The 132007-nt window shown below is 40.0% G+C and overlaps 1 protein-coding gene across 1 annotated transcript; it reads right to left on the bottom strand.

Annotated features, from left to right (window-relative positions):
- Positions 1-12989: 12989 nt before the first annotated feature.
- PTPN13 (protein tyrosine phosphatase non-receptor type 13) lies at positions 12990-122121 on the bottom strand. Its single transcript, XM_041412152.1, has 48 exons — positions 122010-122121; positions 100409-100528; positions 92561-92730; positions 88826-88891; positions 86029-86214; positions 82983-83076; positions 70893-71456; positions 61301-61396; positions 59551-59650; positions 53148-53367; positions 52117-52191; positions 51833-52007; positions 51472-51625; positions 51202-51340; positions 50615-50767; positions 49081-49263; positions 47935-48097; positions 44329-44752; positions 44064-44161; positions 42173-42229; positions 40770-40862; positions 39338-39445; positions 38524-38655; positions 37827-38293; positions 36317-36445; positions 34522-34615; positions 33676-33761; positions 32975-33137; positions 31352-31566; positions 31172-31270; positions 29163-29521; positions 28790-28964; positions 27351-27509; positions 26947-27118; positions 26634-26844; positions 25495-25565; positions 24706-24767; positions 23880-24036; positions 23393-23569; positions 22002-22081; positions 20748-20803; positions 19263-19366; positions 18017-18165; positions 17369-17459; positions 16360-16697; positions 15621-15836; positions 14811-14873; positions 12990-13814 (listed from the first exon to the last, which is right to left on the bottom strand). Exons 1-48 carry the CDS (start codon positions 122029-122031, stop codon positions 13734-13736), a joined length of 7566 nt encoding a protein of 2521 aa, XP_041268086.1. The 5' UTR covers positions 122032-122121; the 3' UTR covers positions 12990-13733.
- Positions 122122-132007: the final 9886 nt, after the last annotated feature.

Below are 132007 nucleotides of genomic sequence, written 5' to 3'. Positions count from 1 at the left end.
CCTGCCCGGCCGAGCGCTCGTGGTACGGCCCGGCCTCTGCCCGGGCGGGCGGCGGGAGGGCCGGGCCCGGCCCGGACCCCTCGTGAGGCGCTGCCTGCGGCGAGCGGGGCGAAAGGGCAGGGGCCGGCTGGAGGAGCAGCCCCGGCCCGGCCCGCTCGGCCCGTGCCCTCCGCCACCGCCCCGCGGGTGCTCCTGCGGGTCTGCTTCAGTTATCTGCTGGCTTGTTTAGGGTTTATTTATTATTATTATTATTATCATCATCATTATTCTTATGGTGGGGTTTTGGTTTTAGAAGGACAGAATAAAACGACACGAATTTCTCAACATGTCGGGGGTTTCCAAATCTTCGAAAGGAGCGCTCGGCCAGCTGCAGGCACGCATCCCAGGTGCCCGCGCGGATGCGGCAAGGGAAGTCCTGAGCGCGCTGCTGAAGCCAGAGCTGGAATTGCAGGCTAGGAAACCTTTGGGGAAAGGTTTGTTGTGCGCAGATGGAGCTGGTTATGCAACTTCTGCTGGGCTCTGGTCCTGGCCGCGGTTTGCAGACGCGCTCGGAAAAGCAGCAATACCTGTCCTTTGCTCTGGGTGTTTCTTGGCACAATTATAGAAACAAACTACTCCTGCAGCTGCTCTTAACTAGGAATTAACTAAGCATTCAGCAGGCAAAAAACATTCATCCAAGTTCCCTTAAACTTTTCTCCGCAACTGTGTGTGGCTAAGGTTTCTACCGACACTGCAACAACATTACGTTCCTCCTACTTTTCTGGTTTAAAACACAGCTTGTGTCAAAGTACTTGGCAGATACCAGAAGGAGGGTTTGTACTTGATTGTTTTCCTATTCCAGATAACCTTTATGGGACTCTCGAGTCTGAGCTATCTCCTCGAAGATTAAATAAAATTCATATCAGCTCTTTCAGGCAGAACAAAATAATTCAGGCAGAAAAAAAAAATCTCTAGATTTTCCACAACAGCTGAGCTTTCTCCAGGAAGAAAAAATTGCTTACTTTCACCCAAAGTTTCTAGCAGTCTTCTACCTGCCCTCCTTCAAAAGCACTTGTACTTCTGACAAATCAGCGTTTCTCCAAAGAAAGCTTTCTGTCACAGTATGTCCTGTCACCTGTTGACACCTCCCTCATGTTTGTTTCCAAAATCACCTTTTCTCACCTGGTTCTATTCACTAATCAGGGATGCAAGTGTCCTCTTTTATTACATTGTCTTTGTAAGATGTATTGCAAATGAAGGAAAATGTCTCCCTTAAGTAAAATGCAAACAAAAAAATCAATAAAATAAGCTGTTTGTACTCTTCAGCTCATCATAAGCTCAGAAATGCACCATTGAGCTGTCTGTCTTAAAAACCTATCCAGAAAGGCTTCCTACAGGTGATTATCATTCCACAGGGTATTTAAGCTGTATATAATATTTGAAGATCCATTCATGTCTACCTATGCTTTGGATGAGAATGGAGTTCTCCAGAGATGAAGCTTATGATTTAAACACTTCACAGAAATGCAAATCCAACAAAAAAACAAACTAAGGCGTGCAGGCAGCCTGGATGCCATTGTTACTTAATTCTGAACTCCTGAAAAGGCCAGACTACCAGCCTCAGGCATCAGTGGTAAAGCACAGGCTGTGGGTACATTATGTTTCTTTTAAGTCCCCTCTCACCTGCTTATAGACCTACCTGTATCTGGACATGTCGACCAGAAGGATATTTCAACAGAAGAAAAAAAAAAGAAAAAAAAGACCCAGAAGTTTCAAGCATGAAGCAAAATTATTTCTGGATAAGGTGCAGATACTGATACATTGCCACAAAAATTACATACAGCATCTACAGCAGGGCCTGTAGAAGGAAGATGGGTATCTCTTTAATCACCACTAACAGTGCTGGCCGTACCTAGGTGTTGGTTCAGGAAGGGAATGTGGCATCCCTTAACTCCAGAAAAAAACAGAACATGACATTATCCTAACAAAGGTATGATAATTCATTAAGTTTGTGGGACAAATGCCAAAAGCTCGTGGCATTGTGAAACAATTAATCAAGCATGGAGTACCAATGAAGAAGGAACACATGCCAAGCAATAGTAAATTCATTAAAATAAAGACATGGTCAGTGAGCTTTCCTGAAATACATTTGCTGTAGAGTAAAACATGTTATTTGTTTATACACAGAAATAGGTCAAATTCATGCCCTTACCACACTCTTCAAAACACCTCATAGCACTGCGCTGCATCAGGTTTTTAAACAGACACACCCCTTCACTCTTCAAGAGTCGCTGCTGTCCTTAATTTAGCATGTGCTCTCCCAGCTCTGCTGACAAGAAATCCATCTTACCGCTGCCATTTATTGCCACTGAGGAGGCGAAAAGGGTCCAGTGGATATTGTGTTTGCCAGCCTGAGGGAGCCGTGGGTGGCCTTTCATTTGCAAAGGACACTTCTGCGCCGGGTCGGGAGGCAAGGACTGTGCTCCACAAAGGCTCTGCTGCCCCAGCCGGGTGGAACAATCCCTGACCCCAGAGCCCCTCTGGCTGTCAGCGCCCTTCTGCCTTGCATCTCCCGGCTGCCTCCACAGAGAGCCAGAGGCTGCACACCTGCGGAGCTGCTCGTGTTCTGGCAATCTCAGACCCTACACAAACCTGCCAAGGACTTGATTCTCTTGTGTCTTTCCCCAGCAGTAGGCAGGGAGCCAGCCACACCACAGATGTGTGTGTTGGTGGTGTAAAGCAAGGGCTACAACCCTAATGCACAGGGTTTCAAGAGTTCCACATATTTGGAGGAGTTTGTTAATCTTATCCTCAAACTCCTGCCTCCAAAGTTGAGTTGGAAAGTGAGCAAAACTCAGAAACCCATCCAGGAAAGCACACACAAAAACCAGTTCAACAAGGTAAATGGAGCTGTGAGAAATGATGAGTCTAAGAAGGCTGAGGCAGCAAAACTCTCTGCTAAACCTGATTCAGCAAAGCACTTCCCTCTAGACTTGTTTTATTGCACCTCCTTAACCTTAGCACTTTCCAGAACCAAAGCTGACTGCCAGGAGCACATCCTTGCTGGGCAAATCATGGAAAGCACTTGCATTTCACTGGGTCTGACCCACACGGTACAGCTACACTGAGGTTAGGGGAGCTGCAGGGCAAAGGAAAGAAACAGCTGAGTACAACACTGAAAAAGGGGCAGGGAAGAATACAACCAAAAGGATATGTTGACTTTAAGAAAGAAGACTAACTTGGGTACAGTCTGTTATGCAAGTAATTGCTCTACAGATGTTAGGAATCAAACTTTTCTTAAAAGAGAGGAAAACAAGCCTTCATCTTTCAATATCTAAATTGAAGAAAACAGATTTTAAAAATAAACCACCTTCTTGCAGGCACCAGACTGTACTAGAGGCTACGCCCTACTAGCTTTTGGCAGCCAACAGGAGCAATTTCCATCATCTTACTTGGCATTACTCACTTATCACTCAGAATGCCTTAAAATGTTCCATAACGCCTATGAACTTTGACAAGTAAAGGTTCATTCCCTGCAGATGTATTGCCAAAAAAAAAAAAAAAAAAAAAGAAGATAGATGTACTTTGGAGAGATAGCAGGTGGTATAAGTGTAGAGCATGCTGGCAGCTGTTAAGATCTAAATGAGAAACAAATGGAAACTGCATAAAAAATTATCCTTGGGAGGGTTGGGCAGGGACAGAATAATAAATTTTGCAAGTTATATGTGTGTAAAACCCTCATTGTCCAAACTTCCAAAGAATTGTTCCTGCAAGCTCTGTACCCTAACCACTACATCTGCATGAGGGTCCCACTGAGACCCAGTGTCCAGCACTGATAATTTCTCAACAGATTCAAGTTACAAACGGCATCGTTGTTTGAAGGGGTGTTTTATTTTGTTTAAACAATCTCAACATTTGTCACAGCACCTGGGAAGCCAAGATTTCAACAAATTAATTCCTAGTTATTGCCACTGTTCTGCATGTCTGTAAATTTCATTACGAAGGCTCAATTTGGGTCAGCTTCTCTAGAAGAGGAAAAGCAGATATTCAACGTCTCTTTTACAAAAGAGCAGCATTGTACACAATAGATGCCACCCAAGCTTTGCTTCAACATTCAGAAAGGCCAATGCAAAATGCTTTCTTGGAGTCAACAGTGGGAAAAAACATAAGTCAAACAAGCAAACATGAAAAATCTTCAGTTTCCAAAGCAGCAAGTCATTCCAGTAATTGCTGCAGTGAACAAAAAATTATATCCAAACATTTATTTCCTCCTTCAATGTGTCCCTGTGTGTGCACACTCTGCATTTAGGTTTGAGTGTGTTACATCTGAAATCTCCATTTAAAATTAACTCTCCAAAATAATTTTGTACTGCAAAATTAAAATACAGAATACTCGCCCCCAACACTCCCACAGAGATTTTCAGAGTTGTGTGAATCCCTAGATTCTCCCTAGCATTCTAAATCATCATGCAGTTATGATTATGTTTAGTGAAATACTACACAACAGGAAGGTTAGATGGAACCTAAAGAACAGATTGCTTACCTGAGGCAGCAAATAATTTGAATTTTTGATGTGTATTATGTTGACAGCTTTTTCCACACACAATTCCCAATACTGATAGGCTGAGGCACAACCTCTGCATCAAACACAGAGCTCCAGAAGCTGAGTTCAGGAAAAGCTTGCAAATGCTGGGAATTCTCCTGTAAACATTCCTTTTGGTGTCAGAGAGACCTCTTAGAGCCACACACACTCATCAGTAGATCATAATGAAGGTTTTTGCAGGAGGTTAATTGCCTTAACCGTCAAGAAACAACAAAACAGATTTAGTAATCGCCTGTCTAGAACTGCAAGGCAGTGGAAGCTGCCATGTGGTGTTGGCTCTCATGGCAGGTTTTTCAAAGGACCAGCAGCTGCAAAGCCAGCACCGCTGCTGAGCTCTTCAGCATTCCCCACAGGGAACCCAACTGCAACTGGATGAGGGACACTGGCTCGAGATCTTCAGGGACATGCTCCACAGAGAGCCTGGAATGTCCACCTGGCAGTCACTGACACTGCTCCTAAACATACGAGACAAACATGTGGGTCTTATGTAGCTAAGAAAGAGATCCATTTTTCCCTTCTCCCAGCAGTGATGTTGGTCAGATGATTTCAGGTCAGCTCCTAAAGAGAACTTCAGGCTTGGCCAAGAGCACGACAAACGAGGCTGCTGCTACTGGCTCCAGGATGTTTTGCTCAACTTTAAGAATAAATGTGCTGTTAGGGCCCTCCCTTTAGACAACCAAATAGGCCTCTGATGAATGTCAACATTCATGAAAAGGGGAGAAGAGAAAAAACAAACATTAAAAAGACAGCTATGGATTAAAAGCACTGGATAAAAATTCAAAGCAATATTCAGGAAGCAAGGACGAAAGAGAAGGGGAAGGGTCTTGTGGCAGGTAAGCTACTCATGTCACTGTAGGGGCAGTTCCACCTTGTAGTGTCCTCAGACACAGCTAAATTTCAGCCACTACACAGTTGGCACCATTTTGGCTCATCACAGTAAATCTTAAAAAAAAAAATTCCCCTTGCTTTGGTCCATGCAAAGGGGCTGAACTCACTCCTGCAATGCTGTTCACTCACAACGTCCACCACCTATTTCTCACCATCCTGTCTGCCCCAAACTTGTCTTTGGTTCACAGGAGAGAAGAACGGATGGCATTAACATCATTGTCACAAGGTCTGGCCTGGCCCATGGGTGTGCTGTGCAGCCGTGTTCTACAATGACTTTGGAAGAAGCGAATCCTGCCTGGAAACATGTTAAAGAAGCCTTGATTAATTAAGTGCAAGATCACCTCAGCAGAAGCAAAGTCTCCAACAAGAAGAAATAGGACAGAAAATGTTTACATTTCATTTTGTGACATTCATTTGCAGCATGCCATGCTCCTGATTGAGCAAAATTACTTCTGGCAGGGGTCCAGGCTACAGGAGCTTTATGTGAAGCCTTGTGAACCAACCCACTTAGAGCAACTGATATGAAACAGGAGCACAGGTGCTTTGGTGATTAGGTGAAGCAGCTGAGCTCCAGGTCATGGCTTTAACACCAGGTGAGGGACCATCAGACAACCATTCTGCAAGCCACAGAAGGAGGGGTTTCCTCAGCTGAAGCCAGACCTCACATTGTAACAACATGGGCAGATGGAAACGCACGCACATGTGACTGAACAGGGTGTGGGGAAAGCCTGCTCTGCTGCCAACTCATCTTAACACAGCTTGAAAGTATGTGAGCAGCCAGCAGTGAAATCTAGATTTCACTGAACAATCTACAAGTTTGGTAAATGCCTTTGACAGAGTCAACCACACTGATGCCCCACGGATTTGTGGTTTTGTGGGCATTACCAACCTGACATATTTCTCTAAGTTACAAATGCTTTTACCACCAAGTTATGTTTCAGTTCCTGGGAGAGTTACTGAAGAAATCCTCTTGAGGCTACCACAAGAAAAGTTAAGCAGGTGGTGGGGAAAAGCCAGGATGGATTCATCGAGGGGAAGTTGTGCTTGACAGAGCTGATCACCTTCTGTGGCAGAGGAACTGCTGGGTCCCAGTGGGGCAGGCAGTGGACATTGTTTACCTGGATTTCTGCAGGGATTTCTATATGGTTTCCCGCAGCCTCCTCCTGGACAAACAGACACATTAAGGTCTAGACAAGTGGTCCTTGCAGCGGGTGCGGAACTGGCTGGCAGGAAGCGCCCAGGAGGTGCTGGTAAACAGCTCCTCTTCAGGCTGGTGACCTGTCACACGTGGGGTCCAGCAGGGATTGATACTGGGCCCAAAGCTGTTTAATATCCTCACAAGTGATTGGTGTGATGGGACCAAGTGCACCCTGGTGAGGTTTGCCAAATGGGGAAACAGGCACTTGAAACAGACTCACCCTGCAGGAAGACCTGGACAGGCTGGAAGAGTGGGTAGTATGGTAACTTGGGCTAACATGAACCCTATGAAGTTCAACAAGGACAAGTGTAAGGCCACAGAACCTGCTGGAAAGACCAAGGTAAGAGCTAGACAGAGGATGTTTTTAAATAAACATTTCACTTTGACTAGACCTTCGTAAGGGCTTTGTTAGAATTATGATTGCTCGGCACAATTCGCTTTTGGATTCCTCTCCTGGATGAGCTGATTCATACACAGTGAGTGAGACAACTTTATGTTCCAGAGGAAGGGGAACATTTTGAAATGCCCTTTGTGGAAGTCACCTCTTTCCATTCACCTCTTTCAGCTATGCTGAGCTCCTTTGGACTCTAAGGTGAATTTTTAGAAAAACTAACTGGAATGGAGCATCATCTCCCTCTCCACATACATAATATGAACAATTTCTCATGTCAGGTACTGATTTGTGTTCTTACCTAGGGCCAAGAACACTGGCAAGCCTCAAAAAATTAAGTGAATGAGACAACAGTCAGACTGCACAATAAATTGTGCAAGTGAAGCCAGGAGGTCTTGAATGATACAGTACCTATGTGTTTCCCTTGGTTGCACTTGTTTTCTGCCCAGTTCTGTAACCTTGGAGTGCAGAAGGTTATTGATCTCTAGGAGCCTCTGATACCATGCCCAAATTCAGAAATCAAGTTCTGAAAACTGCATTATCCCTGTGTGCTATAAACCATCAAGTCACTGGTCACCCAAGAGACATATAAATAATGTCTGTCTCATAAGAGAGTAATAAAAAGAGAAAGAAAAAAGATAAAGTGATTTGGGGGTGAAGAAGGTAAGTGTTCTTGAGATGAATAAGGCAACCCTCCCTAGTAGTACATCCATGTGGCTGGACACACATATCCCACTTAGGCAAATATTTCTGTTGAATCCTGTGCTGAGTAAATGCTGATTTCTGAAGCATCCATCAACATGCCATCTACACATCACTAGACAAGGAGTTTATGTCCAAAGTCCCAGACCAAAAGGCCCAAGACAAGGAGCCTGAGCTGCTGAGAACACAAAGCAGTCATGGTAAGGACTTATCACAGCAGACAGAATTGCTGAATGCTTACAGCAATACAGGGATTTGAAACAAACAAAAAAAATTTAAGCTCTGCTGGGAAGAAAATGCAGCTGTGCATAAAAAAGCAGGTTGCAAAAAGGGGATGAATGCAGAATAATTATCATATGAATGGACAACCTTGCAGGGCTCACATAACGCCTGCGTAAATCTAACCTTATTTGCTAGGGCTTTATGATTCTCTGAGAAAAGCAGAGCAGGTAGCTGTGCTTCAGGGAATTATTTCCATTATGGGACTGGGTAGCATAAGCTGATGGGAAGACTGGAAGTGCTCTAGGAACACTAGCATTGAGGAAATGCCTCCTGATAACCTCTTTTCTGCAGCATCAGCATGATTACCTTTTCATAGAAGAACTGGGAATGTGGCCTTTGTGCCTTTATACCAAAACCCAGCTTTAGGAGCCAGGCAGTGTCAGAGCATTCAGCACCTGTTGAACACATTGAGAGGATAAATGGACTTGACCTTACTTTATCATTTAATTTAGTGTAAATGAACATTTTTTTCCTGGGTGCATCAAGATGACCCAGACCAGTTATTTTAATTACCAGGTCAGAGATCACTGTTCCTTGAGACATTACTATTCCTTGTTAGAAGAACTAACTTTAAAAAAGCCTTGTCACATACTAGGACTGTACTGAACGCTGCAGAATCTCAAGATAGATTTGAACACATGAAAGCCACAATTGTGGGGACCATGCCTTATGGGATGTCTTTATTCTCTATCCAGCAGGAAACTACACACAGGAGATACAAGGGAATGCAAGGAAAGTTCTGCTGCATTACCCAGCACATTACCACTCAAGGCCAGGGTATTTTTAAACTCACAAATGTTTGACAAGTGAAAATTTATTTCCTTGACAAGTGCTAAAGGAGCTGTGGAGAAAGTGACCCCATTCTACAGTGCATGGCCAAGAACTCTTATTTTCTAACCCTATCCAGCTTCCAAAAGGCTACTGCAGACTTGCTCAGCACATCAAATTTGGCTTACCCACCTCAAGGAGACAGAGAGTTGTTACACACCAAATGCTCAGCACACTCCAGTTTCAGTGGGCCTGGTCTGAAAGCCCAGCAATGTTAGAGGTGGAACCAAAATCAAGTTCCTTTACTGAAGCTTTGAGTTCTACCTCTGACAAGGCTTCAAGGAAAGGGGGTTTTAATGGGATATCCCAGTGTATCTGTTTTTGAGGACAGTGCAGGAATACCCAATCTGGCTTTAAAGAGAGCTGAGAAGGCAAAACAGACCATACAAAGCTCCTCGTTACTGAATACCAGGCTACATCTGTGACCAAGTAAACTTGTTTAGAGATAATAATTTGTTTGGGAGTCTGGCTATTGTACTCAAGATACAGTCAGAGTCCTACCAGAGAAAATTTTTGACTATGGAGGTCATCAAAGTACAAGGAAGATGAAATTAATTTCCTAGAACCCACTTGAGGAAATTAGCAATTAAATCTGCTCCCAGCCCAGTGATTTATCCTTCAAGTCACGTTCTCATAGCTGGCAAGAGCCAGCACTTCAATAAAACAAAACCAACCACCCTTTTCCTAACATCTCATTAAGAAGCAAAGTTCCCTGCAAAGCCCACTGTTTTGGGCTGGCCAACACAAAACACTAGGCATTAAGCCCAAGAAGTGATGCTCAAACTGAGGTCTGAATGTCAGCCACAGGACGTGGTGTTCTGCCCTTTTTTTTTGTTTGTTTGTTTACCCAAAGCAGCAGTGGAAATTCAGTCATCATGTCCACAGCAACACAAGATTTTCTTTCCACGATGGCTATTATCAATTTTATCAGAAGCTGACACGAACTGGATGGACCAAGAAGTGTATCTGCAAGAGATCTATATAGGCCAAAATTTCAGACAAAAATGGTCATTTTCATCCTCACTCCCTCATGGGAGAGGCTGGTGTGAAATATCCCACTCCACAAATTATCCCATGCCCAGAAGATGTGATAGATTCACCACTGTCAAATAAAACACATTAATCAATCAGCATTCCACTGGACAGGTCACTAGAAATTGAATAGGAACTCCAGAAGGAATTTTCCAAAAGACAGAATCCAGAAGTTTAATTTATCTCCAATTCCAGCCCCGTGGCTGTGCTCCAGTTTGCAGCAAACACTACTCAGAACCATGTGCCATGGGAGCTTGTTTTCTCATCATGTATGTGTAAGTCTGCTCTTCATTGTCTTCTCAGCATATCCAATAAAGCATTTATTTGTATCAGCCACTTTTTGTCAGCATTTTCTTTCCCAGTGTTGAGTTGGCCTTTTCTTCTCTGCTGCATCGTTCATTTAATTTGCCACTTTGCCCAGCCAGGAGAATGTCATTCTTTGAATGAATATTTGGTGAATGAACGCTCTCAATATTCAGAGCCCTTGCTACATGGCCCTCTCAAAGCTGCTTAAATGCTGAGTAACATTTCCCTGAGTTTACCCCTGAGATAACTGCACTGAGAAGGCAGCACAGGACACATTCTCCACTTCAGCTGCACCAATATCCACAAGCCACTTGATGTTTGCCCCAGGTCATTGCCCCAGTGACTTGTCTATCAGTGGATGTCACAAATTCAAACTTCCCTCCAGATGATGGTTCTTTTTTCCCCCCACACAGGTACATTTAGAAGGACTTCAGTTGTAGGGAAAGCAGCTGCTCAGAAGCATTCAAGTAACAACAGTAATGAACCCTCAAAACAGTTTCCAAGGAGCAACTGGAATCCCTCCTTTGTTGCCCTGCTCTTGCAGGTAAAGATCAGCAAGGAAAACTAAGAGATGATAAATTACTAATGGCACAGGGCTGCTTATGTGGCAAAGCATTTGTGCTTCTGTCAGCTAATTCTGGCTGGAAAAACAAAAGGATCCTTTCTCTCTTGGGTTAACACACAGGGTCAATTCTTTAATTAGAACTATAATGGATTATATGTCGGTTTTTTCCCTAGTCTGGTACACTTCCTGCTAAAAATCAGATACCTATATAAAGGAAAATCCCTTTCAGCTGGAGCATGTCCTGGATGCTTACTCAGCAAGGCATCCCAATTCTAAATTAAAAAAAAAGCCTCTCAACATTTTTTGCCCCTGCAAATCATATAGTCAGCATAGTGAGAAAGCACACAGCAATTTTCCTTTCAAGGAACTAGGCTGGTTAATACTTTTACTTCTCATTTCTTCAAAGGGGGCATAAGGATTTTAAATAATCTAATCCTTTGAAGATGAGCATATTTCCAACCAGATTTTCCACAGAAACCAAGTTTAAGCCATCCCACTGCATAGGCACAATCATTTTTTATAAGGAGTTTTGAGCTGTGGGGTCTGTTTCAACCAAAGTGAACATATAAGTTGTCACAGAGGAGAAGTTCCACCTGCTTACCAGAAAATAGATAACCTTCCAGCATCCTCAGCAAGTGTCAGACTAGAGAGCATTCAATCTTTATTCAATACTCTATTCCTCAGCATTGAGACAAAAACCCAAAGAAATTCAGAGCCTTTCTCAAAAGAGGCCAATACCACCTTTCACCATACATGCATGATTTTTCAGCAACACCTGAATGCTTTGTGTGTGCATGTGTTTTTTTTTTTTTTTTTTTTTTTTTTTTTTTTTTTTTGTGTGTGTGTTTGTCCTTTTTCTGAGGAAGGGGAGGTTAGGTCAAGTTAGTTATCCTCTGTATTTTTGTGTGTCCACCATTAAAAGGAAATTGAGTATAACACACCATACCACAGATCACCATCATATCTGTGAGGACAAGCAGCAAAATCTGGAGTTGTTTACTGATCTGTGTTTCCCATAAGCTGTAATCTGATGCAAGCTCTACCAGCAGCATGCTATACAAAATCTGTTCCTGTTTCTACATTGTTCGGCATGTACCTGAAAACATTTGAAAAAAGAATTTAACTGCCTGAACCGTGCTGTCTGGTTACCATAACACTTTGTTTTGTTTCTGAAACCCAGACAAGCCCAAACCCTCTGAACTCACTATTTATGTTAAAGCAGCTGCAGTGTATTAACTAGGTGTGTTTACTTTGCCTGTATGCAACTGTTGTCTTGAAAAGTCTTCTATCTTCAATTTACAGCTCCTTCACACAGGTATACTGCCAACATGGCTAATCAATTTACCTCTGCTTCTATCTACACAGAACTGATTTTCCTTCCTCAAACTGTGGTGCTCTGTAAAATGCACAATTTTGCAGTTATGCTGGAGGGAATAAAATACACAGTATTACTGAAAAGTGAAAAAGGCTCTTTCCTTTTTTTAAGACATGCTCTTGCAAGGCAGCCACCTCAGTTTTGGGACACTGGAACACTGCGGGCTACTATTTTGAAGAGTCAAAACCTTGAATAATAACCACCCTCTGAACTTACTTCCACCACTTCAATGCAGAATGCTGTTAAATAGGCACTCTTACACCTTCCTGACAGCACAAAAGTTCTGTCAAGGATTGCTGGGACAGGAATATTGCCCAAGCCCTCAAATGACCACTCTAGGCTGATGGCATTTATTCACCATCCAAGGCTCCCACAGAGCTTAAAATGAAAATTTTCTATCACAACAGTTTGGACTGTTTACAGTATCACTAAACCACTGAGCTACTTAGAATCCAATATCATGCCTCCAACCTCAAGCCTGGGTGCCCTAAGCAGAATAAGTTACACTGTTGTCAGAACACTGCTGTAGCAGTGCAAGCACACCCCTAAAAAAGTGATACGGTCTCAGTGCCCAGGTGTGCTAAAAACAGGGAGGGAGGGAAAAGAAACTCTTCACCATAGTGTGGATACTCTCCAGAAAGGAGCCCACAGTTCTGCCAGATTTTTCAAACACTTACTGAAGAACAGAAGGACACTGAAAACTTAAAATGTGCACAGCCTTTATGTCTGAGGGGCAGCAACCACAAGGAATGATGCCATGGAAGGCCAAGAAAAATCAGTCACGAGGACAAAAAAACCACCCAGACCCAGTGATCAGTGTACATTAGGTATCTTTTTATTTACAGAGTAGCGATGCCTAATCAATTATAAGGTTAGACACCAAATAATTCAGCTTTTTTTTTTGTGTGTGTGTGTGTAAAAGTATATAAATATATACATAAAATTCTATGAAGTAAACATTATTAACTTACAGTTAACATTCACTACTATCCTTATGCTAACAGGCATCTCTTAAAGCTTAAATGCTGATTTCAAGATACCCTCTATAAAATAGCTCTAATTGGACTAGAAGGGCAAAAATTCGGTGCCATGAACAAGCTTTTAAAAGAGACTAGTAAAAGGTCTTTGTAATAAAGTTTACAAGATAAAAATACTGCTTCATCCCTCCCACTTCCCCACCCTGAAAGAAACAAATACCCCAAAACAGTTGCAGAACTGCAGGAAGTAGTATAGGATTACTTTTTTCCTTCTTCTTTACTTTTCTTTTTAAATTAAAATATTTTTATTTCTGTATTTTATGACATATTAAGGAAACTGCAAAAAAATGCAGATTTATTAAATATTGTTATACAAAAATCTCACATGTGCATCCATGGGGCTGAAGATAATAGTGGTATTGTATGAGCTATCCATTTCCCTTAAAACTATATACTTTATTTGGAATGATGGAGAGACTTCATAGAAAAGGCATTGGACAGCAACTTAAAAAAGGGATTAGAAAACTATTGGCAAGACAAATAAAATGTTCCAAAGTCTCTCAACCTCCTTGCTTCCTTTTTTTAAATGCACTTTTGCTTCAGTATTTTATTTGTCTCTCTGTTTTTCTTCATCCTGGAGTTGGTTCAGGACATAAAGGACAACTTGATAGCAGAAAATGTACTGATCCTGTAAGGAAAAGGAAATTACAGAACATGTGAAAAATGCCTGCACACCTAAGTGCTCTCACTTGCACTTCACAGTTGTACAGCACTTTCAATACTAATTATATTATTAAATAAAACCACCATCACCAAATCCCCAAGAAAACAAAAGACCCCAAACAACAACAACAACAAAATCCCCAACAAACAAAAAGGCCACAGTGGAAAAATATGCAACCTCAACTTAAAGCAAATACAGACACTCTTCTGTCACTAAAGATAGTATTTCATATGGGACATTTACCTTTCTTTCACACCAAAACCACCTAAAGGAGTCTAGGCACTTTATGTATGTAGAAATGAAGACATCAAGTAAATTTCAAGGACTTACATCAATGCCAACTAATACAGAACTCAGAGGACAGTGGAATTTCTTACCTTAATCTGAGTGATAGAGGTGTGGGGGCTGATAGATGTTTTGGGCTGTGAGGTGGGGATGGGGCTGATAGTTTACTTATTTGATTTCAGGGTTTTTTAAACTATGATTTCACAATTCCTTCCCATTCAAAGAAAAAGTGCAGATTTTAACTAGACCTTGTGATGACCATCTCTAATGTTAATTAGCATTAGATTCAGATTATTTCTAAAAGATTGAACTTCTGGATGAATATATTACCAAAAGAGATCTCAAGACATTTCATTGATTCACAGCAGCTACAGTTAAGGCCTTCTCTTCAGTTTATAATGCAACTTTAAACCAAGAAAGCTTAGCTGACCTCCTCTATAAACACACGCTTTTGAAGATGAAAACTCACATTTTTTTTTAAACACAGATCAAAACAATACAGCATGTTAAAAACAGCTTGTGTTTACAAATGTTAAACACATCCTGCTACTCATCTGATTTAATTATTGTGACACAAGTGTCACATTACAGCGCACAAAGACAGTTGCTGTGTGCATCACGAAGCTTTCTGGCGCTTCAGATGGTTCAGTGAATGCCTGGGGAATCCAGACTCACCTCTGTCTGAACCATTCCGTGTCTCTGCAGACGCATGGTGCGCACCAGGTCCGAGATGTCGAACTGCCAAAACAAACAGCAAGTTAAACATGCAAACAAGACAGACATGCAGAACAAAGGAACATCTCCAGCATCAAACCAGGGAACAGAATTAGTTACATTAGTAATGAAACAAATAATTCACTACAGCCTATGTTTGTCTGGTAGGTAACCAGCGTGTGCTGTCTCCGGGCAATCTGGCTGTGATCCTACATCAGATACTCCCCCTTTGTCTTGTGTTCTTTCTGGACACTGGCTCTCTTGCTTACTGTAAGCTAAGCATGCAGAAAAGAGAGTTTCAGACATTCAGAAGGAGCTTGGAAACTCCACAGAGCTAAGCATAACATAGCTCATCTTCCTTAGAAATCCACCACAGTTTTGCTACCCCAGGCCGCTGAAGGACATAAACATAAGGAAGCTAGCACCCTCCTGTGGATCACCCTGGAAAGCCATCCCTGGTTGGACTGGAGAAGTCAATTCACGCACTCCTTCCGCCAACTGCCCAAGCCATCATGGCAACACCATTTTTCCCATGTCATGTGCCAGAAGTCCACTACCTTGCAACATACTTCAAGTGGTACCTGGCTGCTGAGGTTCCCTGAGTAACCCAAGAGCCACTGGATATTAGATCTCTCCCCATCTGGGATCACCAGCAAAGAAACATAGTACTGCCAACAGCACGGCACACTCTTTAAAAGATTGCATGGATGCAGTGGAACACACTTCCTGCAGGTCAGGAGCACCCCTGGGCCCATCCCCTGGGATACTCACATCGAGGTCTCTGCTGATCAGCCCCAGGACCACATCTATGCAGATGAGGGTGCCCGACCTCCCGATGCCTGCACTGCAGTGGGTGATGATGGGTCCTGCCCTGTGGACGTGCCTCATGTAGGAGATGAAGGTGAGCAGATCATCCGGCTGCGAGGGGGTGTCGTGGTCAGGCCAGGCAATGAAGTTCAGGTGGGAAATGTGCCGCACTTCACCTGTCTGAGGTTCAAAAACAACACCACCATTTGGCATGTGGCAAAAATAAAAAGAAAGAACTGGAGTTCCCAAAGAAAAGTCTCAGAATACAGGGATTTCCCCAGTGAAGGTGCTTTGTAATTCAAAACAAGAGCTAAATTGGAATAACTAGTAAGTAATTTAAAAGTGTAAGGTTCACTGTGCAGACTGAGCTGATCACACAGAGGAGTAACCAGCCAGGCTGAATTATTAGTGAATTCATATCCCTACATATGTTTCTGTGGCCAATGGGAGACAAAATTTAGAGTCTCATTAGTGTAATGAAATCACAGCCTGGCCCAAATGCTTTCTCCTACGAAGGTCACAAAGCAGCACAAGCTGCCACGAGGAACAGCTGCCCAGTAATGATCACTGGGCAAAGAAGAGAAGCCCTGGGTTGCCTCTTGATGTAGACAATGCAAGTGAAAGCAGGAAAGGCAGAAGTATAAGGATAAATATGGCAACACTCAGAAAAAAACTCTAAGCATGCAGAATTAGATTCACTGACCTGAATCTCTTCGAGCTCCAGCACCCTGATGATGAAGCCCTTCAGCTGCTGAAGTCTCACGAGAGCAAGGCGTAGTCTGTCATTGATCATGGTGGTTTTATTGAGCACGTCTGGCCAGTAGCGCTGACACTTTATCTTTTCTCCTTCCACCTCCTGAGTCATCATGGCAATCACAGTACAGTTTTGTTCCCAAACCATTTGCCAGAAATCTGCTACAGTAGTAGGAAGAGGTCCTTGGCACGCAATGTAAACGAACTCCTCGTTCCCCACGGGCATGCGAATGAAGCTGGCATTGATGTATCCCCCTTCGACCCCGAGAGGGACTCTGGTGGTGTCATCTGTCACCCCCACACAACAGAAAGGCCTCATGTTAGGTGTGCACATCATCAGACCTTCACACAATACAGGCGCTGAGCCTCACGCACTCACACAGCACTTCTCTCCACTGATGCTTCCACAGCTTGCTTTAGAAGAGATAAATCACTTAAATAATTTAGGACACTAATCAGTACTTTCAATAAAGAAAAAGATGTCTGCAGGAGAAATATAAACCAGCAGATAGGAGGGACATGTGATTTGAACTGCAGCAACTCTGAAAAACAAGAGGTTGAGTTTTTCTCACATAGAACTAACCTCTGTCAGTTCTTACTTCTCAACACCTAACAAGCAGAATTTTGTGGCAGGAAATTTACTGACAATAGCACACATGTCTGTTTTCCCAATTCTGCATAGGTAAAACTGAAAAAAACCTTGTCTGGTTTTTATATGTATACATCATTTAAGACTTGGGATCTGCTAAAACAACTGAAAAATCTGTGAACATCCATCCCCACCTCCCACAGCATAGTAGTATATTGTTCACTGATCTTAAACTGCTTCATAAATGCTTGCTTCATTTTCATCCATACTAGGATTAGGAATCAAACCATCCCACCTGTGATCCAATCCATCTGACCATACAGGTGGAGACAGAATGTCAACTGTGAATTTCAAATGAGTTAGGACTTACAAGGAAGTATGTTTTTATATCTGTTCTTTCTCCTGTTCTCCTTTGTTTGTCCAATCAAACACTGATCCAGAGGTTTTAACTCCTGAAGGTTCTGAAAAGAAACAATTATGTGTGCATTAGGAAACACTGATTGGAAATAATAGCAAGAGTGGTTATGTTATCAAGTCATTAACAAACAGAATAATTAAAACTCAAATCCTAATGTGGATGTGCAAAATAATGCAGTCACAGGAAGGAATCTTTTACACAGCCAAGAAAATGAAATTAATAAAAAACCCAAAATCAAACCCTACACACTATCAGCAAAAAAGAGATCACGTAACATGGCTGACTTAAGACTTTGAAAAAACTGATTTCACATTCAGCAGCTGGACTTTACAGCCTTTGTCTATGCCTGCTTACATTATATTCACTTGGTAATTACCCAGAAGCAAGAATGATGCAAAAAGCACTTATAAACTGAATTCAAACTGATCTCATCTCTCAGCAGCTTGTGGGAGAAGGGAGAGAAGTCTTTGGTGTCAAGTCTTTTCATCTCTTTTGAGCTTCCAATTAAAGAGCTGTGGTACTCAAAGCAGTGATGATCCAGCCGTTCTATTTTTGTTTCATACTGGGAAAAAGGACTTTAAAGGACAAATAGTTACTCACTTCAATCTCTTTAGAAGGGACTCCCTGTTCCAGCAATCCACGCAACATCCTGATCACTGACTTCAATTTGGCTCCCGAATATTTGCCTCCAGGGAGCACATTCACAGTAGGGAGTGCAGAGATCTCTTCATTTGTCACTAGGGGGAAATCTAGCAGAAGATATAAATATAAATAAATATCTAAAACCAGGGAAACATAAACAGTAGCTCACAGTTGGATTTGCATGTTGCTGTTCACTACTGCACTGTCTGTTTTCTCCTGAATGCCACACAGCTCTCCTCTTAGCTTGACAGGCAAAAGCAAATTAACTAGCAAAACCAGTAAGACACAAAATCAGCCCTGATGAATCCAGTAAAGGGAGTATTTTCCTGTACTTCCAATAAATACATTGAAACAATTTCAAGTACATTTTAAATCTAAGTTCTTCACACAGTAACTTATAAAATGGATGGAGGCACATAGGGATAATTCAGAACTGTCCACATTACAGCCTGTGACATGTTTTTAGCACTAATACTCAACATGTAAATAGCACATCTTACAATTATCACTTGGAAGGACATTTTTTTTCCAATACAGCTTGCCTCCCATCAGGTCTTCAGTGCTTCTCTGAAGCACAACAAAATTCATAAAGCAAGAATCTCTCTGGTATTGTAATTAGAAATGTCTTAAACCTACTGACTTAGTCTGAAGTATCCTTTTTTCTTTAAATGAATGCAAAGGACTGCTGTATATGAACTTCAGGAACTAACATTTCTAATGCTAGCTCAAAAAAAATGAAGACTAACTTCTGCCAAACACATCAAACTGCACAGAGTTCCACTCTGCCACATCAAGCAGCACTGGAAGAACGAAGATAAAAGACAAAAGTAGTGCCTAATCTGAGCATGGGGTAGCTGGTATGTGAAACACATGAGATATCAATCTAATCACAGTCAAACATGTATGTTTTGTTACAGCTTTTGTGAGATGAGAGGAAGGATCTCAGCTGATCCCAGCTTTCTACAACTACAGACACGACGTTGCCAAAACTTGTTCCTATTAACTCACACACACTTACTACACAAAAATGTAGAGATCCTCCCCAGTGCATTGCTGAGCTGTTAGAATCCCCCTTATGCCCCCTTATTCTAACCCCCTTATGGGTTAGAATCCCCACAAAACATATCCAAGATGTCTCAAAATTCACTTCTGTTTATGTAAGGTGACCCTGAAGTTTCCCACTGATGATGTAAGATGTCCTTGCCTTTATTCACACGCTCCTGGCTGACTGATTCAATCGGCAGCTCATCGCTTCCCCATGTGATCTCCTCCTCATCTGCCTGGCTCAAGGAAGGCTGTGGAGGGGATCTATAAGAGGACAAGGTATGGAAGTAAGAAATAACACCTAGAACACAGACATTTGCAACCTAGTCAAAAAAAAACCAACCAAAACCAAACCCCACCAGAAAGTAATTTATAGCTACAATTATTTCTGGACTGGAATACTACACCAGTGATCTCAAAAATTTAACTTTTTTGTGCCCCCCCCCCCCTTTTTTTTTTTTTTTTTTTACATCTCCACAGGGGATCTGAAAAAGGTAACAGTGGAAAAGAGCCTGGAATATACAAATCTAGTAATAACTAGCACTGCAATTACTTTTCAAAGACTAAGAAATTAAATAGCATCCAATAATAGATTTGTACCACTCACACAATTCACTACACTTAAGTGTCTATTTTCAATTGCAAGTTTTCTAGCTGTGTTGAAGATACTGATGAATGTATGAAGTATTAGAGGACACATTCTCAAGCTATGTCAGGGAAGGTATTGGTTGGATATTTGGAAAAAAATTTTCACCAAAAGAAAGATAAAGTACTGGAATGCTCTTCCCAGGGAGGTGGTAGAATCACCATCTCTGGATGTGTTTAAAAAAAGGCTGAGCATGGCACTTGGTGCTATACTCTAGTTGAGGTGTTAGGGCAGGGGTTGGACTCGATGATCTTAGAGGTCTCTTCCAACCTCATTATTCTGTCATTCTGTGAAGTATTTTAGATAATAATGTCACCAAGTCTCAAGCCCAAACTTCCCACAAGCTTAGCAACCATATAAAACCATATACGTTTTCATTGAAATTTCACTTGGCCTAAAGTTATTTCACTAAGAAAAACAAACTTGGGAATATTTAAAGTTCAAAGTGGCTCAAAGGGACAACTAGCTAGTAACTTGGTCAGTCATATGCTTCATGCTCCATGGAAAAAACAGAAAGCCCCAGGCATCTAAATGGGAGCTGATGGAGCAGAGGAACGCTACATTTGAGTTGCAGTGGTCTAAAACAAGAAGATGTAACACTAATAAAGGTTGAACTGAACTGAAGACAGCATTGATTGAATGTTTTCTTCACATCCAAGTACCCAGTTGTTAACACAATGCAAATAATGTTATTATTCGGAGACATCTGAACACAGTCCAGTTACTTGCTACAACCACATATGAAAGGAACAAATAAAAGTGGGGTGTAGTAAACCACATAAAACTGACTAGTATTCAGGAAAATTATGACTTTTAAAGTAAGGAATAGACCAAAAGAACAATTCAACAAGACATTGCACAGATACTTTATTTGGTTTGTTTTGGGAGTGGTTTCTTGTTTTTTGTTGTTGTTGTTTTTCCTCTCATTCAACATATTACACTTCAGACTTCCAGACTTCATGGGTTTGCTTTCAAGCAACACTAGAAAAGAAATTTTACCTTTCTGGCACAGCTTTTACTTCACAATAGTCTTCACAACCATTTACATGTGTTGCCTAGAAGAAGAAGTATATCAAAACACATTAAAAGACATAGTTGCAATATTCACATACTGCAAATTTTAAACAATTAACAATTACAGGGACTATTTCTGAAGGGTACTAAGTTCAATGCAGCACATAATGGAAGATTTTCCTCTTTTAGACATCTCATTAACCCAAAATAACAGAGGACAAGAACACTGAGCACTTGGAAAGATACTCTACTGTAACAAGGCCAAAAAGCTATATTAAAATCACGCCTGACTCACAGCAGCAGTAGAGTCACCTAAGTTTTCCCCAGCTGGCTTTTTTTGTTTCTAATACTTAGAAGCCCTTTATGAGATCAGCTTGATAGTGAAAACTTCTGCCTTCTGAAGCCACAGTTCCTATACTGTGGGTATGGAACACACCTCCAAATAACACACACTCCTATTCACACCTTTCCCAGCAGACAATGAAGACTTTGCAGCACAGAGGAAGGCATTTCCATCTTTCTTTCAAGAAAAACTCTACAAAATCATTTATACTTTTTAGGCCAGCTTGCTTTTCCACTGCCATACTGGGACAATTTTACTCGTGACTCTCCCTAGAGCACATTGACACAGAGCCAGATTCCTGATTTGATTTTCAGCTCTACTAACTGGACAGAAAGCTGCAAGAGCCAGGATGTGCTGGAGAGACAGAGTTCTGCTGATTTGAAACAAGAGACAAAACCCAGGCTTCCAGTGACTGATGTAAACCAGGACACACAATAACACTGAGTAAACCACATACACAAGATATTCAAGCTAATGAACTTATCCTAGCAAAAAGCAGCAGAAGAAGAAATTTTAGATCCACATTTTGGACAGTAAGGTCTACACAACATTCATTTTTACTGTGACTGCTTCCCTTCTGTGAGCAGGAATCACTGAAATCTTTCAGATTAAAAAGCTGAAGTAGCATTAACAAAGTAGTTTTATTACCACTCTTTTTGGAAAAAAAAAGCTCATGGACTTCACACGATAGTGTAAAATAACTTTAAGCTTTGTTCTCTTACATAAGTAATTTATGATAACCATATGCTATTTAAAAATAAATGCTTACACACCATTTAAAGCTACTACCTACAGTGATGTTCTCATTTAAAGGACATGTAATATTATTTCCACCAATTCTATGCCAATAAGGAAAAAAAATTGAAAGAGCACTTGCCAGCTTCTTGCTATCCTACCTCTGAAAAATCTTCAGGTAAAGATGACCCATCACAGTCTGTGTCCTCAGACTTATCTTCTGTCACCCTTCCATTCATCTCTATTGAACAGGAAAATCAGGAGATACAGCATAAACACACCAGAAAATGCCCAGGAGCCACCCTCTCACAGATGTGAATCCTGTTCCACCTGCCTGGCACTAGACAGGGAATACAGGTGCCAGAATAACCAAGAAACACTTCTTGAGGCCCTTTGCTACCAGAGTGTTGGAAAAGTGTTCTTACTGTATAGGATAATCAGAATTTAGGTTTCTTTATTTTATAACTGGAGCAGTTGCCATGTTATGTGAGGTTGCTTGCAGAGAATATCTGTGTCAGAGCATAACTGATGGACAGGCTGCAGCTCCTGACTTACCACATTCCCCCTGCCAGTGGTTTTTCTGCAATTCAGTTAGATTTAGACCAGCAATAAGTCCAAACCAGGATTCTGCTCACTCTTTGCATTAACAAAATGTAATTAGGACATGCCAGATAAAATCTGACTTGTATCTGTCTGCTGTGGAAGCACCCTGCTGCCATATCCTATGGATTCAATTCATCTTCAGCCACAAAGGACAGCCTACAAGAAACTGGAAGTACTGGAGCTCCAATGATATTCCTCAGCTGAGATCCTGGCACAGCCAGAACCTCAGTGATCCCTGACTTCTAATGCAATGACCTGTGACAATAACCCAATGACCTTGTAGTCATGACCTGAAATAATTACGATTTTGAAAGGTGTGTCTTGAGCTTTAGAAGGAATCTCTACAGAAGCAGCAAGCATCTTACTTGAATTTTTGCAGCATGCATACAGAGTGTGACACCACAAAGGAACTACAAATCGTACTCCTCACTACATTTGAGTTAATAACAAGTAAAACTGAGGGGATGGAATGAAGCAAGAGAAAGGTGTACAGTCAGAAGGAGGTACTGAAAAAGAGCCAATCTTTCTAAGAGAGACAAAGCAGGTTGATAAATTCTTTGGTTTTGAGAGATCTCAACACATTTCCAAGTTGTGCAATCTGAAGTCAATGAAATGCTTAAATGCTTCAGCACACCAACATGACTGCAGCTGCAGGGCCAGGTACCCAAACAATAGGAATTTCACTCAAGAGACAACTCTAGAATAGGAACAATTTTTCCAGATTACTTAATGCAAAATTCAGATATTTCAAACCAGAACCTCACTTATTGCATTGCATCTCAAATTCATGGTAATCGGCAACTATTTGTCTGTGTTCAACTTGGGAAACTTCCAGTTTAGATATCAAATCGATGTCAATCAACTCCCAGCTGACAAATCAACTGCTTGCTTGCCACCTTGTTTCAGTGTTTCGCTGTCAGTGATGTTCTTTTTTAATGGCTCACATTACCTGGCAGGTGATTTTCTGATGCAGCCTTCTTCAGATGTAGAAGACTCTGAGCCTCTGAAGTTGCATTATTCTGATTTAAGAGGTTCTGAGCTTCCTCATCTACAACATCCAACAGATACTGGACAACTTCATTGTGGTCATCCTCATCATAATACTCATCATCTGGAACCTCTGCCCCTGAAGACAAATAGTGAAAAATGACAAGTTTTCCCAGTACAGAATGGTTTGCAAGAACTAATTTAAAGAGGCAGACACAAGGCACTATTTCTAGCTGTTACCTTAGCCTTCCTTTATTTCTCTCTAACACAAAATCCAATTTCTATAAATCTACTTTCAACATCAACTAACTCCCAAAAAAAAAAGCACAAGACTTGGAAATGATCTTCTAAAAGAGACTGCCAGCCTAACATTTGCTTATTTCAGCAAATTTGACCATGCAGCTACAATAAAGACAGAATGATGCAGTCCCCATCTCACCTCCCCTTACCTGATTTGTCAATGTGTTTAGGAAAATCTGACATCTGATTGGTAAATCCAAGTGAAGGTGCATCTTCTGCCCCTGAGAGGTTCATTAGTGCTTTTGTGTGATGGATATTGTTTTCTGTATTTCCCTGAGATGGTCCCAGGATGCCATTGCCGTTGACCTGAGGAAACAAAGAACAGTACAAAATAACTCCTAAAGAGATTGGTAGTTTGTTGAAGTAGCAAACAACGACTAAAAAATTTTCCCCTCTCCTCAGCAACAAATAAAAACCTCTATTCATATCATCTGAGATATCTGGGTGATGGGTGGGAAGTTTTACATGGCAAGAGCAAATAAAAAGAAATTAAAGCAACTGAGAAAAAAACCCGCATGCTGATGAAGCAGCAGCTTCTACAAGAGAACACATGGTAGTATTTAACATTATTTTAATCCCTATAAAATGTACGCAAGCTTCAGTACTTTTGGTCCCACAACACAGCATTTCTAAGGAAGAACTAATGGGAAAAAAAAAAAGAAAGAAAATCACCTAGCAAATATAATATGAAAGCATCTGCAGAAACTGTGGGCTGGATGGAGTATTCTGGATGATAGCCTTACATCCTTCTCATAAGACAATTTGTCTTTCTACAAAGCAGTGCCAAAGAAAGAGCAGATCAGTTTAAAGACTTGCATATTTATTATGAACACTGCTTATTCATGTCTATTGATAATAGTGGATTTGTATACTTTGATCACCAGATTGTTTCATTCATTTATTTAGTTTTAAAAGCGTTTGAAGTAGATCCTTTTGTCTGGTTAATGGTAACAGGCACGAGAGAGAAGCTTTTACCTTGGGCCCATAAGCATCAGTTGACTTCTCTGTTTTATCACAGGGATCACCACAGGAGCAACCTAAACAAAAATGGGTAAAAACCAACAACTTCTTCTCTGAAATTAAATTAGCCCCCATTGATTATTTTTATAAAAGAAGCAAGGTATTTAATACTATGTTATGACATGAGTAGCACCTTCTGCCTGGTTTCTGTGCATTGCCAAACTTCTGTCTGAATGACTACACCTCATATAATGGCTTTTTGAATGTTCTATTTAATGGAATCAGAAAGTATGAATTCTTATGCAAGTAACCAACTCCAAGCAAAGAGAAATGTTGATAAACAGTTTAACAACTTACAGTGGAAATGTGCACCTTTGACAATAGTGTTGATTCCCTTTTCCTCAAAATGTACAAGATACAACCCCACAAACACCTGTCATTGACTACTTTTTTTTTCTTTACTATTATCTGTCACTTGGGTCCTTTTTCAAAGGAACCCTTCTGCTTTATATTGGAGAGAATTTCTAAACTACAGAAGAAATTATATAATGAAAACACTATTGGTGAATCTCTTTTCATGGAGCTTTTAGAGGAAAGATCAAGCAAACTCCTGTTGGAGCTGGTCACAATAAGCTGGACTAGGATAGTATCTTATGGTGCATATCAGTTCCTTTATTTTTATGAACAGGCGTTGGAGCTGGTCACAATAAGCTGGACTAGGATAGTATCTTACGGTGCATATCAGTTCCTTTATTTTTAAAACAGTTGAATTTCACTTGCTACGAGTAAGTACACAAACCGTACCATTAGCTTTCATTGGCCACGGACTTGAGTTCTCAGGGCTTTTGGATTTTGGGAACACTGCATGACCATCTCTGTGAAAATAAATATTTACAGGAATATTTATTAAAAAAATAAGTAAATCACGGTAATCAACAGATATCAAAGTAAACAGTACTACTGGCAAAACTGCTAATCATTCCCAAACAACTTGGTGCCATTTGCAAACTGAGTGAGGACACATCCAATCCCCTCTTCCAAATCAGCAATAAAGAAATTAAACTGGACGGGCCCCAATACTGAGCCTTGGGGAAACCCCACTAGCACCATTCACCATCACTCTCTCACTCCAGCCAGTTTTCAACCCAGTGAAGAGCATCTCTCCAAGGCATGGGCTGCCAGCTTTTCCAGGAGAATGCTATGGGAGACGGTATCACAGATTTCACTCAATCCAGCAGACACATCCACAGGCTTTCCCATATCCACTGATGGGGAACCCAGTCATGAAAGTAGATCAGGTGGGCCAGGCAGGACCTGGCTTTCCTGGACCCCTCCTGGTTGGGCCTGATCCCCTTGTCCTGCACATGCTGTGTGGTCACACTCGAGGTGATCTGTTCTGTAACCTTCCCTAGCACTGAGGTTAGGCTGACAGCCCTGTAGCTCCCTGCATCCTCCTTCCAGCCCTTCTTGCAGATGGGTGTCACACTGGCCAACCTGCAGTCACCTGGGACCTCCCTAGTGAGCCAGGTCTGATGACAAATGATGGAGAGTGGCTTTGTGAGCTCTCCTGCCAGCTCCTCGCATATCCTTGGATGAATCCCATCCATCCTCGCAGACCTGTGAGTCCAAGTGCCACAGCAGTTCTCTGACTAATTCTTCCTGGATTGCAAGGGGTCTATTTGAACACTTGTAGTTCATAGCTGGACAGAGCCTTCTGTTCCCAAGAAGCACAAAGCACAGCAAGTACCATGTACCCTTGTGCTCCACTGCAGCACAAAAGCTGTGAATTTACAGACCCTTTCTGTAGAGTCAGTCCTCAGTAACATGTGGTGAATTTCCTGTCACACCAAGAACAGGTTTCACTCATATACTTATCGATACACTCATACAATCATGCCAGAGAAACAAAAAGTACAGGGAAGCATTTTGCTTCCAGAACACACCTGGTTGCTTTGAGCACCACTGTTGGAAGGCATGTTTCCAGCATTCTTTTGGCTTCTTTCAGAGTCATTCCTTGTGTGCTTACTCCATTAATGTAATGGATAATATCTAGTACATGGAGACTCTCCTCTCTGGCAGCAACCGATCTGGGGAGAATGTCACCAATATACACAACTTGATAAAGGCTGTCGTGGCCTCCTGATAACAACAGACCTTCACAGGGAAAGAAGGGAAAAACAATAAAAATCAAGGTTTCTTTGTAACTGAAGGGGAAGATTTTTCTTTAGAGCAAAAAGCAGATTGATTCCACATTACCTAGCTCCTCCTTATGGCACATCAGTGTAATGTCAGGCAGCAAATGAGGCAACACTGGCATCTTTGGTAACTCCAGAACGCGCCCTAGCACTAATCTGACGGTCCTTGGGGCAGCTCGCAGAAAGTTGACTGCATCAGTATGGCTCATGTTAGTGACATCAATGTCATTCACCTGCAACAACAAAAGCAACACAGTGTCCTCGTCAGGTCCCAAGTAAGACAGCATTACTGAGGAAGCATTTGTTGCTGTTCTCAAGTGCTATTGAATCATGCCTTTCAGAAGGTGCTTGTCCTTGTCCTTTAACCAGATTTGACTTGGCCTACAACACGGTTCACTTTTTTTTTTGGACTCAAAGTTGTCCTTTTTGTGCAATCCCTGTATAAGAAACCATGAATTCTCTCACTTTTATGAGTCGGTCTCCAGGCCGTAGTCTCCCATCGCTTTTGGCAGGATCCTGAACAATGTCATGAACGTAGCAGCCCACACTATCGTTACCTTTGGTCACTGTGAAACCCAGACTGCCCTTTTCTGATTTTGTCAGGGTCACTCGGAGCTCCACTTCCTAGGGGGACAAAACAGCACTTTACCAACAGGCAATCAGAAGTAATAAGAACATTTTACTGAATTTAGGACAACTGATTTACCTACTGATTTTAGTGCGACACAAGCCCGAAACAAGACATATTTCTTATCAGGCTCAGCTTAGTTGCTTCAAATAAGCATCACTAATGAGTTCTAGACAGAACCAAATAATGTTTTACATAGAAATAACATGGGGCCAAAAGTCTATGAATTTAATAAAATTTTGAAGGCACACATCAGAACCACCTTATTTACCTGAATCTAGCTGCCATATATAAGACTGGCTCTGTATTTTTAAATATCTGAACACATCCATAATTATTCAGAACAAAACAAGTGAGCATATTTTGCTACAGTACCATATACCACAGAGACACAATACCATAGAGCTTATCTGGACACTGAACACATGCATGTGTTTTGCCCATTTTAATTTGCATTAATTTTGATTTGAAAGATATGGATCTGTCTCATCTGCATTAAAAAAATCACAGAGCACCACGAAGAATGAAGAAAAACTTCTGAAGAGGGGACTAAGAAAAATACAGTTTCTTGTCAAAATGGAGTATTGGCTACTTATAACATGGAAGACCCTCACAACTGGGACGTATCAAGAATCCATTTCAATTTTTTCCAGTCTTTTAACAGATTATGTGAGGATATGGAAGTCTCTTCTGACACACAAGACATTTCTGTCATGTCAAGAAGCTTTCTCAGAAGAACATCAAAAATAGGCTCCATCTTGCAGCAGAACAGAAAGTCTTTGTTATTCATAGTTATAAATGCAGCAAAGAACAGGGTCTCTTGATGCCTCAGTTTATACTCTGACCTCTGAACAACCACCTAGAACTAAAAGAGCAGAAGAAAGATATCTGCCATTTAAGCTTCCTCTGAGTACATGGGTGAGAGGTGGGTAAACATTTAATGCCAAGGTTTCCAGGATTAAATGACCCATGAAATAGACATATACCCATCCACCTATGTACACATGGATGCCTCCACATCTACAGAGGGAACTGTATCAACTCTTCTAAAGCCCACACAGAAAATACCTGCAGACATTGCTATGAGCAGCTGCCATTAATTACAAATGGCAATGTATGTGCCATTTATTAGGCACACACCCGGAGTAGTGCACGTATAACCTTCAGCTATCCCATTTGTAAATGAATGTGCCTAATTTCTATCCACTCTCAAATCATGGCTAAAACAACCACAGCAGGACATTTATGCTCCTGAAAGACAGAAATAGTGTATTACTGGCTCATATTCTTCAGCATTTTTTTCCAGCTGGGTGAGTAATGAATCTATTTCTCCCAGGTGTGAAGTCAGCTCAGAGACAGGAGTAGCATAACAGTCATTTATTAACATAGATGTGGTAACTTCAGGTACTGTTCTACAGGTTGGGATCACTGGCAAATCCAAAGGCAGATCACTACAGATAAAACAGAAAAAAAAAGAAAACCAGGAATAAGTACAATGTGGCTGTCATTGATAAATTAGTATATGAACCAAGGCTGACTTTATGCAGATCTAAAAAGCAAACCTAGAGAAGTATTTCTATGAATAGGTCCAGTGAACTACTTCTATAAACATTTCTGCAGGATGATGAGGATCACTCTCAGCAGCATACCTGTCCTCCAGCTCTGCCCTGCCGGGAGCCTCCTGATCAGGATACAGGATGGTGCGAACAGCGTCCTGAGCAGGGTGTGCCTCGTACTGACTCTGTGCCCGTGCCTCAGCTTCACCTGAGCTCTGGTACAGCGCACAACTCCAGCCAGGGCCCGCCTGGGCTGCTGACTCCATCACCTCCTCATCACCACTTCTGCTGCTGTCACTGTAGCTGTCTCTTCTGGAGGGAGATTTTAGCCTTTTCTTGCTCAGATCAGTAGTTTCATTTTCATCTGAGCTGTCACCTTGTTCTCTATTTGATGGACCCGAAATGTCTCTGCTGACCTCTGGAAAAACTTGTTGGGGCGAATGGATGGGGGTCTACAAGAGCAAAAGCATTTAATTCATAATAATCCAGTTCTGATGATAAAAGAAAGTTTCAAAGACTGCATAAAATTACCAAAAACCAGAGAGTCAGTGGCTACTGACTGAACTGTTGAAATACATCATAGCACAGTTTCAATAAGTTCAATGCAACTTGGCCAAGACAAAGTGTGCAAAACTCTGAAACTTAGGCTGCTGAAAACCTTTAGATTCATTTAAGGAAAACAAAAATACTTTAGCTTCAGAAAGCCTACTGACAGGTGCTTTTAAACTATCCCCAGCACTCTTCTATGCCAGTACCATGAAATCCCTTCCAACCAGAAGCTGAGGCTCACAGAGCTACTGAAGTCAAACCAGTCTCACACAGGAGGAAAACAGAGAAGCTGTCAGCCAAAAAGCAACAGTAACAGACTACAAAAACTAAGATAATTTATGCCAAATGGTGACTGTTAACCAAGTTATTAACAACCACCAGACTGAATAACAATTTTGCCAATTGTCACATATTCCCAAGAATTAGGTCAACCAGCAGACAGAAAAGATTTAAAAGCTTCATTTATGCTTTCATGGTCAGATTCTTGTCTACATGAACATACCAATCTGTGATAATGTCAAGAAAAATTTTGGTTTTCCTCTTCTTTTAATATGTGCACTGTTTTATTAAAGTTCCTGTTAAAGTTTGATCAAGTTCTATAAAAGTTCCTGTTATTCCACATTACAAACAGGTCTATTATAGGAGTAGTTATTTGTATTATTAGTTTGCTCAGTTGCTTATCTCTCACTCCAATCCTAACTTCACTTACATTTGTATTTGTCTATTTAAACTTCTCTCATTAGACTTGAATGACTTTATTGTTTGAAAATAATGTTGAAGTAACTCAGAATCACAGATGGAAGAGACCCACAAGGATCATCCAAGCCCAATTCCTGGCCCTGCACAGGACAGCCTCAGGAATCACACCTTGTGCCAGAGAGCCATGACCAAATGCTTCTTGAACCCTGTCAGGCTTAGTGCTGTGATGAATTCCCTGGGGAGCTTAAATTGAAGACTTGTCTCCATTAGTTTTACACTCTTCTGTATTATGGAAAGCCTAATTTTCAGGCAGTTTTTCCTCTACATTCTCTATTGCTGAATCACATTTCATTTCCACTTCTTCAAGTATCCTAAAATGGCCTTCTGTTCTTTCAATTTATTTACTGAAGCCTTTTGAAAATATTCTTTGGGACACCTCTAATTTCCAGGAGGTAAATATGACAACCTTTTCCCTGTTTTTACATACATAAACACCAAATTGGTGTTTTGCAGAATATCCGTCACAGAAATATCCAATTTCTATCTGATACCAACTTCAAAACATTGGGCTGCAAAGAAATCTCTGCTCCAGAAACATTGTATTAAACCAGTTTCTCATGCCTTAGGTCAGAAAATGGAGGAAAAAAGCTTTTGAAGCTATCCATTCCTTTAACATCTACACAAAACAGTGCACTCCTAAGCGATTCCTTCCAAGAATCACATTTCTGTGAGCACTCTCCCCATTATTCCATCTGCATCTTGCATTTATTTAACCCACCCACCCACCAGATCAAATAAATGAGCCTTAAATAGCAAATAATGTTTAAAAAAAAATCCCATGTCAGACACCTTACCAGCAATGAAGGGTCGATGTCTGGTAGTATTCCAGATGGCGGCCGGCAAAGGAGAAGAGAGACCTCTGGAGATGTTCCCCTCAGAGCAGAGATGACTTCCTGTGGCCACAGAGGGATTCACTGTCAGATGCTCACTTGCAGGACTACCACAGTATCAGTTTCACTACTATGGGTACAAACCTGCTGGGACAAACCCTTCAGCGATGCCCCGTTCACTTTCAGGATGACGTCCCCGATCTCGATCTGCCCACTCTCTGCAGCTGGCTGCCCAGGGAAGAGCTTCTTCACCCTCACAATCGTTGATCCCAGCTGCTCTGGGGTCAGGTTATCCTCACGGCAGAAACTGAACCCGAGGCCTGAGCTGTTCTTCAGGAGTTTTACCTCAAATGTGTTCTCTGTAAAAGAAACATTAACTTATTATTTCCTGTAGCACATGGCCATGGAAAGAGTGTCTGCTGCTCTTATTCCAGACGTGACAATGTGCACTCTCCCCCTCACATGGCTCTTTCACTGAATTGAACGGAAGGGTTACCCAAAAGATCCCTCCAGGTTAAAGAGGACAAAAAGCTGATCATGACTTCTCAGTCAGCTTGCTTGGCCTGACAACATGCAGGAAGGCAGAGTGTCTCCAAAGGACGGGACAAAAAGATGATCATGACTTCTCAGTCAGCTTGCTTGGCCTGACAACATCAATATGCAGGAAGGCAGAGTGTCTCCAAAGAACATTCCCTAGGAAGTCTATTAAGGAACCTTTCACAGCACAGAATTGTGGCCACATTTCTCTTCACAGAGAAAAGCAAGGCACAACTTCCCAAGGATATTTTCTGGGAATCGCAGTGAGGAACCTCAGAGAAAGAAAAAACAATTATTATCTCATTTGCTGTGCCTTTGTTGTGCCAAAGTAGAATGCAGTATGGAGATTGTTGACCCAGAGTGATAGTGTTTTGTTTCCTTGGCCTATCAGGGCCAAGTGTGTGAGTGTGTGTCGGGGCTGTCAGCTGAGAGTCACAAGATGAGTGCAGTTGTGTGCAGAGCTGAGTGCTTGGCAAATTCAGTTTATATGTAATGTAATATAGTGCAATAGAATACAGAATAATGTAGTATAATAAAGTAATTAATTAGCCTTTTGATATCAATGGAGTTCTCCTCATCATTCTTCTCCTTCAGGGGCAAAAATATCAACAATACGGAGTCACACAACCTTTCCAGCCACTGATCGGCATTAGTGAGAGCAGCAACTGGAGCTCCTGGCAGACAGGACAGTGCCCACACAAGAAGACCCAAAGGTATCTGCAGGGGTTCTGGCATCTGGGTAGGCTTCCCTTCACTTGCACAAGCCATGAGCAAGAGAGGCTGAATTATGTCAACCTCTAGTCAGGGGCACAAATCCTTCTCTCTTCATCTAGCTCTTGATGTCTTCTTTCTTTTAAGACAGGAGCTGCAGGACCCACAGAAGTACTTATTTATACATAAAGATCTAAATTCCCCTTGGCACCCCTTAGCAGCACCAGATACAGCAGCACTCCCTTAACTTCAGCCTTGGCATCCAAGGCTGGTGAAACTGGGAAAGAACATGAAGCAGTGTAAGAAAAAAACCAGTTAACAGCAGTTAAACAAAGTAACCAAGATGTGAAAGGAAGTCCTAAAAAGAAACACAATAGCACAAAAAGAAAGAGACTGAGTTATGCGCAAGGGCTTGGTGTAGATTCTTACCCACTCCATTCCCATCCTAAGAAGTGAAGAAAATGTTATGAAATTACAGGATGCTTTGACAGTTAAGACAATTGCTCTGTGGGACCTGACCTGCAGTGACAAAGCTGTAATCTTTGGCATTTGAAGAGTCTGTCGCTGGCTTCTCTTGTGGCTCACACTGCCCCACCTGATTTGGGAGGGTGCACTGTGGTGTCACTGGAGCATGAGCCTTGGCCCCTGAAAGCTGACCTTTTTCCAACAGCAGGTGCACCACCTAAAGAGATGAAACATTCTCCAGTTAACTGGAAACAGAGATAGCACAGTCTAGAGTATGTGTTTCCTTCTAACTTCTCAGGGTCCAAACTTCCACAGCAGCAACTGTTATAGACACTTCCCTCCCCATATATATCCTCCAATGCTTCCTTATTTTTTAAGGGCTGTTAAATTACAACCTCCAAAATACAGTAATGGACTTGCAAGACACTTGCCAATAAAGTAAGAAAGGGTTTTCTTACTATAAAGTTGTGAGGGTGTTAAGAGGTGTCCAAGACAGTGTCACTTTCACATTTGTACAGGGAATTAAGTTAAAAACATTTTATAAAGTGAACACAAATAGTTGTTCTCAGCAGTTCTGAATGTGTACACTCACTGGCTATTTTCAGGTGTTCCAGGAAGCCAAGGAGTCCTAGAAAGCAAATCTAAAGTAGCCACAACAACACTGGGGAGAATTCCAGTCGTCAGGTCCCTTCATCTCTTTTCACTGATAGAGAACTGGTTTACCACAGACAGGAGTAGAACCAGCAGCCACTCACCTGGCCTGTATTTCTCAGTGTTTCAACAGCTTGCTTATGGGTAGCTCCTTCCAAACTAATCCCATTGACAGAGAGTACACGGTCACCTGCGTTAATAATTTAAGAAAAAGTAGGCAGAGCATCACCTATGATGCACAGAAACTTTCAAGTGTGAGCTAACAAGGACAGTTATTTAAAGAAATTGTCCCTCCCTTCCATGTTCTGAGTCAGTAAGAGAACTTTGCAAATAAACTATATGGTTCAAATCAAAGGTGCTTTCCAATCTAATGACTCTGGGGGATAATCCCATGTCAAAACCAGTGTTAACCATCAGAGTGACAGCCTGCCAGAAAGCTCAGACTCTTTATTCAAAACAAATCTTAGACCACAGTGGGAATGCTCACTTCAGTGAAGAATGTGGCCTGGCTTACTAACAAGAAGAGCCATAACAATTACAGCATTTTCTGTATTGAGTTGCCAGGCGTGCCAAGCAAGAAGGCCACAAATAACACAAAGCCCTCTCTCTCCGTGCCCGGAACAGAGAAGCATTCTCCATTAACATAGGCTGCTTTAGAGAACAAAAATCCCACAAGCTATCTCCTATTTTCCCCCTCCACAGCCTCAGCATTGCTGGTTCTGCAGTTGTTCTACATTAGTTTTTTTAATCTTCATCTGCAGAATTAGCTGTCAAGGCAATATTTAAAATGACAACTGCAACAGCTCTTCTTCCCAGTGAAAAAGGTGCAAGGACAGGAGGCAAACAGAGTGTTAGTTTCTAGGTCACAGGATATTTTCAAGTCCCCCATAGACAGTCCTCTGCCCTTTTTTTCACATTAGGAGTCCCCACTGAAAGAGTGGAAATCCTACCTTTTTCTATTCTGCCATCTGCTTCAGCTGCTCCCTTGGGAATAATTGCTTTCACATAAATACCACCATGCCTTATGCTAGTATTTACACCACCCTAAACAGAAAACAAAAATAGGATTGTTAGTCTTTTAGCAGTTAGAATACTTAGTAATTAAACAGTGTCACACAAGGAAAACTGTTCTTAGGAAGCATTTGGGCTACTGGCATGTAGAAAAAACAGAGAAACTATCAAAACCAAAATATTACATCAAGCATGTTCTGTGCAGTCATGCAATTTGCTATGAATGAAGTTGGGGTGGGAAGACTGTAAAACCACAATGCATTGCAATGCAAATGCACAAAACACAAACAAATGTCCTTCAGCAGAAACATGTCTGCATTTTGTGGGACTTTCATGCTTGCATGCACACCAAAGCTCAGAGATGTGCAAGAGCACAGCATGCCAAAGCAGGAGATGCACAACCATGCAGTGTCCTACTCCAACACAACTTCTCTGATGTAACAGGAGATTAAGGAGCGCTGCTTTCTCTCAGCTCAGACAAGTTTGAAGGTCTAAGCTGCTCAAACTGAACTGACATTGTTTTTAGAGGGCCTTGGCCTTTCTGCTGATTGCAGAAGGGGTAGGACTAGATGGTCTTTAATTGTCCCTTCCATCCTAAATCATTGTGTGATTCTGGCTCACTGTGCTCCACAGACTTGGAGGGAAGAGGAGGACCAACAGCGTGGTAATGTTCACTCTCAAAACACCCAGATAACCCACAGGTAACTGCACACCTCTCCTCATCACCACTGCACACCAAAATAATGAAAGGGCAGAATGGAGGCTGGAAAAGCAAAGGGCAGTGAAGACACCACCTGGTCACCCCTCAAGGGAAATCTCTGCATTGGCTGGCGTCTTCTAACATCTCTGCAAAGCCAGTGCATGCATACAGCAGGTCTGTGCTACTCAGTAAGCAACTCCTGCTCAAGCACTGTTCCTCCAACTCTCTCAAGCAATGGAACTTGACTTTGAATAGACTAGGATGAAAATAACAGTTTCCTTCTGTTCTTCTTCAATCCTAGCCATATATATGGAAACAGCGCTAGGCTTGCAAATCATTCCTCCACCGAAAATAGCTGAATATTAAAATACATTAAAATGTATATTTTAATACAGGAACAGACAGCAAAATGTACTTAATTATTCTCTTCTTCCCTGAAGTGCCACTCTGCAGGCCCTAAACATATAACTACCTTCAAAATATTATAGCCTGAAGAGAAATCAGTCTTAAAAAATATGGTTTTGCCTCATATTGCAAGAAAGCAGTGTCAGCCAGGTCTCATTTGGGTTTATCTGCCTTTTCTCCAGCAGAGGGAGAACACTGAACATGGTGAATGTGACTGAGCGTGCACAGATACCCTTAAATAACACTACTGCTTCCACTGCCTGTAGTGCCAGTCTGGGAGGGTCTCACTTCCTTCCTTGCGAATTTGCCACAAGATTAGGTAGCAAGGGACAAAGACCATCTTGCCTTTTGTACTCACAAAGCAGCATCTGTGGTAAGAGTCTATTTTAGGACTTTGGGGCTCCACCATAAAACAAAAAACAAGAATTACTTAAAGGGCAAATGACAAGAAAATTAATATATATTAATAGGATTACTTTTCAGCTTTGGTAAGATTAACCACACATAAATAAATCTATAAATTTAAGTGACTCCAGAAAATATTTTGCTTCCTTGTAATGTAGCAATTTAATGGGTTGCTGGGAGTAGAGAAAAAAGAGAAAACATCTAAAAACCTTGTCAAACAGTACCGTGACACTTATTCCCAAGCCGTTATCTTTTTTTGCTAGTCCAACCTCAAAGATATCTCCAGGTTTAAGAAGCGTTGTAGAAACCCTTTTAGAATTCACTTTGTTTGCTGAACTCGATGAGGAAGAATCCTTTATTTACAAAAAAAAAAAAAAAAAGAGAGAGAGAGAGAGAAAGAAAAAGAAACAAACAAAAGAAAAGGAGACAATTATTTGCCTTTTGCCTTTGGAACAGATGCTTACAGCTAAGACCCTAAAGGGTGGGGTTTTGAGTCACACACAGCCAGGAGTCCACCTGGCAAAGTACCAATTAGTACAACTCAAGGCTCATTGCTTCAACTCTTCCATTGCTGCCATTGAACAGGTTTAGCACAGAAATAGGCTTGGCCTTTAGCAGCCAAGTCTTTACTGTCCAGTGAGCTGGTTACAGAACACTGAAACTGCAGCACTTCAGCAGCATAGCAGCCTAGAGTCTGTTGGATTAATTAGCAGGAGCTGCTACAATTTAATTTAATAACCTCCATCAGATGAACAGAGGAATCACTGCAAGTTGGAAACAAATTTGAAGTACTCATGATGGTGCCCTTTTGGAAAGGTGAAGCAGCAAGCTCTGTCTGCTCAAGAGCATGACTCACTGCTGAATTCTAATGCACAAGAGCAGTTTTTCAAAGATTATCTCAATCCCAGAAGACAATGACTTCTGCTGCTACCCACTCCAGATGTATCACTCCTACTTTCCTTGAGGAAAAACTTAATTTATCTGCCAAGTGAATAAACTTACCTCTAGGGGTGGTCACTAGGATATGAACATATTGGACAAACACACAGAATTGAAAGGAGGTTTTCTACAGCCTCAGGAAGTGCACTGTAGGTTGATCCCAAAGCACAATCTGCCTCTAGTAAAACACATCTTGTGACATTGGAAAGCTGGAAAGTTGTTTCAAGTTACAGAAGTGATTTTCTCCATTTATTTTGAACAAAATCACCATGCTATTAAGAATCAGCTATGTGGGATTTACACTCTCTGAACTTGGGAGAAGCAGAGAAAAGAATGATCAAAACAATTCTTATCTCATTTGCTACGCTTGCGCTGTGTTAAAGTAGAATGCAATATGGAGATTTTTTATCCAGAGTGATGGTGTTTTGCTTCCTTAGCCTATCAGGGCCAAGCGTCTGTGTGTGTCAGGACTGTCAGCTGACAGTCAAAAGATGTTGTACAGTTGAGTGCTTGTGCAAATTCAGTTTATATGTAATGTAATATAGATCTAATATAGATGTAATATAATATAGACTAATATAGGATAATAAAGTAATTAATTAACTTTCTAATATTTATAGAGCTGGATGCATCCTTTCTCTTCCTCGTCGGGGACCGCTTTGATTACAATACAGCTACTAGCATCAGCTGCAGGCTGGGCCAGGCTGCTCTCCCCTCCCATCCTGGCACCCAGAGACAGCTCTCTCAACACCACCATCACACTGATGGGAAATACTCATATGAAATCCACTATGCCTTTTTAGCTGGCTGCTGCTCCTGACTGCCGGAGTAAGTTGCTTCATCCATGTCGGAATCTCCTCGGTCAGAATATTCCACAGGCTCCACTACCCCGGGCCTTTTATTTTTCGCTCGAGTGCTGTCCGATGAGGATCTTCTCTTCTCAATGGCTTTCGAGGCCCCAGCCTGGGACTCGCTGTAATGCTGAGCATCCTGCTGGGCTCTGCCACTGGCACGTTTGCCCAGGAAGCCGGCTGGCTGGCCCTGGGACAGGCTGGCGCTCTCGGTCCTGGAATCCTGGGAACTCACGCTTCCATCCCGCTTGCCTCCCGACAATCCGGAGCGGCTCCCCGAAACAGGCCTCTGGTGGCCACGGCACCGGCTGTGCTCTTCGGAAGAGGACTCTGCCTCGTTGTCCTGCACTGAGGAGGGCCTCCTCAAGTAACCCCTGGCTCCATTACTGATATGAGCAGTGTTAGACGATGCTGCAAAGCAGGAGACAAGACAGCCATCAGCAGCTGGCAACAGCTTATCTGCAGCACGACAGCCTTTTCTCAGCTTACAACCCAGGAAGGTTTCACCCGCCTGGAAATTCCGCAGGAAGTTCTCCGCTCACACTGTACCCCCTCCAGTAGTTACCCTCACTCTCCTCCTCTTCATCCCATCTCTGAACACCATCCCAAGCTGGCTCACAGGGGAGACTGCAGATCCCTACCTTTGGACAGCTTGTCCTTGGGCTGGGAGATGACCAGCGTCACGTCCTCAGGAGCATTCTCCAGGATTTCCAAGGCTGCGTGCTGGCTGACGCCTTCCAAACTGGTGCTGTTTATGGATATGAGGCGGTGCCCTGCACAGAAGGGTCTGTTCAGATACAGTCTAACACCTACGCTTTTACCCATCAGTGACAACATGGAGTACAGGTCTGACAACCTCTACACAAGGCACGGATTAAAAATTACTAAACTTCAAGTGATGTTGGAATAGGGAACTCTAATCATGAAAAAAAAAAGTCAAACCCCAAACCACACCACAAAAACTGGTTATATTTCCTCTTTTTAAACCTGCCAAATCTTTACATATTCTGATTTCTACCTTCTCTTTTGTTGTAAAAGAAAAAAGAAAAAGCAGAAATCAGAAGCTAAATGAGCAATACGTAGCTCCATTCAAGACATAGGCTAAGATGAGAAGGAAAAAAAATAAATTTTTCTCCTTCCCCCCACTACAGTTAGGTTATAGTATATGGTTCCATTTAATTTTTAAAAAAACTGAAGTAGGGATATTGAGTTTTAAAAACTTTAAATGACAATTCAACTGCAAGACAGAAAATGGAAAATAAAGTCCTTATCTTTATATATAATTTCAATTTTCTGCTACTTCAAGCTTTATTATTTTTACATTTATTTGTAAGATTGTTGTTTTTGTATAGTCTAAAAAAGAAGCATCGCTACTATTCAGAAATTGTCTGGAACGTAACTGAAGGTCACCATGGTAAGGAACCAGAGCCATAGATGGAATTTTATGCTATTCACCTGGTTTTAGAGTCCCTTCCAAATCAGCTGGCCCTCCAGGAATGACTGAATGAATAAAAATTCCCAGATCAAGTTTCCCTGTCTTCTCTCCACCGACTATTTGAAAGCCTACAAAGAAAAGGCCCAAAGAAGGCAAAAATATCAGTGAACACCGTGTCACTTAACACAAGTCCATCTTTTAGAACAAACAAAAACTTAGTCATTCTAATAAATGTAAAGTAAAAAAAACCCAGACACCTAAAACTTAAATCTGCATGGAAACAGACAGCAAAGCTTTTTGATTAAGCTTTATTGTATATTCTTGTTTTAAGCAACTGATTGAGACTTTGTCTGTTTAGAACACTCCAGCAAAGGCTACAGAAGAAAACTCTGGCAAGAGAAACACACAAACAGGTGACATGAAATATACATTTGCTGAGCAGAAAAAATTTGTTTTCTATCACATAAAATGTTCTGGTTTTTTCCATTGTCTGATGTTTCACATAGAAGTTTGACCCTGGTCTTAAAATCCGAGTTTTCAATGTCCCTGTTTTATTCTGAGGCTTCTAACTTACTTCTGTTCATTCTACCATGTAAACCTGGGACAAATGTTCCAGAGGAAAAAAAAGACAAAGTAGAAGATATCAGGTCTTCTCTATTCTAGATTAAACAACAAACTACCATAAATTGCTTGAGAAAGAAAGAGGAGAAATAGTACATTTCTTTGATTTTTTTTCCTTTTTGCTCAACTTGTACATTACTGTGCAGTGTAAACACTGAGTATTACTGCCTTGCAGGCTTTTTTCCCTCTCAAATTTACACCACAATCTGATTTTGAATGACAGAACAATGTCCTTAAGGACACTTTAGAGAGTCTTCCTAAAGCACAACACTGGCATCAAATTTTTCATTACTCATACAGGGAAAAATTATGTGGGTTTATGAAAAAATCTCAGTGGCAGAGAAAGGAATGTAATGCTAATATCTCATCTCCCAGGCTCCTTAAACATCAAATCAGTGTTCCATCTGATATTACAGGAATAAGGAAAACACTCCACAATTAGCACATAATGCTTTTATTGTGTCTTTAAAAAAAAAAAAAAAAAAAAACACCAAAAAACCAGCATGCATTTAAAGCATTTGTCACAGCTCAAAGCTGTGAGGTTCAACAGAGACAAAATGCAACACTGAGCACGGAGATCAACTTAAAAGGTCAGCTTCTAGGATAACTAGTTCACAATATTAATATTATCCTACATTTATAATATGGAAAAACTGAAAAACAGACTTGCTTAACATCACAGAAAGTGCATTTTAAATGCCTTCAAAATTCAGCTATTGCCTGCACTGCTTTGCTCAGTTCTACAATAAATGCTTAAATACAGACCAGAAAACTTCATTTTGCTTCTGGCTTCTATAAATACATGTCAACAGCAATTTTAAAGCCACTTACCTAAGCCAAACTTTTCATCCTTTTTCAAGTTCACCAAAGTGATCTCTCTCTCTGGTGTGGCAACTCTGTTTTGTGTTGTTTGAAGAGAGTCAACTGTAAAGCCAACATTTCATGATCAGACATCATCTCAACACTTCCATTCAGGTTTACTTTAAAGTTCTTTTCCATTAAAAAATATTACTTCTCTGATAACTTGAAAAGCTGTTTTGATCTAGTGGGTCCAACTTTCACCTTTTAAGTTATAGCCAAAGACAGAAAAAAACCTCCACAACCCTTCTAACACGCTTCCATCTTCAGCAGTTAAAAATAATTTACTCCTCCTAAGAAGAGAAGCTAGCACAGTCTCGTGGAAGGACAATATAATTGACTCCTAGAATCTTCAACTTCATTAGTCTCAAGTCAGGAAAATATCTGGATCTGTGTTTATGTGCTCTGCTCATAGGTAGGGAGGATCCAAACACATTGGTAAAATAGAAATGCAGGGTCATTATATGAAATTACTCAAAGGTTAGCCAATGAGTTCTCTTAATGGTGTCTCTTCATTAAAAAGCAACCAAAATTAGAAACATTTACTAAAACTTCTCTTGCTTCAATTTATTTCCTCATTTGCAACTCCACAAGCTGCTGATTCACCTCTTCTAAAATTTGAGCATCCTCACAGTACAACTCTGACTCCTGAGGTTTCCCATCAGGCTGAAGTAGACCCAGTCATTTAAGAGACCCAAGGAGAATAATTTGTGAAGAAAAAAACTCCCACTAACAAACACCAATCAAAAAACCCCACTCCACTAGCAAACAAAACAAAATACAAACAAATAAACAAGCCCAATCTCCTGAAACTTCAGGAAACACCAACATACTGCAAGTCTGAACTCATGGTCTTGCTTCCTAGACAAGATATTCATTTGGTCCAGGAGTGTCTGGGATACTTTTGCCCTAAGTGGAAGAGGCAATCCACAGCTGCAGAAACCTAATGAGCTCCACACACTGGTACTACCACAGAACAAGTGATGCAGGAGAGTGCAGCATCACCCAGAAAAGGAGTTTTTTCTCCTTCAAAACCACATCAAGTCTAAAGAGTGAAGGAACTAAAAAGAAAACACAGAAGCAGTAACTTCCTAAGTAAGGGGAATGAGCTTTCAAGAGCATGATTCTGGTAGGTAAGAGCACCTTCAAGTCCCAAACTAAACAGACACCATTCATATTTGAAAAATATTACACACAGGTGTCTAAACCTCCCCCAAGAAGCACTCCAAAATAAATACTAGGAAAGGAAATACTAGGCAAAAGTCCTATCTTTGTAACTGGCAGAGGTACTTAAGAATACCAAAGGCACAGGACAAGTGGAACAGTGAAGCATTTGCAAATGACAAACTGACTGAATCAATAACTTATCAACTTACCACTCTCTTTTAATGCTGCTGATGACAGATGATTTTCTGAAGTATTCATGCTAACACCTGTGACATGCATGGAAGTAGTAGACACTGTTATCCATTTTTTTTTTTAAATACAAAAGCTACCAAGAATTATTTCAGTCTTTACACTGTTCACATGAGCTCATTCACAATATCAAGCTACTTATTTTAAAAACAAATAAACATAAATCTAGCTTGTATTAGCAAATCCAAATTACTCATATGCTCTAGTTGCAGTTTAAGGTTCAGATGGATGGTAGCTCATGCAAAGGCAATGAATTAAAGGAAGGACAGAGGTTTGGCCTTTATGACCTTGGTTAACTGCAGATAAAAGTAATGGATCTTGAGCAATGTAGTCAAAGACTAAATTGTCTAACAATATTGGATATTGAATATGCTGAGCCTAATAAACCAATACAACAGGTCTCTTGTAATATTTTGTAAAGGAACAAATAATCTGCTGCAGTAACAAGCAATTTGAACTACTTCTATGTAAGATCATTTGCATATAGAATCATATTTTCTTTGAAATTATCTCAGGCAAGGAAATGTGGCTCTACTTTCAAGAGGATAAAATAATAAATGTACCAATATATGAAAGTACATGAGGGAAGATAATGCTTAAGAAAGCAGCCCTGGCCTTCTCCAAACCTATGAACCCAAAAGTTTAATCTGATGTGCTTCACCATGCAAAGAACCTGTGTCCCTCAGCACAGGCAGTGTGATCCAGCAGGACTTTGACATGTGCCTAAGACCCTCACCAGAACTGCTGCCCAGAAGATTATAGGCAAGCACATGATCATGTTAAACACAAAACTAAAGGCACAGAGTAAATGGCTGCAATCAGTCACTACAGAACCTGCACACCTCATCTCACTGCTCAGCATTTATGCTCTCAGCACTGAAAATGCATCATTCCCAAGTCAGTCCTGGCTCCAAGTGCACTGGAGGCAGATGTGGGATGTCACATGCTGCTTTGTTTACCTTTTTTCAGTTTGTTTATAATGACCCCATCCCCAGAAACTTAACCATCTTCCACTTTTTCTGGTGTCCTCTAACTACAGGAAAGTCAACCAGCAGCTAAGGCTGCAAATAGTTCAGTTGTTGTAGTTTCTATTGTTATAACAGGGAACCTTCTAGAACCAGAAACTGGTAACACACAGATTCCAAACATTCATGTTTAATAACCCAGTGTTAGTTTAAGTCTATTTAGCTGCTCCAAATGGTGTTGTTTTTGGTTTTTTTTTTACTGTGAACTCTCTCTTTTAGTTAATTGTAAGACTACTTGTGCGCACTCCAATCCTTGCCAAGAAAATGGAGTAAGTGCATCTGGCTTACCTCACCAGAAAGGTGTTTTTGTAAAACACCCAGTGTACTGCAAAAAAAATTTAACTAATTTATTACATCTGAAAAAAACCCCCAAAAACAGAAGAAAAAACTCCGAAGTGTGGAGCTACTACTCAGAGGCACTGGCCAATACCCAGCTGATGCCAAACAGTCATTTCCAAAAACCACTCCCTACATCCTTTCCACAGAAAACACCAAAAAAAGTTCAGCCTTCACAAACAGACTGTGAAGACTAGCAAATTATTAGAAGATCCATACAACCAAATTGCACCCTGAAGTGATAAACTGAAAGCTTATTTTCTGCTACAGCTTTTACTTTACACCCTGTGCACAGACTGGTGCTGACCAAAGGAGGATTTTTTTGGATTCACTGCAATAATGGCCTGGATTGCTTTAACATGTGATACTCTGCTCCCACTTTCAAATCAGAATATTACCATCAGTTAATAAATATATCAAAGCATTACACCCAAAGCAATGTTAGAAGTTTGTTAGTAAATACAGTAAATATTATTTTTTGCATGCTGACCTACAACATAGGCTTGACCGGTATCTTCAATGGATGATGAGTCTGATTCATTTTTCTTTCTTTCAGGGCTTCTACTTAAACCTGCATGAGATTTTGAACTTAAAGGGGAGAAGGAGAGAAGGGGAACCAGACAGAGGGAAGAGGAAGTTGGGAGAGGGAAGGATCAATGTAATAAAATAATGGCATGAATAATAAATCAAAACTGATGCAAAATGTACATTGACTGTACACAAAGATACTGCAGGGTGGTCAGAGAGACTCTTACTTGTTCAGTTTTAATGCTCCCGTTGCCAATCCACTATCAAATTTTGGCATTTGCTGAAAGACCCTTCCCATTATATCTTCTATTTTTTTGGGGGAAGAGTCCAAAGCAGTGATAACATTTTTCCTCGGGGGGTAAACAGAGATGTGACTCTGACTCAGATCATGAAACGACTTGCTCATAACTCTGGGTCTTTCCTCCCATGGACTTTTCTCATTCTTGTCCCTAGCAGAGCCAGCAAGTGGCTGGAAGAGCGAGAGCTCAGAGCAGGACAGTCTCTTCAGGATCTCTGCTTGGACAGACAGGGGTCGGACAGCGAGTCTGTTCAGAGTGCTGCTGGCCAGGCTGCCAGTGCTGATGGCTCGGCCCATGTTGAAGCCTTTGACAGAGTCTGCATGAAGGTTCAAGCTCCTAAATGAAGCTCTTTCTGTGGAAATTAAAAAAAACAACAAACCAACAAAACCCAAACAATTAAAGTTACTCAGTAGAGCTAGTGTGACCACCTTGTGTAAAGCATGCTTTTCAAACAACCAGCTCACAAAAAAATGCATTTTCTCGAGATGCTTAGCAGAGGTATATAAACATCCACCATGGGGTTTGCTCAGGAAGCAGTTTGGAGTTCATGACACTACACTAACCTGAAGTCCAAAACCACTGAATATTTATCCTCTTATTAGCATGAAGATTCATATTCCCTGTCAGGCTGCTGTGCCTTTTACAAAGACACATCATCTCCTTCTGCAAAACCAATAATATCCTCAAGCCAAGTGACCTGGAAGACTACACTTCCTTTAATCTGCTCATAAAAGTCTTTTCCAGGATTTGAACAAATAGGGCTCCCCCATCTCCACACTATCAGATGCTACCAAATTTCCATCCATCCATTGCTCTGTTTTCTTTGCATGACTCCCTCCACATTTACAGTAATGCTGAAAGGCCAGCCCAGTTACAGAGCATCAGCGCACTCAGGGGCACTTAAGGACCTCCCCTGCCACAAACATCCTAGCACGAAACAGAAAGTGTTGACTGGGGTTTGCCAGATTTTTTGACTCATTAGCAAGGATTCCCTTAAGCAGTGAGAAACAGGTCTTGGTCTGTAATTGAACTACTGTCAGCTGAGTCGTGGGAACTGTCTGGGTGGATGTTCTTAGCTGAAAGCAAATTCATGATAATACATCTTAGCCTAAACCCCTCTTAATTCAGAGCAAAGCTGAGCAGGGCTCCTTTCTATAACCCTAACTGCCTCCTAAGGCTAGCAGGCTGTGGCTTGGCTCTCACACAAGAACTTGATAAGCTGTGGTAACTTGTTAGCTGGTTAGAGACTTTAAAGGAAATCAGGCCACCTGGACCCCTCATAAACTTCACTGATGTCATGGAGTCAGTTCACAGGGAAGTCTCAGGAAAAGCAGTCCTCAACTGCATATATATTTCTGATTTAGGGTTAACCAGTGGGGGGTTTTTAACCCTATATACATGGGGGAAACAACCTGCTTTAGGAAGCTGCACTGTTAAGTCAAAGGGAAAATTCCACTTTTTGGTACACATCACCCATTAGATTTAATGGTAAATACTGTGGCATTTAGAAAATAGTGTATTTGACAAATGCAGCCTCGGTCCAGCCATTCCAAAAGACTTTACTGCCTCCAAAACCTCAGGCAGGAATTAACTGCCACAGTAACTCAAGCTTCCTCTGTAACAGGTATAGAGATGGTGAAGATTTAGTTGTGGAAGGTATGTTTTTCTGTCCTTTCACCAGGTGAATTAGCATACAACTACCACTTCCTTACCCACACCAAGCACTTCTTCTAGCCACAGCCTCCAGACTAGATAAGCTACAGATGAATAATTTTGCCCAATCAGACCAGAAACCCACAAATCCAAATTTCCTGACTCTGACAGAAGGCATCAATGACAGCTGCACCTGCTGTGTTGCCATCATGGGAAGAGTACCCTAATAAAATGTGCTGAGATCTCTTCTCTTGACATCTTATTTACCCTCTGAGAACACCAAACAGAATTTCTATGGACTTCAGATGAATACTTTCACACCATTAACTACATTATATAGGCATTAGGCTTTTCAAACCTTCTGCCAATCCCGTAACTGAAAATCTCCATGTGCTCAAAACTCATCATCTGTAAGGCTGGGATTTATTTATTTTTTTTGTTTTGTTTTGTTTTGTTTTTTGTTTTTCCATGTGCCCTTTCTGGAATCCAGAATTTCTCTACTGTTATATATGTCCTTTATTATTTTGCTGAGTGCTTCCAACTACCAGTTTTTACTGATATATTAAGGGTTCAATTTAGATTTAGTAAAGTTATAGCAACAGCAATTTTTTTGTTTTAATTGCTTTTATTTTTAATAATCAGTGTGCTGGAGTTAACCATAATGCTGATTTGTTTGCTTCTGATTTCAAGTGATTAGTGGAATCTGGCACCTCTGATTTCCAAGTGATCTGCACTGTACAGAAGCAAACAATTGTTTTCCAGACTCCCACTGCACAACACATACTCCATCTGTTAAGAGCAACCAAGTTAGCCTAGCCAAGAAAGCCCTTCCTGTATTGCTTTTCTCTGCAATTCAGGACAAGCAAACTCTAAATCAGAGAATGGTAAAAAGGCTTTAAGTCACTTAGTCTTATTTCTTTGCCTGAAGTTGGCTGAGCCCAACAGAACAGAAAAAAGGCTGGATAGTTGCCACATGCCTTTTCCCACTCCCACCCCTCCTCTTTTCTCTTTATTTTAAATTAGAGATCACAATATCCGCAGCAATGTGGTCAAACTTCATCCAGCTGCACTGGTGGAAGTCTGGATTAACAGCAACTGGAATGCAGACAGATAACAGGGAACAAAGAAAGTGTGAGCAGGCAGACTGACCAAAACAGCACTTCCAGACCACACTGAAGGCCAGCCAGCCCAGTGAGCTCTGCTCCAAACAATGAAGAAATTAATACAGAGGGGTTTTTTTCACTGATTACATTATCCAATTAATATTTTCTATCTAAAAAGAATGCCTTTACATTTTTCTGTTATGCACACAAGTTATGAAGGAAATGGGAATTATGAAGAAAAGATTAGTATCCATGTTGTTCCTTACCAGGTCCACCCAACATTAAGCAAAATAAAGACAGCTGTACCCACAGCTTAGAGACGGAGCATCATGGAATGTCCCCTATTTTACTTGCACTCCCATGATCACACCATTAATTCCACCTTATCAAACCAATTCCTTTTGCATTAAGCAAAAGGTAAAAGTCCTGTTATTGAAATATCTTCAACATACTTCTGAAAGAAAAGGCAAAAGCCTTTAATTAAAGAGGGAAGTACTATTAGTGACCTGGTTTTAGATTCCTTTTAGTTTAGAGAAGCTGCTGTGTGCCTGCTTTTCTATCTTCTCCCAACTCCTTTCCCACCCCTTAAACAAAATCTAAACAAGCTTAGACAAAAAAACAAAATCTAAACAAGTTTCTTCATAGTATAAACCCTCCAAATGTAGATCTACATATACACAGCACTCAGCACAATTACTGAAGCTCCAATTCAGTTTTCCTCCTTACAAAAATACATATAGATTGCTAATAAAAACTAACACAGCATCACAGTCCTTACCAATGTCCTGAGTGTCTTGGTTGCTCTGTCTGGTTCTCATCTGTAGCTGGAACTTATGCTGGGAAGAGCAGAGATGCAAAAGGTACTGGCAAGTCTTACTATTGTCAGTCTGAAAGGCATGCTTGATGCCATCTGATGTGTTCTGCAAAGTTATTTTCTTCTTCTACACAATGGAGAAAGAAAAAAGTCTAAGACAAATTCTTTTAGCCTACAAAGAATTCTGTGTTTGCTTGTGCACAGTTACAGCATTCAAACTTTCCTGAAGCAAAATGCACTGATGAGAGATTTCTATTAAAACAGGAGTCAAAGGTAATGTGAGATTTATAAAGTAGCTCTTTAAAGCTACTCCTGGGCTAGATGAGAAGGTGCTTTATTACTATTTAATCTGTCTCTGTTACTGTTAGTGCTGAGTAATGACAACCAGAACTATTACATTTTGCAAGATGGGGTTTCCAAACACCCCAAGGAAGTCACAAGGGTTGCTGCCATTTAAGAGAAAAATAACTAAATGCTGATCTAATTACCAAATCTCTCAGTTAATGTTCCAAGTCTTGAACTTATATTTTCAGTAATTTTTAAACTTGAATTTATCCATTCTAGTTAAAACCATCTCACACACAGATGAAATAGGCTGTAACTTTTCAGTAGGGTATCAGACAGAATTAGAAGTGCTGTTTTCAATACCTGTATAAAGGTAAGCACTTGAAGCTCAATGCCTCATTACAAACTGACACATGATCACCAGATTATGGTGTACCCACTCAAGTTGGCTGGTGTTGTCCAGATCAAGTGTCAGCCTGTTATCTTTTATCATTTAACTTAATTACTCTTGGAAATATAACTTGAAAGCAACAGAGGTGCATCTCCTAATTATACTGAGTACTGGCATTTGCCTGTACCCAGTCCTCTAATGCAGGATTCTCAGTCTGGTGCAACTTCACTATGCTTGTCCATGCAAGCTAAGGAAAAAAATAAAACTTTTAAAACATGAAAACTCCAATTTCAATCCCATAATATGACAGCCACACAAAACACACTCAGACAATGCTGTAAAGCTTAATCTGCAAAAATAAACAACAAAAAACTCACAGTAACTGGAGACACAAATATAGATGTGTACACACAGAGGAAAAGAGACCAACTCACACTAAAGGATATTTTCTTGGTCTCTCTCCATGGGAAGCGCAGCACAGGAGTACGAGCACCATTGTGAACTTCAAAAATGACAACTCCTTTGCAGCACACTCCCAGAAGGATTCCTGTTTGGGATCTCTTCTCAGGCAGCACGTGATGAAGGTGAATCCCATATTCTGTGAGCCTCTGACACAACTGCACAGATCAACACAATGAGATTTCTATGAGTATGAATTTATGGCCATTACAAGTTTCCATACCATTATATGAATATTATATATCTCCCTATAAATGTTTCCACACGTGCATATAAATGTATAGATCTTAGCAAAATAATCCTCTCTGCCTGGTGATTCCACTTACTTATAGTTTACAGCTATTATTACAGACAAGCATCAGCTGAGGGTTTTAAGACTTGGTGGTACCTCTTGACCTGCCAGACTACAGCAAATGAACCCAATGGTTATTAAAATCAAACAGGGAAAGCACAAACAGAGAACACACGTGAGTAAATCAAACTTGCACAAAGCAGTTGCTAGCAAGGAACTGTAACTAGGCAGATGCACTTGTTCTTCACACATTTTTTAAAAGCAGAATTAACCTAACACTGCAATTCTGTGATCAAATTAAGGCATCCTATGCAGTGTCACTCACTTTGCACTCCCAGTTATTCACCCCTGTTGTCAGTACTGGTGGTAAGGGACTGACAGAATGAATCAAACAAGGGAAGCTAACTCCCCCCACCACACCCCCAGCCAGGCTAGGTCTTAGCTAGGATCATGTCCCCTACTTTGTTCTCTGTGGCTATGTTACAAGAACATTTCTGTAAAATGAGCAACAGACTTGGAATGGACAAAGTCAGCCGAGTGCCTCTTCCATCACATACTAAGAGATGATGGAACTGTAGTGGAATTACAGTGTAATGATCATTTGGTGTTTTAACAGCAATCCTTCGCTCCCTGAACTCATTTTGATCAAGGGAGAACCTGATTATTACCCCACGAGCAAACACCATAATTAGATTTCTCAATGAGTCCTTTTAGAATAATCCAAATACTGCTGTGGATAATGGCTTTCCTATCATTTTACATAGAACCTGCGCTCCTGGGCAATACTTCTGGCTTGCTTCATACCAAGCATCACACAAAGTACTAGCTGTAACAAATCTTTTTGTAATTTATGAGATTTTCCCCTTCTACAGAAAGCACAAAAGACATGGGGAATACAGGGTGTGCTGTCTCATAAACTTCCTTTAGAGCTCCATGTGCCCCATGCTTCCTTTAGAGCAAACATAGGATCAGTAGTTTCTTTTAGCTGGCTTGAGCTAAGACTACTGATTGGAAAAAAGTGAGAGAACTTCCCATCTGTTACAATTTCTTTCAGCTTGTTATGTGTCCTTTGGACAAAATCTTTTCAGCTTTCTTCCTTTCAGTGTTATTCAGAGCCTAAGTTGTTTTACTGTGCTTTCACTTGAAGTCATGCACCCATATTCCAACAAGGGAATTTTTAAGCCACAGATGAAGGAAGCCAACTGCTGCCCACTTACCTTCAGAAATTCTAACTCTGTCTCTTTTTCAGAGGCACCCACGTAAGTGCTGTGCAGTTTTGGCAGCTCCTCCTTGATGTAGGACAGATCCAGTTTCTCCAGCACTCTTGCTGGGACATAATGTTCTAGTCTGAAATAGGACAAGCCATGCACCTGCAACACAAAATGTTGTGATGGCACCTCCATACACTGCCCTGTGAGCACAACTGAAGCACAAACATCCATTTTTACAAACAACAATACACTGTGACTCAGAGAATCATAAGATTCTGAGTAAGGGGAGGGAATCACAATCTACATCTTGACCCACAGCTTATTTCATATCAGTTTCTCCATATTCAAGCCTGGATCTACTTCCACTGAAAAAAACCAAAAAACTTTAACGGCCAGATCTTGCACTGAATTCTGCAACTAACTGTGTTAGACTTTAGGAACACCTGCTCACAGTAAAACCTGCCAAGAGCATATCAGCTGAGCTTCTAGTCTGGGGCAGAGCCGCAGAGCACGTGTGGCAGAGCACAGTCCAGTCTTTAATGAAGCAGCAAAATCACAGCTCAACAAGATCAAAGGTGAAATTGATGATGTACCTCTGCCTGGTAATCTCCATACTCAGCCTGGAGAGCTAGGGATGCTAATAATAAGGCTGTCTCATCATCACAGTGCATCCTGTCTTCTAGGATGTCCTTCCTCAACTGCAGGTAGTATTGGTGACATGTCAGCGTGTGCCTAGAACAGGAATATAAAACAAAACCATGAAAAACCCCCCACACCGCCTTTGGTACTCCAGTACAGATTAATACTCAATTTCTGTCCATAAATTTAGGGTTTAAGGGACTATAAAAATTTCATACACTCACTGTATGAGACTGACATCATCCACAAAAAACTTTATGCGAAAAAACAGAGTGAAGTTGACAGGAGGCTTGTTCTTCTTCTTTGGTTCTTCTTTCCATCCTTCCGGAGCTACTTTACTTAGCTTTATGTCAGGATCCACGAAGAAAAACTCATTGTCTGCCACAAACATCAAAGAGAAGCACAAGGGTAAAAGCATGAAAACCAAGTATTTGCAACAGATGGAGGATAAAGACCAGATTTAGAACTCTCAAACTGGGCATTGAACAGCAAAGACTTCCACTAACTAACAACGACTTAATAAGCATAATGTCTAAAGGGAATACTGAATAAGGGCAGAAGAAATAATTTAGCAGTTATTCTTACCTCTTAAAGTAGCCAATCCAAAGAAGTGATGCTCCACCAAGCCAATATGTGCAACAACCATATCAAAGACATCTTTGCATATTGTTTTGGTATCACAGGTCAGCTCCAGCTTCTGCCCACTCAGAAGCATCACATTTACTTTTCTTCTGGTGTCATCACTCTTGCCTTTCTTAGTCTGCATTTTGTAAAATGAAATCTCTCAACATCCACACTTGTGATAAAAACACATTTGTTGGTTTAACATGCTTCCCCTGCCACAGATCGTTCAGCAGCCCCTTTCTTACCAAAATAGACTTCGGTAGATCCAAGGAGATGAATGGCTCAATCGTCATTTTCACAAACTCTGGGCCAAAGAAATTCTGAAAATCACAAAAGAGTGTGAATGAACGCTGTGCTGCTGGGACAACAGGCTGGGGCACAGTTAACTCTTGCTCTGCAAATGTAAAAGAGGGACCAAAGGCTAAAACCTGGCAATTACCTGCTACCTAGTCTGTATTATATGCAAAACATCTTCACAAAAACCTCTTAAGGGTTGGGGGACAGAGGGGAACAAACATGGTTAGTTAAAGCCTACATGAACTAACTCATCTTAATGTGATTGACTGGAGACAGATATAGGAATTATTAACCTGCACTAGGGCAACCAGTTCCTGAGTCTTGCTTCAAGTTTTCTTGTCCTTACTTTAAAAAAAAAATTAAAAATATCTAGTTCATGAAAAGCAGCAGCAGAGGGCATCAAGCCATCATCTATTCCACACATCAGACATTGCTTACCTCTGTAAAGATACCTATATACCTCCGTCTCTCTCTTTGTGTGTAATTCCCTATTTCATCCACATCCAAAACAGCTGGGAAAGCAAAGGAGATTTGCACAGGGTGAACTTACGAGCCAAATGAATGCTCTCTCTCTTTACCTTCCCAACTTGTTAATTTAATAACCTCGGAGGCTGGCGGGGCACATTCACATTCCATGAAGAGAAATGCAAATGAAGTGGCTGAAAACACCACAGAACAGCGGAGAAAACCTATGCCTTGCTTTTGTTAGGACGCTATACTGTTTAATTGATGCAATTGTCGAACCTTGCTGCCTGTTTTAGCATCCCTTGATACCACTTTAGGCTCTGTAGCCACTAAGGCCACAAAATCTCAGAAGTTTTACCCTGTGAAAGTAGGCCAACACCACACACCTGGTATTTCATCTCCTGATGACTGCTTATTACAGGACTCGGTTTATGAATCCCACATAGGAGAGTTTCAGTCAAGACACTGCTGTGTTTCAATGAAAACAAGAGTTCACCTGAGCTCAGGGCATTACCCTCAGTTTCCTTTGTGTCATGGCTGTTTCCAGGGCTATTTCCCTCAGTGGGTCTCTGGTGATGTCAAGCATTGAGGATCTAATTGCATCCCCTGGGTAGAGGTTGGGCCGGGACTGCCTCAGAGCCATCCTCGCTTGCAGCTGCATCATTTCTTCTTCCTGCCGCTTCAGCATCACCTCTTGACTGATTAGCTTGCCTCCAAATGGTGCTTCATGCTGCCTGTAGGACAGTCAGGGGGGATGACACATTAGCAGACATTCTGCTGCTTTAAGCACATCCCCAAGTGGAAACATGGAGCACAAACACCAGCCATCAAATGCTACACGAAACACATTTATTCGGCAGCCAGGAGGTTACCTCTGTGCAGCCATCCATCACTGTGGAAAATAAGCAAACACACCAGGTTTCTGCAGCTGCCTGCAGAGCTGCCTCATTTATTCATATGAAAATAAAGGCTCAGTTGCAGTCTGAAAAAATACTCAACACTGCAAACCCAGTGAATCAGTGCAAAATTAGTAGATGTACAAGAAGAAGAGAAGTATTAATGCTTTGCAAATATCTTAATTTCTGTGTTCATGTGGGGACTGTGAAAAAGGCATGCTCAAAAACATGTCATTAAATAAAATACTGGCATAATAGTGTACTTTCTCCAAAATATTGCTTCAACACTTTCTTCTTGCATGAGCCTGATATTTATTCCTTGATTTCTCCTGAGAAGTAGTACAGCTTGAAGTATTTACATTAAAATGTTTATGTAATAACATCCTATATACTAAAGTATTCTAAATATCATACACTAATGTTTCCATAATCTTAGTTTGCTGAAAATAGTTCCTTTTTTTTTAAAATTCCCAAGAATGGCCTGGCTGATATACAGTCACCCCGATGACTAAATTAGAGTCTAAATTCATAATCTGAAGGAAAAAATGTGAAAAAACAAACAAAAATTGCATCAGTATTTCAAAAAAACACAGCAACATATCTGAAATTTCTTTTCTGCAACTATTGATCCCAAACATCCTATCAGTCTCATTCTTTACATAAGGAAAGAAATTCACATCTTGTTTGGGTAAACAAAAGTTAGGAAATGTGAACAACTGAGAAATCAAAAAACCAAAAAAAAAACCAACTTCCACTCCCCTTCTCTCTGTCCCATGCTTACAGGAAAACACCTTCAAACACCAAACTAAACAAAAACCAATTGAGCCTTCTGTAGCAATCCTAAACCAAGAAAAAGCAATGTTCTCCCCTTGTTAACATAACTATACAGAGGCAATTCTTAAAACAAAAATGGACAGGGGAAACTAAGGTGGCTTTCATTAAAAAAGCCCATTTTTTTGCAATTCTAAACTGAGTGTTAATCATGCCACCCAAACTGAGTAAGGAAAAACATGAAAAAGCAAAGAAAATGTTTAGAAGACTGTGTATCATTGCAGTCAGGTTTAGAAATAAACATAAACAGAGAGTAATCGTGCACTGAGTGGCACAGGGCCCTTTGTAGTAAGGTGACATACAGACTTCTTAAAACTACAGTACATTTATGTGCCTACTTCCTAGGAGAACCTAAAGATATATCTGATGAGTGACAAATCTTGTTAATAAGCTAAGAGAAAAATGCACCTGTCCAAGACAGTACACTTGCCTACACTTGCTAAACTGGATGTGCTTTCAAATTTTATTTTCATCTTTTTACAACATTACTAGCTAATACCAATACTTTTTATACTAAAGTGTCATTGGTTAGCATACAAAACCAGCCTTAAAATAAGAAGAGGAAATATAAGAGAACAATGTTAAGATTCCTCAAAAAGAATTTCAGGGAAGATACAGAGTAGTTATGGAACAAATGTATTAATGTAAGCCCATTATCCTTTCCCCTGTGCAGGGCTTTCCACAGCATTTATTTCCCTTCTCCCTCCTCTGGTTTTTTTTTTTTTTTCCCCCTACAAAAGACTGAATAACATGCACCTAAAGGGACAAAGAAACAAAAAAAGGCCTCAGACCTGCCAGCACATGTGCACATGCTTAGCTTTTCACCATGAGGAAACTTGTTAGGATCGACATATATGGGAATATTGACAAAACCCTAAGCTAAATACACCCACAAGCACCCTTCAGATCAAGGTCTAAGGATGGGCTCTGAAATAAAACAAAAACAAACACTTTCTGAACATAAATATCTATGAATTATCAAAGACATATGAAAAAGACATGTTGCAACTGGCTCTATCTAAAAACTTGCTACTGTGAAAACACCTATTGCAGAAAAATATCTTGTCTTTTTAAAACCAGCAATGAGCAGTTTTTATCACTATGTTGGTTTTACCATCTCTGTTGACATTAATTTGAATATTGGGTGGGTATGGGGTGTCCCTGAAGGAAGCTCAAAAACCTAAGGTTTTACAAATTTTCCTATCTTAGTACATAAGTACTACCACCAAACATAAATCTGCATGTTTCGGCATCCTGGGTCAGTAAAACGAACTCTGGCTTGGTCAGACTGCCAGTTTTCATGGGGAGGGAACAACATGATTCAGTCTTTAGGTTCCAAGACAAGGAATGCATCTCTCCTACAGAAAAGGAAATATATTGAAATGAGGAGAGCTCATTCGTCAAGTTTTGAATATGCAAGTGTTATTACTGGAAGAAAGAAAAAAAAAGTCTAAATTACATTCCTAACAGATAGCATCACAGAAGTGTGTTTTGTGTGGTGCTTCATCAGACAAGGACTTGGCTGCTACTCTGTATTTTCATCAGTGTCTGACTGCAAACCAGAACCTCACAGCTGCTTATTAACCTGCAGATGGTAGGGGAGCCCAAACCTGGAAGGCTGACACTTGAAAAAAAAGGGAAGTGAATTCCCTCTTCACCTGGTGTACTTGTGTACTTACCAAGAAATTAGCAGGTATTGGATCAGAGAAGGGGGAAGCAGGTAGGCATTCCCTAATGATTAGTGCAGTGGGAAAGTCAGGAATAGACTGAGAAAGATGGATGTCTTTTGGTAAGGCAGGAAGGGTATGAAAATGTAATCTACTGGAAGGAAAAGGCAACAGAAGGAAGAGATCCATGTCAGCTGCTGCTCCTAGAGAGAAAAAGGAAGAAATAGTAAAGGAGGAAAAAGAAAACAGAAGTAAAAAAGGAAAAAAACCCAAGGAATATAAGAAGCAGAGAGGAAACAAGACACAAGCCATTGCCACAAGGAAAGCATTCCAAGAAGCTTAAAGGATAACAACAGTCACGGACCACAAGAAGGGTAATACTGAATGTCTATGGCTTCTGCTAATTTAACATCAGGGCATGCCCACCCAACAGCACAGGCTGCACCTTCTGATAACTCTGAACACCTCTGCTGCTTCTTTTAAAAGAAACCTCCCTCAAATCCAAATCCTCCTTTTTGATGTACAACTCAATTTTATCAGGATAATTCTGCGGATAATTAAGCACACTGTCTCCAAGACTATGCCACAGGAGCAGTAAAATTAATATGTACTGAGGTATTGATGGTGTCCCTTGAATGCAAGAGAGTGCTCCCAAGTGCACTGAATGAGCACTTAAATGCTCCCAAGTGCTAATGCAATTTAAGTGAAGAATTAAGTGGCATATACTTCCCCAAACTGTGGAATCAAAGCATGTAAACTCTGAGATCCTGCTCCTTGGAACTACTTGTTATCACCAGTTTTACTCTGAAACCTGAGGTTTCTGAATCTATAAAAGCCATGGTGTGTTGCAACACAGAACACCTTAAAGCAGCAACACGCAATGTCCTGGATAAAAATATTAAGTTATCTTCTTAGAAATCCCCCATTTAACTAACTGCCATATTGGATGGAATTCCTTTTACACTTGTTAGCACTGGAATATTTAGGAGCTGCTGTAGTAAGAGAGAGCACACTGTTTTCTATTCAGCTCATATTAGTATTAGGTATAATATAAGTATTAGAACAGGACTGAATTCTGCTTATGGCTGCTGTCCTGTTTCTCAATAGGTCTGCAAAAAAAAAATCTGATAAAACTAGCTGGAAGTCTCATTTTTTTCATCTTGGATATACATACTCTCTGGTAGTTAGATTAAGAAAAAACCCCAACTTGTTCACCTGTAAAAATGGGTGAACAATTATGAAAATCAGTAAATAACTACCTCTGGTACTCTACCATAATATTTTTGTGCAAGTGCAGTGGTATCAGGTCAAGGATACAGGAGATTAAAAAAATACTAAAAAATACCGTATAGTTACATAGAAGTAAAATTCATTCTGTTGCTAAGTACAACAGGTAAGTCTATGCTGTGCTTGCAAAACATATTTTACTTCTAGATTTCACACATATACAAATTACACCCATTAAAGGTACCAGTCTTAACAGAGTAATATAAAATAATGCGAAACAAACCATGAGAAACTATGTGCTGCTTCACCTCAGCATTTTCACTTGCATAATAGGCCTGATTCATTTACAACAATGACTCACAATGTGACTCATTTACATACCACATACTACTTTCTGTTTCTGAAATACTTTGTAAACAGAAACAAAAGTTCTCTAACAGCATCTGCAAATTACTGCTGGTTTAGTTGGAAGCTATAACTACGGGTGCTGAATGGGCAATTTCCTGGGTTCCAGGCAAAGCAGAAGGAAGGTTGACTTAGCAGTTTTCACCAAAGCAAAAAAAAAAAAAAAAAAGGCAAATAAGGGATCAATATATTGTTTCTGTACATACAGTGGCAATAATCTGATTTGCCTTTTTAGTGAGGTGCTAAAACAGCATGAAATGAAACACAACGTAAAAATATACAGTTCTTTATCAGGGTTACATGGAATATAAACCAGTAACCCTTAGAAGTCTGCCATAAAAGGACCTATATTATGTGAAGACAGGCTGGATTCCCATGACTGCTTGGACACCATTAACACATACAGCATTACACAGATGTCATGTTCCTGACAACAAAACTGTGTGGACTCAGTTAAGCTGCACCCAAATACCTCTTCCCTGCCAGAAATGCCAATATAAAGGTTTTTAGATGACTCTGCATTTCTCAGGCAAAGTGCAGGTAGTAAGGAAACCCATTCATCAAATGAGGTAACCAAAAGCTGTACGACCTGCAAGGAGCTCTTCTCGTGCTCACCTCCTTGATATGCAGTCCATTTGAGACCCTGCCTTACCCGGATCCACTTCTGGCACACAATATAGTGCACGGAGCAGACACTCATTTTCATCTCCATGTTCAAAGCATGTCTCTAAGCCCTATTTACTCTTTGCTTTAAGTGAACATGGAGGACACATTCACCAGCAGTGTCACATCACCTGAGACAGGCCAAATCTTTACATGTTTCCAAGTTTTTTTTAATAGGATAGAGCAAGATTCTCCTCCAACATATGCCAAAAACATATAAATGTCCTAGAATATTGAGTAGAGCAGCAATATATTGCTCCTGCTCTACAGCATACAAAGTAAAAAGCTGCCAAAGGAAGGCTTTGTTGCTGTGATGTGATGAGGGAAGATGGCAAGAAGGAGATGTGCCTTTGTTTTTTACCCCTTGCTACAAAAATTATCTGCATAATTTTGATAAAATATCCCAAGGTGACTAGGTATCTGGCAGAGACCAGAAGAAACTTTTAAATCCAAAAGGTCAATGTCAGTAAAAATTTTCAAACCTTTAGAGTGGAACCATTCTCAAAACATAACCGATATTGCAAGATATATTTCTGCTGTATTAAAAAGATGCTGTATCAAAGGTGATGTTCAAAGCTTCGAAGAACCTACTCTTTAAAGCTGTATTGATGAATGGAATTTGGAAAAATGAAACTCACACAGGTGCTATATTTGAATACACTACACAGCAAAGTAATTTTCAAAAAGCATAAACTCTTACTGAATTGGCCTGCTTAATAAGTGGTGAGGTATTAAAAAAAAAATCCAAGCACAAAAACATGAACTAAAGATTTTGCCAAAACAACCAAACCAAATGTATGTCTTTTGACTTATTTCAAGGAAATAAGCATGCCTCCATTTCCTTATTAAATGGAAAAAATCCCACAAATAAATATGTATTAATATCAGCAATTGCAAAAAGTTTGATCTGAAAAAGTATGATTAAAAATAATTAAATAGTTCCAAGCAGAACATAGCCTCTGACCTTCTGACAGTTATAACAACCTGAGTTCAACCCAGACTCTATTAAACATGGGAACTGAATGTGGGCGCCCAACTTACCTCTACATTACATGCATCATGAGACTTTTACTTCAGAATGCAATAAATAATTCCAAAATGCTATTTTCATTCAAGTATTACATGCTTCATTTTTTTAATCTTAACCAGAAGCAAGGATGGGAGTGAAAAACTTCACCTGCAGATTTAGAATACATTCTTTGATAAAGAAGGGTTTCAAAGGGTTTACCTTGTTCTCTGAGAATTAGCTTGACTTGATGTAGAGATATCATCAGCACCTGATAACACACCACTGGCATCATCTCTCTTGAAAGCTTCATTTCTTCTCACTAGCAAAACAAAAGACAAATTAATACCTGGGCAACAAAGCACACAGAGTAATCCCATCTAAACCTCAAGGATTTATCAGTCACATGAGATTACTCAGAAGGAATCAAATTTATGCGTTCTGCACAATGGCACTACAGTATTAAACAAATCAACATTATGAAGTTGATTTCAGTTTTCAGAGCTATCTTACAGTTTTACCCCAACAAAAATAGCTGACAGTTCTTTGAAAAAGAATACTAAGAAAGGCTTAAAAGAAATCAAACTCCTCAAAATTTCATAGACCCATTCCCAAGGTAACATATCTTTTTTGTCAGCCATGAGTTGAGACAAACATGGCAGAGACATCACACAAAACTACTCCAGACCAGAAAGAGAGCAGCTAGCTAACCATGCACCCAGTACACAAAATAATGAGTTAAGAAATCAGTATCTGAACTTCTTACCACTATCCCTGGAATAGGACTCCTCATTATAATTTATAAGGTTTTTTTTTTTCCTTCTGGCAATATATTAACCTATGATTCTCTTTGTAAAATTACAGCTTTTGCTGGGAGATCTTCCTGTAGCAGCACCTGAGATGCTACACTTCCAGCTTGATTTTGCACAGTACTTCACTTCCTCCTCTTACTGTACCTTCAGCAAACAGAGCTGGCAGGAGAGCTCTTGCAGAACACACTAAAGCCACACTGATTTAGAAATAGGGGGTTTTTACAGTCATTTCACTAAGCCCAGATATACTGCTACTTGAAGGCAGCAGAAGGCAGCTCTGTCTTGCCTGTACAAAGTTGGGAGCTGTTGACTTTGGCCTGGAACACATAAACAGCCTGTTCCAAATTGCAAGCAAGCAAAGGGAAATTACAGGAGCCTCAGTATTTGTTACTGCTCCTCAGGCTGCTGGCTCAGTAAGCACAAGGACAGACAATGACAAAGAAGGTTGAGAGAGCAGTGAGGACATAGAGGCTGGGCTGGAATTCTGTGCATACAGAATACATATACTGCAGCTATACTCCAGCTTCCTAACTATTGTTTTCTCTCTTAATTTTCACCAAATGATTTGTCTCCATTTTTTATAATGATTCTGCAAAGATTATTCTTCCTGCCATACATCAGCAAACAATCTTTCATATCATCTCCTGCTTTTTCAAGTGACTGATTTAATAGAAACTACTTAAATTTATCTTATTAACAGCCTGTACTATGTAGTACTTTAGCATTACACTGAAATCCTTGCATATAAATTTTAAACCACTTAACCCTCCTAGTAAAACCCACCAATATAATTATACCATGGAGCTCCCATATAAAGCTTTTGTAATTCACTGTTACTGTGCACTAACAACAACTCCATCATTTTTCTGCAGCATTTTCTGTTATTTAAAAAAGAACACTTCTACTAAAAAGTTAACTAGTTCCAGCTTTTCCTACCAAGTTCCCTCCCAAAGTGCTAAATGTCAAATTAATTTCTGAACAGACTGCACATTATGCTGATCTGTACATGATGTTGTAATTTCATCATCTTAGAACTTTGTATCAGAACAATTATCAAGACTCCTACTAAAGGCTTTTGTGGTCTGGTTTTCCTCTCAAACATTTTCTTTAGGTTTTTTGTTTCTTTGGGTTTTTGGTTGGTTTTTAAACATAGGTCTTACCTTGCCTGAAATCTGGTTCTGAAGAAATAACAGATGGACTTTCACTCGAAGTACTATAAACATCGCTGTGATAAGATTTGTACCTTCTCAAAGGCTCTGAAAGTTTAAACCAAGGTATCAGAAGTAGAAAGCAACAGTCATAATGTAAAAATCAAACACAAACATTTGAAAATTTAAAATATATTTTCAAACCATTTAAAAATGCCTGTGGCTATGGAGTCTAAAAGCAAACACCCAGGGGATGCTGGGCAGTTCCATTCTTTTCCCATGGCCTGAGGTTCTGTGGTCAGCCTGGCCTCTCTTGACTATCCCAATGCAGCCACCTCCTCTGAACTTCCCTCAGCATCACTTACAAGTTAAAACTGGTATAAAAAAAAAAAACCCACTGAGACCCAAGACAAAAACAGAACCCTCCTGCAAACAAACCAGGTGCAAACTCTTGGTGTTCACCTCTTGCATGTAAAAAGCAACCACCAGAACTCAGTCCCTGACTCCTTTATGATGTAAAAAGAAAAAATATCCAGAGAGATAAAGCAAGCACTGGAAAATTATAATTCAGCTCATCTTTGACATCCACAAAATATGATTAACAATCAATTAGTAAGCCCCTAGAGGATATTTAATTAACCAGAACAGCTAAACTGATGTGATGAGAAATCAATACAGCAGTCTCAGTTCCTACTCTCAGGGGACTACATAAATAACATACTGGAGCAATGGACTCCACAGAAGGGGGTATGGACTTGACATTTGCTACCATCTCCCAGAACTTTCCTAAGCACAAGCCAACAACCACACACAGAATGTGCATAAAAGCAGAACACACGCAAAAAAAGTGTCTCTACATCTTGGGAATACCAATGCTTCTCTGTCAAAATGAGACAAAAAAACCTCAGGTGTCCTTATTTGCAGAAGGCTGTTTCTGGTCTGACTAGAGTTAATGTTTTTGAAAACAAAAGCAGTGATATAGCAAAAACACATGTAACTGCTGTGAAAACAAGTGCCAGTCACTACAGCAAGGAATATGCAATGCAAGAATACAAAATGGGGAACAAATGAGCAGATGTTTCTGGAGGCTGCAACAAGGATATCAGAAGTTCCAACTTTTCACACCCAGAAAACAAAACGTGGTGAAAAATTCTGAGGGACCAATAAACCTGCTGCAAAACTTCTATCAGGTCAGATGACAGAATTCCTACTCATTCCTACTACTAATACAGAATTCCTACAGAAGTAGGGAAAACTCCAAATAGGAAAGAAGCATGAAAAGAAGTAAGATAATGCAATACTCCAAGAACTAAAGACTAGTCCGTGTTCACTTTGGACTACCCATTTCCAAAGCCTTCCTCTTTAAAAGCCAGTATTTCCCCCATTTTTACCCAGCTCACTTGGGCTGTGTAGGGAATCTTTAAGAAAACTGGGAAAGGTAAGCAAAGCTACAAATCAACTCATGAAACCAACAGGTCTCACCAGCCCATTACAGTTGCACAGTTTAGTGGGACAAAACCCAATTTATCCAAAGAACATTTTACCATGTAACCCTCAGAAAGGAATAGCATGGACCTACAGCAAGATGAAAAGAATCCACTGGGGCTGTGTGGGAGAAGTGAGGTTGCTTCAATCTTCCACAATGGCTACTTTCAACGTTGTGGATTTTACAACAAAGAAATCTGCCCCCAGTCTAGCAATTACTTGTCTACCATGGGAAATAAAAACCAAATTCAGTGGGCAGCTTTTGGAGACGTGTTTTCAAAATGCTCCTAGCCCTTAAGTGAGGCATCAATCCACACACAACACTGGAGCTACAGTACTGAAATTCTTAACTAAAACCAGAACTCTTGTTTCCCAGTAGTTTTATTAGCTGTAGGTTTTTCAAGTCTGCTGAAGTGACTTTAAAGCAAGATGATGGAGAGGGAACAATAAAAAATGATGTGAGATTTTAAACAGATGTATTTTTTTCCACTTAGTCAGCAGCCAGGGCTTCTCAAATTGCACACAAATTATGGCTCCATTCTGGTTCTTTGAGACATTAAATTTTGGAAAAAACCAAACCCGTGGTAAAACAGAAATATGCAGTTAAACCACGAGACAAGTGTTTGTAGGGGGTGGCATGCAATGGGACTCTGCAGGGTGTTTGATTTCTCCTGACTCATCCTGTTAGCAGGAGCTGGTGCCATGCTGTAGACCAAGAAGTCCAGGAACCAAGAAACAAAAAGCAAAATTTCCACACACTGTTTATCTCAGTGTTGTCACAGACCCCCAAAGAAGGCCCAACAAGGCTCATATCTATTCACAAGTGGAGCTGGAGACAGGACCACACTCCTGTCTTGTCACATCTTCTCCCTAATCAAGACCACACAACTTAACCCAAGAACACAAGCAAAGGTATTCTTCTCATTGGCCTGGAAGCATTCAACAACCTTTCCATGCTGGGCTACCAGGCAAAGTTTCAAGGCAATTAAGAAGCTACACCCTGAAATTTAATGTAAATCCTCTAGATTTATATCCATTTTGCTCAGTTTAGAGAAAACACATACAGATGTGGAACTGTTTGCTGCTGGGGCATCTTCCTTCCAGTTCTCTGCTGGCCTACACAACAAACATCTGTGTACACCCGCTACACATCCCCTCAGCACTCTTAACCAAGTGCCTTCCTTCCAGGGCACAGACAGAATATGCACTGCAGACCTGCAAATACTGCATTAAAATGTAAATATTGAGAATAATCTATCTATAATGCTTGCACAGTCATCCAAATAATTTATGCTCTCTCGTCTCCTCCAGCAAGTTCTCCTCAATTCTAATGTATCATATTAGGATTTAACTTCAAAGAAGGCACTTGGATCATGTCCAAGCTAAGCTTCTAATTAAGAATTGGCTTCCAAAGGTCACCAAGTCCCAGTTCTGGGATCAAATGAAAGTTTAGCTTTTCATACAGAAGTTCCAAAAGTAAGGACTAACTTCTATACAAACTGTCTGGCTGGGAAGGAGCTGAAAAATGACAACAAAAGCTAAAACTACAATAAAACCACTTATCTCCCATATTTACAATTTTCCCTGGGGATTCCGAATGGCCTTGGTTTTCTGTCTTAGTTTCTTGGGGTGTTTTTTTGGTTTGTTTTTAAAAAAAATTATAGTGACTGAAGAGAGACTTCAGAACTGATTTAATGTCTACAAACATGAAGTACATTGTAGCAAAAATAATAGTATCAGTTACCTTCCTTAACATTTCACTGCTTAGATTATATCTTTTACCAGAACACTTTGAACAATTTCATACCTTAATAGAAAAAACACCATGAGTTTAAGCATGTTTTAAGAGTTCGTAAGTAAAATTAATATACAAAATTTGTACTAATAAGCATGACACAAAGGTAGACGATGCATAACAAGTTGGAGAGTCTGTCTTTTTGCTGCTTAGTGCTCCAGTGGTGCTTTTCCAAGTTCCCTATCAAACCCAGCAGAGCACAACCTCCCAGCACCTCACACAGCACAAAATAACAAAACACGCTATTTACGCAAGGCGAGACCTGCAAGCCCAGACAAGTCACTCACAGAGAGCCTCGCCTCAGCCAACTTCAACAGAAATCAGAGAACCGCATTCAGCTTGGAATTTCATTATCCTGAACACCAGTCACATCAGATACACAAGCTTTCAAATACACATCATTACAGAATTATTTCTGGCTGCACAGAGAAGGCGGCAGAATTAAACCGACAGTTTCGTGACAGGGAGAGAGCTCTCGTTTGCCCTTTGAAGTTTACTGGTGGGTGCCTATTACAGGAGAGTAACACCACTTAAAACACATTAACTGTCCTTCAGGAGAAGCTGGGACTCACTTCTTTCCCATGAGTTAAATCAATAGATTAGATTCGTATTTGCTTTTCCTTTTCCTCTTTTCATCTAAGAAAACTTGAACTATCTTATGCAAGCCAATATAGGTTTAACAGGAAGGACGCTGAGATCCAGTTCAAATTCCTGGTAGGGATTCACATCCAACAACTGACAGAGGAAGCCATCCCACTCCGACTTCCAGGGAACAGGCTCATTCTAACTTGCAAGATTTCCACCACTCACATTCCACATGAGAAAGCATGCAGTCCAAATCATCAGATATCCAGGCAACCCCCTAAGGAGCCCCATCTGATGCAGAGGGCCTGGAAGGATCTAATCTACCTCAGATTAGATGTAGTCTAATGTAGAAAAATGTAGCCTTGGAAAACTGCAGAGAGCACACATCTCTAGTGCTAGGCTGGAAAGGAAAACAGAGAGATTAACAATAACAACGCCAGGGTCTGGTAGGAACTCAAGAGTCCTGTATTTAGAAAGACACCTTTGTTTTCTGGATCTGCATCATGCCATCTGGGATAAGGTATGTAAACTAACACAGGCCCAGACAGAGTTTGTCTAACAAAGTTGTTTGCCTGTTTTAATTTAAATGTTTTATCTGACTGAAAATGTAATGTATTGACCAGAAATTGACAATCTCGGATTGTGTGAGCTGCTGAAAGCTCGATAGATGAGATAAAGCAGATGCCATTCTGCTGTGCAATTATGCAATTGTAAGAGCTAGTTTACTACCTAAGGTTAAGCTGTGAAACTCAGCACAAAGTAATAGTTGCTGATGCCACAGTACTTGTATTCTACAGATACCCCACAAATACCTTCTTCCTTGAAAAGCCAGTATCTCTTGTCTCAGTAAAATCAACAGCTGGAGTTCTGTAACCAAAATAGCATCAGTCCATTATCCTACCTGTCAGATTCATTAAAATTATTTCTGAATATTGTTTTACTGGACAGACCAACCACATGAGAATCTATTTTGCCACAAATGAATTTAAATCACACTGCAGCACCACAGAGGCATGTGCAAACTGCCCCTTCCTTTGCTTTCACATGCAAACAGATGTGCCATTGTACATGTCTCCAATGGCCCACAGTGAACTCAGAAACCCAGAACACAGAACTCAAGAGAAAAAGGAAGTATGTGCACTTCAATGAATTCAAAGTGTTAAGTTTGTAAAGTAACTATTCATTTCCCCCCCGCTCCTAAATCCTGTCTCCCATTTAAACCACTTCTACAGAAGCTCCCAAATTCAAATCTCTGGGGCTTAATCTGCGGGGATAAATTTGCTACCGACAGCTGCCTCATTACCTGCAGAAATTTTCCCTTATTCAAAAATGCACCTTCAAACTAAGAGAGCATCTAAAATACAGGCAATTAGAGTATCCCTAACTGTAACCTTTAACTGCAACCTTCCCAGCTAAACACAGGCTGTCACAACATGGAAATTTTATAAATGGGGTCCAAATGAGTCTTCAAGGTAGCTAACGAGAAGTTTCATGAGATAAACACAAGGAAGAAGACTTAGGAGGAAATACTCTTTCTAGAAATATAGACTATTACTGCCTCTTCCTGCTGATTCTATGAAGCAAGAGCAATAATTGGACAAATACCATAAAATCTGAGGACTTAATAATCTGGGTTTTCTGTTGCACAAAAAATAAAGGTAGAAATAGAGAGGAATAAACACAACCTGTGGGTCTGGAATTTACATGGTTCCCAATTGCAAAAACATTTAACAAAGGCTTGAGAATATTCACAAATCACCCCCATTTCCCCACCCCTGGATGTAGCATTCCAGAGCTTCAGCAAGATCAACTTTTTCAGTAGCCTCCCATCTGTGCCCTGTCTGCTATTTCAACCCACAGCCAGCTATATTACTACTCTCACGCTGGTTTTGTCCTCCTGTATTCCACAAGGACATGGGCAAGCTTTATGCTCCCTCATGCGTGTCACTTACAACATCCTCATAAACAACACTGCATTTAAAAACATGTTTTCAAAAGGATACTCATTCACTCAAGTAACACATAAACCCTTTCACTTTGAATTATGCATTCACTCAAAACAAACAATGGTGGGAGGAGCTGCCTAAGCAAAAGGAGCGGTTCAGACAAGGCTACCATTACCATCTACTGAGCCATTAGAAGGCAGGCCTAGGATAGGAAAACTTGAGTGTGTGTACACTTCACAAGGGTCAGGAGATACAATCAGTTTGGTGGGAGAGAAGGCAAAAAAAACTGGAGCATGGGAGAACAGAAAACACCTTCACAATCTTGAGCTGCAATGCAAGCTTGCAAAATGTAAAGAATATGGGCCACTATCAGCAGGTGCCCAGGCAGCAATTTCCAAATTTCAAAAGAACACTGAAAACAAAACCTGCTCTGTGGGTACAGGTAAGATGTTTGGGTTTAACACCTAACAGCTTCTTAACTCTAACAAATTCTAAGGTCACAAAACCTCCATAACAAAACAAGAATGAAGAAAAGGGCAAAAATGAAGAACTTACTGTCTTGGTAAAATTAACACATACTTTTGGAGTCTCTTATTAGTGATCAGAATAGGCTACACCATAAGTCAAATAGCAGACTCTTGGCCTTGCCCCCATCTGGCTAAATGGCAACTAGTCATAAACAATCATCTTCAGTATAGAAAAGATAAACAACCTCAACCCTGAAACTGTACAGCAGATTAACACAAGCCAGCAAGTTCAAGAGCAAGTCAGTCATGGTCCTTGGAAGCCTTTTGAGGCTAAATCTGAGATGTTCTAACAGTATATTATAGTGCAATTTAGATGGTCTGCAGCTCACTACAAAGTACTACAGCACAGCTGTAATTAAAGCTGTCATTCTTTCCACTATAAACTCTGTTTTTCATGAGTTTATAATTTAGATTGTAAAAATCTGTTCTGAGTGAAAGCTTGGCAAACCAGAGTCTGTGCATAAGAACAATTTCTTTTTCCAAAGCAGTCAGCTCCTTAAGTTTTAAGAACAACAGAAAAGTTTTCCAGCTTAACCCAAAGCAAGTTAAAGAAAAATAAGCCATATGTCACTTAAATTCCTTTGTAGTTTGAGAAGTTTTATCTCGCCAAGTTCAACTCACAGAGAGTCCAATGTCACTTCACAATTCAAAAATGGAAAAACAATGTATACAGCCAAAAGCAGAGGCTTAATACAATTTACACAGGCTTAGCTGTAACCTAGACCTGGGCTCAACTGAACTGAAAATATCCCCAGACCTACCAAAGAGAAGGCAGATTGTCTCTCCTCTGCTACCCAACTACGACCCTCTTTCCCGTGACTCCTCACCCGTTTCTCCCCCTCCAGACTGAACTGAACCCTGATTCCAAACTGCATGAACTTTTGAAGTAAGTTATTCTTCTTCTCTGTTTTTCACTCATGCCTCTCAGCTGCACTGGTCAGAGTAAGAGTAATTCCACACACACTTGACACTTGATAGTGTTGGATGTGGAAATATCTGTCTACCCACTAAGTACTTCAAAATTACATACAACAGTAACACGCAAAGACTCAAGACTGTATTTTTCATTTCTTTGACAGACGAAACTGGCAATAGACTTTTTATGGAAGATCTCAAGGGACATGTCTTGTGTAAAGAAATATAAGATGGGTATGGAACAAAAAAAGGAAAAGGGAAAGAAGTCTTAACAGACTAGCAGACTTTATGTATTAAGACTTTTGTGAATCTACTCACTAGGGCAGAATAGATACTTCCAGACAGGTTTCTCAAGCCCTATAAGACATAACAGCAACTAACTCCTATATGAAAAAGCATTCATCATCCATCTTACCAGAATACTTCTTTAAACTGGCTCATTAAAAAATCATATTCACAACTAGTTTCTGGTCCAAAAGATTTTCTTTAAGTAGTTAATTGACTGAAGAAATTGAACAATTGAGAGCTAAAATATAACAGTAAAGCACACACGCCCACCTTCAAGAGTGAAACACACCTTCCTTGAAAATAGAAAACTCTGAAACTCAGCTACCTGTTGAGAAAGTGTCTTTACTTTTTTCCTAGCAAGTAATTCAGAAGGATGGGCAGTGAGTCATTGGCTATTACCTCAATCTTCCCTGTACATGTTTGTCACTCAGCTTCTGAGACTCCTGAGGCCCAGTCCCCAGTCTACTTTGACTGCACTTTCACCCATTCCCCTTTACTAATCGAGTAGTTTCACACATCTGTCGATCTCAGTTTGCAAGGCATGGGCATGTTTTGTTTTCTGCCATCTCCCAATCTGCTGAATGAGAATGATAAACCCATTGCTCATCAATGGGTTTGGCCATGCTTTTGGTTTTGCTCTTATGCAACACCAACCAGCACAAAGCTGCACTCCTGAACAACAGGACTATTGAACTTTCCCAATGCTGGGAGTGGCCTCCTCTTAAACTCTTAAACTCAGCTGTCTATCTCCAGAGATCCCAGTTGACTCATAAACTTGAGATGGACCCTGTTGATTTCAGACTCTTAAACCAAAAGCCAACCAAGCTTCCCTGTAGCTCATCAGACATCCTGGTAGATAACAACAGATAGTAAACTTCCATATAGATAAACAATGGTAACTCCACAGGGCTGCTTTCATCTATGTTCATTTCTTCACACCATAACCTGACCCTCATCCCCTCATCGGGAGATGCTGATCCAATAGCACAAGAGAACTCCAGCTGTACAGAAATCACAGCAGATTGTAACCTGCCTATGCCATTTCAGTAACACTCCTCCTCTTGTGGAACAAAAGGCTCACATGCACAGGAAAGGATCTGGCTTCCATGCTAATTCCAATACAAGCATCTACCAAGATGGCTACAAAGGGCATGAGCAGGCATTTTCAGAAATTCAACCTTGACAAAAGGCTTTATCGTCTCTCCTTACTATGGAGGTGTTTATCTCAGGCAGAAGAAGGAGGCCAAGGTGGGGTGTGTTTTCACAGTTACTTCTGTCACACAACAGGCAGGCTAACTCACGAGTCTTTGAGTGCACCTGAGTAAATGCCTGAGCCAGCTCTGTACATACAGCTCTTGTACCATACACCTTGGATGACCAAGTGATGTTTTCTGACCCAGCACAAGCAGGATCCAGCTCTGCTCTCAGTTTCTATCCAACTGTCTCAAACTTACATCCCCTGAAAATCACCCCACAAAACCAAAGAAAATAAAACATGCAGTTCTAGTTACAGGGTTCTGCATCAAGGTAATTTTATAACTTTCCCATAACAATTACGATGACTTGTTTTTCCCCCATGCATTTTTTTAATGAACTGATGGAACTTGGTGAAGTGTTCCCACTGAAGAAGACCAAAAAAAAAACATATTTAAGGGCTACAGTCCAGAGTTATACAGCAAAAAAACAGAGATCTGGACATTAAATTCTGCCTTTCCTCAGGGACATAAATCCATCTCTATCAGCTGGAGATGAGAATCTTCCTTTGAGAAAAATTGCTTGACAATTGGCTGTTACCAGCTTTTTTTTTTTTTTTTTTAAATTGCAATTGATTAGCTTGATACTGGTTAGAGATCAACTATTCTGAGTGAGCAATCTGGACAACGACATTTATCTTCATTGGCAACAGATGCTCTTTACTTCACTTTATGCAAAAAAAAAAAAAAAAAGATGAAGCAAAGACCTCAGCTGTTTCAAGAGCTGCTACAAGAGAACTCAAATTTATCATAATGAGGAATCTTTGTTTGACGACTGAAATACTGAGAAAATCAAAAAGCTCCACTAACCTTCTACATTCATAGCTTCCCTCAGAAGCTGCAACTTCTTCTGTCTCTCTCTTATCCTGTCAAAGGCACTTGATATTGCTGCAGAAGTTGATGTCTCAGGCATGTGGCACGTTTGGTCCAGTTTTTGTGGTCCGAAGACGTCCAGTGCTATGCTCCCATCAGAGTATCTTGCTTCCTTGTTTCTGGCAGCAGTAGAAGTCCGTACTGTAAATGTTTCACACTGATGGCTGTGCCTGTGAGGTCCTCCAGCATGGTCCCTCTCAGCTGCCTTGTCAGTAGCACAAAGCAAATCTGTGGAAGAAGCCCATATTTTCCGTTTGGGAGGGACATCTGTGTGAAGGTGACCTTTTTTCTCAAGCTCATTGGTTTTACATCTATGAGGACAGAAAACATCTTCCTGACCCGAACTGTAATCTGCAGAAATGCCCTGGAAAAATTCTTCCTCGTCTCGTGTTCCTCTAATGGACAGAAATCCCATAGACTTGCTAAGTCCTTTGTTAAGGGTGGTCTGTTGAGAGAAGTGAGCTCTGTGTCCATCAGGTGCATCACCCGTCAATGTTTTTCCTGGAATAAGGAGACATTTCATACATGTAATTTTCTACCTAATACACAGGAGTCCAACATAAATTAGTCAAAGTGTATGATGAACACACGCTTGGGCATTGGCTTTACCACACAAAGCATTGAGAAGGCTGCTCCAAGGGCTTCCTCAGTCAACAAAGACAGAAATACAACTGCTTCATACATGATGACCATTTTATTTCTTTTATAGCTAAAAAGCTCAAGGAAAAAAATAAGGTCTGCTATAATTCAGTATGAACATTAAAAACCCCCAAACTATCACATGATTGCTTAAAGCTGTTTTCTCATTAGTTTCATTTTCAAAATAGCCTGGACTATCACCAAAAATACTACTTAATAATCAATCTGAAATCAGCCATTCCTCTCACACCCAAATACACCGCCTACAGGTTTTAATAACAAGTCCAGGTTTGTTCTACAGATTTACAGATGCCCTGCAACAGAGTCAGCAGTAAGAAAAGAATGACTGTGTACTTAGGAATTATAAAAATCCTGGATCTCCCTCTAATGACTAATTTTGGTGACTATGGTCTCTCCTGGTAAAGAATACTCAAACAAAACCAACAAAGCTTCCAAGGTTAAAATGATTCTATGAGTCTGCACCCTTTGAGTTTCACTAATACATGGATCCACCAATACTTGGGAAGTTTCTCTTCTCCCTATCCCTTCTCATCAAACTACTTCCAGAATAAAAGAAACTGCTAGAGGTCAAACCATATCAATGAAATATGTTGTCTCTGAAGAATATCATATCACAGTGACCAAGAAATTTTGACCCAGGTGGAGTCAGCATGGCATGTGACTGGCCTTCCTTTAGAGCCAGCTCCATCTTCTTATTGTGGTATTCCCATGTACCTTCTTTAAGAAGGAGCAGCCTTGAAGACTTCACTGCAAAAGTAAGCAGTCATGAGTTCAAAGTAAACACTGTGCTGTATCTACTACTCTTAAAGAATGCTACACGATCCTGCCTGCATCGATTGAAATTTACTGCCCCATTTGCACAGCAGGCTCCTGGTGATCTTTATCTAGAGTGTTATCCTTCCAAACAGAATTTCACAGAATGCTTTAGGGGTGTTTGGAAACGTAGTCACTAATGCTTTAAAAGCTTATGGCTTTTAAAGGCGTTAACACCTTTCAACTCCAATATTCTTCTTCAAGAAGGGCTGTGCTTTTAGTTTGTAGTTTTTACTTCTGTAATATTTAACTAACAATCAAAACCAGCAAGACTCAAGCCAAATGCAGCCAAGTAGCCCCTTGCTTCTTATTACCATGCAAATACATGATGATAAAATGTTAAGGTTTGGATTGTCTAAAAGGTGTCTTGTAAGAAATCACACACAATTCCCACATGCTCTAGCCAAGAAAATAAAAAACACTTTTGCTACTGAGAACAAACTAATTTTCTGAAAGGATCTGATGCCTCATTACGTGTTTTACAAAGATAGCTTTAATATTAAACTAAACATAATTATCTTTGTGGTCAAGTAAATATTACATTATTACCTTATTCTCAGACTATACATCATGCTAAGGCTGGTAAACTACGTATAATATTCACACACAAAAAAACCTTTTAAAAACTAGTGTTCATTGTGAAATTCCCACTATCCATCTAAAGCAGTGGGATGATATCCACTCTGCAAACACATTCTTCACATTCATGTACATGCACCAAGGACAAACATTCCTGAACAGGATTTTAACTCAGTCGTTTGTGAGACAAAATGTTTAGTTTTTTGTCTCACAAAAAACTAAACATTGCAGTTGGCTTTTTAAGATGGCCAAGAGAAACACAAATCAAAAGGAGCTCTGAGAATCCTCCCCAGTAATGAGAGTTCCAGGATAATTTTAGGCCGGAAAAAACCAAAACAACCTCCTCTTCCACACTGTAAAAAAAACCCAAACACCCACTTCTTTAACACTAAAAGCATTTACATGCAAGGTCCTTACTGAACAAAACAAAGGCAAACAAAGCAGAAAGATACCAAGAGAAGCAGGCAGCTGCAACTCCCATACACTACCACACAGCTATGCACACAGGATTACTTGGTACAGTATCAGTCATGACTCAGAAGAACATTCTTGCTTCAAAAGATCATTTAGGTTGCTGCACACTGATCTTGTTACAGGATCACATGCATTGAAAAGAATCACAAAGTACATTTAGCACCTGCAGGTATCGTCACCACAACACTCCAGAGACACAACCTCTCTTGCTGTGTGCTGGTGAGAGCTGCAGCTGAAGAGCCCTCCTGTCAGTGAAAAAGAATGCTGGGGGCAAGGAGCACCCTCCTCACCACCAAAGCTGTGCTTCCCAGGGACTTGGATATGCCAGAAGTTATTTCCTGTCTGCACAGAAGCACTGAAGACCCAAGCTCCTCAGCCTCAGCACACAAGAGATGCTCTCTGCTCCCCACATCAGTCACCTACTGGGCCTCCCCTAACTAGCAAAGTGAAGGCCATGGGCACTGTCTCATGGGCAGTGGCTAGGGAAGTACTCATGGCTGCAGCTTTGCCACTCAGCCAGCCAAGGGCATGATGAGACAGGAGATGAGCTGTCCTGCCAGGAAGCAGCGTAGGAGGTGTTCCACTTCCACGCTGCTCTTCCACTCCACAGGTCTAACTCAGATCCACATTGACTTCAGCAGTCAGCAAGAGATTTCTACATAGTACCAAAATGAATCTACAGCTGGCCTCAGTATTCAGGCTTGAGACTGCAAAATTCTCTTGGAAGGCTTTCATCTGTCCTTTTTTACTCTCCCCATTCCCACTTCTGCTTTTCATTAGCCCTGCCAATTCTTCCCACCTCTGCAAAACCCATCCCTCTCTACGTGACATTATTTCAACAAGCTCTGCCCAAACTGACTGACAGTGCCAACATGAGCTGGTTAAAAATCATCCTCAGACAAGTGGAAAAAATGAGACTTTGGGGCAAGGAGTGCACAGCCTGGGTATCTTGAGAGGGCAAACTGAAACAAAGCAGCAATAGAGAACTTTCGGACCTGTACTTTATCCCAGCCAAAACTGCATGCTGCTTTTAGCACCAGAGCATAGAGGCCAAGGATCAAGGGCAAGACTTCTCAATACAGAAGTAACTCAAGTGCAAATACCAGTAGTAAAATTTGATTAGGCAACCAGCAATCAGTCCAAGCCAATATATCTGTTTTTAATAAGGTAAACCTGTCCTCATCCCTTCTTCCTTTTTTGAAGTAGTATTATAGACTTTGTAAGTCACACGATCAACTGTTAAGGTATTTTCACTTTTTTAATCCTGGACTTTCTCCACTACCTCAGCATTACTTGGTTCAAGAGTCTTAAATAACTGCAGGAAGTTTCTTTCAGCACAAGGCTCATGTATCCAGATTCCAAAAAAACAGTACACCTCCAAAACAGAGCAGACAGGAATAATACTCCTTCTTAAACACATGGATTTTCAGTTGAATGGCATGCTCCAGTCCAAACTGATTAAGTCAATATGTGGTTCATTCTTCAGCTTTTCCCTCCCAGCTTTCATAATGAAAAGTGTGAAAAACTGAAGGAAAGCACCACCAGCAAAAATCTCTATATAAGGAATAAATATCTAACTAATGATCAAAAGGAACCTGCATAAGGGAACTTGTATGTCTTTATAATGTAAGACTCATGCTACAACTTTCCTCTTAAAAAAAAAAAAAAGTTTTTATTTGTAATGGGAACTCTGGAGACCTATCCCAAGTATCTTGGCTCGACTGAAGACATTAATTACACCACCTGAGACCACACAGAGCTACTCCAGGCTTCAGTTACCCAGGTGTGTAACAGGACAGAGCAGTGCCTCCCTGTTTGTCACTGAGGGTGACAGAACAAGCCCTCAGCAATTAAGATGCAGCATGTAAGCAATTTCAAAAGGAATACTTTCCTCTTCCCCAGTTACTTTTTTGTTGCACTAAACTCTCCTTCTTGCTCACCTGAAGAGTGTATGGGCTCTTGATTCCTCATATTGCCCTTGGGTGTTTATCCTCCACTTGATGTTACATTAGTGCAATTATTTATAATTACTGTAAATAATTCAAATGCAATTATAGTAACTGTATGATTCCAGTGTATAATATATAGTGAGGGAATATATACAATAAAAATAGTAATTAATCACCAGGAGTTCACGATTAAATTCCCTTGTGGTGCTAAAATGAAACTCTACTTTTCCACACGCACCTTCAACTGCCAGATGTTACATTTGCTAAATAACCATAGATCTGCTTCCTTCTTCCTTTGGTGTTTTCAGCTATGAATGCAACTACACCCTCTTACACCAGTGTCATTCACAGACCATCTTCCACTCAGGCTGACAGTAATCTCGTTGATTTTCCTCTGAGAGAGGGCTGTTGTCTAACTAAATCCAGCTTGTCTGTGATTACTTGTGTACCAGCTTGATCATACAGGCAATTAAGCCAATATTAAGTAAGCACAAACACTGTTGGTACTATCACCTACCGTATCTGGTTTTGCTGCCTAAACTCAACTCAGTTTTCTTTAGTCTTTCTGCCTGCCCCTTCCTTTCGTTTGCACAAAACAGAACACCTTTTTCAACTCTATTGTGGATTTTGACTTGTGGATGTATGTAGATGCACACATATGGGAGTGGGGGGTGATTAGGAAGAGAGAGGGGCTGGGGGGAGCAGGGAAAGACTGCCCACATGTGCATGAGAACACACATGAGAACATCACTGCCAGATTGGAAGGTCTCAAGAGAGGAAATTATTATACAAGAGTTTAAAAAACATCTCCCACGCCATCTTTGTGCAGAAAACAAAGCAATAGAAAAAACCTCTTTCTCCCCAGACAATGTGGTTAGTTTCTAAAATATGAGTGGGTAGCTGATGGAGGAGTTGGGTTTGCAATCCCTTTGGGGCAGGCTAAAAGCCAAACAGAAGACAACAGAGCCAGATGTGGCCTGTGGGTTGACTGCTAGGAATGGCTCCCCCTCTTTTCTTTTCCTTTCTAAATTATTGAGAAAAATCCAAGTTTCAGATGGAAATACTCCTGAACAATGTATTCTCTGTGAAGGAAGAATTGAACTGGACACAAGGACTGCTGAAAGCACTATATGTAATGGCCAAATTATAAATCCCTTATAACAATTTGCATTCTGCTCTGGACTGACAGCTCTTCTATCAAAAAACACCAAACAGCTCTAAAAACCAGGCATCTTGTTCAGAACAGTGGTAGTGAGCCTTGCCAAGCAGCACTTCATATTTCATAAATGCAACATTTTACCTCTTCCCTTCCTAGGCACCTCTGCAAGAAAAGGCAACCACTGCTCTTTCTCACTCAGCTTTATGGGGCAGGTTTTTTTGGTACATTTCTCAACCAAGTAGGTAAAAGATCCACCTAGCTACTCTCTTCCTAGATTTTTGTGTATCCCAGGAGAAGCTTGGTGATACAGCTGCTTTTCGGCACAGAGACAGCATTTGGCACCTCTAGATTGGTTTCCTCCCTGATCTTTGTGTCCACTCTTGTTTTATCTTCAGAGTTCTGAGTTTGTCCTCAGCACTGCTCTGGAAGCATTTCCAATAGCACCACACTGGAAGCTCCTTACACCTGGAGAAATAATACCTAAATTTAAAAGATCTCTACCAATGCCAACTACCAGTACACTAGATGCAAACAGAAACACTTATTGGAAGAAAACAGGCATGGCTTTTGGAGTGAAAAAGAATAAAATTTTTTTTTTTTTCTTTCAACAAGAAATCTTCATCTGGCTTTCATTTGGTTTTGCTGAACTTTGGAAGTTATTCTCCACCTACTCAGTTCTTTTTTTACTGGAACTGAGGAGCCAGGGGAAATAAAACGAAAAAAGTAAAAAAAATATATTTAGCAGGTTTACAGATGACAGACTTTCAAGCAAATGGAAAGAAGTTTGTGCTGCAGTTTTTGATAATTTAAGTCTGTGTGTTGGCATTTATCAAGATAATGTTTAAGCTACTTTAGTTCACATATAGAGGTAATCACTATAAACCATTTCTTTATAGACCAAAAGTGGTGTTTTCACCCAGATCAGGAAAGAAGACATAATGCACAGTCACCTTCACTGTAATCAAGAGCACCTTCACTGATCAAGAGCAAAAAGGATACATTTTCATTTATTTGAGTTTTTGTTGATATTATGGAGAGTGGTAATTAAACAGTAGAATATTGTTAAAATTAAAAGCAGCTGCACTTAGCCTTAGCATTTTTCATTCAGTTTACAACACCTACAATTTTTGTTACACCTGATAGTGCATACAGTCTAATTAAACAGGGAGTTGACCAACATCCACAATTTTGATCACCATTTCCAAATATTTCCTATTTGGTACAGTTAAGGTAAATCTAAATGACCTTTTAAATTAATTTCAAGCCTTCATTTATGTGGCACATATTTTTGGCAGAGAAAAAGGTCAGAACACAACTGTAATATTGTAATATATGAGTTGGACTTGTGACAGTCTACCACATTGTAAAAGTCAAGTTAAAATCAGGGATCCTCATGGCAGGAAAGCCAAGACACCTGTTAGCTGCATCTCCTTAGGAGATGAAACATCTCCAGCAAAGGTCTGTCCTTGGTGGTCATGGATCATCAACTTCAATTGGAACTTTGCAAATAAACACACAAGGTGCAGGATTTCAGGTATGAGCACGTCTCCAGGTAAGTACAAGTTAGGGAGATTTCAACTGAGCATTTAATAGCCTACATATCCTTTTCAAAGATAAATTGTGGCAAAGTGTAACAGAGTGGATTAATTCTTTCTTTATGTTTGGAAGAGTTTGACAGTTATTTAATCTTTTGTCACACCAAAAGAACTTTATGAAGCCAATTAAGTAACTTTCACATATAATTATTGATCTAAGAACTCTTTTAAGGTCTAAGGTGTTTTTAAGTAAAAAAAGTAAGTAACTCATTGGGTCAGATGACTCATGACAGGTCTTCCTGCTTTTATTTCTGCTGGTTAAGTCAGTTCCTAAACAGTGTTCCAAATATGACTTGACTAAAACCAAACATTCTGTAATATTAATTTACAATAAATTACTTCTGCAGCCAACCCTGCTGTAAAACTCATTCACCAAGATAGCCAGAGAAAGTGAGTCATGAAAGAGACAAAAAATAAATTTAACTGGTGAGAATATTAACACAAAGCTATTTATTAATTTATTAATTATCTTGAAGACATAAAGATGGAAATGAATAGCTAAAAATATCGAAGCTGGTTACATAAGGTGAGAAAAATATTTGATTTAAACATATGAGTTGGAAAAATTTCAAAACATTTATCCTAAGTCAACAATAAAGCCCTAGCAATTATAATTGTGGATTAACATAGGATGGAAAACTGATCTGAATAATAATGAAATTCAAATAAAGGAAAAATCATATCATTTTACAAAGACTGCAAGAATCTAAGGCATTAGTTGGCTACTCTCCAATTAGAAGCACATCTCTCTTACTGAACCATCTCTTGTATTCATGAAATTAGCATGACTTATCAGCACAATTTATTACATGCTCCAAGTAACTTTCCAATACAAGTTCACAATAAATGCCATACCCTTTATGCTGCTTTTTTCTCCATATGACAGCTATTTTATTCAACATGAATTCTAAGATTTTCACAACAACTCGGCAGAACTTCACCTCAGTGAACATCAGCAAGTCCTCTGTCCTTTCCAGCAAAGATTTCTGCTCACTGTATTTACTTATAATACACTGGGGAAGTGACTAGGAAAGTTATACACCTCCTTATGTACATCCACCTCACCCCCTCCAATCATCCCAGTGCTAAACCTGACGCAAAATGTGTTCTCAGAGGCAGCTAAATGTGAGAAAAGGGTGAAAGATGACTCACAGAACTTCTAACTCATTAGAAAGATGAAGGTTCAAAATCATAAGTCTCTTAGTAGCTTACTGACCTATTATTTAGGTCAGTAAATATTTACCAATTTGCAACTGGACTAGGAGGCATTTATTTCAGCTACAAACAGCAGCAGAACAGCACAGTGATATATCAGGGGAAAAGGACCTTGCGCCTTCCCGAGTTGTTTTGATTTTATTGGCTTTTTTTTTTTAATTGTAACATTTTCCTTAAACCTTCATCTGGCCTTCTACGTGTGGCTCCTCAGTCTATCAGATTATCAACGAATATAATCAGCACTACATTCTATAGCTCACTTTCCCTGAAATTTACAGCTGTGCTCCCAGGGCATCTGATCTATGCTATTATTGACTGAATTTGCACTGGCAAACCAGCACAGCATTGTAGGAAAAAAAAAACCAAAAAAAACAACCAAGCACTGAATTGCCCTGAATCAAATGCAAGCTGTTGCTCATTAGTATCAGACACCCATTTCACTGGGTCCTCACTGACTTCCAAATACATGACTCAGTGTATTTAACATCAGTGTAAAAAGAGAACTGAAAACAGCAAGAACTGGTTTGGTTATTTGAGGGGCTGTGTTTTGTATATTACAATTCCCTGAGGTCTCAGCAAAATGAAGATCAAGCAATGTATCTAAGATCAAAATAAAGAGAAGATGGTGCTATTAAGGTATACTAGGAAAACTGACTGATAACAGAAGCAGAATTGGGAAAGGTTTTGGAGAAGCTAAGAAGGTTGTAAAACTTCTAAGGAAAAGGAGGAAAATGAGAAATGAGTTCTACAAATAAATAATGTGATACAGAGAAATTGGAAACGTTTGAGTGGAAGCAGGTCAGGCAACACATAAAACAAATGAATGAGTGATTTCCATTTTTTTAAAATGAAAATAGAGACTCAAATATCAGAGAACGTGAAAAATATTTTCTGCTTCTAGGGAGGGGGGGAAGACAGAACCATAATACCAAAATATCATAAACCCTACAAGGTAAGTGAAAAGCAGTTGTGCTCATTTACAGTGCATCTTGAATAGAAAAGAAAATCAAGTATTCAAGAGCATATCATTAATAACTTGTACCTTTCAGACCAGGCTTGGAGTTATGCAGACAATATAATAATGTTTGCACTGGAAGAGTGAAGCACAAACATTTATTTACTCCCTGGGCTGCCACACATTTTCTGTAACACTCTACACGTGCAAGCACTTTCAATGAGCTTCACAGGAACAGGTGTTAAGGAATGAGAACTATTTGTAGCCTGGGGGTTAAGACGTTGTCTCATTTCACAAATATTATTTGAGTAAAGATTTCATTAAATGAGAACTCTTCAGATAGTATGAAGTTCCCTAAAAAAAGAACTTTACTTTCAGAAAGTAATTTTGACAGAGGTTGCTTAAAACTCTCTGTTAAACTTACTGGTTGATAGCAGCTGAGCCAAGTGGACTCAGTCTCCAAGAATAAGAGGAAAAAACATTCTACACATGACATTTTTTTCAAGTTAGAGAATACAGTAAAAAAAACAGCAATTGGATCATCTAGTCTACTTCCTCTGAGTTAAAGACAGAGTCCTCAGAGGAAGTTTCAGACATTACATGTTATTCACCCTGGTGCTGACCCAGAAACCCATGAAGATGTTGGCTGGAGCTAATATAGCAATCTCCAAAATTTAGTAGAACCTAAAACAAAAGGGTTTTTTTTTAAGATATAATGAAGACACTGGGGACAAGCATTACTTCAGGAGAAAGAAAAATCTGCTAAAAATTTTAAATGAAGTTGCGGGTAGGAAAACAAATGGACAAAGAAACAAAACTCCTCACACCACAAACATTTAAAAAGAGTTAAAGATTTTCTAAGAAAATTAATAACAAAACAGCAAAAGACTGGTCAGTTGCATTACAGAACAGAAAACTAGAAACAGCAAAGAAAAGAATAATCAGAATTTGCTAATGCAGTGAGAACAGACTTTAAAGACAACCCTGCTCTGTCCCCAAAACTTTACAAATATTTTGATCATTACCGAAACACAGTTAACTATGGCTACAAAATAAAAAGCAGCATAGGGGATGGTAAGAGGGTATAGAAATTAAAAACTTGAGGTAGTAAAGCATTGTGCTTAAATAAAGTTCTTGAAAAAAATATGAAATAAGGTAGTACTGGCAAAAGAACGAAGGTGTATAAAAAAACAGTATTGTTTATTGGACAGCACTGAAGACTGGGAAGTACAGGGTTAAAGAATAAGCAAATTAACAACCAGAAAAATAAGGCTGTGGTTCAAACCTTAAAATTAGTGGGAACCAGGGAAAGAATTCATTTAAGAAATTCAGAAAAGGCAGACATTACATAGTTTATGAATCCAGTCAACTAGATTGATCCTGTCCCAAACCCTGTATTTCTAAAAGATCTCCCTATTGCTACAGAAATATTCTGGAAAATAAAGAAAAGAGCCAGTAAGAAAACAAAGCCCCCGAGAAAGCAGTCAGAACAGTGAATTTGTGCCATAAAATAAGAAACAGCTTGTACCAGAAACTGTTCCTAAACACATGCTGGAAGGGAAAGGCTGACAACCACTGCCATAAGTGTTTTATATCAAACAGTAGCGTAATCTAGCCTCGTCTTAAAAAAAAAAAAAAAAAAAAATCAATAAATGAAGACCACCAATCCCATGCCAGACTTTTGTCTGATTTCTGCAATTCATATTGTCACTGACAACTTAATGGGTTATTTAAGTTCCTGCTTTTCACTGCATTGTTGCTTGACACAAAGCCAAAGAACAGAGGAGCAACTCGAGCACATCAGCAACATATCCTTGTTGCAATGACTTAGACTGGTCCAAGCTGACACCTTATAAAATGCTCAGCTCCACAATTCTTCCAGAAAAATTAGAGACCAGCCTTTTGGAGGAATACATTCTCTTGTCTGAAAAGCCTAGCACAGAGCTGAGGCTGCTGATGCTGCCAATGACCTGTAACAACATCTATGGTCTTAAACAACAAAAAATCATGGCAAACATCAGCAGTCAACCTACATCACTTTATCCTTTTTCCTCCACAGTGGCAACAGCAACCATCTGTCTCCTCCCAGTTTCCTCTTTCCTTACTGCCCTGAAGTAAAGTACAATCATACCTCGCCTCCATATCTACCTCACACTTTCACAGCATAGCAGAACTATGATAGAATATATACCACTTCTCTTCAGAAAAAAAGATAAAATAAGGCAGCAAAAGAGCTTTGTGTGCAGGGAAAAGAGTGCAGGGCTCCTTGGGATTCAGGGAGAGATGTTTCATGCAATTAGAGGTATTTGAGCTATGAGAGAGCAGAGTCCACAGGAAAGAGGGAACAAGGAAAAGCTGCTTCCTGTTCCTCTAGCTGAAAATCTCCTTTCTCCAGAAACAAAACATTCGGCTGAGACCCTTTAAAACCTGTTCCTACCATAAGGACCGAAATGAAAAAAGACAAATATTTTCTTGAAACCATCATCACCTGTCACCATCACCAACATTTAGCTTGACACTGAACCATCAGAGTTCTCTGAATGTAAGCAAGTCCTCCTCTATTTGATTTATTTGCTTGCAAAATCTACCCAAACTTGGTATTCCACAGGGTTGCAATGAAACACTTACCTGTGGGAAGCCCTTTTCCCCTCAGCCTCTCCCGAATAGCCTGGCTCCTGTCTGGCTGTAATTTTTTATCTCCATTACAAGACAGCTGATCCATCTGCAAAAAAAGGCAGTAACATGAAGTCAAAATGTTGGAAGAGCTCATATTAGCATGAAACAAGCATTGTTTTCAGGTAAATGCACAATATTAGTCAGTGTCAAAGTATAGAATGGGAGTTCAACCTTTTTAATAAAGAACTGATAAATCAGTGAGAATATCCCCTCGAATTATCCATATTTGAACAGTGTGCACTTCATTTAACTACACATTTGGTCTACCTTTTTTCCACTAAGAATAAATTAAGTTCACAACTTAAACACATTCCACCCCTACAGCAAAGTGAAGGGACAGCAGCACTCAAAACCATCTTCCATGATTACAACATGACTAGAACTTGCCTAGTTCTACCGAGGAGTTTTCTGCATAACAGGAAGAACTCTCTTGTACCCTCACAGGACTTACTGCATGTGTCAAATCACATGCACCCAGTTGTGAGCAGTCTCTTCAGCCCCTCAGGCACATTCCTTTCACGTGTCATTCCTTTTACTCCCACTAACTTTTCACTTAACCTTACTTTTTTAAAATCATTACTTCCCTAGGAAAATATTTCACATATACAATTATTCAAAGAAGAGTTTATTTGCTACAACAACATATTCTTAGTGAGATCTTTCCATATGGTGGGAGTGTAACCCGGACAGCAGGAGGGAAGGAGAAATCAAGCAGACTTCACAGTTACAATACAAATCAGTTAACATGAAACAGACTGAATCAGCCTGGGGCTATATTGCCCTTCACAAAGCATATTAATATGGCAAATGCAAACATTCAAATGGGACCTCTCAGCTGTGCTTCAGACACCACCAAATGACCAGTTACAGAGATAAGACCCCTCGAGCCTTTGATGAGGCCCATCAAGATTAGAGCATGCCAACCTTGGAATAATAAGTTGTACTCTGCCTCTGAAAAAACAAAATTTATACATTTTTCTTGTTAACTTTAAAAATTCCAACACACATACGGAGCACTGAACATTAAAACCAGCAGGGCTGGCTGGCTAAGGTGCACAAAAACCTAGCAGCACAGCTATGCTATCATTGCTCTGTTAACTCTTGGTTCTCTTCAGCTAGTTTTTTTCTTGTTTTCTTGCAAAGCCAATGCAGTGACACGTTCAGAATTAAAAAGGTCACTGGCAGAGGAAATGAGCAAAGCTTCAGTACTGGATAACTGCTAGCCCCACTCCTTCATTAACAACATGGACAGGAGATTGGGAGCACACTTGCTGGATTCAGCTCTCCACTGGATTTCAGAAAAAGTATTTGGGAGCACTGTTACTGTCTTTGGCAGGCTGGTCTAGATCAGTCTGCCACCCTAACCCCAGACTCCCTGAAAGCCTGCTGACAAGAACAAGAGGAGGGAAAACAAAACTTGCTATCCTGAAATGGCCATCAACAACTTGGAGAATAATGACTCTTTCCAGAGTGGCTGTTTCTATAGATTGCGGCCTGATTTAAAATTTGGATCTTTATTTTAACATCACCACTGGTGAAGGCCCTGTAGCCTTTTATTTCACTGAACCACAGACTAGTTCCACTTGACAACTACACAAGACTTCAGACACTACAGTGAGGAGCACTGGACTGACAGACATACCTCACAGACTAGACAATATTTTGTGGAGTTCAGGTTCAGCACTATTTCTGGAGGCCTGGCATAATCAGCTGCTGTCAAATATTAGACAAATGCAGGGACCTCTCGCTTTCTGCAAGCATTTCCAAACCAGATATATGAAGAAACTGTCTAACAATTAGACCATACCTTTTTATTAAAAAAAAAAAAAAAGCATCAGCAAATTAAACATTTTTCATGCAATTTCAGTGCTGCCTCTCTAAACAGCAATTTTTAATTTACATGGATCTGCTGGAGCAAGTCCAGAGAAAGGACATCAAGCTGATTAGAGGGGTGGAGCACCTCTCCTACAAGGAAAGACTGAGAGAATTGGGGCTGTTCAGGCTGGAGAAGAAAAGGCTTGGGGTAACCTTCCAGTACCTGAAGGGACCCTACAAGAAAGATGGAAAGGAACTATTTACACAGGCATGTAGTGACAGGACAAAGGAAAATGGCTTCAAACTGAGAGTAGATTTAGATTAGCTATTAGGAAGAAGTTCTTTACTGTGAGGGTGGTGAGGCACTGGCACAGGTTCCAGAGAAGTTGTGGATGCCCTCTCCCTGGAAGTGTTCAAGCCAGGCTGGATGGAGCTCTGAGCAATCCGGTCTTGCAAAAAGTATCCCTGACCATGGCAGGGAGGTTACATCTAGCTTTAAGGTCTCTTTTAACCCAAACCATTCTATGATTCTATGACAATTTATGGTCTTTCTTGATTTACTTAAAATTATTTAACTATTCTGAAGTTATGCTGTAATGGTTTAGGTGAAGAGAGAAGTTGCCCATCAGGAATAGTAACTTTGCAAGATGAGCTCATGTAATTTCTTCACTTCTAAAAACAGTTTGGTCATTATTAGACAACAAAATCCTCCACAAATCTCATATTCAAGAGCTGAGCAGAAGTGCAAGAGAATTGGCACACTGCCTAAAGAGTCCTCCTTTCTGTTAATAAGCAACTCTCCAAAAGTCAAGCATAACTTCAAGTTAAAGTAAACTCACAGCAATCATTTCTGAAGCATTTCAAGTAGCAACAAGTCTAAGCCTTGCCCTGCAGTTCATCACCTTGTTCACCTGGTTCTTCCTATTTTTTTTTTTTTTCAATGAAGACAGTTCATGAAATGACCTCTTCAGAAACTCGTGAACACATGTTCCAGGAGGAACTGTCAAGTGCACAGACTGCTACATGGGGACAGAAGCTGTTCTCTCCTTTCAACACTCACCCTTGTCAAAATTGCAACATACCAAAACAAGAGGAAGAAAGACTGCAGAGTGACTCTGAATTAGCACTTTTGCTCTCTTCCTGCTCACCTCTATTGTTTCCTCAAACGCTGACACAGACTTACCCCAGACAGGCTTCCCAGAACCAGTCTGACCAACTGCTTCACATATGAGAAAGAAGGGGCACAGTTGCTGTTCCTTATGTGGGCACTGCAGGCATCCAGAACAGTCCGTACGGACACACGGGCGTAAATGACATCTTCACACATGCCCAGGAGTATGCTGTTGAGATGGTCTCCAAGCTTGATAGGCTAGGGACAAACAAGAACAGGGGACACAGGAGAATCAGTTTTAACCATGACTTGGGGAACACTCAGAAACAAAAGACACTCAACAACGCACATTAACTATTCATGAGACTTACTGCCTACATTATCTGAGCGCCAGTTTGAAAGTCATCATCTAGGAGGTGAAAAAATAGTGGCTGTAGAACAGGAGAGAGGCATTCAGCCTCTGGATTCATCCCTACTCTACAACAATCTGGCCTAAACAAGCTGCCTGATCTGCAAGGTCAGGACACTAAAGACTTTCTCAAATATTTAATGAATAAGTGAAAATAAAGTAAAAGGGAAAACGTTCAGAGGAAGTTTTAATCCTTAATTTTGACCATTCTGCCACTCACAAATATAAAATTCAAACCTCATCACAATAATTTTGTACAATCCTCTGTGCTAATTTTCTGCAGTTCCTCACCTCACAAATATTTTGTAGCAGATGTGTTAGCATTCCCAAATTCCAGTGATATCACCAAACAGTATCAACAAAAAAGGAAGGAATAAAATAACCAAGACACTGGTTAGCAAAGCAGAGTTTCCTAACTGCAGGACAACACCCATACAGCCTAAAAAAAATAAATCCAGATGTCTTTCTGCTCTCCCCATCCAGTGAATGCAGCACACTGAATATCCCTCCCCAGGGTATGCAGCAGACAGTGATAACACTTGTTCTCAGGTGCCAGAGGCACTTGGGACCTGAGCTTTCTGATCTGCAGCTCTCCTAAAGTGGGTGGTTACCCACAAAGTACAAACACTGTCAAGCTTTTTGCATCAGAGTGCTTCAAACAATTGCAATCTTTCAATCTTCCCAGTGTGAGCACTCTTAAGGTAAGCCATAAAAAAGGCATTCTGGACCACCCTGATTTAATTAATATAGGCTTTTCCCATCTATCTGTTTATCACTACTAGCTAATAATAAAAATCGTGTATGTGAATAAGATATGAATCTCCTGTTCAGCCACACTTCCAGCAGAGAAGCAGCTCATTAACCAATACAGGCAGACAAATACAGAAAACTTATTTAAAAAAAGGGAAAATCTGCACATTCAAATTAACACACAAAAGTAATGCCATACATAAGATTGTCCTTTTGCCAACACTAACTCCACAGGACACAGGATCCACATGTCAACGTCCCAAAGGCAAATTCTTTCCAGGCTTACCCTCACCACATTGTCTTTGGGGAAATACTGTTTTATTAGCAGATAGAGCATGCCTTCCCACTACATTATTGAGAAACTGTTGCCACACTCCTGACACCAAAGAAAGAAACAAAGAAAACAGGTACTAAAATTTATGCCTACACTCCTCTCAACACCCACCTTCTTTAAGTCACCCTCCTGCTACTGTTGAATACTGCTCCTTTCATCTCCTACAAGACAGGAGAGCAAAGAAAGAGAAAAGCCCAGTATCTAAGAAAACTCTAGGGATTTTGGGACAGGCAAGGTAGGCATTATGAACAGGTACCCCTAAATAGTCAGAGCTTCAAAGTTTTTTACCTCACTTGGCTGCATTAAGGCAGCTACTTCCAAACAAGTACAACTGAGATCTCTACTACCACTGTGTTAAAGAAAATATTAGGAACTGAACGCCTAAAATGCTGAAGTCTTTCAAAATTTTCTTCCTTAGTCTTATATATAACATCTACTAGTAGGAACGAACCTAAATCTGAACCACAAACTGCTTCTCCCACAGCTTCAAATCCACCACTAAATGCTTTTTCAGAAGCATTTAATCTTATTTTCACTATTCTAGATATTTACTTCTTAAAATTTAATTGTGGGCAGGGAAGGAGCACTGAGGAAGATAATCACATTTATCTTCAGTCAGTTTTGGCAGGACAGTCTAAGAGTTCTGCTGGGTGTGTAAAATAACCACATTGAGCAATAACACTCAACTCTAAGCAGTCTGCAACTATGTCTGCATTGACTGACAAATCAATAGCAAGAGTCTACTCCCTTTTCCAAACAATTCATACCCTTTCTTGGCCATTGTGAAAGGTAAGTATCTATATGTGCCAAATCCAGACTCACAGAAACTATAGCAGCATGGAAAACAAGTTAATTATGTGTAAAACAACCATGTTACTTCAATATTTATTTTTATATAAGCCTAAATGAAAACAAATTATTTTCTCCTTTGTCAGCAGCTTAAACCACTGTCTTTCAGCCTGTGGCATTACAGGATAGACCAGCCCAGATGTATCTTCATGGAAACTAACACAAACGTGCTATCAGCACCTTCTCCCTGCAAGACAACACCACACTTCACAAGAAAAAGTATGGGAAAGGAAACTTCTGTACTGTGCAGTGACCGGAACAGACTGCCCAGAGAAGCTGAGAGCTCCCTCACTGAACCATCTGGATGCAATCCTGTGCCATGCGCTCTGGGATGACCCTGCTTGGGCAGGGAGGTTGGACCCACTGGGGTCCTTTCTAACCAGATCCATTCTGTAAAACTCTGGGAAAGGCATCTTACTCCGCAGTGTCTCAGTATGACATCCTGCCATGCAAACTCAAATGCAGAGTCAGTCAAACAACACCAAGTCCGAAGTTGCAATATTAAACAAAACCAAATCTAAACTTACCTGACTTTGAGGAACTTCATGGTCAGCTCCCCAAAAGAGTGCCATACCAAGAGAATAAATATGAACCTGCCATAAGACACAAGATATCTGTCAACTCATTGAACAAGACTGGAAATACAAAGCAGAGTCCTTAAAGGAGAACCACTAACTTAACATCATTTTGCTTAGAAATACATTTCTAGTATTTAGGCTCAGCTGTCTTTTACATCCTACCTCTCCTTAACATGAGGTTCAGAGAAGCAAATCCTAGTGCTACTAAACATACAGCATCCAACCAGTGCCCCCTCCTTTTTGATCAGTTTTAAGCTTTCATCTCACACTGAAGCCAGAAATCATGTAATCCATACAATCAGCCCAGTGTGGGGTTAGACTGCATGCTTGTGTCCAAGGATCCTAAAAACCTGTGAAGTCTGAAGCAAGGCAGACCTTAGCACGACTCAAGCAGGGGGCTATCCTATGAGATCACAGAGACTGAGATCAAAGGAAAAAGAAGGAATCAACAAAAGAATATAAACATTGAAAGCAGTACCTTAATCTATAACTGATATTTGAAGGTACAAATGCATTAACCATTACACATATAATTAACAATTAACATATCTTCAACATAATACACTCATCAGTACAAGGAATAAAACCTTTAAATACTGCAGAATTAAGAGTACAAGCACATGCTGGCTCTGTAGGTGACTGTCAAAACAAAACAGGTAATTGAAAGAAAGCACAGTTTTTCTAAACTGTGTAAGTAATATACACTAGTCATGGCTCTTTATACCATGTTATTAGTAGTATTTATGGTACTTAAAGCAACAAATGTATTGAATAATTCTGAAGGCAATGAACAACAATTACAAGGACAGCAATAAATTAAAGCTCACATAAGTCAGCCTCTTCACTAACTAAAAGCAAAACATCTTACTTAAATTCTAGATATATAAATTGACAAAAATCTGAACAGGTTAGGACAGTAGTCAGAAAAATGCATCAAGCATTCTAAGTCAATACCACTGCCCTATCCAATCAGAAGCATTCTTTTACAAATACTGAGAAAATTGCTCTCTATCTGGTTTATCATCCATTACCCTTTCAATTGAAAAGCAACAAAGTCTTTCTTACATATCAAGATATACCACAGCTACAGAGAAAAAGGTGAATATGCTTTCATGGCAATAATGAATGCAAAAAAAACCTTTTCAGAAAAAGCTAACAAAACACAAAAGACATAAAAACAATCCAGAAAAAGCCCCAACCAAATAAAAATGGAAGTTTCCCAACTCTTTCAGTCCCCCAATAATGCAAGAACAGCAATTAAAAAAACTATTATAAAATTAGTTAATTCTAATTAGAGACACTGTCATAGTCCTAAGCCTGTCAGTGTTCAAGAAAAATTAGGACAATGGTCAGATACATTTCTGGGTTGGAGTCTTTGGAATCTCGAGTTGGACTTGATGATCCTTGAGGAGCCCTTTCAATTCAGGGTATTCCATCATTCTATGATTCTGAGCTTCAACATACCCAAAGACATTTCCAAAAATGAGATGTGCAATCAGACCGTAAACTAAAACTTTCTACTCTACTAATCTCTCTGAAAACATCTTTCAAAATAAAAGCATTTGTTCAAAAACTCTAATTAATGTTTGTATTATACTTAAAATATGTTCCACAATATATAAATCAACACGAAATTAATTTCCCAAATCAATCACCATTCTAATTTGCAATGGTTTGGTTACACTATTTCCAATAAGCTTGCAGTTACCTCAGACATATTTTGGAATAAAATTGACTGTGTGTTTTGGAATCAAAGGGGTATTAATATTATTTTTAGTATATCTCCTTGAATACACTGTTAATTTGTATTAGCAAGTACAATCATAACTGAAAAGACAAAGGCAACCCTGCCACTGTCTGACACAAGACCTTAAAAAACAAGGTGTTTTTCTGCCTTCAGCAGCTTTTGGTAGAACAATCAAAAAGGAAAACACCAATGATTTCCAGTAAATTAATTCAGTGAACTACAGCCAGTTGTGACAGAGGAAAAAAAAAGTTTAAACGTGTCAAAAGTTACCACAGTCAGCAAAGCAAGATCTGATTCTGTGATCTAAGAAACAAGAAGTCAACATATTCCTTACAAAGAACCAGTGTACACCTGATACAGAGTTTAACAGGAGTGCAAAGGGAAGTAGTCAAGGCAAGAGGGATGCACATATAAGCTATTTATTTCCTTTACCAACTTCAACTAATAAAGCCATAAAAAGTTTTTGTACTAAGCTATGTTTCCGGGGGCTTCCTTCTTCCACATCAGCAGCTAAGTGGATCACCTTCCACTCAGCAAGGAAGGTTATGCTGACACCAGGGCAGACATTCACACAGCCCCAGTCAGCAAGGATTAATCAGCCCTGCACAAGTACAGAGTGCCAGCATTTGGTCATGGCCTATTGACACGCTCTGTGTTGGCATTTACAGGCCACAGAGGCCCCTCTGAGTGCTTCCTTCCTCAAGATTAAGAAACATCACAGCACGGCTTTTCATAGTAACAGTCCTCCATTTATTTCAAAAAGACAAAAAGCAGCATATTGAATACTGGCACAGAACAAAGAATGCAATCAGCTCTGACAAAGATCACAAACTTGTCACTTCAGAACTATTTTTTCTGCCATTTTTAAAGGCCTGTTTTGTACATTAACTTCAGAGTTGGCACTAGAGGTAACGTTACTGTCTTCAAAAGTGTTGTCCCTCTTGAAAGCAAATAAACAAATCCAACAGTATGACTATAGGATTTGGCAGCTGCATCCTACATAACTGAACCTGAGTCTTCACTGATATGAGTGTTATTTTTACTTCTCTGTTAAAATTTTCAGCCTAGGTTTCTAATTGTTTATAGTTTTGCCATAGATAAAACCGTGAACATATTTTATAATACCATTAATTTTGACAATATGCAGGGCAAGAAGGATGTCTAACGGGCTTGGGAGTAACTGTGGATTTTCAGTAGGTGTTTGGTGATATAGCCCTGAAGAAAACTGACTATATACAAAAAGCTGCTAAAACAAAATGTTCAACACAGAAACACATGTTTTAATGGTCCTTGTGCACACAACAGCAATTGATGCCAATACCACTATCCTCTGAAGTAAGAGCTGTTTCTTCCTGGAGGAACACTGCCAAATGTCATAATTGTTCCCAGATTACAACACTGTCTGTGGCTAGCTTCTCTCTAAGCATTATTGATCCAGGGAAGCCAAGGAGATAGAAATAGCTCAACTTCCTTTTCACTCCCACTGTTAAATATCTTTGGCTAAGCCAAGGGAATGGCTTTCTGAGGAAAGTGTTACCATTCACAACAAATTCGTGTCAAGAAGACAGCTGAGAAGATAATAATTTTTACTGTACCTGTCAGTGACCTAGAGGAGACCACATATACAAACCTTACCTGTGTGAACATTTACCCTTGTGAAAGAGTTAAAATGGAGAAGTGGAAATTCTGTGCAGCCATTGCCCAAGTATGTACGTGGCCAGGGCTTGTACAGACTCTTCCTCACAACTGCATGCAACTATAATCACTATTCCACTTTAACCAGAAAAAACGAAGTAGGAGGATCCCTTCTCCCACCTCACAAAAGAAATTACATGAATCACAAACCATGGGGAGACAAAAAGGATGGTTTAAAGCTATTTTGTGAAGGGATCAACAACAAAACAGCAGAGCTGTTTGCCAAGGAAGAGGCACTGTACCTTTTCAACATCTGACAGGGATGACAGCGAGTGGTTCTGCAGAACCTCTGGTGCTGTGAACGCTCGCAGGTCTTGTTGGGACACATTTTCATCAGTAAATGACACACTGCCAGATGGAAGCAACAGGAGAGACCACGGAGAAATGATGAATCCCAGAGCAGTAGGATCAGCTGTAATTGAAAAGGGAAAGAAAAACAAAAACCACCCTGAAAATGAAGCAATGTTGTTTGATGCCCTTGCTGGATGTTAGTTTATTATCAGCCTACATACTGTTAGTGGAAGAGATTCATGCTTCCTCTTCCACCTGTGGTGTTTCATAACCACAACAACAACCTCAATTTTAATCACACTGGGGAGTAACACCTACCTTTTATGACTATTCTTCGCTATTACTCATAACAGCAAGCTCAGGAAGAGCCTGCTAAAATACTCACAATCCCCTCTCCTGAAGTTATTTCATTTATGTTACAGGTGACATATAAAATGTTCCCTTTCTGCAGTGCACAGGTCATTAAGGCTAATTCCTACAACAGGAATTCCAGCCCAAACTCCATTCCTACAATAGAGTTTGCTCCTATCCTAACATAGCACTAATGCAGCAGCAATGCCTGGAAGAGAATAGACAAAGTTAGTGAAGAAGGAAAATACTCATTAGAGTGGCTAATAGAAGGGGACAAAACAAAAGAATTTTGGGCACAGAAGTCTTTTTTAGTCTAAAGTGAAAAAACATTACAAATATCTGAACATTTCAAAACAAGCACTGAAACCACAGAACCAAAAGTAACCAAAATATGCCATTTGTCAGCTAGGTTTTTGATGTCTGATGATACTGCTGTCAAACTAACTTTAGAAAAAAGAAGGCCACTTTTTAAGTCAAAACATTTTTTCTACACCTCAAACATGAATCAACCCAGTTTCACTGGAGGAGGCATGATGTTTTACTAAGTAAAACTAAAAGCTAATGTGTATTTTTTCATAGGCAAAAAGGCAATAGCTCTGCCTTCTGCTACACAATATATCAATGACCTGAGGAAACATGCATTTGAATGATATATCCTTTTCCCTTGACATAGTAAGCAAAACCAGCAGAATAATAATTTCCTCCATTAGCACCACCACTAACATTTTCCATTCTCCAGCTCAGGATATTCCTACAGTGCTGGTTCCTAGACTGATGAACTATCTGGTAATCTAGAATATTTCTAATCTCCTAGGAAATGTATTAAATTACTGCTTGCAGGTATCAGGTGTAAAAGGATCTCTCAAGTAAGTCCTTCCATTTTCTAACCCCACTTCCTCTGAAACAAACGGGACAAGTGCTGGTTGCTGTTGTGGCATCAAGTTCAGATGCTAGAAAAAAAAAGAAACAAAGATGGACAACCCATTCCTAATATATGTAACAAGAAAATACCACTTTATATAGCAAAGCCTCCAAAAACATTTTCAGGAAGACTACCTTAGTTGGCCTTTAACTTTCAAAAATTATCCTGTGGGTAACTACTGGATTCTGCACCACTTTGTGTGTATTCACCACTGATATAAAAACCCTAAACAATCAACATCTTATAATATTTTAAGATTTCACCTTATGAGTCCCAACTCAGGAATCTTAAGAAATGTAGAGGCTTTAGTCTTAATTTAACATTTTATATAACAAATACTTGAAAGACATAAAAACTCTTCATATTCTGAAACATACTGAGACAAAAAATGGATTTAGTTTTGAGAATTAACCCCCCCAAATTAGTCTGAAGTCTTCCCAATACTAATTTCAACAAACTTTGGAGCATTTGTCCCCTATAGAGTCTGAATTTATTGATCCACCCCCACTCAAGAATCTTCATGACCTGAAGCAATGTAAAACTAATGTGATATACAGGAAGTTTAGAAAAAGGACTGATTTTGCCAGGCTCATTTTACTGATATCTTCTCAGCTTCCTCCTTCAGTAGCCTATAACTTACGTAGCAGATCATAGTGCCTACATCACAACTCCATGGAATCTCATCTAGTGTTATGAAGGATGAGGATAAAACAATTAATTCTTCAGTTTCTTCCTTAAGGCATGCATCATAAGCCAAAATAACTATCTCAAAGCTCCAACCAGGTAGATATACCTAAGGAAATACTTTTTAGTAACACTACTCTGATGTGTTTGCACCATGGATAAAAAAGTAGCAAAGATGCAACACATCAAACAGCCAGCAACTATAGGAAAACAAAACAAACTATTTTCCAGTGATAATATTCATGTCATCTTCTGTTTAGGCTTTCAGAATAATTTACAAGAGCAGTAAGGGTAACACACTCCTGAAAATACTGAGGAAAATGACAAAAAACCATAAACAAACCAAAAAAACACCAAACAGGTTTCAAGTCCCTTTTTTAAAGGCACTGGAATTCAGGATATGGCTCCTGGTCAATTTTCTATCCATTGGGCTTTCAACTGTGCTAGAGCTGCCAGCCTTCTGAATTAACTCCAGAGCTATGCAACTCTGTAACAAAACACTTGTGAGAGCACAGCATTTCAAGCAGTGCCAAGGCAGAGATAAATAGCGTGGTCTTACTTGAAGTGAGAGAGGGAACTGGCTTTAAACACAATAAAACCAGAAATAATCTTCAGCTACAGAGCATCTGCCAAACAAATGAGAGAGGAAAAAAATCCTTTATGTGCTTTAACAGCATACAAATAGTCTCAGATAAAAAAGACCCACCACATTCTAAGAAACATGAAGACAAATATTTGAAATAGATCTATTTTACATTATTGATGGCAGGTAATTTTGAATTCCCAAGCTACAGTCAAGTCAGTCCTTCAGGATCTTTTTCCCCCACTTCTCTCTTAAGCCACAGCCATTAGCACAGAGCACACAGACACACACACGTCTGAAAAGCACAGAACAACCCAAAAATATACACAAGGTTTTCAATACACATCTTTGTTTCCCTCTATAGCCCTCACTGAGACAAGTAATCTGAAAATTTGTATGCTCAGGCCAGGCTGGAGGCAGACAGACCACCGACTCCCCTGCAGCCTGGCCAGGCAGCCTGCAGGATGATGCCAGCACACGGGACCACTTCTGCTGGAAATCCTCTCATCCTTGGGCTGGCGCAGCGTGTCCCTGCATGCCTGCTGTGCAGGGCAAGCAGCACTGCAGCGTGTCTGCTCCCTCTCCCTTTGGCACCAAAGGATAGGAGAGCTCTCATGGGATACTAAGCCCCTTGGAAAACTGAGATGTACTCTTTCCTGAGGATACTGGAGCAAGAAACAGGGTGAACAATTAGTTTCTGAGATCAGTTTCTGCACCTGAGCTGCCCCACAATCACACACCACACTTCACAGTCGTGCTGACCACATCCAGCAGAGCTCTACCAAGAGTGCAGAGTCACGAAGTCTCTTTGGTGTGAGTAGGGTGGGTAGAGGTGGAGGAAGGGATGAGGAACACAAACTAAAAACTTTTTAAAACCCCAATAAAATTACAAAAGCCCAATCTCTCTCCTTCTCAGCAACCAAAAGATCAAATGTCACCAGATGATGAAAAAAGAAAAATCATTCCCCAACAGTTACGGGCAAAGGGAAAAAGCAATCATTTATCACCTGCCAACAAGGACGAGCTAGGAAATGAGGATTGGGGGTTTTACCCCTACCTATTGTATTTTTCTTCTTGTCAACCAAACCAATCAATTTCCTGCTCCATCCCAACTAGGTCTGTGATTACTTTGGACTTGCCACTAGTCCCCATCAACACATTTCACACTTTGCCTTCCTTCTTTTCATTACACTTACTCAAGCAAAGCAACTACAATAGTTTGACTGTCAACAAGATTTACAGGTCCCTGAAAACCATAATCTTCCTCCTTTACATCCACTTTCAGATGATATAACTTTTCTTTACAAAAATAATTTCCCATATGCAAATTTGCAAGACATTCAACTTGCAAAGACTTTCTTTCTTTGCTCAACCTGTCTTTTTAATATCAGACTCACTTTGCCCCTTCTCTTACCCCTTCCTTTAGATACATGTCTCCAAACTTAAGGTCCAATTATTTTCAGAATCCTCAACGCACACTTTAGAACAGGAGTGGCCTAAGTGACATATGAAGGCTTTCCCAGTTTCCAGTTTAGATAAATCTTTTTCAGTTAAACCTAGCAAATTAGAGGGACGCCTGGTTTATAATTCTCAGCAGCAGCGAGCACAGCATTCTCCTTATGCTTATACACTCACATTTGAGATTACTTCAAAGACTTGTTTCTTTGACCTCATGGAGTTCTGAGTGCAAGATACAGCACGTCTGAAACAGCTGATACACCCTTTCAACAACAAAATAGTTATTGCAGATAATTAAACAGATGTAAGAGAAGGGCAGGTCTGGTATCGGCCTTTTCAAATCTCCAGATTAATCTCAACACCACCAGTGCAACTGATGTCAGATCTGCAACTGAGTCCCAGATTGCCTTTCTCCTTCATTTAACAGCTTATAACGTGCTGACAACACAGCTACCAGAGCTGATCTTCTAAACTGGTGATTAGCAAGTGGGCACTTCAATCTAAGCTTACATTTTTTTATAATGATAGAAATAAATGTGTGAAGTATTTTTAAGGATTTCAACATCTCTTAGAACCGTAAATACAAAGAGGGATAAAAACATGCACATTTCTGTATCTGTTGCTGAATAAGGCGTGACATGATACACAGTTAACCATGAAGACAATGGATCTCCATCCTGTGCTTCTCTTATTCAGTGCTTTGATGGCTGAGAAGATAGACTCACTACAAGACATGCACAACTTCTATATATCGAGAAGTCCTCAAATCTGTAACAGAAACTTGTTCTGGACATTTTTTCTAATTTCCAGAAACTAGCTTAAGTAAGAAATTAATTGAAGAACAGATTCTCAGTTGACTGAGTGATAGCAAGTTTCCCAACTTGAAACAAACTACCAAAACTCTACCAGGAACACATACATAAATAATTACTTGGGCTGGTAATTCCTTTAAGTGTTTCTGGTTCCTGGGCTGGTGCGGGGAGGCTGCCAACAGATGGCAATTTAAGAGTTAGCTATTTCCACAGCCTTTTTTATCCCCCTCATTTCAAAACAGCTGGTGCACAGACCATTGAACAATATGCCTAATTTAATTTATTCTGAATAAAAAATTTACAAAACACTCAGCAAAGCTTATATTTTGTTACAGAACAGCATGTTCAGGGACTCCAGGACTCCGTACAGGGAGGAAGAGCACTTTTGAGAGCTGGTCAAAGCGGAACATGCTGTCATCTTGCAGAAGCTAAAAGCATACCCTATCTCCCTTGGCCCAGGAGTGATCAGTCAGTTCTGAAGAATTTTGGAAACTCACCCTCTGCTATAAAATACCTCTTCCACACCAAATGCATGGAAGAAATGGGCCTGAAATTTGACCAAGGAAGACAAGATTTCTTCAGAATCCCCTGTTTGCCACAAGCCCTCCACAAATAAAGAACAAAATTGAGTCAGACAAGCCTAGAGGAACCTCCACATTTTCTATTCCTGCACGTCAACACCACCTTCATAAGCCAGCACAGAAACTGATATTCAAGATGACAAAAAAAGTTTCTAGATTGCTTCCTGAGTGAAGACAACCTTCATTAAAGACTGTCTGGTTATCCAACTCTTGCTGGGAGGAATTAGATTACCTTTATCAACCTTTGCTACCCAGAAAAGCTCTTTCATTTGAGTGTCTCTTGAAGTGCATTTTACCAAAGGCTATATCCCAGGTTAATTAACAGCATGCAACTGAAAACGGTTTGCTGAACTAGCAGAAAAACAACTCAATAAAACAGCTTCATCTCCAAAAAAGAGACAGATTCTTCTGGCACTGATTTTATCTGATTTTGTGTTTTTGTCTTCATGGATAGGAAGTAAGATCAGAAGCTTCTGCCACCTAGCCAGTCTTGGCTGGCAAACATTCCCCTGCCTTAAAAACACATATCAGAAGTCCTGGGGCAGATTTCTGTTTTGTGCTCTCATCTTTCAGTACTTGTTCTTCTGAAGGAGAGCTGACTGTGTTCTCATTGTTGATGCTTGCATGCAGTCTTCATAGAGATTATGGTAATTTTTCTGCACTACTCTCAGGACAAGCAAAGGTGAGCTCTTATTTTCAGCAGATACTCCCTTCTAGAAAAAAATTTAGACCTAGGATAAAGTTTTAAGTGGAAAATTAGTAGTGAAACCACTACTATGTGCTCATACAACTGTGATCTTGCAGGTGGATTAGAAGATGGAGCTCCATGTGTCAATTCCTGCAAAGTTTACAAGAGTAAACCTTTAATCATCCAAGATCCCTCTTAAGTCAAGGTCTTAACAATCTGCCCTCTTAAAAGAAATAATTCTTCTGACTGTCTCTCAGAGACAACAAAGAGTGAAAGAGAGGAAAGCAGATGTCAGCTTTCCTTTTCTTGCAATATGAGAAGTAGCAGGACAGGTCAGTTGCTCAAACTGCAACAACAAACTCAGCATTCTTAATAGGGAAAGCTTTTTACTACACATAGGCTGTGAGAACACTGTAAAGGGAAGAAGGTAAATTTGAATGGGATGTCAAAACTACCTATAATTCACCTGGCAAAAAATATGTTGGAGAAGTTGATAAAATTCATATTTGTAAAGCTAAGTCAAGTGTGATCGGAGATCAGGCACCATATAGCAGTTTCTGCCCACATCTGCCTTCTCTGGAGCCTGCCAATTATCAAACAGAGACCACTCTCAGAGACTGTGCAACACATAAGACAGAGCCAGTGTCTGACTCAATCAGACTCAACAACCAAATCAAGATTTGGTCTAAACCAAATCTTGAAAAAACCAGCCCAAAATAACCTAAATGTTGAATCTTGATAAAATTCTACATCAAATATTTGCAAAAAATACAAAATATTTTGCCCTAAATAACAAAGATGTGCCCCTTGCACAGTAATGTTGCAAAACAATGAGTATTTTCAAAGTGTGAGCCTTTGATTTTTAATTAATAAAACTGAATAAGCTTACATATGCATGCTTAGATATAAAGAGATGACACCCCATAAAGGTGCTGAAATACTAGGATGAATCATGGGAATATATACTTTATCTGAGAACAAGTTAAAGATGCTACTGAAGTTCAATATTTGGGTTAAGCATTTATTGCTATTAAAAAAATAGCAAGAAAGGGAGGGAAGGGCCTTAAGGACTTGCAGATTTTAAAGAAAAGAAAGGGAAACATAAGGAAGGGGAAAATTTCCATATTCAGACCTAGTGCTAAAATGTGTATTATTAGCAATATTGCAGATGCTGAGCTTGGAGCCTACTGAGGTGGGAGGAAGAAGAAATACTTCTACTCCTTTGAAGTACAAGTCAACACCACATTCCTTCAGTAGCTACATAGGTGCTGCCACCTGCATTTTGGAGAATCATACCTAGCCCTCTGGAGAAGTTTTCTGTTTTTCACCTTTGAGACAAAATCTCTTCAGAGTACACTGGTCGTGACTGCACAGTACTGCACTCATTTCCGTGTGCCCTTCAATACCAAAATGCTCCACTGGTCTCAGACTTATTTATCACTTTTTTCCTATGTTTCCATCTCACTCCAATGGGTCTAAAATAATTGAAGTTACCACCACAAGAACTGGGATGTGCCACAGGTTCTGGCAGAACATGAAGTGAAGGCTGAAAGCAACCTTTGGGCTGCGGTGCAGAGAGGCACTTACCTAGAGACAACCTAGGAGCAAGGTATTTTTTGGGTTTAGAGCCTAAGAAGGACAAGGCAGTTTACTTATATGGCACATTAATATAACTAAGATGTTTCCAGTTCTGTATTTATCAGTCTTAAAAAGTGCTTACCTTTTCTGAATAGTTCTTGAAGGCTCTCTGCACTTTGATTCAAAATAGCCCATATTTCCTCTTCTTGCAATGGTCCTCCCCGAACCTCCAGAGCCTCTGCTAGTGACACATGCATGTTACCTGGGAAATAAACAGACTGATGTAAGACTAAATAACATTTTCTTCTCCATGCATGCAGTATTCAAGTAGTAATAACTCATGTTCAACCCTCAGTCACAAAAATTCTCAAGCATTAGCAGAACCCACCAAATATCGATAATACAAGATGTTCCCTATGGTAATAAAGACTTTTGAGCACCTACTGCAGAAAAACTCATCTTAAGAATAAAATGATCCATATTAATATTGTAGGCTCTACATCCATAAATTCAACAAGCTAGCATTAATTCACAAACTGTGGGCAAGAGCTTGCTCTGTTAATAAAGATAACAGATTGATCAGTAGTTACAGGTTTATTAAAATAAATAATCTATTGACACGACTTTGACAGTTTTAAGTCAGTGAAGCTGTTGTTAGAAAAGGAAGCTCTTCCTCCTTTCACAGAGTTGTTGATAGTATTTCATGGCCATATTATGAGAAGCACTGCCAGCAAATATGCACACAAGCAAAATAGCTATGGAACTGATAGATAGCTATGGAACAGCTTCTCCTTGCAGTTAAAACCCACAATAAAACTGTTAGCAGCACTCTACATATTACAGCCCCAGAAAACAAAGATTTCTTTGCCCAGATAAAAGAAGTTATGTTTCACTATTTTTTGAAAGAGCTAAACCACCACACTACAATATAATATTCTGTTGTCCAAAACCATTTGAGAACTGAAGACTGCATCCCTAAATATTCTGGCAAAGCAAAGCTTCAACCATTCAATAAGCTCAGGAGCAAATAAACCATGTGTCTGCTTAATTACTCCAGCTTTCTATGAAATGTTCTCAGATTGAGCACTCATGCCAATTTCTATTTCTGATTAGGATGCAGCTGCAGTGGCTTCTCTCCATGCTTCTCTCCAAAGCCCAGAGAATAAAATCTTGAGGCAGTGAGCTGTAGTAAGAGCCTAAGGTATACTGTCACTCATTGGTAAGTTTGTTATTTGTCTCCAAGGCTCCAAAGTTGTTGCTGGAAATGGAAAATACAGTTCCAGAAGCAATTCTTATGGTCTGGAGACCAGTAATTGATACCAACAGTTTCAGATGACCCAATGGTACTGCTGGAAGCTCCTGCCCCTTCCTGTAAATCACCTACCCAGAGCCTCCCCATCACACCATACAATCCTGGCTCAGGCGTAGGATACTAACCTAACAAATTTAAAGAGGAATAGGCTTATAGACTATATTTATTTTCCTAACTGTTTAGGCAGGTTTATGCCTTCCATGTGTTTTTAACTACAGATAACCCACCTAAACACATAATGGCAAGATAAAAGGCTGACTATCCTGCAGTTTCTAACTGAAAACATGGGGTTTGACAATACTTCCTAAAATACTAGCTTTTTCACCCAGAATTCCATACCACTATTGAAAAATTACATATTGCTGGCTGCTTTTCAGCACAGGTTATTTTTCCTTATCTCACAACTTGCCAGTCTGCAGCATTCAATTACTGTGCATATTTACTAAGCCAGATATATTTTCAATAATTAATGTTCAAAAGTCATCATCGAGAGAGTAGAAGGGAAAGCAGACTCAGATACATTTAAAAGAAAGATGAAATGTGAATTCCCAAAGAGAAAAATAAATAAACCATGAAAATGGCAAGGTAGGAACCAATGTAGACTTGCAATAAATGGAAGGAAAACCAGAGAAAATTGTGCTTCCAGTCAGCATGAGATTCACATACACCAGGCACAGAGTGTCTGGTCTCACTGTTCCAGAAAATTCTGTGATTTCATGCCACTGTGTCAAATTTCAGTAGGTAAATCTAGAATGAAGCTGTCTGGATTAAAATAGCTCATCTTCTCCTAGGGACTAAAAATACATTAACTCCAAATGAAAACTTTCTGTGATAAATAGTCTAAAGGAGAATGCCAAGCATAAGAACAACAATCCCCTCTCCCCCACCCCAAATCCTTCTCTGCCACTTCCCTTCTCCCCATTCTGCAAAATGTTGCATCCTTTCAGCTATGATTAAATAGTGTGGACTGTTCTGTAGCAGACATAAGCCAATTCCCTATTTAACAACACAACAGAGACCATAAGCATGTCTGCTCAAACTCCCAAACACATTACATCAACAGTAAAAGAATCCTACAGCAAACAATTTCTTGATCACAGTGCGAAGCAATATGAATATACACACCCAGCCACCCAGGCCTCTGCTGTAGCAGTGCAAGCAATGAGATCTGCTTGCATTTTACAGATAGCAGGAGCTCGACAAATAAAAATCAAACATATAACCCAACAAAACCAAACTATGATTTTGAAAGCCAAAGTAAAATCTATCACAAAACCAGTCATTACCAGCACAGCCACATGCAAAATGCCACAAGCTGGGATTTGAATGGTACTCTCATTGAAGCAGATCTGTTTCACTAACTTTTTTGGCAACTTTCTCTGTGACTTTTCTTCCTCAAAGTTATCTTTAAGCTGCAGTGCTTGTCTGTCTCAGCAATGGCCAACATGCTGGTTATGAGGATTTAAAAACCTCCCACAAAATGGTTCTCTAGCACCAAGGAACTGACTGAGGGAAGCCGGGGGAGAAGCTGTTGGCAGGAAAATGCAAGGCCAGGTTTCTCCACCTGTCCAGCCCACCTGTCATCAGCCAGGCACCGATCTGGAGCTGACAGTGGAAGTGCCTGGTTCAACACATATTTCTCTTTCCCCCCTGGTTCAACACATATTTCTCCCAAGACAGTTTGTCTGTCTTGGATATTTTTCACAAGAAGACATTTGTAGGAATGCTGATGTTTGCAATGCACAACTCCTCCAAATTCCCTATCTCCTCAGATTCTGGGAACCCTCAATAGTGTGTGGTCCTTTGTGAAAACAGAAACCTCAAATGTTCAATTCATACAAAAGCTTTTGGTTCTATGCAATACCCAAACATTATGATAAATTGCAATATAAGGACTATATGGAGTAATTTTTCTAAGAGAAAAAATTTGAAGTTTTTGTAGAATACTGTATCAAAACGATGTTCCCGGCAGTCTCTGTGGTTTTCAGTGTTCCAGGCTGACCAGCAAAGAAATCTAGATGTAAAGTTCTCTATTGACTCATAGTTCATGTCAACCCCTGTTTTTGCTACAAGTCCTTTCCCCGTCTCCTCTTTATCCAAGAAAAGCAAGATCTGGAATTCTGTGCCCTTGTAATAAGGATGGACAGAGTAAAGAACATGGAAAGGTGCACCTTCCAAGGATGAGTTCACTTCCCCTTTTCTTGGGGCAGAATTATGATGGCATCTTAATACAAGACAACAGGGAGATGGGATCAGAGTAGGCAAGTCTCAGGGTTAGGTGGTATGAACTCCACAGGAACTGCTAGGGCATGGAGTACTCACACACCCAAAACTTACATGAGATCACAGCCACGGGACATCCCAAGAGGGAGAGTCACACAGCAGAGAGCACAACACAGTGTAGGAAGGCAGCGGACAAATTAGAACACTGGAGGTGCACAGACATGAACCTGACAGACTGCTTGTTCTGGGGCAGAATTTACTCCCAGACCACACAGGAATACTATTTCCACAGGAAGGGAGTTGCATTGTATGGAGGCAACTTTAATGCTCCAGGACAAGAGAGTAAATTCAGGTGTAAATCATTTGTATTAACAAGCTCTGGGTGCAAATTTCTTGGCACGACTCAGCCCTAAGCCATGTAGGCAGCACAGTCACGGGGAAAAATGTTGCCTAAGACAGAGGCCTCTCCCATATTTCAGACACTTTTTGAAAAGAGCCTGTCTACCTCATGAGCACCAGCTGCCAGCTCCTCCCTCTAGACAGACAGCTCACACACTCCCTGGTGAGTGGGATGGGGCTCTGGCTCTTGCCTGAAAGCAAGCTCAGTGACCTCCTGGCTTTAAAAGTCTCATTTCAAAGTCCCGGCAACCCATGTTAAAAGCACACCACCTAAGGAACATCCAGACAGTGCCTACCCCACCAGGCAGCCTTCCACGTGCTCTGTCCCAAGGAGGACAGAAAGCACAACAGGAGCAGCCCTTCACAGAGTAATTCTGTCAAAATTACTGTTTGCAAGATATATGCTTTTGCCCCTACCACTTACAAAGTCTTCACTTTTTAACTGCTTGTGTATGCAGAAGTTAAGTGCTGAGAATTCTCATTTCCCCCAACCACCACCATTTCTCCTCACACGTTTTAAATTTTAAATTGAAGGTCTCCAACAGCAAAGAAGAATTTGGAAAATTTTAAAGGCCGTTCTTTCCAAATTTTATTGAATTGTCGCCAGCCAAAATATTAAGAAGCTTTTGCCATAACATGGTTATTAAAGACTGTAACACAGTAATTTTTGTCAAAAAAGTTCCTAGAAACACACTAAAAGTCAAAAGGCTAAATTGCTTCAACTTAACTGATGCCTGACACTTGGTGTTTTGGTTTTATTAACATATCCCTTGCTTTTTTCCCTTACCTTGTGCATCAACATTTTTCCCCAATGTTGCAATAACTTCCGAACAAAAACTTTTAGTCAAAAGCTGTACTTTTACATCAGCTAACTGAAATGCCTGCACTACCTTGCACTTGATATTTCATAGGAATATGATGCCAAGAAACATGAAAAGCAACTGCTCTGGCATACACTCTGCAGGTATTTTTAGATGTGCAAGAAACAGTGAAAAAAATCTAGAATAAAAAAAAGTGTTAGCATTTCTCAATGACCATACAAAATATCGTGATATTAAATTTTATCCTTTGACAAAATTTAAAACAAAGAGGAGAGAGCAAGAAGGCTCTATATGCATACAAAATACTTTCAGTGGAGGAAAAACCCACCTTATTTGTCCCATGTAAAACACTGTTAGCTGACCTTAACTGTCCTGAATATGAGCAATATTGCCCCCTTGCTCCACAGGGACACTTAGGCAAAAGGTGGCAGGTTCTGAAGAGATTTTTCTCTTAGCAGATGAGCCAAGAGCCTCTTTTTGGAGGGGGCTTCTTCCTCTGGAGATATAAATGCCTGGAGGCAGAAGTACATTTAACAAGACAATTCTATCCAAGAGAACCTCTTAAAATTCACCTTTTTCATGCCATGATTAGCTGCCTGAAAATAAAACACTGACACTTTCATTCAGCACTCACTGAAGACAAAATGCTTTCTAAAAGCACTAGACAGGCACAAGTCTCTGACACTGAACTGGGGCTAGACCTGGACAGTTTCCGAAGTCTGGTCTCTCCCATTTCGGAACCTGAGCACCTTAAGCCATTACCATGCTCTGTAATTTCAGAATTCTGGCATCTATCCTCTTTATTTACATTGGCCCACATCTTACTCCCCCAAACAAGATCTGGACTACATATACCAATTAGTTTATCCCCAATAATACTGCTGCTGAAACCGGGCTGAAGTGCAAAACCCTGGAGCCAAGATAGAAAGCTTGCACTTCAGTAGCCTTTGAAACCTTATTTTCAAATCCACACATAAAAAGTGGTTTTCCTATAGCTGCAGGTCCAATTTGCATAGACTATCCATAAAATAAGGCATTATTTGCAAATAGTCAAGTAAAGTATGCAATCAAGTCAACCACACATGCTAATCAAGTCAACTGTGCTTAAAGAGATTTTTTTCTTTTAGAGCCCTGCTCTTATGTTAATTACTGCACATTATTCTCAATTATTGTCTTGAAGGATAAGGAAAGAAACCCTTGTGTCACATCCACTTTTTTCATTTCTCCTGTAGATATAAAGAGGGGGGACACAGCCCCACAAGATCCAGCTACCATTTCCCCCCTCTTTTCTAAAGTATTTAAAGAGCTGCAAGAAATCAGGTGAACCAAAGTTTTTGGGAAAAAAATCCCACAGTCCCATGGTGCTTTTCATTCAACCTGAGACCATATAATAATATTACCTTAGCACTATTTTTTCTCTTTCATCTTAGAGAGACCAGCAGAGTACCACCCAAGTGTTTCTCCCCTCTTCCTGTTATGGAATAGATTAGCTTCTTGCACTCACATATTTTCTTTCCATGTTCTCCTCTTTCTCCCCCACAGCAGACAGAATGAAATGTCAGCAAAACAAAAATACCATGCTCCTGGGCAAAGTCCTCAACCTATACCAAGTTTCTCTGAAACTGCATTTCCTCTTCAAACTGATAGCTTGCTGCTTGAGCTCAGACCTCCTAAGTAAGGAACAGAAACTAGCTCCAATTTGTGAGAAAATACAATATGGAAACACTCGCAGAAGTATAAATCTTGGCTTTTATTTCAACATACACAGATTAACAGATGAGATGCTAGCATTTCTCCTCCCAAAGCCTTAAATCAGTGCTATATTCCCAGATCTGGAAGACACAAGAATGTGACATACTGAGAATCTTGGCTTGCACCTCCAGGACAAGCAGTGTTTATTTTACTCAAAAAGCGCTTTCTTTCTTTCTTTCCTGGAAGGTGGAAAGAAATCAGCTTTTGGCATTGGTCTGAACACACAATGGAAGACAAGCTAGGGTTAGTGCTGACTCCCTCCTTTACTCTTCTGTCTCCATCACCAGAACCAGATAAACTTGTTTATCTGAAGCTTCGTGTTAGGCAAACTAGTAAAGCCAGTCCAAATTGCATATAATGATCATGAAAGTCATGTTTTCTAGGCAACTGCAGAATGCTTTTTCATACATGAGGGTAGCTGATGTTTCCCATTTGATATTAAAATTTTATTCAGAAGAGCATATAATTATCACTACAAAGTAAGCTTAATCCACATAAATCGCAGCATGATTCTTGTATCCCTCTCTTTGTTTAATTGTCAGTGTAAGATTCTTGGGCAACTCCCTTATTTTGCTGTTGATCTGCTCCACCTCAGAGAGGGCACGTCTCCTTGATGCATTTCTCATACTTGCAACTTTCATTTTAATTGCTAAGTAGCAGCAGAAGACCTGTGACTAAGGCAAGCTTTAGGAAAAAAAAAAATCAGGACTACAAAGCAGCTTGGCTATAGTGACACTTTTTAAACACCCTCATTCACACATAACAAATTAAACCCTTCTGATGACCTGAAATAACCAGAAGCAAAAAGGCATCTTGCTACAGGACGGAGTGATGACGTGCTGTCTATCAGACAAAAGGCACTAAGAATGGCACCTCCAGCTCTAGTCCAGCAGTTATTCCATTGTTGCATTGGAGAGCCACACATTCCTCACATACTGTGAAAAGGTCATGACTGAAGTCTGTCCTTACTCACTCAGCTCTCAGCACAGCTGAAGAGGGGAGCAGAAATAGTAGCAGGCACCTGATTTAAATGTCATGGAGCCACTGGAAAGCATTATTCTAAGTCCGTAAGTACTGCTTCCCACCATCTGTGCCATTCTAAGCTGTCTACAAATGAAACACGGGCCCTGGTGAGCAAGTGAAGGAAGTAGTGATAATTACTTAGTACAGTAACTGCTTTTTCATTCAGTACATTATTTTATAACTATATTATGGTATTATTCATAATCAGTTCCCAATGTTTGAGAAGAGTAATGCTCAAATATTTAACACTAAGATATAAATTGCCACAGACAAGAAATTCAGAGACTCTACCAATAAGTTTCACTAATGGATCAACTTACTTTAGAGTAGATTTTTAAAAGCTTAGCTTAGGGCCTCTCCATGATAATGAAGTGATAACTTTTACTACATCAATCAAATTCGCTTGTTCCAAAGGGCTCAGATTCTGTCAGAATCCTTTCAGTCTCAGTAACAGAGAATGATATCTTCCTTTAAACATGCCTCTTCTTGGGAAGGCAGTCCCCTTGCAGTAATGTAATAATCAGTGTCATGAAGGCAGTGCAACTGGATCAGCAAAAAATTAAGCCAAGTGACTAAGAGTTCTCTGTTTTCTTGGATGTGGCACTTGAAAGCCCTTCAGATAGGTATAAAAACAATAAGTTAATGTGCTAAAATACTGGGGGGGAAGAGAAGCAGTAGCACCCACCAACCTTAGTCATAAAGAAAAGTGTTAAGTTTGCAGTATATTTGTAAATAATGTAGAAGTCAACATACTCTTAAGAAGTGTAAAGACTGACCCTACCATATGTTATTTCAAAGCCTGACTTTAATTCTATATATTCACATCCAATCCTTCCACAAATGGCTTTTTAGGCTGTTGAGTAAACTGCATGGTTCACTTGGGTTTTGAGATTTCTTCCTTTAATGGGAGAAAGGTGGATCTGAGCAAAACAATCTTTGTCAGCCTCATATATTTGACTATCAAACATTTTGAAAAAAGACATTAGTATAAAATATGGCACTATGGCATACCTAAGCAGTTTTTCCATAGTTAAAAATGACCTCATGTATGGTACTAGTAAAGAATGCAATGGATTCAGGAATAAGGTTTGTGTTCTTCATTTGAAAGCAGCACCCTTACACACTCACAAGAAGAAAGAGAGCTGCTGACTTGTGTACTCAACCAGAAAAAAACATCTGGTATTCAGAGGACAGTTCATACTAAAAGCCACCTCATGTCCTTCCTGGAAAGGAAATAATATTCGATAATGCAGATAAAACTGGGTGAATAACAGAATGAAGTTTGAATAACACCTACCTGCACCTGATTCCTCCAGCAGTGCTTCTCCTCAGGTGTATACAGGTAAAGAAGCTGCACTGCTACAACACCAGGATTTTTCTGTTTAAGCACACATTCAGTCTGAGAGCTGACAAACTTCCACATCGATCACCCCACTTACCATATTTCTACTAAACTGCACTTGCATGTTTGTGTGGGTTTTGCCATGAAAATTTAAAAAAAACCCCAACCAATTTAAAAGTTACTACCCAGCCAGCATCCTCTCCAGCTACTCGGTTCTTACTAATACTCCAATATTTTTAATGGCTCCCAATGACTTTCTTACCCAATGCCCTAAGCTGAACTACATCCTCACACTTTTTTTCTGCCTGTAACTTGGTGGAAATAGTTGATGAGTCCAAATAATTACTGATGGAGAAAGATCATCTGGAGAGTCTACTATGCACTAAGTCTTCAGTCTTTGATGCTCAAAGAAGTAATATTCCCAGCTCCTGGAAAATTTAGATTTCCTTAAGCAAAAAAAAAAAAAAAAAGTGTGTTGCCTTCTCAGACAGTTATGATTTCTTAGGTTCATTTCTGGGAAAAAAAATTTTAAAAAGAGAGATATGGCATAAGGAACAGAATATTACAAGGTCTGCAGATAGATAACACCATTCATATCTTATCTGTGAACTCACCTGTCTGAGACTAAAGCTATTATTCACACAAGTGATGACTAATTAGTATTGTGAAAGTCTGAATTTGTAGCCTGAAAAACAGACAAGATGGAACAAAGGCCCACATTTCAGCTGTCAAGAACTGTACACACAAGAAAATCTGTGTCTCTAGGACCAAAGCATAAGCTGAGAGATTCTTACTCTGCTTTCCTGTAAGTTGAAATAAATGCTAATTCAAGTACAATAGCAAATATCAATTCTCATTCAAAGAGTACTGCTCTGTAACAGAAGAAAAAAAAGTAATTTTGCTCTCAGAGCCTCTCTATTCATATGTGGTAGTACAAGGTGTGAGATTTACACTTTTTATATGCATGAAAATACAATTTAAAATGTCTGTGATATGTTATCCTCCTATTCGGTGTGAAAACATTTACAAAGATTTAAGCAGGGAGAATCAGTGACTAATCTTATAAAAGGAACTTCATACACTTCCAACTGAGAGGCATAACTGACAATACCCTGGTGCCTCATCAGGAAACACGAACACTCCAAGGGAATGGCAGAGATGTGAACAAGCAGCTGGCTGGATTTGACTTGTCCATGCTGCTTCAAATGAAGGAAAGATGATCCTAAGGAAATGAGAAGCACTGGCAAATGCCACTACATACCTGGCTTGCTGCACTTTATGTCTGTCAGCCTTCAGGAAGGATGTGCTTTTGACAGTGCCCACTCATGTTGAGAAGAGTGTGTGCATGTCCCCACATTTGCATGCGTTCCCCACTATCTATATAAAATGTGCGGGTGCATGCATATACTCCATACAGGCCAAATATTTCACTTTTGTATTAAGTTTCTGCTGAAGGACAAGAGAAAAGACCTGAAGGACAAAGAAAGTTACAAATGGGCAGGAACACTGATCTATTTTGAGAAGCCAACAGCCAACATGAACTACCTGAAAGGCTTGTTAGAGGGTCCCTAAAGCCTATTAAAGGTTTTGGCCAAGGAAGATTTAAATAAGATTCTGTAAGCATTTGGAAAAACAGATTTGATACCAGCAGATGGGCTGCAACTCTAGTAAGAGACCTCCATCTGTCCAGAAACTAGCTCCTCACTCTGCGCACACACACACAGTATTGCAAGTGCAGCACCAGAGAGTCTTACAGGTAGAATAATTTCCTGCAAAGAACTTCATAAGCATCCGTCATCTATAAAAACCCCTGTCCCCATAAGAGACTTCACAGCACTTCCTTTTCTCCATAAACAAGTCACTTTCTGGAAAAAAAAAAATCCAGTCAACTGCTATTTCTTGAAAGCACTTAATTGCTGTTCAAGTGATAGGAAAGATATTTGCCTTTCAGTGATGCTGAGCTGAAGAGCAGACTGCTGGAAATTGTCCTTGAACAGGATATAGGTCAGTTTTTCCCCCAGTAGCTGAGAATCTGTCTGTGTAATGTAATTCAGGTGACCTTCCAATAAGGTCCAACACGCCTTACATGAAACAGTATGTGGTTAAACCATAATACAGAAGATACCAGACCTCTGAGTTAAATGCACACTGTGCAAACATGGAGATCTCTTCTTGCTTGTCCCACAGGAACTGTTTCCACCCTCAGAAGGTGATCATTTCTCCTCTCAGACTGCAGATCCCTTCTTTCTCCACTTCCTTCCATACTCAAGCATACAGAAATGAATTTAAGACTAAAGCTGTGCTTAGTCTCTGCATATACACTCCCAATCAGTAACCAATTTACATGGCACTTAGAAATCTGAGAGTGAGCAGAAAATATGCTGTGTACTCTTCCATGCTGGGAAACAGACCCACTGCCCAGAAAATGGAAGACAAGCTTTATATGAAGGATATTATTCCCTACAGGCTCATTATAGGATTTCCTTAAATTCTCAATTTCCTGCTGCTGGTGATTTCATATTTCAGTACTTCCAAAGTTCTTTGACTGCTCTGTTAAATCTATTATTAGCAGGGTCTTTAAGCATATTACCCACAGCCATCTTGCAAATACTGAAAAAAATTGATTTTAAAGGCAGATTTGCTTTATCCAACCATCCATAGCTGAGCCATTTCCTGCAACTAATAGTGTACATCAAAATTTACCTATTTTTCACCCACTCAACTCTTTAGGTGTGGTATACACCAAGTACTGAGAACAGTATGGTTTGTGTGACACCTACTTAGCAGCATGTCTAGAGACAGCCATCAGTTCAAAGATTCCACATAAAACATGAAGATTTTTGGTCATGGAAACTTGCTTTTCAAATGAGCTCTTTATGGAGGCCAAAACCTTTCCGAGCAGCTTATACTGTCTAGTTTAAATCCTGCAATTAGGAGCTTTTAGCTCCAGATTAATTAGTAGACAAAGCCACTTGAAGACTTGGAATGACTATGGTTAGGAAATCATGATCTTCCTTCAAAACGTGAGTTGACACAGCACATATGCCTTTGTGGCAAAATCATATGAGTTAATCAGAACCTGACCAGTTAACTCAAGTCCCTCAGCCTTCCACTTTGCTACCCACACTTCAGAAAAATATATAATTATATACTGCATGATTCAGTACGTGTTTACAACTGAACAATTGTTAAATTGACTATACTGCCCCTTGAACAAATTTCTAACACACACCCAATTTATGATTCATCTTAAATTCAGTGGTTACGCATGATTTATTCAGTCCTACAGCCACGATATTCTCCATGGCTTAGCTGCCCTCAAAGGTGGTGTGATTATTAGCCCTTTTCCTGTTAGGTGGGAAAACTTGGCATTTCTCTTTCACAAGATTCACCAACTTGCTATTTCTGCCCAGCTTCAAATGTTTACCAAGTTTATGGTTTCTGAGCCAACAAAGTGAACGGGATTTGGAGTGTAGAAAAAGATTCTCACCACAAAGAACGAAAGTCTCAATATCATTTGACAGCAGCGTGAAAAACCTGTAAGAGTGTTTCTACAACTTCTCAGCAGACCTTCCAGACAAAACAGACTGCCTGATCTATAGCAAAGACAGCTAGTCAGTGATGTAACAGATTTGATTGAGTTTCATACACCAGAATGGACAAAGAACACTATCTGCACTCCATAATATTTTGGTACTTGGACAGATTACAGGAAAAACAAGCTACAGAAGATGGCATTGCCAAAAAAACAGGAAAAACAAGACAGCAGCACCTCCTCCCATGACATAATACCAAGCCTGCTATCACCAAAAAAACCCCAGAGTTCTGGGAAGTTTTGCTTTGTCTGGATGATAAACATTCCTATTAGAAGGACAAAAATCCATATTACAGCCTTGGGCTGCATAACAAAGGCAAACTAGGAGAAACTTTTCCTCTACAGGCCTAGAAACTGAGAAGGAAGTGATTCACAGCATCATCCTTCTTTTCTTTTCTTTGAAGAACATTCCTACAAATAGCAATGGAAAGTTAGTGAGATTGAGGACATACACAGGTACTGCCCTTGTACAAATGATATTTGCTGTATTGGAACAGAACCAAGCAGAAGGTCACATTAATCTCTGAAGCCATTGCCCAGAGAAGGATTAAGTGAAAGGAGAATAGAAGGATAATATAACAGCAATCCTTGAATCTTTAATTCATACAACTGGCCCAAAGGGAGTTAGACCAGTTAAAGAATGCATCAAACCTTGGGCCTTCACAATCAATTTGATGTTACTGTGTACCACCGTTTAACTCTGTAACTGTTACTGCATGGAGACCCAAGAAAACAGCAACTACAACTGCCTAAAGTAAACAGAAAAACCTGATACTGAAAAAAAAAAAAAATTCCTCCCTTCAAACCATTAAAGCTCAAGCCTTATATCATCTAGTCTGCATACAATATACCAGTTTTCATCCTTTCCATGTACATCTAGAACTTTGACAACAATCCAAATTTTATTCCAGTCCTGAATTTAGTATTTCAATTTTATTCTTGCAGACTTAAAAAAATTGATATATTATTTAAAAAGTATTATTTACATTTTCGGTATACAAATGGAATTAACTCCTAGGAGAAAATTCAGCTTCTATGAGAAAATTTTCACAAATGTGTGAAAAAACATGTGCTGAACCTCTTCAACTCCCATTTCTATATTTCATTGCCAGGTAAACACTTTGGAGATTATTCATTGATACATCACACAGAAAATTCATAAATGCAACACTTAAAAAACACCACTTGGACAGCAGTCTGAAATAGATTTCAAAACTTTGAAATGCTTTACCAATAGTTTCAAAACATCCTCCCATAAACTTTGCTTACAAAATACTGAATTTGAATGAGAGTTTATCAAACTGGACCAGTTGTACTGGTTTACCTCAAGTTGCACACACACTTAACCTGAGAAAAAGCAGTAGCAGCAATCAATGAGAAGCATCAAGGGTTCGCCACTTACAGAAACACCCAATTTGGTATTAGTGTAAAGAGGCAAGGAGGAAATAAAAAAAGGAGGGGTGGAACAAAATTTACAGTCTTGAGATGGAAATCTTAGAGACAGGAAAATGCATTATCTCAGTCTGCAGTGGGAAGTTATCCATGGATTCCTCACTGTGCACAAAAGCTGGAACCAAGACTTCATCAGAGAGCTGAGAGAGAAGAACAGACAGGCTGCTTTAGTCAACGAAGAAATACCCAGCTTAAGACAAAGGGGCAGTCAGGAACATTAGAAGCTTTCACACAAGAAAAACAAATAGAAAAATCATTATAGATACCAAGCCTTGCTGGAAAAATTAAGGGATTCAGTGGACCATTACTAATCAATTACAGAGGAAATGTAATTTTTCCTCAAAAAATTGCTTTACCACTTGGTATTACACTACATATCCTTTTTCATCCATGTATCTAGACAGTGAATATTAACCCAGTTATTCAGGGGGAAACAAATGTATAGAACCATTCACAGCCTGCTTTTTAAAAGGTATAGATTAAAATTTTGAGCTTTAGCAAAAAAAATTAACTGAAGACAGCAGGCATTAACCCAGATTTTTCTTCCTACCATGCTGATGAGTGACTTCTCCCATTTTCTAAGGATCTTTTACAATAATTACTTGTATAGATGTTGCTGTCAAGCTTCACCCTTGATTTTACACCATCAGTCTACAAACAGGTAATAAAAACCGCCAATTTCTCCCACTGGCAGATGGGAGTGGGGAAAAAAGGAAGGTGAAGGAAACCCAAACTTTCCTGACCCAGAAGTCACACACAATTTACAGCTGCTCTATATACCCAGGTGCCTGCTGGTGATTAAGTAGAGCTTTTTTCACACAACAAAATCTGAATTCCACAAATTCTTTGAAAAAAGTTGGAAGACTTTATACTTTGAGGTTCCAAAACTATTGCAAAAAGCAATTGCTCTTTTTAGATGCATATTTACTTCTTGGCACAAACTTTGTCTTGTTTGTTGCTAGTTTTTTCTAACTGGCATTTATAGCCAATCACTGAAAACACATCATAGGCCTTGAAATTAATGTTGTCTACATAAATATATATATAAACCTATTAAAGTCTAGACAGGCAATAGTTTCTCTTCCATTTCTCCAAAACCACTGAAGAGGGAAGCAGAACAAACGGATTTTGCATCAGCAGCAGACTTCCCAACCAGCAGTTCATATTACATTGAAAAGTTAAATTCTGTGATCTTCAGCTCTTTAATATTCTCAAAGCAAAGACAATGGGTGGGACAGAATCAGTGATAATTAATATGTATACCAAAGAGTTCAGTTAATGTGAAAGTACAAAAATAGTTCCTAAAACATAGCAAACTATATTCTGCACTGTGCAAGCACCAGGGAAATTTCCACATATCACATTAAATTCAATTTGCTGATTCTATTCTGCTCACTAATACTGAGCATTTGAAGTCACAAATTCCTTCAGTGTCTGACAACCTCACAAAACTAAGGGCTTTGTATTGAAAAATGCTCTGTTCAACTACTCTGTGCAAGGCCCAAGAGCACACACAGCACACACGGTAATATCAACAGAGCACAAGAATCTGATGTTGAGGGAAGCAAGAACAAAAAAATGCCTCTTACACAGCATGTCCTTCCCTTCTTAAATAATATGTTTCTCATCTGCAAAAGGAATCCAATTATTTATGTCTCCACAAGTTGGTTTTTGTTGCACTTTTCATGTGATGTCATTTAAAATGACAGTTTACTTACATATTTTACCATTTTACCTAGCAGTATATTTCACTTGCCTAAAACTTTTGTTTTAGTTCAACAACTAAAACTACAGCCTAAACTGTGGTATCACCAAAGTGTTGCTGTCTTTTTCTCCTCTCTTCCTGAGCAGCTATTTTTACTCTAGAGTCACATGCATGAAAATTAATTCTGCTGATAACTTGACCATCCATCATTTAAACCCTCCTTAAGCAATCTGAACAAAAGCAAATACAGATTCCAAGAGACAATGGATGAAACAGCCAGGAAGGAATTGCAGCTGGAACCAGACAGCTGTTCTCTGAACATCAAGTCAAGCCCATGTGGACACACATGAGGTTCAGAGGCAGATCACAAAAGGTTTCTTATTAAGCTTTTGGCCTTTTTTTTTTTTTTTTAAGAGTTCAAATAAGTTCTCAGTTTGGAAGAGCTTCCCATTTCTGTGGTTTCAGAAACTTCAGCAATGTTTAACACAAGAAGTACTAAACTGGATCAGGCCAGCTCTCCCATCCCCTTTCCTGGCAATCACCAGTTTATTGAGCTCCTGAGCTCAAGCTGCACAGTCAAATCTAATAGTCACTAATGGTCTCTGTTCTGTTAACTTCTCTAATCCCCTTCGGAGCACATTTACACTTTCTCTCCACATGACATTTTGTTCCAGTAACACAGCTGCAATTAAGTGGTTCACAAAGAGTATTTTCTTTTGTTTGCTGTAAGACAGAAACTTGCTTCTCGAATTTCACTAGAAAAGAACATGCTAAAGGTCTTGAAGGGCCCAGTCATGCCTCCAAGTTGCCTGACTTTTACTAAGCACCAGTAAATGTCTGCAGCTATCAAAAAGAACAGAAAATGGTTTCTTCTAACAAAAGCAATAAATCTTCCAGCATACTAAATATTTTCTCTTCTTAAGGTATTGCATGGATATAAAATTTCAAAACTATTATAAAACAATTTTTAAGATTTTCCTTAGTATTTTGTGAAAAAACAACAAAAACCCAGCTTAAAGTTTTCCTCCTTTACACACCATATTCCTCAAACACAGATAGAGCTGAATCAGAGACCAAGGAAAAACAGAAAAATTATTCTTACCAAATTAATTCTTACCAAAACTGTTTGCCAACAGATTGAAACAAACTAACGTGCTACAATAGTATCAGAAAACCTCTAAAAACAAGAGTAGTTAAAAAAAAAAAGACAATTTTTATAATGCAACACCCAAGTCTTGTGCCAATCATGGTGAGCACACACATTTTAAATTGACATAAAGGAGCTTTACTCAGCTATTTCAGTAATTCAGTTCTACGTGTTAGCCCATGTGCTTAAAGCTCCAGGCTGATTTGGCTGTTCCACACATGTGATAACCTAACTGCAAAGCCACTCAATAAATGAGTCTATATTTCTGATGAAACAAACTTTCAGCACTGCCAGCTAGCAAGTCTTTTATAATCAAATAATCTTTAAATTCTTTATTAAGGTCATTCAAGGGATTCAATGACAGGGCACACTGAAAAAGAAGCTGTTCAAAATTTAAGGTTCTTTACTATTAGCTTGATTGCTAAGCATTGTCAGATTATAGCATCAGAAGAAAAACCTCTTTCAGGAAATCTGAGTCTAAAGTTGTGGGGTTCCTCAAAAACTTATAGTGTGTATTTCTTGCAAATCTTATTAAATAGATCACTGTAGCAAGACTTCCCAGACAAACTTCTGTTTTTCAGAATCTGAACAACCTTACAAATAAAAAGGAGTAAGAAGATAAATAGTTCTAAAAAACCTAAAAAAAAAAAAAAAACAAACAAAAAACCAAGAAAACAGACCAACAAAAAACCACAAGATAGAAGTCATGGAATTATTAACCCTTGAAGACCTTAAACATAACCACTAAGCTGGGAACATCAGAAAGTACAGGCAGCTATGAAGGTCTGAAAACTCATCCCAATCTTTATGAGGAAGAAACCTCAGCTCACAGAAGCCTCCACCACCAGCACATAAGGACATTCTTGCAAAGCCCATAAATCTGAACTAGAGGGAACTGAAGGTGTCCCATCACATCTTGAATGAGCCCAACCCTTTATTTCTGCCCCCATTTCTTTACCCCACCTTCTTTTTGTTCCAGCCTGTGTGTTCCTCCAAAAGATAATGGTTTTCTAACAGTTTTCACAAGCTAGACCTTCTAGGTCAAAATTTTCCAGATGCTTTACAGGTATTCGTGCTACCTTGTAAAATAATTTCTTCCTTTTTCAGACACAAGCCATTTGACAGCCCACAACTGCTCCTCTTGTACAGAGCACTGGTAATTTATTGACATATAGACGTATGCTGCATTGTCTACTGCAATGTTATGTATCAATAAGGATGTCAATGGCATTTGCACTCCACTTTCATCCCACTCAAATTTCTAGTGAAGTTAGTAGTGAGAGCCTCATCATTCTTCAGGGTGTATCAATTCAGATGCCCATAAATGACCATAAATGTCAAAGTTATTTTTATGGAAAAATATAATCAAAATTTAAGTTTTCCCTAGACTGCAACATTTCTTTCCTAATATTTCAGTGGATTCATTAGCTGTGCTATTATTTTTTTTACAGTTTTCTAACACTAATTAATAAGCTGAATGTTTGTTCAGGTGTTTCTGAAGCTCTGTCTCTAATGGTTAAGAGGAAGGCCCTTCAGGTGCAAGGCACTGGTCTAAGAAGACAAAAGATGATTGAAGATACATGAAAATTCTAAAATACAGAGTCTATGAAGGCTGGACAGAATCTCTTTCCTCCTAGAAACCTACCCAAGATAAATCCTTCATTAAAAAGTGCACAGGGAGCTTATTAATAAATAAATCTCTTCATAATGCATGCATACAGGCAATAGTCTCTTATGTCCTAAATGTCAAATTAATGTGAAGAAGTCCAATTTAGAGACTTACAGAAATTGAAAGCAAACTGTCTTCAGAAGAACAAACAGAAAATGCACCTCAATCACTGAAAAACAGTTAAAACACACTAGGGCACTTGAATGATGTACCATAACAAATCCTCTGAAGGATAAACCAGTACTTGTCACCTGTTGAAGTATCCCATTTAAGGAAGTCCCACACAGTCTTTAATTAGGCTGCTGGAAGCAGCCTAATTAAACTTAACCACACAATTGTCCAGTCAGTGACACATACTACAGAGATGTCTCTGGAAGCTCCACGTGTACTGTTCCTCACTGACATTAAAAAGCAAAGCATAAAAGCAGCACTTGGACCATCCTATCGACCATTTGCTTGCCTGGGATTCCAACTCCCAAGTTAATTCATTGAAAGCAAATACAGCTTTTGCACTGGCTTGAGAAAAGAGAGCTATTATTCCACTGGTCATAATCCTAAGCACTAGGAGGGGATTTTCTGACTTTACAGTAAAGGTACTAAAAGGCAAAACTTCTGCTCCATTTCCCTTCTCTAACTTTTCTCTGTTGAAACACTAAAATCTGTGAAGAGAGAAATGGGTAAAATCAGTAATAACTTAATGCTGGCTCTTGATAAAAACTCAGCAAGATATTTTACAGCACTGATACCCTGATAAGCAAACTAGGTAGAAAAGTTAAACTATCTATGTATGACATGGCTAAATATCCACATGCTTCATTATTTCACCCCTCTATTGCTTAAGGCAATATCCAAGTCCAAATCTATCACCATTTAAACCAAGTATGACTTTGCCAGGAAGTACAACTATTTCTAACAACTGCAGTTTCAGACTTTAATTTAGCTCTGTCTTTAGTAATTTATTTCATTTCTTAAAATAACAATATATAGAAGTGGTTAGCAGAAAAAATCAACAGTCCCAACAAGAAAGATGGAACACATTTCAACACTAAATAAGGTTGTTTACAAGTTTGAAATTTTGTAGTTAATATTTCAACAACAATGTTCTACAGGGAAAAACAGACAAGGTTTTATGAGTCAAGTCCCATTACCTTTCCCTGGTGACCCTAAGAAAGCCCTGGAACCACGTGCGTCACAGGTTTATTGGGCTGGGTTTTTATGCCCTCCATTGAGCCATTCATGTCTACCTGAAAACTGGAAAAAACACAGTGCAATATGCCTATGCTATTGAGATGCTGAAGAAATTAATATTAGAAGGGAAAAATCCTTATCTGAAGCATAAAATTAATCACTGGGAACCAATTCCCTTGTGCAAACAAGGAGCTACAACCTAGAGTGTCTATACCCCTAGAGATTATGAGATAAACCCTGTTCTGTCTGTACTCAGCAATAACTTAGAAAACCTTTGCACTCAGTTCCTTGGGTTTTTTTTCTCTAACCTTCTAACAGGTTTTCTAAACCTTCTCTTTCTTTATAAACCTTCTCTAACAGGTTATGACTAGAACACTGGTACATGACTAGAACACTGGCTGCAACAGGAATAAAAGTAAAGACAGACTACAGAATGGACATGAGATTCAGAGAAGCTTCCACTTCCAAGCATGCAATTTTACCACAAAAATTATTTACATTAACGAATCTTTATGCCTTTCAATGTGAATTCTGAAACAGCATTTAAGTCAACAAAAAAATGCAACAATTTCAACAACAGTGGCATAATTGTGCTACTGCAAGAACTAGTATTTATTGTCAGTTTCATACAGCACACAGCATGGTGCTAAGATTCCAACACACAAGGATATCCTGGAGTGTGCCTGGAAGATTACTGTCATCTGCCTGCCAGAGGACATCAGCTGCACCTGTATACATATACAGATGTAGCCAAAAAAGCTTTAACAGCTGCTGTCAAACTGTATGTGAAACACACAAGAACCTGGTATTTCCATTGATTTATCCAGCTTTCACTACAATGAAAAGCACATCAAAAAATCAGGAATTTGTATGCTCTAACAGCCTCAAGAAAAGTCACCCATAAAGACTTCCAGCTCCAGATCTAAATAAACCAGACTTCAGATACACAATTTCCAATGTACCTCTCTGCACATGCCTGAAGCCAAGTATCCACATTACATACAATTACTCAGAGAAGATGTCAACACCACATGAAAGCCATTTTCAGATTCACTTTCAAAAATTTCAGCCAGCTCTATAGAATGTTCCTGCCCATATTTCCCCCACAGATACAGACAAATGCTCTTCAGGAAGACAACCTCCAAGAAACACATGCACACAAAAAAATGTAGCCAGAGTTGGATTAAAAAAATCCCATGATATCCCAGAAAACCATGTCCTTCTGCTGACAAGGCAGAAGCACACAGAAATTGAAAGTCTGCTAAAAAAGCACAATGTTTTTGAGAGCATGAGATTAGTTCATGAAGAAGTTTGTGTTCAGTTCAAACTTGTGCACTTAAATTTTCATCATTTTTAGGTCAGTCAGTTCTTCTCCCTGAGCTTTAATTTCAGCTGCAAAACAGGAGATAAAGCTTTTGTCTCTTTTCCAAGTGCCCCATTTCACCAAATTTAATGACCAATTGTTTGAAGCAGAAACCAGGAGCTAACACAGCAGCTAGTCCTAAATCTGACATTAATTACCTTACCACCTGCAAATCCTTAATAGTACTCAACATCCTGTAAAACTACAGTATTCCCTATAAACACCACCAATCAAAAATCAGCAGTTTTAATACCAGGTCTCCCTTAATTCTTGACACAATACTTGCAGACATTTCTGTGGCATATTAAATTTACACATAAAACATAAAGGACAGATGAAACCCTGAGAACAAAGCCTTCCCACGTCTGTTATTCTTTCTACAGTGTCACAACTGGAGCAGATCTCTATCCTAACCAATTGGATTTCAAATTCACAGGGCATATCATTGTCCCAAGGCAACCTACCCAATTAATTGCCTTTTATGAAAGCATTTTAATAGATAATGATGCACAAAGAATATGCCTGGTTCCTGACCAGGTGTTTAAGTGGCAGAGGAGAAAGAGAAGCCCAGACGAAATAAAAACGGCACCAAAGAGTCGCCTTGTGCCCTTCCCATCTGTAAATGCCAGCTTCCTTCTCTGTCCTTGAGGAGGAGGTGGGGCTGGGAAACACTTCTTTCAGAAGTTCCACCCTTCTTTACAGATGCACAGATTTCATTAATAGTTAACTGGCGACATACAACATTAACTTACCCTGGTATTCACAGCTTTCCATCCATGCTTATCCCATGGGAAGCGACAGCTTGGGGCAACTGCTTACCAATATTTTCTGCACCATGACACCCTACACCAGGACTTGCTTTTCAATCTTTTACTCTCACTGACTAGCTCATTTTGAAACAGTAAAATTCCAGTCAAATTTTTCTGTAAGCAAAGGGAAAAAAAAGCGACAGACTGTTGAGCTGATAACCAACACTCCTTCCAAAAATGCAGCAATATTTAATGTTCTTAGGTTTAACAAACTACTTGCAAAATCACTTTGAGTTTCACCATCGGTGGACTAAAGGTTCTAGGCCTGTCACGCAAGTAAACTGGAAAGCCCTTCCAAAGAAAATAATTCCTCCTAAAGAGCCGACCTTACTCTTGTTCAGGTTAATAAGTCTTCACAGGTGTTCTGGAACAACTACTACAGAGACTCTTGAGTGCAACGTGTCCTTCACTGTGAAGAACTTTGAACAAGAGCATGTCAATATTAACAAGGCCCTCTGGGCCATAATGTCCTGTATTTCAACATATAAATATCCGAAGCCCTTTAAGTATGGCAGCATTCAGAGACCTCAGTGATAAAGAAGAGCTTTGTGAAACTGACAGGCACTTCAACAATAAACTCCATTTAAGAGTCTGCCCAGTCTCATTTTATCTAATTACTTACCTCCCTTGCAGGAATAGCATGCTATTAAGGTTTGCTGATTAAGATTTGAAGCCACTTTGAAGATTTATTGTACCATACAACCACTAATTATTATTGTTCATACCTGCATTTGGTTGGGAGAAAAATAGCTATGTGCTAAATAATTCCTGTTCCAGATGTAAAAATAAAAATATTTGCCCTGCTGTGCTCTTTAAGAAGTGAACAGCAGAAAGACAGCATTTTTATTTTCAGGCCATCTCTGTGATAGTGAGCCTGTACGAACCATGTTGCTGAAAAAAATCCCACCATAAAGGAAAAAAAAGCAAAGACACTACAATTTCCTGCCACCAGAACAGGTATCATTTATGCCCTGGTAGCTTCCCAGTCTCAGGAATGCAATCTCCTCCCTTTCCTAGACTTCTTCACTGCTTCCCTTCAAGGCACTGAAAATGCCAATGCTTCGCACAAGTTACAATGCTATGCACAAGGTATCACTGGTCATGACCAGTCACAGTGGTTATTTGCCACTCATCCACACAGTCCATTTTTACTTTCAAAGGCCTCTGAAGCTGTAAATAGACTATTGGGTCACATCCTTTCACCAGGCTCTGTTATCCTGCTGAAAATACACGCAGTGTACTCACTTATGCTTTAACATTCTGCCCAATCTTTTCACACAGATACTTCCCCACTCTTCCATCCACTCAAATGTCCTTGAGCCTGGGGTTCTCACAGCCTTCAATTCCACTCAAAAACAGTCATGGAATTAAGAGGGTGTTTTTTTTTTTTTTTTAAATTAAGCTGTCAGAACAACATCCTGTGATACAGCCTGTCTCTTTTTACATCTGGTATATTTCAAAGTGTTTACTTTGACTGCACCTTCAACTTTAAAAAAAACCCCAAACAACCACACTCTGATTAGGAAAAAATCAATATAAAAACCCAGATCTAAATGAGGTTCTTTTTTTTACCATGCACAGAAAAAGAAAAAAAAGAAAGTCCCATTACGGAAAGAATACATTATGTGCCTTTCCACTCACCAAACAGGGTTGTTAAGTTAAAAATTAGTAATAAAGTACCTTTAAAGGTTATACTGTATATTTTTCTCTTTCTTGTTGTAATTTTCTTCTTTCCTTAAATTACTGCTTAAATTCTAGAACTGTTCATGAAAAGACATGCTCGTAGCAGGTAAAAAAAAAAGACACTCCAAGTGAAACACATCTGCTGCATGTGAAAGCTGAACAGATATGTCCAATTGATAGCACTAGGAGTGGTAGCAAATTCTGTTGTAACTGCACCACCAAAAGATCCTCTGACTAGATTTACTCTTTCCTCATCAGTATTTCTTGCACAAGACCCAAACTGTTTGTTTTCTCATTTGTACCTCTATGGTGGCTGATTCTAACTCTTGCAGAAATGTCTTTAGATCCTGTTTCTGGCCATCCAAAGACAGACTTGCACAGGCGACAGTCAGTCAGCGGCCTGATGCTCTGATGTGAACGGCGACAACAGTCCTGCTCTGGAATGGGCACTAAATGTCATCATTTCACCAACCTGAGCCCAAACTAATGACCCTGGAGTCATGACACCTTGGAATATATATATATATATATATATATATATAATATTCAATGACAGCTTTCTCACATGAGGTTCTACCCTCAGGAAAACGTCTGTGCATTCTGACCCAGTTTCGCTGCACAGTTTCACAAAACACGTCCTCTTCCCTGAAAAGGTTTCAGGAACTGATCACAGTTACTGCCCCAGCTAGTTCCACATGCAAAGACTTTCATATTCCCTTCTCCAAAACTCACACCTTAATAAGATGGCTAGACACAGATTACCTGCAACCAACCTTACAGTTTCCATGTCCTACATTTACTTCTGATCCTACCTACAAAACCAAACCGGTTCCCAAATGTTTCCCCAGTAAACAGGAGGGGTACGGAACAGCTCCTGGCGGTTCCCTATGAAGTCACTGCCTTTGTTGTTTTAAACATGCAATTTAAAGAGAATGACACAATCTAGAATATGAGAGAGATTATCCTGCGGTCTGCGGAGGTGTCGATTGCTAGCAGATAAAAAGCCAATGAAACCTACGCTATTTCTCATCACCGGCCAACAGATTTATCCTTCATTTCTGCTTCTCCAAAAACGTTAATGAGGAATAAGTTTCCTCTCTGTTAACAAGTCCTCGGGCCGCGGGGGCTGCTTTGTTTGGCTGGCGCAGGCAAACCCAAGCCCATCTCGGCCGGCAGAGCGTGTCCCGCTGCTGCCGAGCGCCCAGCCCGACCCCACGGGACCCGGGCTGCAAGTCCCGGTGGGAGCACCACCATCCCCCGCCGCTGCGTGCGGCCTTTCTTCACCTCTCCCACACCCCGACGCCGGCCCCGCCGCGATCGGAGAACCAAAGCCAGGCGCTCGCACGCCCACCGGCGGCCATCCCTCCGGGAGAGCCCCCATCCCTCCGGGAGAGCCCGGCTCGGCGGAGGCGGCCGGGATGGCTGCCCCGCTCGGAGCGGCAGCCGCGCACCTACCGCCGCTCTAGATCCGCCGTCCGCGCTCGCAGGGCGGCGACGGAGCCGAGCAGCGCGGAGCTTCGCCCGGAGCGGCCGCGCAGGGCTGCGCTGCGAGCGCGGAGCAGCATCTCCGCCCTGCCGGCCGCCAGACCCGGAGCGCAGAGGGCGGGAGCGGCGGCGCTCCGCGCCCCGCGGCTCCCTCCTTCCCTCCGCATTCCCTCGCTCCCGCTGTGCGCGGCCGGCCCGCAGCCGCCCCTGCCGGAGCCCCGGTACCTGCGGGTACGCACCGCGGCCGCCCGGCCCCGCCGGCCCGGCGCTCCCGCTGCCCGCTCCGCTCCTCCGGTCGCTGCCCCTCGGGGCCGCCAGCAGCGCGGCGAGGCGGGCGAGCACCGCCCCCCGCCCCCGAGCGCCGCGCCTTCCTCCCCTCCCTCCCTCCCTCTGTCTCCCTGCTCCGCGCTCTCTCTCCCTTTCCCTCCCGCCCCCGGGGCGGCGGGGAAGATGCTGACACACGCCCGGCCCCGCCCGCTCCCTCCGCGCCCCGACCGGCCCCGGCCCCTTCCCGCCCTCAGGGTCCGGCCGGGGCTCCACAGCGGCATGAGGATTGACTCGGGACTTTGCTCTCCTGGGGGCGAACTTCAGCCCTGTTCTTGGCCCCAAAGACTTTTTTTTGGGTTTTGTTTTCTTCTTTTTTTTTTTCCTCGGGGATGATCTGGCTGCTCCCAGACTTTTCAGCTGAAAGTCTTGGTCCGCAAACTTGAACAAAAGCCTTAATGCCAAAGCTTTCAAACACGGCCGATTGTTCATAGAAACTTTGGTGAGGGAAAGGTCCACTTAATGAGGTGAAAAGTTTGGGTGGGTTGCCTTTTTTTTTTTTTTTTTTTTTTTTTTTTAAGACTTATTTTTCCACTTAGAATGTGAAATGCACTGTGGGAACCCACTGCTCACTTGTGCAGTGGGGTTGGAGCTTCCCCCGTGGGATCCTCTGGAGTTTCTGTAGCAGCTCCCTCCTCTGTGGAGCCAGACTGTGGAAGAAAACAGTCACGAAATAGCACTTTTAGTCGCAAAGAATAATGCCACCAGAGATGTGGCCCCAAATTCGGGCTGTGTGAAAATGAACTTTCAGAATGATAGTCTGGAAGAGCAATTTCTGTTTGAAAAAAAATAAAATTAAAAAATTGTGAAAACAGTTGCTTTAGAGTAAATAAAAATATTTGACTGTAACTGTTTCCTAGTGAAATACCAATTGCTTTGTATTAACTAAAGTATTAAGGACTCAGCATAAAAGTCTGCCATAACTAATAGTGTCAGTGACTTTGTGTAAGTCATAACAAAAATAAAGATGAGTAGTAAAACTAATTTACTAATTTACATAGTAAGAGGCTACAGTAATCTGAGAGGCTGTTAGTTATGTAATTTGAATGTAGTTTTCTTGTAATACAAGTTCTTTAAGTTGATAAGTATCTTCTTACGTTTTAAGGTGAACTGACTGTATTGGTATCCACATTTCCAAAAGGAGCTCGTTTTGGTCCCTGTACATTTATACATTCTATGGCACCTCCTCTTGCTACAGGTCACTGTCTCACTGAAAGAGAATTTTTAATAGGTGTTAATGATCTGTAATAGATTTTATCCTAAAACTCTGCTTCCACACTTCAGACCAATTCATGGTGGCCCTAACCCACACCACTATATATTCTGTCTTCACTGTGTTTGAATGTAGGCCACAGAAAGAATTCTTTGTAGGAATATGATTTTTTGCAAAGGTGCATTATTAATTCAAGGGAACAGAATGAATGAAGCAGGACTTGGGGATGTGTTAAAACCCAACCTACATAACCAGGCAATATTGTATACTTGTACTGGAATACAATACTGGAATACACCTCTGAGTATAGAAGTCTCCTCCCCTGAGAGTCATCTCTCTTAAAAGACCATAAATTTGATTGTAATTTACTTTCCTCAAAAGATTTATTTCCTTGTTCTTCATTCTTCTAATGAGCATCTGTTTGGGACAGCATTCTCCTTGGCCTTGTCAAATGTATGTGAATGCCTTAACAATTATCTCATTAGACTATTTGATTATATGTTTAATTAAACATCTTCAACAAGGAAACTTGGAGCTTAGGATCAATGAAAAATATAATTATCACCTTCACCTACTGTGCATTTTACATTTTGTATTTAGGGATGCAAATACATGGAAAACATTGCCATAACTTTAGAAACTTCTTACATCACTAACTAAAAGAAAGACATTGCATGTTGTGCACAAAGACTGATGCCTTGTAATGCCTCCAGTGTGGGAAAATGAAATGGCTTTTGTCAGTGTGGTGCTTCTGGATTTGTTGTGAACACAACACATTTACTGCAAAGATTGACATTCCAGCACTTAAGAGATTCCTGAGTGTGACTTTTTCCTTAGCTGTTCCGAGGAAGTTTCCATGCTAACCAGAGTTGCAAACATTGTTTTCCTCTGAAGAGATTGTCTGGCAAATAAATGTCCTCCAATTACTCCACCATCAAAATCTTGCATCATTTACATACAGCTTATATTTAATGTAGTGCAACTTTGCTTAAGCAAAGAAAAAAAAGAAGCTAATTTATATTATCTACTGTTCATGTTGAAACTTCCTTAATAAAAAGCTGAGTCTCTATCTATGCCTAAACTGGGAGGTTCAAGAGCACCTCCAAGTTCCTGGTTTGGGATGCATGTCTGGCCACACCTTGACTGTGTACTAGGACAAAACCTGTACATAAACTGGACAGGATCATCCCTTAAGCCCAAGAGTGTGGGCAACTTAGAACAAAAAATTGTGTGGCCTGCTGCAGTGTACACGTAAAGGTCAGCTTAGAGGGAAACTAATTCACGCTTTGTAACTAAGGAAAGGCATTAAAAAGAAAAAAAGAAAAAAGCCCAACATAGGTGCATCTTACACACTTGGCCCAGAAAGCACCTTCTGTTTGTCTGTATTAGCTGTTGTCATATTATCTAAAAGATCCTAAGCAAATTACGTGAGTGGCTCAGAAAGAAGCAGCAGAGGGAAATAGCTACCACAAATATTAAATCTCTGGGAAATATTAAGATAGTACGGTGACTGTCTGGGATTTTCAAAAGCGACAATTAATTTTGGGTGTTTCCCTGTTTTGGTGCACAAATGGGGACCTCATTTTCAAAAAGTACAGAACAAGTGGTATCTGAACTTTGGCAGCTTGATTCACAGATCCCTTTAGAACTACTGGCCATTTTATGTTCTTTGACTAAATGGCAGTCAAGGGATAGGGAAAACACTGCCTACAAACATTTGATGAGGCTCAATGCCAGTGGGAGGAAGTATTTTCAGTCCTCATCTGCAATGAAATCTATTTGTAGGCTAGTGCCAGTGAAGCCTGTAGTGCTCCTGTTGGCCTTATATCAGTAGTGTTGCAAAAAAAAAGAGGCTTAAGATATATTTGGGAGTATTGGTATCTTGTAAAAAAAAAAAAAAAAAAAAAAAAGGAAATTGACTAGGAAAGTTGTTCTTACACCAAGACTTATAGCTCTTGAGGATAATCTTAAAGAAAATCTAATTTACAGGAGCTAATTAGCTCTAGATACTTAAAACCAGACTGGTTGAAATAGTAGTAAATATACAGTAGAGAACAACCTTGCCCAGACAGAAACTACTTGTTCAAACTGGTCCTCTCTGCATTTAACTTTGGAGTCTATCTTAATGAAGGTTTTGTTCAGGAATATTACAGCGAAGAGTTAAATCAGAGCAGCGGAAGAGAGACATTAAAATGTATAGGGAGAGTAGGAGAAAAGGACTTGTTTTCATCTGAGATTTGCAATGAGATGAAGGGTCACCAAGGCTGAGAAATACACAAAGGCTGTCCCAGACTGCAGCTTGTTTGGAAGAAAAGGCTCTCACATCAACAGTAGCTAGATTGTATGGAGGGACAGACCAAAGTCTAGACAAGTTGCCAGGGGCATAGGGGGGCACAGAGAAAAAAAGATTTTTTTTTCCAAAATTGTAGTGTTTCTATTATTTCTATAATTCTATAATTGACGACTCTCTGCTGGCCAAATTGTAAAGGCCAGGCATTGAGGATTTTGAATATTCTTCCGTTGCAGCTCTCCAGCATCTACAAGCATTGTGTTTGTCTTCATTCCTCTTGCTGCAATGCAACTTGGCATCATCCTGTGTGCAAGTGATAGCACAACTTCTGCTGAGAGCTCCATAGTTCCCTCAAACAGAGAAGGAGTGGTTTGTACCAATGACAGCTTTATATTTGGCCATGATCTTCAGTATCCACAGGTCAACAAGAAATGCTGCTTATCTAGTGGTGAATTCTGTGATCTGGGGGTCATCTGTTATTTTTGGCTTTGGTTTCATGCAAGGAAAGTTGCACAAGGACAATTTCAGTAGGTGGCTGTCTGCAGGCAAGTAATCCAACATTTGCAGCGTGTGCATGGCTTTATTACTCTTCCTGAACTGTTGGAATTCCTCAGGCTATGCACGTGAATTTTTTCTACTTCATCAAACCCCACTTTGCTAAGGTGACAGAAATTACTGGAAACTAAGTTGCTCATATTCATCTTTAAGGATTGTATGATTTTGCTATTTTTGACTAGCAAATATATGCATATTCAGATGGGTGATCTTAAACCTAACTGGAAGGGATGGGAACTGAATGTAGTAATTGCAGTGCTTTTCTTTAAAAGGTAGTAAACTCAGGTAAAGTTGGGAAACCAAATTAACATAACTCAACCCTCTTTTTCCTAAATTTTTTACCACTGATTGTTGACATCTGTAAGATTTTTTTTTCTTTTCAGTTTCTGTCATGGATAGCATTCACTCATGGACACTGGATAGCAACAGTCTTGAGTCCTGAAAATTGTGCTCAATATTTTCTTTATTATTTTTTTTATATTTCCAGTGCCATTTTACAGAGGCAATACCAGGGTCCTTGCATTTCCTAGTAGCAGCCAAAGGTACATAAACAAATATCTGACATTACAGGTGATGAAATATTTCAGTAAAGGTAAAAACCTCTATGGATGAAGAGGTAATAATAAGATAGACTGATGCAAACATTTTGTTGAGTCATTAAATGCTTTGGAAAACCAGCAAAAAAAAGTTTGATGATAGACTCCCGGAGAGCATAGCGAGAGAAGCGTAGAATTAAAAAAGTAGAATCTCTGTATAAACTACTAAAGGAGCTATCAAAGAGTCAGAAGAAAACAAAAATAAGAAAATATACCTGATGACATAGAAATATTGTACTCACTGTAATGGTGCTTGAATTTATTTTCATGCTCATAAAAATCTCTTCTGCCTGTCTGAAAATCACTTAAGGGTATCATTCTCCACAAGAGTTCTACCAGAATTATTCCAGAGTAATTATATTGAAATCTGTGGAATTAGTCCAGTTTTGCATTAAAGTTACAGTGACCATAATTTGACTGTAGGTGACAATTACAGTGACACCGACTTACTCTATAAGCCATTGTACTTTATATTTCTATTCACATTTGCCATAAAAAGCTGTGAACTAATTTGACCAAAAAGCTGTCTTGTGTCCTATGTAATAATGATTATTTTAATGTTCTTCTTTAATGTTATTGTACAAATCTGTGCTTTTAAAAGCTATGTGCTGGGATATCTGAAGATAAGTTTGGTTTGAATAGGTAAAAAACTATTTTCTTGTACTGAAGGGACTGAGTTCTGCCCTAGAAGTTAACCTTTCCTAACTGTTGCACCCACTGAAGTGGATTGCTTTAATTTTATTGGAATAATAAGCAATAAAAGTATGTGCTTTTGCATTTGTGCAAGCATTTTTTCAGGATTTTGCCTTGGTTTCTTAATTGCTTATTAACACCAAGCTTTCATGGTAATTTTACTTTTTTTTTTTTGCAAGTCATTATCAATTAGTTTTGCTCTCATGGATTTTAAATCATATGTCTTTTAAAAAGAAAGAGATACTTTTGAAGAAGAGAACTCCTCCCACCGAGTGAGTGGCATCCCTTCATCCTGGTAAATTTTATCTCCAGTAACACATAGGCCAGCCACTCTAGCTGACTTCTGTGAGAGTTGCATATGAACATCTTGTGAAAGTTTCACACTTTGGTGATTTAAAAAAATATATTGATTGATGTAAATATGTAATAGTTTTTTGACAATTCTTTCCAACTTCCATTTAGTTGTGTCGCACTGCTTCTGTTAGTAATGTTTTACTGCTTTGTTAACTGGAAAGTATTTTTGAAGTGTGAAGCAGATGGAGCAGTGTGATGGACAATTTTCCTCATGCTTCTTTTCTACTATGTATTTCCACAACTTGAAACATAAACAGATTTTCTAAAAGTTATTAGCCCCAAAGAGAAATTTCTTTAGTATCTCCTGGCCATAAATTACTTTTAGAACAAGCAGAGACAGGAAACAATTTGTAGCAGAAACACGCCCTTGGAAAAGTTTCTCACTTCTCAGAGACAGGTCATCCTTTAATCCCTGTGAAGGAAACACTTGACAATTGGGGTGAAGTGTTAATGAATTGTTTAATTTTCAATTCTGCCTTTATAGTCCTAATTATATATTTTTATGTATGCCTGATAATATTTTGGCATCTGTAACTTCTGCCTCTTGAAGCTTTCCAAGCAGGTAGCTATATGGGATTTGCTAAATCTCACCACACATGGAAGAGTAAAATTATCCACATTTCAAAGAAGGAAAAGCTGAGGCATGGCTTGATATATTCAGAGTTATGCAGGAAACTTGGTGCAAAGTACTGACTTGGTGTAAGGCTTTGGCTCCCAGTCCCACATTCTTCCTAGAGAAGAGCTGCTA

This window comes from Onychostruthus taczanowskii, unplaced genomic scaffold (assembly GCF_017590055.1).
Source record: "Onychostruthus taczanowskii isolate IOZ18803 unplaced genomic scaffold, ASM1759005v1 scaffold38, whole genome shotgun sequence".
NCBI classification, from domain to species: domain Eukaryota; kingdom Metazoa; phylum Chordata; class Aves; order Passeriformes; family Passeridae; genus Onychostruthus; species Onychostruthus taczanowskii.
Note: the sequence above shows the minus strand (reverse complement) of the source record. Positions and strands in the feature narration are given on the sequence as shown.

Coding starts and splice junctions, on each gene's coding strand:
- PTPN13 (XM_041412152.1), bottom strand. CDS start 122,031: ATGGAAAGCTGTGAATACCAGG. Junction 44,162..44,328: donor GGAGCATTAAAACTGAACAA/GTAAGAGTCTCT, acceptor CTCCCCTTTAAG/TTCAAAATCTCATGCAGGTT. Junction 22,082..23,392: donor ATCAGAAAATCACCTGCCAG/GTAATGTGAGCC, acceptor CCTGTTCAATAG/AGATGAATGGAAGGGTGACA.